The sequence below is a fragment of the Typopeltis vanoorti genome, chromosome 9 (genome assembly GCF_054136105.1).
Source record: "Typopeltis vanoorti isolate ZY-2024b chromosome 9, IOZ_Tvanoo_1.0, whole genome shotgun sequence".
NCBI classification, from domain to species: domain Eukaryota; kingdom Metazoa; phylum Arthropoda; class Arachnida; order Uropygi; family Thelyphonidae; genus Typopeltis; species Typopeltis vanoorti.
The window spans coordinates 103,162,537-103,281,834 of NC_143557.1; the positions used below are offsets into that span (position 1 = coordinate 103,162,537).

The 119,298-nt window shown below is 35.1% G+C and overlaps 5 protein-coding genes across 7 annotated transcripts; 2 read left to right on the forward strand and 3 right to left on the reverse strand.

The window, feature by feature from the left end:
* Positions 1-7,400: 7,400 nt before the first annotated feature.
* LOC150103354 (techylectin-5A-like) lies at positions 7,401-38,748 on the reverse strand. Its single transcript, XM_090398033.1, has 6 exons — positions 38,629-38,748; positions 29,712-29,889; positions 25,430-25,587; positions 11,743-11,848; positions 7,941-8,105; positions 7,401-7,847 (listed from the first exon to the last, which is right to left on the reverse strand). The coding sequence occupies exons 2-6, from the start codon at positions 29,866-29,868 to the stop codon at positions 7,570-7,572; spliced, it is 864 nt and encodes a 287-aa protein (XP_090254159.1). The 5' UTR covers positions 29,869-29,889; positions 38,629-38,748; the 3' UTR covers positions 7,401-7,569.
* Positions 38,749-44,016: 5,268 nt separating this feature from the next.
* On the reverse strand, positions 44,017-71,254 carry LOC150103355 (techylectin-5A-like). The gene is made up of 5 exons (XM_090398454.1): positions 71,125-71,254; positions 66,873-67,045; positions 49,907-50,012; positions 44,372-44,536; positions 44,017-44,276 (listed from the first exon to the last, which is right to left on the reverse strand). The coding sequence occupies exons 1-5, from the start codon at positions 71,252-71,254 to the stop codon at positions 44,017-44,019; spliced, it is 834 nt and encodes a 277-aa protein (XP_090254580.1).
* A 3,904-nt stretch (positions 71,255-75,158) lies between these two features.
* On the reverse strand, positions 75,159-94,644 carry LOC150103356 (techylectin-5A-like). Its single transcript, XM_090398194.1, has 6 exons — positions 94,637-94,644; positions 94,181-94,352; positions 84,839-84,999; positions 84,151-84,256; positions 78,735-78,899; positions 75,159-75,528 (listed from the first exon to the last, which is right to left on the reverse strand). The coding sequence occupies exons 2-6, from the start codon at positions 94,350-94,352 to the stop codon at positions 75,242-75,244; spliced, it is 891 nt and encodes a 296-aa protein (XP_090254320.1). The 5' UTR covers positions 94,637-94,644; the 3' UTR covers positions 75,159-75,241.
* Positions 94,645-95,519: 875 nt separating this feature from the next.
* Positions 95,520-105,060, forward strand: LOC150103357 (techylectin-5A-like). Of its 3 annotated transcripts, XM_090397670.1 has the most exons (6): positions 95,520-95,617; positions 96,647-96,823; positions 97,065-97,225; positions 102,762-102,867; positions 103,693-103,857; positions 104,520-105,060. In XM_090397670.1, exons 2-6 carry the CDS (start codon positions 96,673-96,675, stop codon positions 104,810-104,812), a joined length of 876 nt encoding a protein of 291 aa, XP_090253796.1. In that variant the 5' UTR covers positions 95,520-95,617; positions 96,647-96,672; the 3' UTR covers positions 104,813-105,060. The 3 variants fall into 3 exon arrangements, with proteins under 3 accessions (XP_090253796.1, XP_090253797.1, XP_090253799.1); XM_090397671.1 differs by lacking the exon at positions 103,693-103,857; XM_090397673.1 differs by lacking the exon at positions 96,647-96,823 and having other exon boundaries at positions 95,527-95,617.
* A 2,999-nt stretch (positions 105,061-108,059) lies between these two features.
* LOC150103358 (techylectin-5A-like) lies at positions 108,060-113,042 on the forward strand. Its single transcript, XM_090397790.1, has 6 exons — positions 108,060-108,148; positions 109,598-109,776; positions 110,020-110,180; positions 110,950-111,055; positions 111,834-111,998; positions 112,502-113,042. The coding sequence occupies exons 2-6, from the start codon at positions 109,626-109,628 to the stop codon at positions 112,792-112,794; spliced, it is 876 nt and encodes a 291-aa protein (XP_090253916.1). The 5' UTR covers positions 108,060-108,148; positions 109,598-109,625; the 3' UTR covers positions 112,795-113,042.
* The last annotated feature ends 6,256 nt before the right edge of the window (positions 113,043-119,298 follow it).

Consider the following 119,298-nt stretch of genomic DNA (forward strand, 5'->3'; position numbering starts at 1 on the left):
ATAATTGTAACAGAACAAATCAGAACCAAAATGAAGTTAATGAGCCTAAATTGTAACGGGATAAATACCAAAGAATGCCAAAACCTGCTGATCAATGAAATTCACAAAAAATTGCCAGACATCGTAATGCTGCAGGAAACAAGAATTCACGCGCCAGAGCCAATAATACGACTAGAAAAAAGACTAGCCCATCACTACATCCTAATCAATGAACCTGCCAGCAGTAGTTCTAGCGGTGGAGTAGCTATTCTTATCAAAAAGGCACCACACATGCAACTGCTGTCCCACGAAGTCTCTGTCAGGCACAGGACCCTAGAAGTTGACATACATCTCGACAATCAAATAATAACCTTAATGAATGTGTACGGTCCAACAAAACGTGAAGAAAAAACAACATTTTGGCAGATAATCAAAGAAAATCTGCAACAGAAGAACATAACAGTAATTGCAGGTGACATGAACTTCGTGGAACAGCCCTTCATTGATCAGGAGAAAGTGTCACAAGCGCCACAGAAAGGACACATCAAGACCTTTGTAGATTGCGGGCTAACAGATGCCTTCAGATTCTTGCATCCAAAAAAAAAGGAGTTCACACATTTCGCTCCTGGGAACGCCTCAAGAATCGACAGGGTTTACATGTCCCAATACAGAGGCTTCACTGCGAGCAGTGTTGAACATATCCCTGTAACTTTCAGCGACCACTACATGGTAATAGCAGAATTTCAACCCCCTCACAAGGAAAAAAGAACAAAATTCGTCAACAGAAATTTCCCACTGTATAAATTTAATCAGAACTTAACGAAAGATGAAGAATTCAACAAAGAAGTACAAAATATAATATCAGACGTAGAAAAAATAGTCAATCCAATAATAGCCTGGGAAACTTTCAAAAGAAAAATTAAAAACGCAGCCATAAAAATTAGCACTAAAAGAAAACACCAGCAAAACCAAGAAAGAGAGACAGATCTAAAGAAACTATCCAGCCTGTACTACATGGATCGGACCAAACCAGAAGTTAAACAAGAAATAAATCTAATTAGAGAAAAAATTAAGGCGCAACAGCTTCAGGAAATAGAAGGAGCATGGCTCCGCTCCAGGTTAAGAACCATAGAAAATGATGAGGGCAAAACATCCACAGCTTGGATTTTCGAAAAAAGGAATTATGAAAGAAAGAGAATAGAATGTTTACACTACGATGGGAAAATCATTCAAGAAGATGCGGAATTACTGCATGCTATTCACGAATACTTCGCAACACTGTTTTCGGAAAAACAAAGCGAGGAACGGGACAGAAACAAATTCCTCCCCTTCATACCTAAGATAACCCAGAAAGAGGCGGAAGAATTTGACATCCCGATAACAGCAGCAGAATTAATACAAACAGTAAGGCATTTACCAGACAAGAAATCCCCAGGAGAAGACGGTCTTACAAACGAATTTTACAAGCACTACTTCCAAAAATTCGAGCATTTATTTATGAGAATGACCCAAGAAATATACCAAACACAAATAAAACCAGACAGATTCAGCACAGGGTACATCACACTTATCCCGAAAACTTCATACACAGAAAAATTAAAAGACATAAAGCAATGGAGAGGGATAACACTTTTAAACACCGATTACAAGATCATCTCAAAAATCCTATCCAATAGAATCCAGAAGTACCTACAGAAATTAATATCTCCCGCACAGACTTGTGCAATTAAGGGCAGAAATATAGCAGACACAATTACTCATTTAAGATCAGTATACGAGTACTACAGTCTGACTAACAAACCCTGTGTCCTACTAGGCTTGAATATTGAAAAGGCGTTTGATACCATAAGCCACGTATATATATTCAAAGTTGTAGAGGAAATGGGATTTGGCCCAAAATTTAGGAGCTGGCTGCAAACTTTCTACGAGAATGCAGAAAGTCAAGTAATCGTGAACAGGAAGCTATCCGCATCTTTTAAAATGAAATGCTCAGTGAGACAAGGAGACCCCCTCTCTATGGCCCTCTTCGTCCTTGCACTAGAACCAGTCATCAGAGCGATCAACTCCAACAAAGAAATCAAGGGAACAAACATTCACGGGGAGAGCCAAGCAAAAATATTGGCATATGCTGACGACATCACATTAACCCTAGAGACGGAAACATCCATTGAAGAGTCAATGAAATTACTAGACGCCTTTGCAAGAGCTTCTGCCCTGAAAGTAAACCTAAATAAATCTCATTGCATGCTAATAGGAAAATGGGAAAAGAACCCTGAGATTCCTCAAGGCATAAGAACTCAGGAATACTTACCGGTTCTGGGAGTTAAAATAGGCGGCCCAGAAACGTATGAAAAACAGTGGAAAGAACTCCACGCAGCTGTTGCGTGGAAAATAAATACTATGCGCCCAAGACAACTATCTGTAAGAGGAAAAGCGCGAATATGCAATATATATTTATCCTCTCGCATCTGGTACAAAGTGAACAACATCCCGTACCATGGGCAATGGGCAGACAAGATCCACAAGGCTGTGCGCCACCTACATCTGGGGCTCTCGGTACGAACCGATGAGGAGAACAACACTCTTTCACGAATTAGAAGCAGGAGGTCTAGGTCTAATTAATATCCACTTAAAAACAGTTATCAACAGAGCGAAGATGGCAGAAACAGCAAACATCAAGTCATACCACGGATATTCAATAGCATTCCTACAGAAATGCCTTCCACACAGAATAATCAGCACAATGCCAGAGATTCACGGAAGAGTTCCCAGAATGTTTACAGAGATGGCGGAGGGATACGTATTTGTAACAGAGCGCATCAACACTGAAACCTTAATAAGTCAAAAAAACAAAAGCAACATACTACAAACTAAGCAGAACAACCATTCCCATACCACAACATAGAGAATTAAGAAGAGGACAAATCACACTCAGCCCGGTATTAAACAATATCTTCAAGCTCCCAATACATCCAAAGTATAAAACCTTCTTCTTTAAAGTACACCATGCCTGCCTACCAACCAAGATGTGGATAGTGGCTAAAGGTATACCCCTTGAAGGGCATGCAACATGCCAGTTTTGCCAGGAACCGGAGACACTCTACCACCTAATGTTATATTGCAAGGAAGCAGAAGTAACTTGGAAAGCCGTTAAAAGATGGCTTCCAGAAATCAAAGTAATCAATGAAGAAATGTTATTCTGGCTAAAAGGAAAACATATAAACAGGGTGCAAACAATTGTTCTAATCCTAACGATGTACGCAATTTGGGCTCACAGATGCGACCAAGCGTATGGAAGGGAAGACAGTCCCGGAACAATATCGAAATTACATCACTACATCCAGGAGGAGATCACCAATTCGGTCCAGTCCAGAAGAATGACTACAGAAGAATGGACACACTTAACCTCCAACCTTACATCAGACGAACCCTCCAACCAACAACAGAACGACACCTTCATCACTCCTAGTGGAAATGGGGCAAATCGGAAGTAAATTCGGAAGGATACTAACTCTCCACCTCCACCAGAGGAAACAGCACCTGAGTCACTTGGAACAGATCTCCTACCGCAGGGAAAAAAAGTGCTCTCCTACTTCATTGCATGCGAATGTTATTTCGCTGTACAGATGTATATATGATTTATCTTGTAGAATATATAGATTGTTAAATATATAATAAGTGTGATACATAATTATATATATGGTATGTAAATAGAATTAACTGTATATTTAAAAAAAAGCTGAATGATACCTTAATTGATGTAACAGAGAAAATAATGTGTCTGTAACTAACAGATGAGATTCCCTGTTTATAAGCAAATGAAGTTAAGGCATTTTAAGAGAACAGTAATGTAACAACTACATTGTAACATGATGATATAATATAAAATGAAACTTCGATTGAAATAATGGTATAACAAATGTATATATTGTATATAGAATTCATTATGATGTAAATAATTGCAAAAGTTTATAATAAAGTTGTTTAAAATAAAAAAAAATAAAAAAAAAAAAAGTGTAGCTCAGTGGATGTGGCGTTTGCCAACCACGGCGCTTAGCCGCCCGAAGGAAGACTTGGTTTCGAGTCTAGTCGGCGACTAGAGGAAATTTTTTTAAGCCTTTTTTCGACCGGTTCCCGAGTTAGTCGATCTCTGGCACTGGCAAGCAGGTTTTTCCTCCCGGAAACTCGGGTTTTTCGTCCTGTAAACTCAAGAAAATCGACCGTAGAACCCACATTATTTCAGACATTAAATATATTGTGTTAGGGTTAGGGACCACGAGATGGCGGCACATTTGAGCCGTCTCTCTTCACTGCGTACCGCTTAATTTAGTGATAGCTTTGGGCCATCTATCTCTGATTGGTACCAGTGGAGATTGAACTGCCCCACTCAGTCTCCAAAAGTTAGATAGGGCTAAATGGCCTCACCTACTCCCCGTATACGGGAATAAAAAGGCGTTAGCTGATTTTTTTTTTTTTTTGTTAATTTCTGAACACCAGAAGAACTGGTTACGTTTAATTCGTATTTATTATCCTTACCTCATTTTTCATCATATTTACAAAAGCTTTTTTTGGTTTAGCATTTGTAGCTAGCTACTTGTAATTGAAAATTTATTCTACAATATTTAATTAACAGTTTGGTTAATGCTAGTTGTTGCCTTTATCTATAATACTTATTAAGTAATCTATAATATGGATATCTTTTCAATAGCTTTTTTATATAAAAAATGTATTTTGGGGTACTGGATTATTTTTCTGTTGACTACAGGTTTATTACGAAATTCATTGCAACGAATAAATTTAAACATTAAATTATTCAAGGTATCCCTAAATAAAAGCAAAGTGTTTGCTAAAGTCTAAATAAATCACAATACAGTAACCCCGTTATTTTGGTCTTCGCACAATGTGCTGTTTAATTTCGGTTAAGTTGTTTTACCCTGAAGTTGATGCGAACATTTTATTATTTTTTTGGAATATTCTTCGTATCCGCGATCTGCCAAACTATTTCTGCCTTTTAACAAACTGATCCCATAAATGAAGAAATCTGCAATCACGTATAATTAGATTTTAAGTAGGTGAGAACTTATAATCTATTTTAAAGAATTGGCAGTTAATATAATTCCCAAAATATCTTATCTTCCTGTAGTAGTTTAAATAACCTCATTTTGAGACATCAAACAAATGTAAACAAATGGTTCCCACTAACATAAATACTCGGACGTTTTTTTTTTTTTTTCATTTTCCTCACATACACCTTAATTTAAATCACTTGCTCTAGCCAAATGTACTCAAGTGGCACGTTTGTAATCTAACCTGATCTCCTAAACGTTCCCAATCTGAGTGCCATATATATCAAGCAAGATTATTTCTCTCCGAATTGTCACTTGGGAAACTTATCTCCTACCAAATCTCTTCCTACTGAATTTGTCAGTAGGAAGAGACTTGGTGACTCAGCAGTATTTTCCCCACATAATTTTCTACAGTAAAACGATCTGAACTACTCTCTAGCCTTGATAACTTTCAGGCATGTCTTCCCAAAGTTTGCACTTCACTATCAGTAAAATATTTCCAAGCAGCTTGCAAATCAACCTAATATCTATATTAATATAATATGTATTTTTATTCTTTCAAAATGCGTTTTCCACATTTATTAAGTATTTTGGAAACTAATAATGAAATGGCTCGTTACGTGATTCAACTCTTTTAACAGGATAGAGGTACCATAGGTAACAGTATTATAGAATTATTAATCTGAAATATGGTTACTGCATGTGGTCCAGGAGGGTTTGGTACATTTGGACGCCTGGTTAGAGACATTAGCTTTATGCTACCTACCAGTGTGACATCTCCGGAGCTTATTGTGTCTGAAGAACCAGCAATGTATCGCGAGGGTAACACTACTGACGGGGGGGGGACAAGAAGGCTGTCTCAACCCGCTCCTTCCCCTGCACAAGACTCTCAAAAATCCACCTAGTCTTCACCCAAAATCGAGAAACCCTTTCTGATCTATGGACGAACTCTCTTCAGCTGCCTTACCATCAACATCTAAATGTGGAGAGAATACTGGTCCAACAACTGACTTCGTGGTTGAAGATCTCTGTGCTTCGCAGCCTGGTTTTGCTCTTCCTAGGAAGATTTTGTCATCAATCAACAGGATCAGAACTAACTAGGGAAGATGTGGCTACCAACTACACAAATGCAAACCTTCAGACCACCCTTATTGTGACTGTTCCCCCATAGCCCAGATGATCACTCATATTGTGAACGACTGCCCAATACGCCAATTTCATGGTAACATCCACTAAGTGACGGATGAGGCACTGAATTGTCTTTCTGGACCATTGACCTATAGCTGCATTTATTCTTTTCGCCATAAGAATAAATAAATAAATAAAAATCTGAAACATTTTACGTGCGATGTATGAAACGATTTATATATTTTTACATCATTTTATGATTTAAAAATGTATGATATTATCATATGCTTTTATTGACATATATTTTATATCATGTATTTGAAAAAGAATGTTAATGAATTATACTGTATAAAATATTTTTAAAAAGATATTAAGTAATTAAACATTTTAAATTATTATTTCAAACTATGTTCTTTTTTTTTTAAATACTGTATAAGGTCAACTAAGACTTAACCCAGAAAACTTAAACATTTCCAAAAATTGAAAAAAATCTTTCACGTAACTTTAATTAGGGAAAGATACGTGGAAATGAAATATGTACTTCAAGATGATTACTTTTAATCATAAAACAATCAATACACTCATTTTTCCGTGGGAAGCCTATTCCAATAATATTCAACGCAAGAGCTATTTGTTACTAGTGTTTTTATCATCTATCTTTCTATTGCTTTACGAGAGTTTGATTTAAAAAGAAAATTATTATTTAACTAGTTTTTTCCTTTTGTTATTTAATTATTAGGGCAGGAAAATATTTTCTTAGCATGTAAACCGTAGCATTTCTCCTCATAACTCAGGTAAAAATCGGAAAACATGCAATAATGCCTGTTATGATTTGGAAGATGAAGCATTAATAATTGCCCTTGGAATTCTTGTATAATATTCGGCTAACTCTGTTGTTGTGATGATAAAGGTTGGAGACTAGCCAATGACTATTTTCATAAGTTAGTGCTATAAGGAATGTTGTCTACCACATAAGGAATAATAATAACTTTACTGGATTTTTTTATATTATTTTACTCCTGCTAACTTAATATATAAATAAAACTTTTTAATCAAAAGATAAGTAAAATTATTATGAAATGACTTAAGATTTTAACAACTGGAAGTTTTTCAGTTCATGTTTGAGCAACTGAATTAATATTTTCTCTTTAAGTTAAAAACAAAAAAACAAAAACAAATGAGATACTTGATCATCATTGACTGATTTTACTGAATCAGACATGAAAATGAGACACTAAATCCGTTTATTTAAACTTTGCAAACATAGTTCATTCTCACTAAAGTTTCTTTCAAATCTTCCAGGTTTTGTTGTAAAGAATATCAATAATCAAGTACCTTAAAGTTGTCACAATAAAATTTAAATGGAATTCCAACAGGATTATGTTTACAGTGTCCCTTACATTGGAATGGGCTCTTTGTTGAAATATAGACTTCGTATTTTCATTTCCACTAATGGTAACGAATAATTATGACCCCTCCAGGTGTACCACTCGATACCATCGGCATAACTAACATGCGTGCCATTCAAATAAAGACCATTCAAGTTTGAACTGTGGCAGTTAGCATACCACCATCCTCCTTTATATGCGGTTGCGCAGTTGCTACTTGGGTTACTATCATTGTCTCGATCCTTTGTGGTAAACTGTTGTTTGTTGTGAGGAGACAAGGAATCACCTAGTAAAGAAAAAAAGATGGTATAATCTTTAAGATAGTAAACAAAAATTATTTAATCTTATATTATAAGAATAGTAATTACTGTTACTTTACCTGCGTTTCCAGTAAATCCCCGAACGTGCAAAGTATAATTATAATCTTCATTGTCTACCCAGAAATTATCATAAATGGCATTCCGTCTCTCTCCTTCTAAATCCATCATGTCAATTCTGAGGGAACACGCTTTCTGATTAGTCAAAGCGGTAATCACATCATTACCTTTAAAAAAAAAAGTAGATTTTCATTAGTTAAATGTACTAAACAACAAATTATCAAAATACGTTCATTGAACTTAACGAAAACCAAAATGAAAATATTAAATGATCTCGGATAGTCATAAAAATATGTTTTTCTCAATGGTATTCATGTTCAGAGAAGTCATTCATTACCGTGGCAACTCAACTTGAAGCCATTTCCGCAGACAGTGTGTGTTGACTGTCATTTATAACACGAGGAAGTGCAGAAAGACAAAGATAATTTTTAGATTTATTTATAAATGCTGATTATAAAAAGCTGAATTATATCAAATACTACATATCGTAATAAATACGTGTGAAATAATACAATGAACTAAGCTCAGAATTTGGGAGGGTAAAATAAATGAAGGTAATCTAGGCTCAGAAAATTACATGTAGATTGAATATTAATTAGTTGAGTTATCTACATCTACAGAACTGACAAAATCGATAGCAGGGAATTTAGAAAGTAGGATGGGTGGAGATTCCGGGATTGAAAACTACAAACAGAAAATCTCGGTCATAAAATAAAATATGACAGACGTATAACTTCCTCGAGTGGGAAGCTATTGTATAAAAGTAATCCTAGCTAAATTAAGGTGTTTTTTCTAATGAGAAAGTATAAATTGAAATTTTTGTATTTGAAAGAATAATAGAAAGTTTTTGGAAATGATATTAGTAGATAAATTGAACTTTATAAAATATTTTATTTTTTATTAATATAATGCCAATGTAACATCATATTTTTAATGCTAAACAGAATTATATATGCTTTAGTATATAATTCTGTTTAGCATTAATTCTGTTTAGTTGATGATTTTAGCAGCAGGTCTAAAATCATCAACTCGCGACAGTTTAAAAAAGTCGTGTATGTCGGAGTTTTCTACGCCATGGCTGAATGGGGACTTAATATCAAAGTGTGAAATGATAATGGCAATATTGCAGAAGTGATCGAATACGAAGAAAAAGAGGATACGTGCTTATTTGGGAATATTTCGACTCTGGTATTGATAATACATTGAATGTTTGGGGCATGTATTCGGGACAGCATAACAAGTCTGGAACTTAGAAATGTTGACTTGAAGCAGAGGAGAAATTGATGATATTATGTGCTTGATGCTCAATGATATAGAGGGATAATCAAATTATTATATGCGAATAGCAATCAGTTAGAAAGAGATTTTTTTTTCTAAATGGGTGAATCAATAATGCTTTTCATATTCCTCGTTATCTTTAGAAGAAAATGTATGGATGGCGTGTTATTGAGCTATACATGGCGGGGCAATGGCAATAGCCGAGCGTCAGTTAAAACTTCATTGACTACAGCATTGCCATCTGTTACTCTCTGGAATCCACTTTCCCTGCCAGAAAGAGAAAATGCAGACGCAGAACATTACTTGTTTGATGGGTGGGTGTAGCACTGATGCTTTTCATATTCCCCTTTGTCTGTGAGGGAAATTCTTTGAGTGGAGTGTTATTGAGCTCTAGGCTCGCCCTGTGAGGGCATTGAGATTAGCTGTGTTCAGCTGAGCATAAGATTGATTTGGGTCTTTTATATTTATAGTATTCTGCTTCATTATAGTCTGAAGCTTGTTTGATCAGCAGGTTTGGATGATTACTTGCCTTGATGAAGAACTTTTCTGCTAGATCATGGAGACGGGAGGAGATGTAAGGAATGTTGCCTTCTCTGTGAATTTCTTATAAACCATAGAGCATCCAGAATCATCCTCAGGCATTTGTTAGGTATCCTCTGCAGTTTTTGAATATTTGTATTCGAGGTATGACTCCATGCAGAGGATGCGTAAGTGATGACTGGTCGTATTGCCATCTTATATATAAGTAGTTTGTTAAGTATATCCAGCTTGCTTCTACTGTTGATCACGGTGTAGAATAGAAAAAATAGTCCTAAAACTATTTCTTTTCCGAACTATCCTTATAGTCCTTATAAGGACTGGCTTAAAGGGGCGAAGCAAGAATGCTTTTCATCTTCCCCGTTATCTGTAGAGGACAGTGTAGGGATAAGGTGTTATTGAGCAATTAAAGCTCTGATCATGGCAGGAGGGTAACAGCAATAGCCGAGCCTCAGTTAGAACTTCATTGGCTACAGCATTGCCATCCATTACCCTCCAAGGGTATTGGATTCGGCTCTTTCCGAACTATTTGTTTCCGAAATAATATTTATTAGAGAGAAATTCTAGCTAGATTAAGGTGTTTCTTCTAGAAAGAAAAAATGAATTAAAATTTCTGATTTAAAGAATAATGAAAAGTTTCTTAGAAATTATGTTAGTAATTGAATCGAAATTTATAAAATATTTTACTTTCTTTTGATATAATTCCGGTGTAACACCATATTCTTAATGATAAACAGAATTATGTATACTGAAGTTATATATACCTAATAACGCAAGACAGGAGCGACCAATTATTGATACCTTGAATTGTTAAGACTGGTTATCTGTCACAGCCAAGTAATTTGACGTCATAAAAACCTAAATAATCTTTGATAAGTCCTGTGCACAGCGTGCAATGTTTGTCTATTGTGTATTTCTTATTTCGATCTGGCTTTCTTTCTAAATTAAAAAAATTTAAATTCCAGGAAAAATTCCCTTTCAAATCTAATGATAGGCTAAGTCACACCTCTGTTGAAATACCCTTCTAAAGGCTCTTTGCATCCTGGATGGGATTCGAATACAAGTATCTTTCCAACCAAAGAGCCTAATATATATTCATTAAAAAATAGTAACGCAAGTTATATTAGTACAAACACTGTCACTCCTATTTTTTTATATTTAATGTTCGCATTCAGCAAAAAATAAAGAAATAAAAAGTTTTAAATTTCAGAAAACTTTCAAGCTTCTTTGATATCTACCAAAGAAATGATCATATTTATGCTTCCATTTTTGAACTAAACATTTGATGAAAAGACATATCTGCTTTCGTATAGATTCCAGACCGTGTAATCAAGAACTCAAATGAACCAAATCTATGTGAAAAATGAACGTTTATTAAGAATGCTATAAATATAGTGAGTAAAAAAAGTTGACTACGTAGAGAAATAATGGTTAGCGTATCTGTTCTCCCACCAAAAGGCTACGGGTTCGAATCCCGTCATGGGCATGGATGCTTGTGATTGTCTGTGGAAATATCAGCGGTGGTGGTGGTGGGCGGTAGATCGTGGTGGTGTAGTTGCGGTTAGTTGTAGTTGGTAGATTGAGTGGTGGAGAGGGAGCGTTGTGGAGTAGATGCCCTCCCACGATGAGTCTTTGCACTTCCTGGAGGTTTCAAGTAATAATAAATACGAAAACAGCTTTAATGAATTTAAGTATACCATATTGCGGTATATGCTTTCGTAGTTCAACATTCAGAAAATGAAACATCTAATCTTTAATATCGTATCAATAGCAGACTTATTTCTTTTGTGTTTAACACCGGTTCTCCATATCAACAATAAAACTTATTGCAATCTGATAAAGGCGTAAGAAGAACAAACAAAAATTCATTATATAAAATATAGAAAAAGTAATTTATTTAAAAGAAAGTCTTGAAAAATGCACTTGAAAAATACCAAGCTAAATGCAAGGACATTTTCCATTCGTTATCATTTTTTTTTATATATTTACCTAGCCAGAAATCTTGCCGAACGCTTCCAAATCCTAATTTGTAAGATAGCCAATCAGCAAAGAAGAAATCGTTAGCTTTTCCAAAATCACCTCTTCTCTGTATTACCTGAAATTAGGATGAATGCTACATATTAATCATCATCATAGAAAAATAAAATATTCTGATGAAATTACTCTGAAACTGATATTTACTATATTTAAAGCTAACAAATCTTTATAATTAACATAACAATAAATCGCAAATTATATCTTATATTATATTTATATATTGCATTATGTTTATATTTATATTATATTTTAATTTATTTTATATTTTATTTTTATTATATATTATGTTATATTGTATTATAATATAGTATATAAAATTAAGAAGGATAAATTATATTTAAGTGGATTTATTTAAAAATATGTAAACTTTTTTAAAATATAAAAATATTTAACTTTCTTTTTCACACAGTATAAAACTGAATAAATAAATTTCTTTTAAATTTAACTTTTCATTTTCATAGTTTTCACGATTGAATTGTATTCAATCCAATACCCTTGGAGGGTAATGGATGGCAATGCGGTAGCCAATGAAGTTCTAACTGAGGCTCGGCTATTGCTGTTACCCTCCTGCCATGATCAGAGCTTTAATAGCTCAATAACACCTTATCCATACACTGTCCTCTACAGATAACGGGAAATATGAAAAGAATTCTTGCTTCGCCCCTTTAAGCCAGTCCTTATAAGGATCAAATAGTTTTCACGAGACTGAAAAAGTCCTTTTTAGGACTTCCAGGGTAACAAATGGCAATGCTGTAGCTAATGAAGTTTTAACTAAGGCTCGGCTATTGCTGTTACCCAGCCATGACTAGAGCTTTTTAGCTCAATAACACTCCATCCACATAGATTATCTTCATTCAGATGACGGGATAAAGAGTCAAGGACTCAGTCCATCGCCCAGTTCTTTTAAGAACTTTAAGAAATTTTCACGATGAGCTTGTTGCCAGTCCGGTGGTGGATTAATACCCTTGGAGGGTAACGGATGGCAATGCTGTAGCCAATGAAGTCCTAACTGATGCTCGGCTATTGCTGTTACCCTCCTGCCATGATCAGAGCTTTAATAGCTCAATAACACCTTATCCTTACACTGTCCTCTACAGATAACGGGAAATATGAAAAGCATTCTTGCTTCGTCCCTTTAAGCCAGTCCTTATAAGGAATAGTTTTCACAGATTGATTATATGAGGTTTTTGTCCGTGAGATGCGGTGATTAATACCCTTGGAGGATAATGGATGGCAATGCTGTAGCCAATGAAGTTTAACTGAGGTTCGGCTGTTGCTGTTACCCCATTGGGCGCAGAGTTTCGAGAGTTTGAGTTCGTACTCTTAAGGTTTTTACCTGAAGGGAGCAATTTGAGTCTCTGGGGAAAGTGTTTTCCGGCACGGCCCGGTGAGGGACTTTGTCGGTGAATGCTTTTCTTCCGAATAAGAGCGGTTCTGTTCTGTGGTGGGGGAGCCCGTCACTGAGTGGAGCCTACGCTGAGATATGAACGGTCTTTCGCCCACTATGGAGTGGCCTAGAGATCGTCGGAATTTTTTGAGTTCCCCTTTACTTAAACATCGGTGATTAATACCCTTGGAGGGTAATGCTGTAGCCAATGAAGTTCTAACTGAGGCTCGGCTATTGCTGTTACCCTCCTGCCATAATCATAGCTTTAATAATTTTCATAGTAATTAAATGTATCATGAAAATGGATAGAAAAAACCATCATATTCTAATCGGTTGCTATCTTAAACTAAGAACTTCTATTATATCCTTTGTAATGGCCGAACGTAACTGATCCAAAAGCTCTTATACAAGCACAGATAGTAAGGATTGTAGATTACAATACTAAGTTATAATAATGATTATTTTAAATATAAAATAAAATAAAAAAAGTTCTGACTCTGAAACTCTTCAGCCTAGTCAACCAATCATTTTAAAAGATGTTATAAAATTCCATTATTATTTTTATATTAATTGCGAAAGGTTGTTGGATTGAAATGCAAAAAGTTTCGTAGGCTATCTGGACTTAGAAATAGGCAACATTTGCGAAGATATATTAACTTCTAACATTAAAAAACTGTATTACAAGATAAAGAATTAATATTATTAAGCGCCTCCGTAGCGTAATTGGAAGAACGATGGTACATTGCACTCTTCGATTGAAATAGGTCTAAGTTCGATTCTCGTCGCGACGGGAGGAATCTTTATCTGGACGATTTCAATCGAAGGTGAGTTAGCCGATCTCATACGGAGTAGCAGGGTTTTTTCTCCTGGAAACTCGGGTTTTTCATCCCGCATACGGACAAATCGGTCCTTCAGAACACACGCAATTTACAGACAAAAATTACTTACGATTGCGGTGGAGGTGGGCGGTAGATGGCGTTGATTCGTAGGTTCGGTGTAGTGGTTCAGACAGTTGTAGGTGTCCTCCCGTAATGAGTCTTCGGACTCCTTGGAGGTATCAGGAATAATAATAATAATAATTATACTATTTAAAGCACTCGAACACTACTAAAAGTGCAGTAATTGTATTTCATGTTAAAATAAGTACCTTTGTATGCATTTTACTAAAGGTTGCCAAGCTGATGTCTGTCTTTTATAAATTGAACTGTAAAACTAATGGTGACAAAAGAACAACTTACACCTCAAATCTTTGAAAATGCGGTTTGATTATAGTAATGATGAGCAAGTATTTCAAAAAATATTTAACAAATTAGTAGAAGTAGACCATATATGAAATATGCATCTTAATGGTTACAGGTATGCCAATGTCATATTAAGTGTACGAAGTGTAAATTATCTTAAAACAATTAAGATAATTTACACCTCATTGGGTATTGTAATGGGAAACAGAGATAAGATGAAAATATTACCGTTATAATAAGTTTGTATTACAGTATTTAGTCCACGTGGGAAAAATTTCACGCATGCATTTCTGACACAAATTCCAAGGGAGATGAACGTACCATTCTTGTGCACAACTTCTTGAGTTCAGCCAGTGATACTGGTTTCCAATGACCACTGCTCAGGGCTCACTTATCATTCCACTTAAACTCAAAATGCACAAGATCCAGATTAGATCAGAAATAACTGACCTCTTATTTACTGGCTCGATGTTGTTCAAACCATTCTATGGTATACTGTGCAATGACAGGGGACATCGGAACAGATTTGGTACTTCACTGCAGAATATAAGTGCAGTGTTATTCGGAATGTCTAATTCGGTCTACATCTCTTCATTCTTAGAACTATCGATAAAAACAAGGGGACTAATTATATATTTTAAAAAAATTACACTTCCACCATTACCATTGTATAGGGTTGCAAAACTCCTCGCTGCATTTACCAGCCATATCCAGAGCGCTGTTGCGTTATGAGAACACCGCTCGAAATCGATTAGAGAAAGCGCTTACTGTATAGACCTCATGATCTTCAAGGAAGTGCTGGTAGTCGAGAATTAGTTCTCGGTGCCATATGTTATTGTTTTCTTTTTTTGTCATTTCTTCTCAGTCTCACTGCATATTTTCAAAATCATATTTCGAACCAATACGACTTCCATATTGTCCAGAATCAGTGCTTATCAGATGCTTATGTTGCATTGTCGATAATCACATTTCTTACCGTTTGGGTTCAAATTATTCTTCTCTTGTTCTTTGGTTTTGCCTCATTTCCAAAGAAGAAGAAATCGATTAGAGAAAGCGCTTACTGTATAGACCTCATGATCTTCAAGGAAGTGCTGGTAGTCGAGAATTAGTTCTCGGTGCCATATGTTATTGTTTTCTTTTTTTGTCATTTCTTCTCAGTCTCACTGCATATTTTCAAAATCATATTTCGAACCAATACGACTTCCATATTGTCCAGAATCAGTGCTTATCAGATGCTTATGTTGCATTGTCGATAATCACATTTCTTACCGTTTGGGTTCAAATTATTCTTCTCTTGTTCTTTGGTTTTGCCTCATTTCCAAAGAAGAAGAAAATCTAGTTTAGATTCGGGTAGATGGAATACGAGTGCTATGATGAATCCAGGGAAGCTTGTGGATAATCGTTTTCTTAAAGCTCGTGTAATTAGTCAAAACTCTGATTTTATTTTGCCTTTTTTTTTATCGTTGAATTATAAAAATTGTAATAGAGTCGATTGAGAAGCACAGAATAACCATCAATTTAAAAGGGACCCTTACTCGATCGATATTATTCTTTTAATTTAAGAATCTGAGTTATCGTCTCTAAATTTTGCGTGATCTTCTGTTTTATATGCGCGCGCGCGCGCGCGTGTGTGTGTGTGTGTGTGTGTGTGTGTGTGTGTGTGTGTGTGTGTGTGTGTGTGTGTGTGTGTGTGTGTGTGTGTGTGTGTGTGTGTGTGTGTGTGTGTGTGTGTGTGTGTGAACTATATAAACAGAATATATATCTGAAATCATAACTGAGATATATATTCCAGGTTGGAATACATATTCCAACTGAAATCATGGTGTTGCACTGAAGAAGGGAAAAAGAAAAAAAAACTCTCAGGATAGCTACCCGTCTTACAAGACTGAAAGAATGACGTAATTAAGTCTCTTCCCTGTAAAGTATCTTGCCCATTTTGCGTTACTTATTATTATTATTATTATTATTATAAGATGATGAGAGGGCGCTGTGTAGGTATACGAACAGTTGGTGGTATCGCTGCTCATTTTTTTATAGTTTTAAAGTGGTATCGCTGCTCATTTTTTTATAGTTTTAAAGTGGTTCTAACTCCTGTTTTTAATTTAAAAGTGTCACAAAGTAATTCTACTTGTCACGCTGAAGACAGTGATATATAATTCACCGAAATCAGCCAAGTGGAATCCAAATTTTGAGTGTGCTGAAAATTGAACAGAGTTAACCGTGGTCACTATCGAGCATAGAACAAAGGACGTCGCCATCTTTACAGTTGTCCAAGGGAAGAAAGGTGAGTCATTAAGTGCAACAAGTGCCTGAAGGATTTATCGTCCGACGGAAGTCATATAACCTGCAGGAAATGCCTTAGTAATCTTCACTTTACATGTTCCAGATTTTCGGAAACAACATGGCAACGCAAATCCAATGGCAAACGAGAAGAATGGAAGTGCATATACTGCAGAGAAAACAAAGAAACGCCGTCACCCACGGTGCAACCAATCACACTGGAGACAGAATCGGACGATGAACTGAACAGACAAAAAAATACAGGTAAGTCATAATTTGAATTCCGTAAATTTATTACTAGAAAAAGGTTTAGAGAATATAAAAGCCAGCTTAGTAGATCTTGTCCAAGAACTCTTTGATAAACAGAATAAAAAATAACACAAAAATTAGCCAGCATGAAGAGTTTGTTTTATATAATAATTCAACAGTCGAAGAAGTCTTACAAACGGTAAAAGACATTAAAATCGGCATTAACGTACTAACTGGCAGGCAACACAAATTGATGAAAGACACACACCCTAACTCCGTCAAGAACTCAATTCCCTAAAACTACAATACGAACTTTTAAATCAGCAACAACATAAATAAGATCTTGTCATTAAACGGTCTTCCAGAAACTGCATCCACAGAAAATCTCAGAGAAGTAGTTTTAAAGTTAGGCCATGCAATTGACACCCCCTTACAGCATAATGATATTCAGACCATAAATCGGATTCCCAGGAAGAACAAAAAACAAGGCTTGCCACAACCCGCACCAGTCATAGTTCGCCTGACAAGCAAGTCCACAAGAGACAATCTCATAAAAGCCAGCAGACTGAAAAAACCAGTTGCCAAGGATTTGAACACATCGCAAGACACTACACCAATCTTTCTATCTGAGCATTTAACACCATTCAATCAGAATCTGTTGTACCAAACAAGAAAAGCAAAAACAGAAAAAACTTATCAATTTGTGTGGATCAAAGACGGCTAAATATTCTTGAGAAAGTCACAAACTTCAAAGTCGATACAAATAAAAAGCTCGGAAGACATAGATAGGCTGCCAGAGCGAAACAAAAGACTCCAAATTAGTTCAAAAAGAAGACCACAACAAAAATTAATGTGAACCATCAGATAGGTGTAATTACACCAGAATACATCAGCATTTTGACTCACTTGATGCATGGAAACAACACACAGTACGAGCGAAATGACTCTCCATTTTGCATATTAACATCAGAAGCATCCGAAAACATTGGCTATTGTTACAGGTTTATCTGAGGAATTACACCGGTGTTATTAATATATTGATCCTAACAGAAGTATCCATAACTAATGACGAAGCGACTGCTTTCCATATTCCAGGCTTTTTACAACATAGATCATGCCGCCAAACAAAAATAGGGGGCGAAATATTAATATTTATCGAACATAAATTAATAGCAAAAGAAACTGTCTATCAGTTTGAGCATGCTGAACCCCTTTGCATCGACATCACTAATACCACCAATATACAGCATCCCATAATACCAAATGCTATTTACAGGCCATCAAACTTAAACATGATAAAATTCTTGCATGAACACAACTGATGGCTTTCATGCCACAAAATATGTTAAACCAAATACCTAATGATAATCGGCGACATAAACATAAATATTGCAAACGAGAACCAGAACAACACTGTACAATACCTAAACACACTATCCATGTATAACCTAATACCAACAATAACATCGTGTACTACAGAAGAAATATTCGGAAATACTATCAGTGCCTCCTGTCTAGATCATATAAACGTCCGAGCACAACAAAACAATTACACTGCATCAGTCACAAAGTGCAAAGTAGCAAATCATTACTTCATGGCTCTAAACCTGCACACTAAGACAATATCCATGCAATGTCCCACAGATGAAAAGGAACATAAAACAATAACAGACGAAGAAATAGTCAATCACGAAATAAGAAAAACCGACTGGGAACACATGGCATCAGATTCAGCAGATATCTTATACAACAACATTAAACTCACTCTGGAGGAAATATACAGTATACGAAAGCTGCAAAGAAAGTCAGAATTCGTTCAGGAACAACACAAAATCCTTGGATAACACAAAACTTAATCCTAGAAATACACAGAAAGGATGCTCTATGGAAAGAATTGAAGTGATATCCAAATAACACAGGTTTAAAAACTGAATATAAGATAACAAGGAATCGCCTTACAACACAAATCAGAAATGCAAAAAGAAGCTACTACAGAGACAAACTAACCTCCGCACAAAACAACATGAAACAAACCTGGTATCTGATTAATGAGATGCTAGATTGTGTTGTGCTCCCAACACCACCGCCTCCGAAACCATAAAACACAGCTTCATGAAAGATGCAAAACCTATACAAGAACTAGCAAATGACTTTAACCAATACTTTGCAGACTCTATCCAAGAACCGCACAGAAATATTCCTCCAATCAGAAAACGTGATCCACCACTTGGACCACAATCAAAACAGACATTATGGTTCCCATCCATAAAGAAGCAGAACTTCTGTCGGTAATACCTCAAATCAAACAAAGGCCCAGGAATTGATGGTATAAGACCTAGGGATATCAAGCAACATGCAACTAGCTTAGGCCCTAGCCTATTAAAATTACTAAATAAAATATTTAAAACAAGTTAGATACCACACCCATATACAAACACACCCATATACAAACATGGAAAATGAAATTTAATCAGCAATTACAGACCCATAGCAACATTACCAATTATCAATAAAATTATGGAGTGGATCGTACTAAAGAAACTCACAGCATATACAGAGAATTTTCATGTTATCTTTAAAACACAATACGGTTTTCAGAAAAATAAGGGAATAGCATCTCTCTTGGAAGACTTTACAGACGTAATTAATACCGCCTTAGACAAAAACAAAATTGCCATGGTAGTCTTTATTGATCTAAGTAAAACATTTGATACACTCACCATCAAAATTTATTAGAAAATCTGAGGCATGTTGGAATAGATGGGCCTCTTCACAGGTGGTTTACAAACTATCTTCAAAATAGAAAGCATATCACACGTATCAGGTCAAACCGAAGCAGAGAGCTACCAGTAACCAGTGGAGTACCACAGGGAGCTGTACTCTCCCCATCTCTATTCAACATTTATACGCACGATATCATTCAGCTACCTCTTGAAGGTAAGATCTTCCAATACGCAGACGATACAGCTATAATATCCATCCATAATAACTCAAGCATAGCCCAAACAAATATGCAACATGACATAAATCTGCTCATAGACTGGCTCACCAAAAACTCCATACACCTAACTCAGATAAGACAAATGTAATGAGATTGAGAAATCCACTTGATAACAAATATATAACCATCCAACATTCACTCTCCAACATAAAAAACACACTGAACAGTAAAAACTACTACAATCGCTCAGGTTGAAACAACACGATACCTTGGAATTTATTTCGATGCAAATATGAACTGGAATAGCCACATAAACCATCTAGACAACAAACTCCGAACAATAACTGGTAAACTCTACAGGTTAGAAGACATAGTTCCCACACAACTAACACAAATAACCTCTATAGATGTTAGAAGACATAGCTCCCACACAACTAAAACAAATTTACTTCCTTATATCCTTATAGTCCTTATAAGGACTGGCTTAAAGGGGCGAAGCAAGAATGCTTTTCATATTCCCCGTTGTCTGTAGAGGACTGTGTAAGGATAAGGTGTTATTGAGCTATAATAAAGCTCTGATCATGGCAGGAGGGTAACAGCAATAGCCGAGCCTCAGTTAAAACTTCATTGGCTACAGCATTGCCATCCATTACCCTCCAAGGGTACCAATTTTAGTCGCCTCGTACGACATGCATTAGCTACATTGGTGCTATTCTTATCCCGGCAACCACACGAGGAATCTCAAAACAAATTTACTGAACTTGAACTTGAACTTAATTGGTTGATGGACTGAGTCCTTGACTCTTTATCCCTTCATCTGGATTTTAGATTGTGGGTGATGAGATTATTGTGGGTAATTTACCCGCTCATTGTGAGCATTGAGGCTGTATCAGCTTTCTCTTGCGATGGAGGATTTCGGTTTTTTATGTTTGAAACGATCTGAGGGCTTGTAGTCCGCTGCCTGTCGAACTAACTGATTTGGGTGATTATCCGTGATTGTGAAGAATTTCTCTGCAATGCTTGTCATGTAGGTCTTAATATCTGGAAGATTGGCTTCTTGATGTAATTGGATGTTTCTGATGAACCATGGGGCATTAAATGCCATTCTTAGGCATTTATTCTGTATTATCTGAAGTCTGTTGATGTTGCTTTTAGTCGTGTGACCCCAGGTTGGAGAGGCATAAGTTAGTTGCGGTCTGATTACCGATTTGAAAAGTAAGATTTTGTTGCTTATGCTTAGGAAGCTGTTCCTGTTCAAAAGTGGATATAGCTGTGCTATAGTCTGACTTGCCTTAGTGGTAACACTATCCATATGTGACTTGAAGTTTAGACGTCTATCAAGATGAATTCCCAGATATTTGGTAGAATTGCGCCAAGGGATGATTTTACCAAACATTTGTATGCTTGTATTCGGTTCTGCCTTACGTCTGGTGAAAAGTACTGCAGAGCTTTTGTTTGGATTAATTGCGATACGCCACTTGGTGTACCAATCCTCCAATTCATTGACTGCTCTCTGCAGCTTGATTGTGGCCAGGTGTGGACGGAGGGATCTGGCTATAATGATTGTATCGTCGGCATACAGAGCGGTGATAGCTGGAGACAGTTTGGGGAGATCTGCCATGTATATGGAGAAGAGCAGGGGAGATAGTAGAGAGCCTTGAGGTACTCCGGCCGTGATTCTCCTCTCCGTGGATCTGATACCGTTGAGTTTTATTTTAAATTTTCTGTTGTGTAGATATGATTTGATAAGTAGCACTAGTGGCAATGGAATACCAACTTCGTGTAGTTTAAAAATTAGTCCATGATGCCATACTCTATCAAATGCCTGGGTGATGTCTAGAAAAACACCGCCAGTGTGTTGGTGCCATTCATACCCTTGGGTTATATGTTCGATAACTCTGTAAATTTGTAGCGTTGTGGAGTGATATTTCCTAAAGCCGAATTGTTCATCTTGAATTATATGGTTCATATCTGTTGCCTCTTGAAGCCGTGTGAGAATAGCACGTTCGGCTATCTTACCTATGCATGAAAGAAGGCTGATTGGTCTGTAATTTACAGGAAACTGTGTATTTTTCCCAGGTTTGGGAATTAGGAAAACGTCGGCAATTTTCCATCGTTGTGGGAAATAATTTAGCCGGAAGATGGCATTAATGATGGCTACTAGATGCATAACCCCTTTGCGAGGAAGTAACTTGAGTACCTTATTTGTTATTCCATCTGGACCTGGAGCCTTTTTGTTATTTAGTTTTCTTAAAATCTCATATACTTCTGTTGGTGATACGGATTTGTTATTGGATTGGAATGAGGCATTTGGAGTTATTTTACGCACTTGGGTGTGAATTTTACTTATGAAATTTATATCTGTATTGATATAATTGGGGCTGCATTGTTTTTCTAAACTGTCAGCAAATGCTTCAGCTTTTTCCTCGTCGTTGTAGACAACATTAGATTCACCTTGGATTGGAGGAAATGTAAAACGCTTTGAACGGAGTGATTTCATCATTTTCCATATTGATTGATCCTCTGTGTTTAATTGGAGAATTTTGTTATTCCAGAGTTGGTTACGGTGGTCCTTTAGGGCATATCGAACTTGGTTTGTTGCTCTATTGACTGCTTGTTTATCCGCTGGGTCCATTGTTCTCTGATATTGTCTTCTTAATCTGTTTTTCTCTTGGATAAGACGTTTTATATCCTGTGGAAGTTTATTTGATGGTGTACATTTGGTTATATTTGTTACCTGCGTTATAGCTGTCAGCAGTTGTTTTTCAAGAGTCTTCACTGCTTTTTCTACATCTTCAGCAGATGTTATATGCGGTATTGGACCAAGGTTTTCCTGGAAGGCTGAGGGAAGTTGTTTCCAATTTATAAATGCGGTGGTGTTTTCTGTTATATCTTGTATGGTGCCTAGTTGTAATATGATGGGGTTATGATCAGAACTTAAGTCGTTGATTGCTTGTATCTGATAGCTGTGCGCTATGTTTTTTAATATAGCTATATCTAGTACATCAGGACGACCGGTAGCTCCATAATGTGTGGGTTCAGTGGGTCCTATTACTGTTATATTTCTTGAAGTGGTGTAAGAGTTGAGTATTCTTCCATTAATATTTGAGTTTCTGCTATTCCAGACTGAGTGTTTGGCATTAAGATCTCCGGCTATAATCACTGCTCTGCCTGTATTTAGTATCACCTCTAAGTCAGATTCAAGGAGTTTTTTATTTGGGGGGTTGTAGGCTGCATATATCGTAATGCTGCTTGTATTTTCCATATGTATTTCTATTCCTGTAGTTTCCATGTGTTCTGTTTGGGGTTCTGCTATTGAATTATGTTTTATGTTACTTTTCACAAAGATGGCAGTGCCTCCACCTCTAGCAAAGCATCTGTCTGTTCGGTAAGTGCTATAACTATTGATTCTGATTTTGTCACTTGGACGAAGATGTGTTTCATTTATGAGGATGATATCTGCTTGAGTTTCTGCTGCAAACTCCTGCAGCTCCTGTAATTTGATAGATAAACCATTTGCATTCCATGAAACAATTTGTAATGATTTCGGTTTTCTTTTAGATTTATCCATTAAGAATTTCCATAAAGAGTGATTGTGTATGCCTTAAGATGATATCTTTGGCTTCTTGAGTTGGGTTGGTTTGTTGGAGTTCAGCAAGCATTTCACCTAAGTGACTTGTTATGTTCAGTAGGATAGGCTTGTTGGTTTGCTGTGACTGCTTTGGTTTTGGGTCTTTTTGGAAGGTTGATCTTGTAACTTCAGCATACGATCTTCCATCCGTTGTGGAGACTATGGTTTGATGGGAAGACGCTTGTTCTTGAAGAGGTTTACTGGTTTTGAGTTGTAATTTTTGGTTTTGAGGAAATGCTATACAGCCCCTATAGTTTGCAGGGTGTGGTCCTCCGCAGTTTGCACATTTTGCTGGAAGTGTACGAGGTTTATGGCATTCATTTGATGCATGTTTGCCACCACATTTAACGCAACGAAATTCGGCCTTGCAGCATCGTTGGGCATGCCCAATCTTCTGGCATCTATGGCACTGGGTTGTAGTTGATTTATGTTTCAATGCCTCAACTTTTATGACTAGATCACAGATGGTTTGGAGATTGTATATATGATTTTGGTCTTTGCTTATTTCTACTAGAATTAGGGGATAGGGTGTTTTATCAGCTCTCCGCATTCGGCTGACTTTAACTGGGCTAAATCCCTTAAGTTGGAGGTCTGCAGTGAGGTCTTCCATTTGTAATGTTTCAGTTACTCCCCTTAACACTACTTTTAAATTTTTTTCACTGTTGAGTGCAAAAGTGTGATATGGCAAGTTGTTGTTGTCTAGAAGTTTGGTCATTTTTCTGTAATCTGATGATGTTTTAGGTTGTATGCGAATCCCTTCTTCTGTGTTTGTGGCTTTAATGAAGGTGATATCTGAAGATTTCATTGTGGATGCAACGGACGTCCAGTGCTCCTTGGCCCTTAGGACGACTGGGGGTACCCTTTCTTTAATTACATTATCTGGTTCTATCTCCACTGTTTTGGGTGTATCTGCAGTAGAGGAGATTTTCCTTTTCTTTTTGACTGTTTGAAATTCTGTGTTGGTTTCCACAAACTGCGGAGTATTATCCTGAGATGCAGCATTCTCTGTATTCGTGGAGTGACTTGATTCTGGTTCAGTCAACATACTTCCTTCATTAGAATCATCCATCCTATCTTCTGTGACTGCTGTAGGGGGGAATGTATCTAAGAGCTTTACTTTTCCTGGCCAGTTGTCGCTCAAAAGTTTTCCTAATCTTAGGAATTCTTTGTAAACTTCTTCAAATATGCCTTCATTGAGAGGTTTTGTCATGATTAACAGAAGGCAACAACTCTATTAAAATAAAGTTTGAGAAGTGGGACTTAGAGCCCAATGTAAATATCCCGTAGATCAAGTCGATCTACCAGCAAAGGTAGTAAATGTTTCACAGAATGAAGAACACTTACCTCTATATATAAATATCCCGTAGATCAAATCGATCTACCAGCATCAGTAGCAAATATTTTACAAAATAAATAAACTTTTCTTCAGAAAATCATAACGACTATTTAAATCACTGATCACATATATAAACACTTGGCAACCGCCATTACGCCCCCAGAAATCTCATAACTGAATTGCATTACTTATAGTAGTATTACGATCGGAGATAATTAAAGGTATTATATATATATATATATATATATATATATATATATATATATATATATATATTTATAATTTATAGAAATATTTTAAAATATAAGATTATAAAGATAATATTAGAAAGCAAAATATAATTATACTATTATTTTTAAAGTAAATATAACAATTAGTATTAATAACTGTGTAATAAAAGTAAGCATGTTATCTCAAGCACATAATAGGAAAAACAAAAATATAAATGGGTTCTTCGAATGCTGGTAAGAATGTAAATCTTGCCATAGGTGTCAGTAGCTACACGGCGATACTTTAAAGTAATAAATTGGTTACTTTTGCTCTTGAAGCAAATGAAATATTTCAGTCTACTTACCGTCCAACCACCTCCATCTGTTTCCATATCACAATAAACTGTAACATCTCCGTCAACTAAGCGGCTTCTCGGCCAAATGGTGTATAGTCCACTATTTTTATGGCCACAAAAGAAAATCTCTTCACAGTCGACAGGTTTCTTCGGACACAACGTGTCACCTTATCATAAACAAAGAGACTCCTTAATTAATTAATCTTATTTCAAATAAAATGGATACATAAAAATGCGAAGTATCCTTAAAATAATCGCTAATTGTGTAAAAAAAGAATACTTGGACTCCTATAAACATTTCATTCATAGGAGTTCAACATACTTGAAATTTTGCATGTAAATCTCTTATTGGCGAGTTGCCACTATTTTTAAATAAATAAATAATAATAAATAAAAACAACTGAGTGAAACATATTTTGAACAGAAAAAAAAGCATAAAAATTTTAATAAAATTTGAATACTTAAAATATAAAAATTTATGTTTCCATATCGAAATCTTGTGTGTGTGTGTGTGTGTGTGGAAACACGTCACAAGACTGCCATTACAAACCTGCACTTTTTTATTATTTGATTAAAAGAACACAAGTTTAAATTCCCTTCAGAACACCCAGAGCGTTTGTTTTAAAAATTCAGGTGACTTCAGCTGAAAATCGGAAGTCACCTGAGTGTTTAAAACCGTTCTTCATCAAAAATTATCAAATAAATATTATGATTGTTTTGGCATAGAAAATCCTTAAAAAACTTTGCCTTCGATAAATTAAAATGTGATGCTCTAAAATATTTCATGAATATCAGTTATTGGTGTGTTTTATATTTATCATTTTTATTAACAAAGTTTTCAAATTTTAATATGATTTTTAATTATTCGTAATTTTAATTATATATTTAAGATTATTATATAAAAGGTATTTGATATAGTTGAAGTTTTATGCTGTATTTTTACAACATCTTTGAATTGCTTGATGTCTAATATGAAATATGCTAATAAGTTAATATACAGATTTATTTCAAGGAGAGTTAAAAAATGAAACACTTGAACCTTAACATAAAAGAGTTGAGAGACTGAAATTAACAGTAAAACACGAAGACTGCTATTCTGAACATAACACGGATAGATAAGAAGATTAAGGAAACAAATTTAATTGATATTGCAACAATAATAATAAAAAATTGTGATGAGAATTTCTGACAACAGATGGACAAAAAGAAAAGAATGAACACCAAGAACTGGACATTGAAGACCATATAGGAACAGGAAGTGGGATTATGAGATAAACATTTGTTTATCTTCTAATCCCACTAACTGTAATTGTGAACAATTACGAAGGAGAAATGCACACGTTGGGCTATTTTAAAACCTTTATCTCTTAAAATCCTCTGCTCCGCCAGTTCAGTATTCAAAGTGAATTAATTATAAAATCTCACACACACACACACACACACACACACACACACACACGCTGTGCTGGATATAAAATGCTGTAATAAAAAAATAAAAAAAATTGTAGTATTCAGCTGATGTTCAGTGACTTGTGTGGAGACAATATCTGAAGTGTTTCTCTCGTGAAAACTGTTAAAAAAATGCATCGTCAACGTCCTTAGTTGCATGGATGGCTGGAAACAGGCTAATAGTGGCGGTATCCTGGTATTGCTATCGTTCTCATGAACATGAGAACCGGTCCTTTTATCTCCACTGAACACTAATTCTTACCTGGGGATTATTTCGGAACAAGTATAGATTTACATACTGACAATGTGGCAGGATAGATCTTCACTCTTCCAACAAAACAACGTCCCCTGACACAGGACTCACATTGTACAAGCATGGTTCGAAGAGCATTCCATGTGCTCTTTTTGTCGTAATTCTTCTGATATGGATCCCATCAAACATTTGTGGGATCATGTTGAACGCAATATCCTTGGTCGATGGCAGCACCTCCTTCGATCGCTTATCTCTTCCACGTATCTGGTAGGGAATACCTTCAGATACCTTCTGTGGTTTAGTGGAATCAGTGTCAGGACTTGGGCAAGTGGTTATCTCCGCCAAAGGTGGGAGGGGGGGGACCCTCAACATGCTATTAGGGAGGTGGGCATAATGTTTTGGCCCTGAGTGTAAAATAGTAGGAGAGACTGCTTGACTTCCTTTTTCACAGGAAAGAAAAGGCTATATCTATTCCTTTTAGCCTTATTGCTGGTGGAGCAGCAATACGCTACTATATCATGGAGATGAATATGAAGCACGGTGGTTTCCCGTTGCCTTCCTTGTCGTAAGTATATTTTATGGCTGTAGCCGTCTGTGTGTTCACGAGACCGTTTTGCCTGTTTTGAGATATGAAAAACCCGAGTTATCAGGGGGGGAGGGGATTAACTGGTCTCATAGCTCTGTATGAGACCGGTTAACTCACCTTTAGTCGAAAGAGCCCAGATAAAGGTTCCTCACATCACTCAAGGGAACTGAACCCAAGTCTTTACGATCAACAAAGGGCTAGTCTATACCGACTGAGCTACGGACGCTCTATCCAAAATTATCCTTCACAAAATAATACCTATTATAGATAAAAACAAATCAGTGAAAACAGTACATCGAATAATTATTGTAAACGTTCATATCTAACTCACGGTGAAAGTACATAATTAGAACTTATTTATTGCTATGTTTAACTATTAAATCGTAGTATTTTTTAAAATCTTTTTATAGCCTTTCAGTAATCAGCGAGACTTCATTTTTTCATAAAAATTAACTGCGAGTGTATATTTGAATAAAATAACACTAAATATAAACGTTTCAAATATGAAGTACTGTTACTGCAAAGAGTTGGGTTTTCTTTTTTGTGTTATACCGTTGAAATCTTTGAACTTAAAACCGTCGAGGCTATATGAGTTTGATGCTGTGATTAAAAAAAAAGGAAAGAAAAGAAAATGTTTATTATTAATGTAACTTCATTATTAGATGATATTACCCCAGGGACAAATGATTTTGAGGAGACTGAAACATTAAAGACAATAAGATTGAGAAATATGTTTTGAGTTTATTTTTTTTTTAATATTATTAGCTTTTTTTTCAATTAATTTATATTATTTAAAAAAAATTGACACCCTAAAGTCATCATTTTACCTTAAAAAGGGCGATTTGGCATGTCCTGCACGTAAATTAAAATCATGATCCGTGCACAAGCGTATCTGGTAAAAATGCATTTTGTTTGTTTGAATACATGTTTAAAAAATTATAACTTCAGTTGATGAGCGATATATTTTTATGTCATCTGCTTTCTGTTTTTATTATGTCTATGAATTAACAACAGGTTCTACAAAAACAAGAAATTTCACAACCCAGTTCTAAAGAAATAGCCATAGCCTGCCACTTGTCTAAATAGATTTATATCAAAGGAATTTCATTATTTAAAATCTACCTGTGAACAATTTAAAAAGGTTCATCACTATATACTTCTTTACTGAAGGCTTAAAAATAATAATAATAAAATAAAATAATATGATTCTTTGATATGTCATACTTCCATGTGAAGTAAGTCAAACAGTTCAAATTTTGATAAAAGAAATGAAAATGGTTGATGATTTGGAGTGATTTTTACCCGAAAATAAATTGTACTGCATAATAAGAAATTATTGAATCACATATGTTCCAATACCTTATATATTTTAATTAATCAGTATATTATAATATAATATTTGCTCAAAATAACTATCCGAATGTTAGAAAAAATATATCTAATTTTTTTCTAGAAAACATTATTTCAATAATTACTATTATACAGTTCGGAAGTTATTTTGCTGCGAAAATCAGTTGTATAATACAAAATAATTGAACATAGGCAATTGAAATTGTCTTACGCAATCGATACGGACAACGAAATTACTATAAATTTTGCTGCGAAAATCAGTTGTATAATATAATACAAAATAATTGAACATAGGCAATTGAAATTGTCTGACGCAATCGATACGGACAACGAAATTACTATCATTTGAACTGGTCTTATTATTTTGTATACATAAAATAAAATGGTGTATTATTATACTTTAATAATATCCATAAAATATAACGAAAATTTATATATTTTTGAATTTTTTTAATTATACTATATGATTTAAAAATTTATTATTATTTTTGTTATTGTATTCATATGATTAGATACAAATACGTGAATTATGAGTCTAGTCGAGTCGTGTTTTAGATAGCAATCAAATATTTCACATTTGTTTATAAGACTGTGTAAACATTTTATTAGTCAGTAGATTAGTTAAAATAACAGAAATAAAAAATAATACCAACCTTCGACCATCTGTTTAGCCTCTGCTAATAAACTGATCGCTTCAGTTAGAACACGAAGCTGTGAATTTTCACAGTTGGCTTCCTCGTACACATGACTCTTGGAATGGCACAGAACGATAGACAGGCATAAAACAACAAAATGTGCGGCGAGTATCATGCTGATCTCTTGGACCTAGGCCTGCGAAACAAGGTCGAATAAGTGAATGCACCGAGAAAAATCAGTAGTTGTTATTTTGGTAAATGTATTTTATGGTATCGACTTGCTTTGTAACTAGCCACAGAAAATGACACCTTGTGTTAATAACTCTGCCCTAGTTCAAACTGATAAACATTATATAAGTGGATTGGTGTATTTTCTTTCTAATAATTCACTATATTTTATACATTTTATGTATACAAGATGGCACAAGGGGGAAAGAACTTTTTGAGAAACGTTTTTGTACAAATTTGACCTTTGTATACATGAAAAAATTAATTAAAAATCTTTTGAAATAAATCGTTTATAACAAGTATAAATGGTGATGGTAGTCTTGCAATAGGAGAAAGATGATTTTATAGCCTATTGCAAGACCAGCCCACCTCCACCACCTTGCTTACTGGAGGCCTGAAGTGGCTTGAAAAAAGTTTTCTGTTTATTCTCTGGAACAGGATTTTCAGATTATTTAATCCTTATCCCCGAGCTATGATACTAAGAGATAGGAGAGTCCATTGTTTTATCTCTATCTATCTATCTCGTAGTATGTTTCCCCCTTTGATAAGTGAAGCAACATGCATGAAGCACACAAAACCAAAGAGATAAACGATATCTGATGGAAATTTCTAGTGCTGTAAGTTGTAGTGAATCAAGCAGTCTCATTCGTGCTTATAATGAATATTTAGGTTCGGTAAAGTTCTTCATATGTTTAGCACAAATATTTTTTACATAAGATGAATAGTTTCTTGTAGTCACAATTAATAACTCGAAAGACAGTTGGAATGCTAATACACTATGGAACTAATAGATTACTAGCTTTATAAACCTTTGACAACCATAAATTCTAGGCTCGTAGAATATATACGAAGCTTCATGGTACAATATAATAATGTGATTTCATATTTTGCATAACTTTTCAAAATGATTTTTATAGGATCTCCATTCTGTCAAATAAATTACATACATATACATAGAATTTATATAATACATAATACACATATTATAATATATTATAATATAATCTATACACATATTATAATATACACATTATAATATAATGATATAATACACATAATACCCACATACATATATACATAATATACCTATTTATATAATACATACAATTTAATATATTTACGTACATAATACTACAATTTTTCATTTTTTTTTTTTCTGTTGGTACACTCTCCCTCGATGAGTCTTTGGACTCCCTGGAGGTGTCACATAATAATTTATTGATTGCTAAAATATTTATACATACAATAAACATCTTGTGTGACATTGCATCTTATAATTTTACAGAGTTCAGGACTAAGTGCTGCAATTCCTACGTTGGATTTCAATTAAAAGTTTTAATAATACTTTTTTGCCTTTATATTATGTATTTACAACACGTGTTCTTCTAATATTAACAATGAAGATTATACAAACTTTTTTGTATAATTTTTATTTTTTTATTTTTATTTTATTTTATTTTTTTTTTTTTTTTAAGTTTGAGAAAGAACGATTATACATACAAATTTCTGCATTTGCTTATAAGGATTACTTGTAGATGAGTGAGGCAAGTTAATCCCATCTACTTCGAAGCTTGGGTTAGCTTTTATGAAGAGAGTGGGATTTAGCCTTCACTATTTGTGTTGTTGCTACTGTTTATGTATGGGATGTAGTCATTGGATGCTAGTGATTTGTGATGTGTATATTAGTGTTAATGGTTTCTTAACTTTGTTGGTATATTTTCCAGAGTTCGTTTTTTAATGTTCTGTAGTTATCTACGTGTTTTCACTTTCTTGGTAGGTTGTTGAGTTGCGTGGGTATCTGATGTGATCTCATAAAAGAACCGTATGAGTTGTTGAAGGGTGTGGGGATGTAGAGAGTTGTTGTTGTAGGTCGTGTTGTAAGATATGTGTCTCTGTTGTTTCGATAGGTGATGTTGAAGCAATTCCTTGTTAATGTTATATAATATATAATAATAATAATAATAATTTATTTTTATTTTTATTATTATTTTTCATTAACATTATGGTTGCATATTATGCATTTACAAAACGTGTTGTTCTAGTTTTGTTTTTTTTTACAGTGAATTTCATACAAATTTTTCCGTTTTTTGTATAATGTGTTAATAATAGTTACTATAGATGGTAATTTATAGTTAGCAATTGGATAAGCTTACATTTTTTAACAGCATTTATAGTATAACAGTAAGTTATATATTTTTTACAATTTTTGCTTTTAATGTTTTTAACTGCTTTAGCTACAGCACTTGAATGTAATAAATAAGTATAATTATTATTTTTTTTTTTCTTTCTGTCGATCTCGGTTGAGATGTAATGTCTCAGCTTGCATCCTCGAAGCTTTTTAATTAGCTTATCTGAGGATGACACCGGTTTGATATATATATATATACGGTATTTGATGGGTGTGTTGGAAGTAGGCTGATGTTTAGGAGGTCAAATGAATGATCTGAAAGGTCTGATCAAAGTGAAATTGCCGATATATTCTGGTGTTATTGCATCTAGTTTGATGGTTCACATTCCTTTTTATTGTGGTCTTCTTTTTGAACTAATTAGGAGACTTTTTAATAATAATACTAATAATAATAATAGTAATAACAACAATGGCGACGTGTGTGGTAGCAAGAACGACAGTGATTCAGCCTTTGTTGTCTTGTTATTGTTCTTAGCAAGGCGTCTAACTGCTTTGAATTTGTAAAAATATTACGTGGGGGAGCATTCCTTCATATAAGTTAAATGAAATTTTAAATAGGAGTCGGTTGGAAATTTCAAAAGGAATATTTCGACATCTCTTATTGAAATCATGAAATTTACGAACGAAGTTCGTATTAGTATTATTACTAGTCCAAACATTTTGATAATATGCTAAGCTCAACATTCGCTAGCTGCTTGTCTTAAATATCATCCACCCATTTCTTAAGAATAAGTGCAGGAGGACTGTGTTTTCCATTTTTCTTATTGTATAATGTTTTCAAGTTTTCTGACAATTTTTGCTTTATGAGAAAAGGCTCTATGGAGAGAAGAGACACGTGGATATCCTGGACGTAAGTTAAAATATTTCACTCTTTCCTTCTAATCGAAGAATATTCTCATTTTTAGTAAGTGGACTTTGCTTGGAACAGAGCCTAAGCAGGGAAGTCCGTAAGGCCCATTTATTGTCTTTTAATTGTATTAATTTTTCGACCTGATCTGCCTGTTTCTAGGAGAGAAACTCTACCATCTCGGTATGATTAATTAACTCAAGATCTTTCTTGGTGACATGTAGTTGTTCCATTCAAAATATTACCATTTTCGTGAATTCTGTGTTGTTTTGATGATTTAAGTGTTTTCTGCCTCTTTTAAGAAAACTTACTCTATTGTTAAGACAGCATAATTCCTTGCTTTTGTAAGGAATTATGCTATGGTTTCTTTTTTTACTAGATTAGTTATGATGATCATTTTTATTTCGATAACAAATTAATCAATACAGAAAGCAAATATTTTCACGAAGACAGATAACACTTTTAAAAACAGATTACAACTAAATAGCCATCCAAAGACTACTTCCATATCTGAAGAGAATGCTGATTTCAACAGTTCCCTGCCTGAATGTGTTTTTCTGGAGTAACACGATGAGACAGTAAATTTGTATTTCTGGAGCAGAAAAATGTACAAAGCATTCATTGAACCGCGAAAATCGTTTATTGATGCGTTATGCGCTACTGCGCTTTTGTTAGAAACAAAACAGTTCTCATTTTGTACGTCTGACTGGTTTAACCTTGAACTACTACTACGCGGTTACAAGTCACTTATTTCAAAACAACTCAACTGCTTATAGTTGGATTTTTCACTATGTAATTACTAAATAATGAATCAATTATATTTTTATTCACTATATTTTACTTATATTATAAATAAAGTAGCTTCTAATATATATAAATAAATATTTTTATAATTTATTTTATATTTATATGTATATTATTTTTATAATATATTCATAATGACACCATTTCAAAATAAAAATGTTAAATGTATACATAAAAGACGTGTATATTAAAAAGCACCTGGGTGGTACAGGGAGTTATACCAGTCCTTTTTAGGACTTCCAGGGTAGCGGATAGCAATGCTGTAGCCAATGAAGCTTTAACTGAGGCTCGGCTATTGCCGTTACCTAGCCATGACTAGAGCTTTTAGCTCAATAACATCATCCATGCAGATTTTCTTCATTCAGATGACGGGATAAAGAGTCAAGGACTCAGTCCATCGCCCAGTTCTTATTAGAACTAAAAAGCACCTGTTTGCTTGAGAATGATTTTGAACGCCCCGTGGTATGTTAGAAACAGCCAACTCCACAGAGACACAAATATTCCCTATATTCTCTCTTATCTACAATCCTTAGCTTCCAAATTTTTTCTAAAGACGTCCACACATCCCAACGATTTGGTTCAACAAGCTGCAGCATACGAGACAACGGACATATTTAAATATAGAAGACCAAAAACTATATTATTAGCCTCCTATAGCGATACATAATCTCCATGCCCATTCAAGGCGAGCAAACTGCTCGTAAATTTTACCCTCACTGTAACCATGACAGATAGGGGAATATGAAAAGCATTTCGCTTCACCCTTAAAGAATAAATGTCAATTGTCAAAAAGCACCTGTACACCCACAATAAATTGGTTCAACTACCTGGATACGACGCACAGATTACTTCAAACATAAAAGACCAAAAGCCATCTTAAACTCCAATTCTGATGTCTAATCTTCAAGCCCGCTCAGAGCGAACAATTGGCTCATAAATTTTTCCACTCAGCGTTTCCCTATCAGATAGCTGGGATTATGAAAAGCATTTTGCTTCAACCTTTATGCCAGAAATGTTAATCGTTGATAGTTTCTATATTTTTAACCTCGTGTGGTGGTCGGGTTAAGAATAGAGCCACTATAGCCCATGCATGTCGTAAGAGGCGACTAAAATGGACGCAGAGTTTCGTTCTCTTACGTTTCTTCTGGAATTTTGTTCGCGGTGAGGGGGGGGGGGACTTCGATTTCGGAGGGTTCGCCCTGAGAACATTTTGAGTCTCTGGGGAGGGTGTTTTCCGGCGTGGCCCGTGTGGGGTCTTGTCGGTGGATGCCTTTCCCTGGAATATGAGTGGCTCTGCTCGGTGGTAGGGTGAGCCTGTCACTGAGTGGGCCAACGCTGAGTTGGAAGATCTTTCGGACACTAACGAGTGGTATAGGGATCGTTCTAATTTTTAAATAGGGCTTTACTTAAAAATCCCCCTGTAACCCATGCATGTCATAAAAGGCGACTAAAATGGGACGCAGAGTTTTGCTCTCTTAGATTTCTCCCAGAATTTTGCTCCTGGTGAGGGGCTTAGATTTCGAGGGGTTTCCCTAAGAGAGCATTTTTGAGTCTCTGGGGAGGGTGTCCCGTGAGGGGCCTTGTTAGTAGATGCTTTTCCCTGGAATATAAATGGTTCTGCTCAGTGGTGGGGGGGGACGTTACTGAGTGGAACCAAAGCTAAGTTGGACGATCTTTCGGCCACTCGCAGGGAGTGATCCGGGGGATCGTCTTAATTTTTAGAGAGGGCTTTACTTAAAAATCGCCACCGTAGCCCATGCATGTCGTAAAACGCGATTAAAATGGAATGGAAAGTTCCGCGCTCTTTGGTTTATTCCGGAATTTTGCTCTTGGTGAGGGGGGGGGGGTTTAGATTTCGGGGGTTTGCCCTTAGAGAGCATTTTGAGTCTCTTGGGAAGATGTTCTCCAGCGCAGCCCGTGAGGGGCCTTGTCGGTGGATGCTTTCCCTTGGAATATAAGCGGTTCTGCTCAGTGGGGGGGGGGGGGGAGGCCGCTGAGTGGAACCAACGCGGTGTTGGACGATTTTTCAGCCACTCACAGGGAGTGGTCTGGGGATCGTCTTAATTTTTAGAAAGGGCTTTACTTGAAAATCGCTCCATTGTAGACATGTCGTACGAAGGTACTCAGGGAGGGTAATGCATAGCAATGCTGTAGCCAATGAAGTTTTAACTGAAGCTCGGCTATTGCTGTTACCCTCCTGCCATGATCGGAGCTTATAGCTCTATGTTACCCCATCCATACATTTTCTTCTAACAAATAACGGGGAATATCAAAAAGTATTCTTGCTTCACCCATGTAGCCAAAAAAAATTCTATATTTTTAATTGCATATATATAAAATTTGGTAAATTCCGTTTTCATTGGAATGTTATTCCAGCCTGGTTGGGGGAGTAGTTAGCGTATGCACTCTCCAGCCGAGAGGACATGGGTTCGAATCCCGCCTACAAACTTTGTGTGGAAACGGAATCTGCGACCCTACCACTTATTCTAGCAGAAGACATCATTGCCAAAACCGAGATACGGCGTCTACGGACTTCAAATTTGAAAAGTTTTGAAATATTATGAAAGGTTAAAAAGAACTCTAGTTTTATATAATTCATTCAGTTCAATAAAAAAAAAATCATTAATTAAATGTTATTGCACAGCTACGAAAGACCAGATTGTGAACAGCAAAATTATGTCCATATACCTTCTGCTATATTATATTTATGCATTTAATTAAATAAAAATTCTAATTATATAAAATAAATAAAATAACTAAGCAAAAATAATCAAGTTTTACTATTGTAAAATTCTAATGCTTTTTGGAAAATATGAATATATTTTACTGGTATATTTTTACAACACCATTTTATAATACAAATGTCAAAATAATATTAATTAATGCACAGAAGTTGTATTGTTTCGAATACCAAAATGATGGAGGAATGAATTGAAATAAAGTCCTTTTTAGGACTTCCAGGTTAACAAATGGCAACGCTGTAGCCAATGAAGTTTTAACTGAGGCTCGGCTATTGCCGTTACCCAGCCATGACTAAAGCTTTTTAGCTCAATAACACTCCATCCAAACAGATATTCTTCATTCAGATGACGGGATAAAGAGTCAAGGACTCAGTCCATCGCCCAGTTCTTATAAGAACTATATAAGAACTATATAAGAACTGTATTGTTTCCTCACACAGCAATCCTTGTCAGATAGCAGATGTTAAAAAATCATTTTGCTTCACCCTTATAGTCAGCAACGTCTTGCGTCTTGTATTGTTCTGTTTCTCCAGCTCGGAGTCATGTGCTTATTATTATGATGATCTGGATATATCTAATTTTACGACACACTTTTAAATATATATAAATATAAATATATATTTATATTTATATAAATTTATATATATACATATAATTTTACGACACAATTTTAAATATATATATATGTTAAAGATACGAAGCAATTTTAAACCTGGTTTTACTCCATTTCCCAAGTAAGCAAACAGACAAACAAGTCAGGTTTGCGCCTGCAAGTGTTGCAAGTCTAGCTGATCCTGCTTGGTCTTGCACTACCTGTAGGATCAGCTAGACTTGCAACACTTGCAGGCGCAAACTTGACTTGTTTGTCTGTTTGCTTACTTGGGAAATGGAGTAAAACCAGGTTTAAAATTGCTTGGTATCTTTAACATTTATTATACCCAAGGTAAAATACTTTCTACATATATATATATATATATATATATATATATAGTTTTATATTGTGATATATCTAATTTTATATTCTGATATATCTAATTTTATCTAATTTTACGACACAATTTTAAAATACAAATGCCAAAATAATATTAATTAATACACATAAATTGTATTGTTCTATCTCTCCAGCTTGGAGCGATGCTTTTATTCTGAGAGATATATCTAATATATTCTAATGTACTTAAATTGCAACGAGTAGAAAACAGATGTTTACGAATGATTCTAAATGATCCATTTCTTCAGAAATGTTGGGAGTCACTGGGACACAACTCTCCCATATATCTCCTCATTCTTACGTTCTCTAGCAGTAAAGTTATTTTCGAAGTCGACTACACACCCTAATCAACTGGTACAGCAAACTGCAAACTACAATGAAAAAGAACTCCACAAACATAAAATACCTAAAGCCATTTTAATATCAAGTGAGGATACGTAAACCCCCTGACTTTACAGGGCGAGCTGAAAGCTCATAATTGTTTTCTCTTCATTGTTTCCTAGATATCAGACAACGGGGAGTATAAAAAGCATCTTGCTTCACCTTATGAAACAGTAATGTTCTGCGTTCTGTGATATTGTTTTGTCTACAAAAATTAGAACATCGGTGATACTCAAACCAAATTTCAAAATATGGATTTCTACTAATTAATTATTAATTAGTTAATAACAGAACATAATACCAATGCACCTGTTCATTATTCTTGTTTTTATAGAAGTTTCTTATCTCTTACTTTTCTGATCTATAAGTAACATAGCGCTTTACTTTTCAAAAGCCTGTAACTAAATCTATTACTGATAGCATGGATTTGCACTGCTATTCTCAGAGTTGCCTCATTATTTGGCTATTTGAAACGCACGCTCATTGAAATATATATACATTTCGCCATTTATATATTTTTTTCTGTTAAGAAAATACTCTAATAAAAGGAGATATTCGGTTCTGCCTTCACGATCGTGTATCTGAAATAGTTAAATATCCTGGCAACTCCAAGTAAATATAAAATAAATTCTGTTTATATATATATAAACATGGGTATCAAAACATGAAAGAATTTTTAAATATGTTATATCTTTTGTGATAAAGCATTCTATAGTTCTTATAATTTCGATCTTGTCACAATATTAAACACTTACCTTTATTGGCAATATTAAGTTACTACAATCTCTTCAACTTGAACAGTTTCTTTAATAATAGAAATCTGTCGTTTACAATATGATCAACTTTGTGTTACAGAACAATTACACGAGTCTTTTAGTGTCGAAAGGAAGTATTGCATTACATTTCCTTTAGAAGTTTGTATGGATTTTCTGAATATTTCTTGGAAAGACATTCTGCTCAAGACAAATAAAATGTGTTTGGGAATAACCGATTTCAACGCAACGGTTCACAGAGTAAACCATTTCCTGGAAATGATTACTGTAATCAGATGCGCTATGACCTACGCCTTGAACGCATTTTGCACACCATCCTTCTTACGAGATCGCTTCGCGAAGACCGTAGCCAAATTAAGCATTTATAACATATTCAAATTAATAATAGGAATATAATATCGAACTAGAATTAATACCTACAGCTAATGATATAAGGTTATATTATTTATTTAATGCTGTACTATACACTTCTAGTTGTATTCGAATTAGGTAAGACACCAACGCAATATATTCAAATTAACAATAATATAAATCAAACTGCTGGTCAGTATGATATAAAGCAAACCAATAAATCAGTGATAGACAGAATAAAGCCAGATTGCTCCCTCAAAACTATGATCATCAAACAAAAATTGTCATACTTCGGACATATTATGCGAGCAAATGACAGTCTGGACAAGATGATCCGAGAGCATAAATTCTGCTCCCATTCTTATGAGATCAACTAATCTACCGTCAGATGAAAGGATAACAGAGTACAAGTACTAGGATTTAATATCACAAGATTAACGGCATTTGTATACCATTCTGTTTTCCTATACATTCAGAAGCATCGGTAGTCATAGGCTCTGCTATAATTCAGTGGGTCAGAGGTCGAGACCGATCGCCTACTGCTTTCCAAAAGTCAATATCTCTAAAAGTGCTCTGCCTATTCTCTTTAGAGAATAAAAAGGTTTCTGACGATTTATTTATTTTTAAATCTGTTATTGATATTAGTATGAATATTAATTTTAAATTCGAATCTTGTCTTTTGTTATTAATGATGATACATACATTCCGTTTATTTTCTTTAATTAGCACGCAAAATATAAAGAGATATAAATTCAAAATAGTTGATGTGTGCATCCTTTAATATATATTTATTAATTGTGATATATATTTTTTATTTATTTTTTTTATAGTTTATTATCTCTCAAATAATTACATGAATATACTAATATTTAGGCAACAATGCATCTTTTTCTTGCAAAATGGTTCAGTAAGAATTATAATTACTCTTAATATCATTATCATTTGCAGAATGTTTCATTGACACAAGAGTAAAAAGTGTGCATTATTACCATTAATAATAATAATAGTAATCGTGTTTATTATTAATGACTCACAAGTTAAACAATATTACTTATGTTGCAGTTTACATAATGATAATTTTTTTTAATTTAAATTGTAAATTAAATATATAATTTTAAACTTAAATATATAACTGAAGTATTACTATCACATTTTCTGTTTATACTAGAATTCATTACAGAATGTTAAGTGAATAATGTTAGATAAATACTACTACTGGGATGTAACTCAACTGCATCCTCGAAGCTTTGTAATTAGCTTATCTGAGGGTGATACTGGTTATATATACATATTTAATAATAATAATAATAATAATAATAATAATAATAATAATAATAATAATAATAATAATAATAATAATAATAATAATAATAATAATACTTGAATCACAAACTGAATTCATGCGTGTGAGTTTGAATAAAATATCGATATTAATTCATATCTGAACCCTAAGAATTGATATGAAATAGATTTGTAATAGTTAACAGAATAAAATATATCGTGGGATGTTGCTACAGGCCGGGCAGCTCAGTTGTATTGGACGAAGAAATGCATCGCCAAATTAGCCTTATGGGTACCAAGCGAATGATCATTATGTGTGACTTTAATTTTCAAAACATTGATTGGGTAGAAGAGAAATCTCATGATCAGAAAGAACAGGAATTTATTGAATTGTTGCGATACAGCTTTCTCAAGCAGCATGTGAAAGAAAGAACTCGAGGTCAAAGAGTGTTGGATTTGCTCATAGCGTCAGAAGGGATCTCTGTCAAGAATATGCCTATTTTACCACCAATTGGTGATCACTATCACCAGTACAAGTAGGTCCTTCCCTTTCTTGGGAAGGACCTACTTGTATTGAAGCTCTGATTAAATCAGGCTACATGCTGAACTATAAAGCTGGAAATTATGACCAACTTAGAGGAATACTGTCTTTGGTCCCATGGTATTAGTCAGTTACTGAATGGAAAAAAATATCAGCAATGCATGGAAATTTTTGAAAAAGTGCCTAAATGCGGTGGTATCTGAATTTATCCCTAGTGCTCGAAGAATAAATAGGTTGGGAGTGAAATGGAAGTGCAGCCTTATTAAGCTAGAAATCCACAATAAGAAGATGATGTGGAAAGAATATCGTGAGAGGAGTTATGAAATATATAAAGATCAGGCCAGAAAAGTAACGAGTATTGTCATAAAAGCTAAAGCGGAGTATGAAAGGAAATTTGCCGTGCAAGCTAAAGGCAATCCAAAAGAAATTTATCGTTATTTCGCAAGCAAAAGAAAGACTGAATGTAAAAGAATAACTTTATTGAATGCAGATGGTACACGAGTGTCGGAAGGTAAGGAGATTGTTCAGTTAATGAGTGCTCACTTTGCTAAGATATATCAACCAAGTGTATGTAGCAAGTTGCACAGTGCTACTGCTACGTTGGATGAAGAGTTAGAGGTTCATGAAAATGAAGTTAAAGAGCTCTTGCATAACCTGGATAGGAATTTGTCAATAGGGACAGATGGAATATCTGCCCGTTTGTTAAAGGAATGTTCAGTTGAATTGGCTAGACCTTTCACACATTTATGTAACTTGAGTCTCAGCTCAGGAATGATACCACAGGAATGGAAGGGAATGTATGATAGTTCCATTGCACAAGGGTGGTGCAAAAACTGATGTGTCTAACTACCGACCTATTAGTATCGCTGGTGTGGTAGTGAAGATTTTAGAGAAGTTGGTAAGAACTTGCATACATACAGGGTGTTCGGGATAAATTTGACAGTTTCGTAAGGAAAAAGAAAATCTTCTTTGTATCTATTAAATTTAATGAATTGACAAAAAAACATTACAGGCAGAGTTAATTACAATACTATCAACAAGATTTACTCAAAATAACCACCATTAGCATCGATCACAGCTTCAATTCTGCTTCGGAACCTCGAACAAGCTGATGCTACAGTCTCCCTGGGAAGGGCCGCAAAAACTGTTTTAATTTTATCCATTAACTGGGCTTTTGTATTACTGGAAGTGCGATTGGTGTCTTTTTCAACTGCGCCCCATACAAAATAATCCATGGGGTTAAGGTCTGGGGAGTTTGGAGGCCAAACATTTGGACTGGTGAAGTCGTAGAAATTTTCAGACAACCATTTTTGACTTTTCCCAGAGGTGTGGCAAGGGGCCGAATCCTGCTGCCATACATACGGCCTACCATTGGCTACCCTTGTTATCCAGGGCTTGACTACAGTTAGCAACTCCACGAACAAAGCCCGAATTCCAATGCCAGGGTTCTTCAACACCTGTTCCTGCAGATTTGCGAGGAATTCTGCTGTACGAACGCAATCAGATCGTCTGCTAGGGATCTTTCTTCTTGCTACATCCTCGTAGTCACCATTGCAAGTCTCTAGTTCATGCCTGATTGTTTTTACTGTATTCAGGGAGCACTGGGCAGCAGTCGTAATATCCTTATTTTGATGGCGGGCACGAATCATCATGATACAAGTTATTCTCTTCCATGATTCAGGTGGGTTCCAGCTATCCATCCTTTCTGACATCTTGTATATGAATGAAGAAGGGTCCAAACTTTTAAATGAAGAGAAGTGTGTGTTAATACATGTAACTTACGGAAAAATATAATTAATTATAAATATGTCAAATTTATCCCGAACACCCTGTAAATGGGTAGAAAAGCATTCTATACTCTGCAGGGAACAGCATGGGTTTACTAAAGGAAGGTCATGTTGTAGCAATTTGTTCATATTTTATAACAATGTTACGGCCGAGTTGAATAAAAGAAATGGATACACTATGATAACGTTGGATTTTTCTAAGGCATTTAGTAGGATACCACACGACAGGCTGTTGTGTAACCTGGAGAATATGGGATTGGTACATAATCTATTGGCTTGGATCAGGGGATGGTTGACAGACAGATATCAAAAAGTGGTATACAGTGGGTGTGAATCTGCCAGATTTAAGGTAACCAGTGGTGTACCTCATGGTTCAGTCTTTGGGCCATTATTGTTCAATCTATACATTAATGACATCAAGCAGGGTCTATCATCAGATTTGCAATTGTTTGCTGATGATGAGAAGATAGGCAGGGCAATCAGGGATGCTACTGATATTCAGCAATTACAAAATGATTTGAATAGACTGGAAATCTGGGCAAATGAAAATGGCTATCAGTTTAATGTTAGTAAGTGTAAAGTTATGCACTTTGGCGTGATTAGAGTTCCAGAAACATATTATATTAGCTGGGTTATGCCAAGAAACTGAAGAGACAAGGGATCTTGGTATATTGATGAATAAGAATTTAAAGTTCAAAGGTCACATTGCAAAAGTTGCAAATACAACTCAGAGGATAATTGCTATGTTGAAGCGAACCTTGACGTGCAAGAATAAGAAAGTAATTTTGCTTCTTTATAAGGCTTTGATAAAGATGAAATTGCTGTGCACAGATTTGGTCTCTCCGGTTCCAAGGGGATAAAGAAGCTGTGGAAAGAGTGCAAAGAAGAGTTACAAAGATTATATCCGGATTATGAGATTTAAATTATGAGGACAGATTGCGAGTATGTGGATTACAGACTCTGGTTAACAGGAGAAAGAGGGGTGATATGATAGAGGTCTATAAACTGAATGGGTGTTATGCATTTCAAATGATGAAATTTTTCGTTATATGGAAGGCGGGGAGTGAAACACGGGGGCATCCATGGAAGTTAAGGTTGTTTCCCAGTCAAGAAAGGGGTAAGAGCTAGGTTTTTCTCCCAGAGAGCAGTGAGTGGAATAATTTGCCCTTAATCCTCCAAGGGTATTGGATTGAATGAATCAATCACCGCATCTCACGGTCGATTGATTCATATTGATCAGATTCATTCCCAAATCCCGAGTACATGTGTTTAAATTAAATAAAATAGATGGAATTTATTTATAGGTGTACTATAATAATTAAAAGAAATATAAAAATTTAAAAAGTTGTAGCAAAGTAACTCCAATATTTATTTATTTATTGTGTATTATTTAAAAAAAAAAAAAAAACGTTAACATTTGAAATCTGTTGGTCTGATTTTCATCTCTGTAAATGGCAAAGAATAATGATAGCCTTTAAAACCACTCCATATGATACCATCAGCAAATGATTCATGAGTTCCGTTAAGAAACAGTCCATTTAAATTGGCAGTGTGACATTTGGAATACCACCATGCTCCCTTAGATACCATTGCACAATTCTTTTCGTGATGATCATTGTCACGATCCCTTGTGGAAAAGAAGTGACCATGATGGCTTCCTAAAGAATCCCCTACAAAATAAAAACCGTTTAATCAATTATTATGGAATAAATCATTTACTAATAAAATTTTAAAAAAATATTTAAAATGTAACTCAAGTACTTACCAGCATTTCCTCTATACCCTTTAACGTTTAGTTTGTATAAATGCTCTTCGCTGTCCACCCAGAATTTATCATAAACAGCATGTCGATTGTTTCCATCCAGATCTTTTAAGTCGACTCTTAAAGAACATGGACGTTGGTTTGTAAGGGTAAACAGTTTATCGAGTCCTGTTAAAATAAATCAAAAACGATTAGGTGGATTTGTGTTTTAAAGGTTCTTCTAAATAATATTAAAAAAATTTAGCTTGTTAATAAAAATCCAGGCAAATCATCTTTATTATGTTTCCTTCTGTATAGCAATTATGGACACATCGAATGTTGACAAAAAAAAATCATGGCTTGGTTAATATGATATACAACTAAGATATAGCAGTGTGTGTGTGTGTGTGTGTGTGTGTGTGTGTGTGTGTGTGTGTGTGTGTGTGTGTGTGTGTGTGTGTGTGTGATAATATATGAAGTATTAGAATATATGATAGCAAATATACAATATAAGTGTTTAAGAGTAATGCAATATAACTGCAGTTTTATTGTTTATCTTTCGAATTTACTGCAACAAGAGTACTCGTATTTTATTCGATTATTTTCCAGTTGTATTTAATATATTTAGCGTATTGCGAAAGATTCATGTAATATACATCTGTTATATTATTCGGTAGACTGGTCCCTCCCCTTCTTTCTTTGCCTCTTTCTCCTCTTCTTGCTCCTTCCCCCTGATGCTATTAGAGTATTCGAGGGCTAGGGGTGAATCTTTCCTATCTTGCTAAGTTATTTCGTCTTATGCAGCCACCGAAGGAGGCAAGCTAGCCTCAATAGGTGCCGGTCCCAAGCCCGGATAAATGGCGAGGGTTGATGTCAGGAAGGGCATCCGTTCGTAAAACTTCACTGCCAGCTCTAGATATGATATGAGTCAAAGAGAAAATGATATAAGGGCTAGGGCGTACCCCTTAAGCGACGCGCAGCCACATTGCCCTACAACTGCGAGAAGTGGACGAGGGCTACCGCATCAAGGACGGGTGCGGTTAAAGAAGCGAGCCCAACAGGTGGAGAGGATGTTGCGAGTAACAACACTGAATGTTGGAAGCATGACTGGAAGGGGAAGAGAGGTGGCAGACATGATGAGGAAGAGGAAGCTGGACATTTTGTGTGTGCAGGAGACAAGGTGGAAGGGGGGAAAGGCAAAGGAATATACTCTTGTGCAAATTACTCTGAAACTGTATTGAATATCTTTCATTACACAACCTGATAACAGTTTTTTGTGGATATTTCACAAATGAGTTTAACTGACTGCTCATATTTTCACTACTTGCTGTAAATTTTTTTTTAATTAAGGCGATTGCAGATTGTTGGATAATTATTGGTTTTTTTTTCTATTTCTTAAAAAAAAGTGAACAAATTATTTTTAGACTAGAAAGAAAATTCTTCAGATACTAATAAATGGAAACCTTCGTGAAAAAAATAACAAAGTAAAAAAAAAATAATAATAATTTTCTGAGTGCATGAGAACCGCGATTTGGCTAAGGTTTTCCTATTTTCTAATTAATTTTTATGTATTTTTACAAGTCCAGAAACCCTAACAAATTCAGACAAAGATGAAATTTTTTTCAAGCCGCCACAGGCCCCTAATAAGCAGGGGGGAAGCCGCTAAACATTAGCGTAAAAATGGTTAGGAACACATCGATATGTCATTGGGGAATCTTGCAAGAACTCACACAATTTACGGACATAATACAAAATACATAGTCTTTGTTTCATCAGCAGTATAATCCAAAATAATCACAACGAATCAAACAGACATTTAAAAAAAAAAAATGATCTATTTCATAGATGTGCATCTTTTTGTTATTGATCACACGACAGAAGTTGGAAATAAAGATATAATTTAAAAACTCCAAACTCATCAGCGAAATTCATTACTGAATGTATCTCTAATGTAACTAAAATTCTCAAGAAAAGTTTAAAAAAATCGACGATAGCACTGGCGTTATTATTTCCGAAACAATGCGAGTGTTAATGCTCAGGGTTACGAGATGGCTGTACTTCCCCCCCTCCTCCATATATGATCTTCTGCGGTCATACAAATCATCGACAGCTCTGAAGTCAGTTCTGCTTGATTACATAAAAAAAATAATAATAAAGTTAGTTAGGCGAAGTAAGTTCCACTTGTTCCCTTTAGGGAACAAAAAAAAGACAATAGTATAGTGCAATGCATTTGTTTTATTTGCTTCTACCAATTAGAAGTAGTTGCCATTTCTAGTTTCGAAAAAAAATAAAAATATTGCATAAGGGTTGAAATTTATGATATTAATATTAATTATAAATATCAATAAACGTTTTAATTATTATGATACATTTATATAGAAATAAATTTGCTATTTTTATTGATAATGACTAAATAGTGTTAGGAATTTTAATATACCTTAATTTTTATCACATAACTTGCATTAAAATAATATTATTTCAATAATATTGTTTAAATTGGCTTTTTAGGACTTCCAGGGTAACAAATGGCAATGCTGTAGCCAATGAAGTTTTAACTGAGGCTCGGTTATTGCCGTTACCCAGCCATGACTAGAGCTTTTTAGCTCAATAACACTCCATCCACACAGATTTACTTCATTCAGATGACGGGATAAAGAGTCAAGGACTCAGTCCATCGCCCAGTTCTTTTAAGAACTATTGTTTAAATTAAATATTAATTTTTTTTCCCTTTCTTCGTTTAGTTTTAGATCTCTGAGATATAAATTTCCGGTATTTTATATCATGTGTTTCAGATCGCTGAGATTTTTTTCTATTCTGTAAGAATTCTAGAAAACCTATAATGCAACGATATTATGTAAACGTAATTCGTTGAGTTCGAAGTTTAGCGGTGTTGATGTTTTTACATGCTTAGAGGGGGGAGTGCAGTTATCAGAGTGACCAGTCCGGTGGCAGCGCCCATGAAATTACGAAAAATATCTATTAGGTGAACTACCCTTTTTCGAATAGCATCAGTCATTTTATGAAAGTTTTTAATGCATCCCCCCGAAGATGAGTAGAATTTTCTAAAGTGGCCGAATTTGTATAATGTAAGCAATTGGAAATTGTACAGATGAAGAATAGTATGGGATACTCCGGCTGTAGCAGTGGAAAGAATAAGTCAGGTGAGAGACAATCATTGCCAGGAAAGTGAAAGTAGACTATGAAAGAAGTTAGCTGAACAGCCGGAAGAAATCTGGGAGAACTCTTTCGCTGTGTGAAAGAATTACACATAATAGTAGAATAACCTTAGTAAATACGGATAGCACCAAAGTGCTGAATGCGCTGGAAATAGCCGTTATTATGTAATCTTGATAAGGTATAAATCTCTGACAGATCCGTTACTTCCGCTGAAGCTGGAATGGATCTGCACGAAACGATAGACGTGGAAGAAGCAAAGATGCTAAAATATTGCAAGAGTTGATGTTAACACAGTCGGTTTTCATGAGTTATCGGCACTCGTGTTTAGGGAATATGATGGAGAATTAGCTGTGTCCCTAATGGTTGTTTAACTTGAGTCTCAACATGAACATGATTCGTGATGAGTTGAAGGATGCATATGCAAAATAGGCTTGTGACATGGATTAGAGAGTGGTTATCTGACACGTATCAAACAGTGATGTATGGTGGAGCTAAATCTAAGAGAATGAGAGTGGCCAGTGGACTACAACAGGGTTCTATCCTTGGACTACAACAGGGTTCTATCCTTGGACCACTTCTGTTTAACTTGTATATTAATAACACTCGGAATGGTCTTGATGGAAACATTCAATTATACGCTGATGATACTAAGCTGGATCAGGTGGTAAGTGACATTTCAGATACAGAATTCTTGCAGACTGACCTGAACAGATTGATTCTACGCGCAAAGATCGAGTATCAGTTTAACGTTGTGCAAAGTTATGCATTTTAGGTTGAAGCCATTGCAGACTGAGGATTTGCTGTAAGTAGTTGATGAAGCTGGAGACTTAGAAGTAATAGTGGACAGGTGAGTTAAAATTTAGAGAACAGCTTGCCAGGATGATTAAGATATCACACTGAATAACTGCAATGTTGAAAACAACACTCACTTGTAGAAATATGAACGTTACACTCTCACTTTACAAAGATAAGACCACTTATAGACTACTGTTTAGATATGGTAACCCAGGTTCCACGGAAATGAGAAGGCTGTCCAGCACCGACTAACCAAAATCATATCTGGCTTGTAGAACCTTCCATAAGAAGATAGATTAAAGGAGTGCGGTCTTCAAAGTTTGAGAAATAGAAGGAGGAGAGAAGATATAACAGAAGCATCCAAGCTAGTAAGGGATTCTTACAGTCTAGATGCAGGAGAAAGTTTGCAGCTCATGGCATGTGAGGATAGAACTCGATAATGTTATCCCTGGGTGTGGTCAGGAAGACTGAGATCCAGGTGCTTTTCATGGCATTTAGTGAAGAAGTGGAATAAGCTGTCATTTAGTTAGTTATTTATGACTGCAGTCAGAGATTGATGATGTTGAGAAGGTGATGTTTAGAGACCGCCTATAATCTCGAGAGATTATAGGCGGTCTCTAAAGGAAAACTATTGCCTGAAAATTGTGGCACGCAATACTGTGCAATGATCTGATACTGAACTTCCTGTTGATGTGGTAGTAATGAGGATGATTAACACAGATCATCAATGAGGGGGGGGTTAGAGATAATCTCTTCATCTAAAGCTCCTCCTAACACTTTATTAGTGAGATATATATATTATCGATAAGCATTATGTCATGCTTATTACATTAGTAGAAATTCTTTAATTATATTACTAACTTTTTATCACTTTGGGTAATTAGCCTAGGACATTAACTTATCTTACCTTGTGCTTATATTCGGAATACCCCAAATTCTTTCAGAGACAGTAATGAAGTAAACGATACTAACGCTTGTAACCATAACAAAATCATGCTGATTCATTAAATAGCTACATCACAAAGAAATAATCGATCAGTGTCAGTTAAGTTCACCATTTACTGTAACACAAGTTTAGAGTAGTTACGTTTATAATAATGCATTGCTAATCATAACATAATCATATACAGGTTAAGTAATTCACTGCTTGGTAATGGGAATTATTTTACTTTTGTAATTCCATTTTTATTTCAGAGTATTAACTCTCACCTGCGAGTATTATACAAGAGATGTATGTATATACGTAATGGATATACATAAATGTAAATATTTACATAGATATCTTAAGCGGTATATGTTTACTACTGTATCACTATAACTCATCTTTCAATCTTCTTGTCACTCGCTCTCTCTCTCTCTCTTTACTTTACTTCAGTTGACTTTTGCTCAAGAAAGAATAAACGATGATTTAAAGTGATGAAGCATTAGTCACTATACTATTGTGATATGCATACAACCTTCGGATGTCTTTTAAGATCTCTATGTTCCTGTCTAGCTATAATATGAATCAAAATACTCCACCCATTATTCCACTGTTATTTTTAAACTTCGTGTCTAAGTTTAAATCTTTTGGTAATGTTTATTTACCTAGCCAAAAATCTTCCTCTAGAAGTCCAAATCCTTCTTTATATTCTTGCCATTCCTTATAGAAGTAATCTGCAGCTCTTCCAAAATTACCTCTGCGTTGTATTACCTAAAATGATATCAGAATCACATATAGTAACCCAATATCTCCGTTTTAAAATAATTCCATAAAATATGTATTAAAACTATACACTATATATTTTTCAAAATTATATAAAAATCACTGTATAATAAATAGTATCGTAATAACTTATTCAAAACTGCACAGACAGAAACAAACGAGTTCAGATGAAGTCAAAATAATGAGATTTATATAAAAACATACACCGGAAGTCAAGAATTACGTAAGCAATAAAAATAACATTATTAATAATGCAACAGTGTTGCTTGTGCGCAGAGAATACACACACACACACAAAGTGGTCAATATAGCAGCATTTTCCAAACTTTATATAGCTGGGAATTTTTTTTTTTCTGCCTCAATATGTTTTGCATATCATCACATATACGTCTTATATTGAATGCTGCCTATTGTAGTTTTCGGACCTAGAAAAAGCCTACTGGTTATATATAAATAAAGTGATAAATATCAGCAATGCTATTTAGCTGTTTTCCGATAATTTTCAAAACAATCAGAGCATATTTCTAGAAATCGAATACAAGTTGGTTGATTTATAGTTTATTGGCACAACAGAGAAGAGGTCATACTGCGCTATCTAATACAAGAGCTTGCAGTTCGCTACATTAATCTATGAGTTTATCACGTGATCGTTTTGTGCGATTAATAATGAAAACGTTTCGGAAGCAACTAATAAGATAATCGTAAATAATTTTTTATGTGAAATTTTGAAAAATTTCAGAAGAAAATAAATAAATATGAAAAAGAAAGTCACCAACAGTTTTTCGATATTCAGAATCAAACTGGCAACAACAGAAAAAAAGCTACTGATCTCCAGTTTGTTAAATTGCAATATTAAACTTTACAAAGAAAGGACGGGTAATTCTGGTAGTACACCATAAAATTTGCTGACATACTCGTAATGTGTCTCCACACACACACACACACACACACACACACGAACGTCTAATTAATCGATGACTGGTCTGCCAACAGATGAGAATGCGAGTTAGCTGAAGAGTCCAATTTCCAGATCGAATACCTCGGTTCATTTTACGCGACATTTGCATTCTGCATTTTTATATAGTTAATGGACAGTTGCCACTGTCCATTAACCGTCCATGTTGAAACTTTCTACGTTTTAAAATTAACTTGGCTTTAACTATTAACTATGATTCCAAATATCACCCTACTGAGTCACTATTGCATATTTTATTTATTTTTTTAGTCCCCTTTTCCTAGTTCCCGAAGCTAATTATCGTGAAATTATTTGTTTAACTGTATTAACCTCTTTATTATCGCTTCTTCGGAAATAACCGTGCCTTTATTAGCAGTCACAAGGAGAAATTGATCGAACAGTATATTTTACTTCAATGGAACATGAGTTAGCGTTACATACGATGATAATCACAAGTGCTTTCTCAAAAAAAAAAAAAAAAAAAAAAGAATCGCATTTTTCTCCCGATAAAAACAAACAAACTAGCCGTAGAACATATCAGGATATTCTCATTTCATGCTTTGGTGTGATGCTAAACAACAACGACACTCTCTGACCTGCATTCGTTATATTGTCATTTTTACTCAATTTGTTTCATTTACATATTCATACTTTGAAATATTAATAGAAAATTTAACTAGGTTATTTAGTTATGAATTTAACATCAATATCACTGCAGATTAATAATAATAATAATAATAATAATAATAATAATAATAATAATAATAATAATAATAATAACTCTTTTAGAACTCTATGTGCTAAAAGGTATCAAGCAATCCTTACATCGAAAGAACACTGCTTTTGATACTTCAAATTACTTTCAATTGCATGGAAAAATCAATGAAATAATGAAACAAAAAATGCAGCCGCTTTAAACCTTCTGCTATTTTGCTAAAAGTCATGTACTCTAATAAATTCATATCTTGATTATATATTACTAATGCATCTATTATTTTTTACATAAATATTAGTAATATTTTGTGATTATACAAAGCATACCGTATATAATTGGATATTATAAATACACACATTATGTATTTGTATAACTAGAATTAGTAATGCTTTGTGGTATTGAATTGACCGTGACCAGTGCTGATCATATTGCACCCGCATCACCTGTTGAATTATATGATATTATTAAAAAACTTAAGAACAATAAAGCTCCTGGACCAGACAGCATCTCAAACAGGGTGATCAAGCTGCTGCCTCGAAAAGCTATAGTGCATCTGACCAGTATAATAAATGCAATCTTAAGACTTCACTATTTTCCTTCCACCTGGAAACTGGCTGATGTGATTCCTATACATAAGCCAGGCAAAGACCCACACTTACCGCAGAATTATCGTCCAATCAGTCTCATCTCCAACCTGGGTAAGATTGCAGAGAAGGTCATCCTCTCACGACTCCAAACCTCAATAAATGACCTAAACATCCTCCCTAAAGAACAGTTTGGTTTTCGGCAACACCATAGTACTACCCAGCAAATCCATAGAATTGTGGAATATATCATCACCAGCTACAACTGGCGCCAGTACACAGGAGCTGTTTTCCTAGACCTATCTAAAGCATTTGATAAAATCTGGCATTTTGGACTCCTGCACAAACTTATCTCAGCCGGCATCTCACTAAAAATGGTTCATCTAATCCGTTCATATCTTCAGAATAGAACAATGCAAGTTAAAATTAACGGTTCTATATCGTCCCAGCGCCATATCTTTGCTGGAGTGCCACAGGGATCTCTACTGGCTCCATTGCTGTTTTCTGTATACATGTCAGACATCCCTCACAATCCGATGACTTCCATTTTAGCGCTGTATGCGGACGATACGGCAATACTAACCAGATCCCTCAGACCCCACTTCGTTACTAGAAAGCTTCAAGAAAACATTCTAAAGCTGGAGGGTTGGTTCTCTAGGTGGAGATTGGAAGTCAACCCCCTGAAAAGCTCAGCGGTTCTTTTCTCAAAAAGGCCAATGTCTCCTGCAGGAGATGTGTTACTATTCAATACTAAAATTCCCTGGCAGACAGAAACAAATTACCTGGGTGTAATTCTCGACAAAAAGCTATCTTTCAACCAACATATCAAGTCTGCATGTGCAAAAGCATCTAAAGCCATAGCTCAGATTTACCCGCTAATTAATAGAAATAGCAAGCTCAGCAACAGAATCAAATTGCAACTTTACCAGATGACGATTCGTCCCATAATCACCTATGCCTCTCCAGCCTGGAGCCACACCTCTAACGCTAACATTATCAAGATTCAGCGTGTGCAGAACAAGTGCTTGAGAATGATTCTGAACGCCCCGTGGTATGTTAGAAACAGCCAGCTCCATAGAGACACAAATATTCCATATATTCTCTCTTATCTACAATCCTTAGCTTCCAAGTTTTTTCTAAAGACGTCCACACACCCCAATGATTTGATTCAACAAGCTGCAGCATATGAGCCAACGGACATATTCAAATATAGAAGACCAAAAACTATATTAGCCTCCTATAACGATGCATAATCTCCATGCCCATTCAGGGCGAGCAAACTGCTCGTAAATTTTACCCTCACTGTAACCACGACAGATAGCGGGGAATATGAAAAGCATCTTGCTTCACCCTTAAAGACATAAATGTCAATTGTCAATGTCAATTGACCGTGAGAGGATCTCGGGGTGCCGGATTGAATCAATCGGCCGTGAGATGCGGTGATTGATTTGAGTTCGCTCTCTTAAGGTTTTTGCCTTAAGGGAGCAATTTGAGTCTCCGAGGAAAGTGTTCTCCGTCACTGCCCGGTGAGGGGCTTTGTCGGTGAATGATGAATGATTTTCTTCGGAATTTGAGCGGTTCTGCTCGGTGGTGGGGGGCGCCCGTCACTGAGTGGAACCAACGCTGAGATATGGACGGTCTTTCGCCCACTATGGAGTGACCTAGAGATCGTCCGATTTTTTGAGATTTCACCTTTACTTAAACAGTCCGTGAGATGCGGTGATTGATTCACTCAATCCAATACCCTTGGAGGGTAATGGATGGCAATGCTATAGCCAATGAAGTTCTAACTGAGGCTCGGCTATTGCTGTTACCCTCTTGCCATGATCAGCGCTTTAATAGCTCAATAACACCTTATCCCTACACTGTCCTCTACAGATAACGGGGAAGATGAAAAGCATTCTTGCTTCGCCCCTTTAAGCCAGTCCTTATAAGGATAAGGACATTGACCGTGAGATGATACTTGGAGGGTAATGGATAGCAATGCTGTAGCCAATGAAGTTCTGCGGGTCGGCTATTGCTGTTACCCTCCTGCCATGATCCGAGCTTTAATAGCTCAATAACGACTTATCTCTACACTGTCTTCTACAGATAACGGAGAAGATGAAAAGCATTCTTGCTTCGCCCCTTTAAGCTAGTCCTTATAAGGACAATTGACCGTGAGATGCGGTGATTAATACCCTTGGAGGGTAACGGATGGCAATGCTGTAGCCAATGAAGTTTTAACTGAGGCTCGGCTATTGCTGTTACCCTCCTGCCATGATCCGAGCTTTAATAGCTTAATAACGCCTTATCCTTAAACTGCCTTCTACAGATAACAGGGAAGATAAAAAGCATTCTTGCTTCGCCCCTTTAAGCCAGTCCTTATAAGGACGCAGTTGATGGTACGACATGAACCAATGTAGCTCATGCATGTCGTAAGAGGCGACTAAAATTGGTATCCTGGGAGAGTAATGGATGGCAATGCTGTAGCCTATGAAGTTCTAACTGAGGCTCGGCTATTGCTGTTATCCTCCTGCCGTGATCAGAGCTTTATATAGCTCAATAACACCTAATCCCTACACTCTTCTACAGATAACGGGGAACATGAAAAGCATTCTTGCTTCGCCCCTTTAAGCCAGTCCTTATAAGGACGCAATTGATATTGTACACTGCAATTGTTATAGTTTAACTCTTTTTTTATGTGTATTGCACAAATACTCCAATTAAAAATGGTGCTGTTAAAACAAATAATAATAATAATACGTGGTATGAAAACTAGTTTATTGAATGGGTTCGTGTGCTGCAATGCCATCTGTCGTTGGTTAGGTGTAGATAGCACTGTGTCATATCATTCACAGAAAGCATCATAACAATACAAAGACGTGTGACACGAGCCATGTCCAACGGTACAGTGACGAAGCGAGACAGCGACACCTTTCGCGTGATAGCAATGGCAATTCAAAAATGTCGATAAGTGAAGTCGGATTATGCCTGTTTGAAACTAATCCTAATTACGATCCTCGTAAGTAACAGAACAGTTTATACTGTTGGAATCCTTCTTGATGACACATATACTGTTCCTGAAATGTTTGTTATTTGCTTTTTTTGCCAAAAATATTTTTTATAATGCAATGTTATTTTGATAAATTCAGATTTCGCTCTTCCTATATTTGCACTCTACTGTACATTCTTATTATATCATATTACTGATGTTAAATAACCAATTTTAACTTCGAATTCGAGTCTACCAAATACGTTCGGAATTATTTTATAAAAATCGCAAAAAAAAAAAAAAAAAAAAATTTAATATGTGACATCTCAAAGAGTATTGAGGCTGTCGGGAGACTTTCTCCACTATACAATCCACCATTTACACCAGTGTTTCTTAAACTGGATTCTGAAACTGCGAAAATGTGTAGGGATTCCCCAGAGCATACGAACATCTATGACTTGCATTAGACGTATTTTCTGAGGGGAAAAAACCCTGTGAATAAGGAGAATACTCTTTTATTATTGTTATTATTTATTTATTTATTATTAAAGTGACTTATTTGTACGAAACTTACGTCAGGAAAAAATTACTAAATTTTTAAAATTAGTAATTTTTTTTTAAATAGTAAAAAAACATTTTCAACTAAGTTTTCTAGCCATTATGTGTAGAGTAAAAAATAAATAAACAACAACACTTAGATTTCAAGCGCGTGATAATGCATGTGCTATCAGTTGCAGGAGGATAACTCATCTACAACGATTAGAATTCAAGAAATAATTACAATTTTATTAAACACAGGATTGAGAAATGCTATTTAGAATGGCCTCCCAAAATTGAAATAAGTTTAAGACAATCGTATCTATTGAGGTTAGAATATTTTCTTAGCTAAATTACATTAAAGGTACAAAAACAAAACAAAACAGATTTTTATGTGGGATTTTGAAGTCTTAAAGAATTGTATAAACACTGATCTACACAATACAGCAGCAACTCTCCTTTGTAGTATTTTTAATAATGATATATTTAAAATATATACTTTGCGACCAGAGATGCGAGACCCCTCGACACTTCTGCGCATGGCAGAAGAAGGCGAATCAATTTCTGATAATAGGGTAATCAATGCGCTTTGTGGGATGAGTGTTTATTATTATAAGTTGGAAAATTAGCTTTTTTTTATGAAAATTCTAGTTTTTAAAGTGGTAACTATTTTGCTTGTACAACAATTGGAAAATTTTACGTATAAAGCACGTGATTTCGCATGCTGGTAACGAATTCGTACATCGCCTTAGTCCCGGGGTCGGCAACCTTTTTAGTCGGAAGAGTCAAAAATTACAATTTACAAAATTTCAAAGTTTTTAAAGAGCCACAAAATTTTAAAAAGTTTTTAAAGAGCCACAAGATCTTATTGTCTTCAAGGCATTTTTGCACGGCATTCGCTATATCTTCCCCTCTAGTTTGTCCCGAGAGCGGTAGCAATCCTAGAAGTTCTTCTTTTGGACCTTGGGAAGACATATACCTGACAAAAAGGGCAACTTGTGCCGTGTCTTTTATGTCGCAAGACTCATCTATAGCAAGTGATAAGGCAGAAGAAGGTTGAATATCTTCCACCTGCAAATATGTTACATTTGAAGACATTTTAGCTATTCTATCTTGTACTGTTTTAGCGGATACGAGAAGCTGGGCATAATGAAATATAATTTATCAAAAAACATTTTACAACGATATTTCCCAATTAAAAATACCTACCTAAATAAAATAATTCTCTAATAATTTAATTATTAAAATAAATAATTTAGACACGAAACACTGTTTGTCTCACTCTCTCACGTACTAATTGACTATAAGTACATAGTTTCGTCGCATCTGTGGTCGCCTCCCGTGTGCGGTGATCGCTGACTAGCACGAACGGACTTGTCAGAACGTGTTTATCACGGCGCAGTCTGCACATTTTAATTTTTTTTTTTAATTTTGGCAAATATTAGATACTTAGTTTACGAGTAAAGGTGTTATGCCCAGCTATGCCGAAATCAATGAAAATTGCCAAACATATAAACTTCCGAGAGCTTCCGACGGACTGACGACAGTGACGATGCGTGTCACGGGGGAGGGGTGCGGTGAAAAGCGAGTACAAGTGGCTGAGAGATAGAATCGGTGCCTAATCCTCGTTAATCGATTCAGAACGATTTTTAAATTTTTTTTTTGATAAAATAAATAATATTTGCGTATGGAACTAAAGAGCCGCAGCTTCACATCCAAAGAGCAGCATGTGGCTCGCGAGCCGCAGGTTGCCGACCCCTGCCTTAGTCCTTTCAATCTTTCAACATGAAACTGACTCTTCTTGGCAATCAGCCAGCCTGGGTTCTAGCATCTGTGATCGGACAGTAGTATCATTGTTATCTATCTATATCAGGGATGGCCACAACGTGGCTCGCGAGCCGCATGCGGCTCGTGTCCAAGCGTCACGCGGCTCTTCACGCTCTACAAGGAAAAAATAAACAAAAAGAAAAGAGAAGACAACAAAAAAGAGGAACAAAATAAAAAAAAAAGAACAGAGAGAAAAAAACAGGATTAATAAAAATTAATGCAATAAAAAAAAGTTTAATTCAATACATATTAAATGAAGTTTATTTTGAACAATTTGAATAATTTTAAAGTCGAAACACAATAATTTTAGTTACTTATTTACAGTTCTCACAAGCTCGTTTCAACCTCGCCATGCTCACACTCACCTACTCCCTTACCATCGCAGCAGTCAAAGGTTGGGGCTCTTCTAAGTCTTACCGGAATTATTTTGGCTCCAAAAGGGTGCGTAGTTGGTGTGGGCCACCCCTGGACTTACGTCCGTTCGAGTTACGTCCTTTGAAAGATACGTCTGTGATCTCATAAGGGAATAAATAACATTTTCGGCTATACTTTCGAACAAGACGCAAGCGAACGTAAGGTCAAGCATGCACAGTGGCAACAACGCTTTCAGCGGCAACCTCCCTCGGCAGTTGGCACGTGTCTTCAACAGTTCCTCTGTTGATTTTGTGTTTGATAAATGGGTTCTTTGTGTATTTATCGTTAAATATTTCGCGATGTTTTGTGCAACATGGGCCTCCTACACACACAATCATTAATCTCAGTGAAGAATCACAGAAAGAGAGGCGAGCAATTGATCTTGAAACGAAGTTGCAAATTATAATTCAACATGAAGCTGGTAAGCCCCTCAGTATGATCGCACATGGCTTCGGATGGTCTCATTCTACAGCGACGACCATTTTGAAAAATAAGGAAAAATCATAGAGGCTGTGAAAGGATCTGCTTCCATTAAATTGACGATAGTGACGAAGCAACGACAAGGTCCTATCGGTGATATGGAAAAGCTACTTGCATCATGGATGGAGGACCTGAACCAAACGTGCATATCCCCTTAGTACTGTGACCATAACCGCTAAGGCACTAAGTCTCTTCAACATGTTGAAGGACAAAGCAGAACCCGATTATAACTACGAATTCAACGCTTCTTCCGATTGATTCATAAGATTCAAACAGCGTTTTGCACTGCATAATGTGAAAATGTAGGGAGCATCTGTAAGTGCGGATGAGAAGTCTCCAAGGAGTTTGTAAAGAAATTGGATAAAATTATTACTGGGGACAAATTATTTGGCACAGTAAATATTTAATATGGATGAGACGTCCTTGTTTCGAAAAAAAATGCCCGAGCGGACATACATCCACAAAAAGCTAAAATTTATATCTAGTTTCAAAACCCTTAATGCCCATATTGCGATTATGTTATAGATAATGTCACTGGATATAAACTGAAATCATTTGTTATATGGCACAGTGAGTATCCACGAGCCTTCAAAAACATTAGGAAGCATACTCCCAGTTCATTATCTGTGCAATAAGAAGTCATGGATGACTCAAAAATTATTTGAGGATGCCTTAATCAACTTTTATGCGAGTGAAATAAAAAGCTATTGCGTGAAAGAAAATGTAGAATTTAAAAATTTATTATTTAAATTAAGGGGATATTGTTTGGTAACTCGTATAGCAGAGTATAAGTTCTTTTCGCTATACACTTTGGTATTAAACTTGGTCTAGCTACTCACTGATGAAGCCTCAAAAAAAGGCTGAAACCGGTCTGGGTAGTGACCTCCCACCATAATGTAATAACAGCATACATTTCCTAGGAAATGTGTTTTTACATTATGGAAAATACCTAAGAATGCGATCAGAACTTTACCGACTTTGCTGCGAGATTTCCGGTATTGCACTACGTGCTAGGGTCACTTGCATTTAGCGGACGCTAGTGGTCGCCGATACTTTATAGTTCACTATACTCGGCAAGAAACTCTCTGATTCCAATCTTTGAGTTTCTTATTCGGTTTTAAAACAATGTGGGATTTAATATCCCCTTAATTTAAAGAATGTTTTTGTTGCCGAAATGAAGCTTATTAGCTCTTTATATTTAAGTAAAAATTTATTAATTCTAAATAATGCTCCAGGTCATCCGCCTTAGCGGTGATCTTCACCAAGTTCAAAGTCATGCTTCTCCCTCCAAACACTACTTCATTGATCCAATCGATGGATCAGGGAGTTCTTGCAGTGTTTAAGGCTTATTATCTACAGAGAATTTTTTTCCAAGCCATTTCAGCAACTGAAGAAAATGACCAGACTCTCATGCAATTCTGGAAAACATTCAATATTTTTCATGCTATTAAAAGGCCATTGACTTAAAACAATGATAAAAATATCTAATTTTGTTGTAACACTTTATTTTCCGAAAAGAAACTGAAACTAATTTGGTCTATCATAATAAATTCACTACGCATGTACCTTGAACTCCTGGTGGCAATAATGCTCATTATTTTGAACATTTGTAACTCCCTTCTGTCAGTTCGCGGTAGTAATAAGACCTCCAAAGCACATCTACGAAACCAGACAGATAGCAAAACAAATTAAATGAAAGTGTAATCCCTTATTATTAATAGATACAGAATTGTCTATTTATTATTTTCGATTGGTTCAATTAACTAGAAAACTGATCTTTTACTAAGTGATGATTGTGAAAAACTCGGTTTAGTGTAAAAAAAATTTTGTTGCTTAAATGATAAATTTATAAACAAAAGATTGTTTACCTGTCGAGAGGTAAAGTAAAGAATAAAGAAATTTTTTGAATGATGGGCAAAGCAGATATGTATCATGTCTATAACAAGACAGTCAAAGACCAAATAAAAAAATAACACCTAAATAGCTATTAAAGCTATGATCATGGCAAGAGGGTAACATCAACAGCCGAGCTTAAGTTAGAACTTCATTGGCTACAATGAAGTTCTAACTAAGACTGTTAACTGTTAACTGATGTGGCTTTGATGGATATCAGTCCCGTGGACTCTGATCACTTCATCGCTATGAATGATTCTCGGTTTAAAGGAAGAAAGTTTTGAGCACTTGGCTCGCCCTATTTAGGGCTGTGTTGAAAGATTTCAATCAGTGATCAGGGCCGCCTTTGGACGTTTATGTTTCCATCTGTCTTTTTCATCGTAATCTGATGACTCACGAATGAGCAGGTTGGGATGGAGTGATGCTTGAGTAAAGTACTTGGTTGCTATCTGGAGAAGAAATGTAGGTATGTCTGGCAGGTTTCCGTCTTGATGGAGGCATTTAATTTGGATTATTTGTAATTTTTTGATGTTGCTAGGAGAGGTGCGGCTCCACGCTGGTGAACCATAGGTCAGTATGGGTCTGATGATTGCCTTGTATATTCTTAATTTGTTTTCTGGGCTGACTTTGCTTCTACGGTTGAGTAAGGGGTAGAGTTGAACAATTGCTGAGTTTGCTTTGTTGCAGGCATGAGAGATGTGAGCGTTAAAGTTGAGGCGGCTGTCTAGTTGAATACCTAAATATTTGGTGCTGGATTTCCATGGAATAGTTGTGTTGAAAAGTTTGACTTCTCCGTATTGTGATGCCTTCCGTCTTGTGAAAAGAATGGCAATACTTTTGTCAGCATTCACAGATATTCTCCATTTCCTGAGATATCTTTCCAGGTTTGCTGCTGTGGTCTGCAAGCGCTGTGTAGCTAAGTACTGCCTGAGAGATCTACTCAAAATTGCCATATCAACCGCATAGTAAACTGTGGTGGTTGACGTCGTGATAGGAGCGTCAGCAACGAAGATGTTAAAAAGCAGTGGGGAGAGCAACGAGCCTTGAGGAACACCTACAGTGATTATTTTCAAAGAGGATTTGAGTCCTCTCAACTTGACCTGAAATTTCCGGTTTTTTAGAAAGGAATCGATAAGTTTGATAAGGTAGAGCGGAACTTTGGCCATAAATAATTTATAGATGAGGCCTTTGTGCCAAACCTTGTCAAAGGCGTTTGCTACATCCAGAAAAACAGCACCTGTATGTTGTCTCCAATTGAATCCAGTAGTGATAAATTCAACCAGTCCGTGAACTTGATGTGTAGTACCGTGTCCGGTTCTAAACCCAAACTGCTCCTTCGGTACTGTGTTGTTATTATTCACCACATCCTGAAGTCGATTGAGGACGATTTTTTCTGCAACCTTTCCCAAGCATGAAAGGAGACTGATGGGGTCTGTAACTTTGCGGCAACTGAGCTGCTTTTCCCGGCTTATGAATGAGAACTATATCTGCTTGTTTCCATTGGGTTGGAAAATAGTTTAGTCTGAGCATTGCATTTATGATTGCTACCACGTGCATGACAGCTTTGTGCGGAAGGGCCTTGATTGTTTTGTTGTTAATTTCATCTGGGCCAGGGTTTTTTTTGTTGTTGAGCTTCCTCATGATTGCCTAGACCTCTTTAGGTGAAGTGGGACAGATATTTTCGCAGTTGTTAGGCTGTTGGAGCGCAGTACGGACTCGATGGTGAATTTTCTCTATGAAGACCAAATCTGCATGCGCATAATTAGGACTGCACTGAAATTAAAGAGCTTCAGCAATGGCTTCTGCTTTTTCATCGTCCCTATAAACTATACCTCTTTTTCCGTGAATGGAGTGGATGCTGGAACGGTCCATACGGATAGCCTTTGCCAACTTCCACAAGGATTTATCTTCAGTTTTCAGGGAACAAAGTTTTCTTTCCCATTTCAAATTTCTGAAATGGGAAACATTTCAGAAATTTGAAATGGGAAAGAAAACTTTCCCATTTCAAATTTCTTTCCCATTTTTAGTGCATTTCAGAAACAAATTTCTGAAATGCACTAAAAGATCATAGCGAAGTAAGTTTGATTCTCTGTTCAGCTCTTGGCGATCTTAAGGAGACAGTGTGTTATGAAAGTGACGTCTGATTTTATTTTTGTTTTTGATTAAAGCAAGGATTTCTTCTGGAAGTAGGTTTACATGAGCTGGAGTGGAAATAGAAGACGCTGCAGTTAAGCTAGTTTGAATTTTTCTTTCCAGGTTGTTGACTGCTGCATCAATTTCTTCACAAGTGGAGATATTCGGCACTGAATCCATGATAGTGTTGATTGTAGCCTTGAATTTTGTGAAATTAGTAAATGACTGACTGAGAATAAGTTCCGGATCCTCATCCAGTTTTTGAAGTACCGGGTTGTGGTCCGAACTGAGGTTGTTAACTACTTGCAGCTGGAATTGATCAGATGTGTTTTTGAATATGGCTATATCTAATACATCTGGCCTGCCATGTGATCCATAGTGCGTTGGTTCAATCGGGCCTGCGATGATAATATTTCTCAGCCTAGAAAAATTGTGAAGGATTTTTCCGTTATAATTGTAACACCTGCTATTCCATAAGGGATGTTTTGAGTTTAGATCACCTGCTACTATTGTTGCTCAGTAGTGTCAAGCAACTGAGAAAGATCAGAGGATAACAGAGTTCTGCCTGGAGGGTTATAAACAGAATATTTTTTTATGTTGCCTGCATTAATGGTGTAAATTTCTATGCCAGTTTTTTCCAGATTAGTTGTAGGAATCTTTTTTATCTCATTATAACGGATGTTTTTCTTGATAAAGATTGCAGTACCTCCACCTCTGGCATTAGGTCTGTCGTTTCTAATTAACGAGTAATTTCTTAGTTTGGGCGTAATTTCTTAGTTTTCTCACATGGCCGCAGATGGGTCTCATTAACTAACATGATATCAATTTTGTAGTGGGTAACAAATTCATGGAGTTCTAGAATGTTGTTGCTGAGTCCATTAGCATTCCAAAATGCAACCTGTATAGAATTTATTGTGATGGCCGAATTATCCATTAATCAACGAGAATATGACTTGGGTATTTTTGAGAAATCTATTTGTGTCATCCTGGTTTGGATTTGATTTGCTGAAATCTGATAGCATTTCTCCCAAAGTGGCAGCAAGCATTGCAGCAGAGTTTTGGCTGCTTAGTGTGGATTCTGCTGGTTTGTTGCATGAGGAAACTACAGAGGCATATGATTTATCAGGTGTAATATTCCGCACTTTAATTTCCGATTTAAGGTGTGTGACTCGCTTCTGAGTGGGCGGGGTTACTACCTCCCTAGTCCTTGTCAAGTTAGATGGGTGGAGTGAACAGCCCTTGTAATTAACTGGATGTGGGCCGCCATAATTGGCACACTTAGCAGGAGTGGTTCTTGGTTTGTGTGCGAGGGATGATTATTTCCGCACTTCACACATTTGTATTCCGCCCTACAGAGTTTCTGCGCATGCCCATACTTTTGGCAGCGGTGGCATTGACCAGCTGAAGTCTTCCTTCTGAGAGGTTCGGTCTTGATGATTAAGCTGCAAACTATTTTAAGGTAGTAAATTTCTTTATGGTCTTTACTGATCGCGACCAAGTATCGCGCATGTACCGAGCAGACAAACGTCCTATGCCTGGGACGTTTGTCTGCTCGGTACATGCGCGATATCTTAATCGGCTCAAGGCCTTGTGATCTGAGGTCAGTAGCTATTTCTTCGGCTGGTATGGTCTCAGCCAGCCCTCTGATTACCACCTTTAAATTTTTTTCGCTTTTAGGCTGAAACGTATGATATGGGACTTTTAGTTCATCCATGAGTCTAGTGAGCTGGCGGTAGTCCGAAATTCCTTCTGGTTGAATTCAGATTCCTTCATCTGTACCCATTGATGGTGTAAATTTGATGTTTGCGTTCTTCATCGTCGCTGTAATTGAAGACCATTTTTCTTTTGTTCTTAAAATTACAGGTGGAATCCTCTCTTTGGGTTTTGCCCTGGAGTCAGTCTCTATTCTTTCTTTCATCAGGTTGTGCTGTTAAGTCCATTGGAGTTGTTTTTTCCAAGGGTTGATGTACTATTTCAGGATCTGCTGCTGGCGAACCCTTCTTACGCTTCTTTCTGCTGACAACCTGATATAAGTCCATTGGAGTTGTTTTTTCCAAGGGTTGATATTATAAGTCCATTGAAGTTATTTCCAAGGGTTGATGTATTATTTTTCCAAGGGTTGATATTATATATTATAAGTCCATTTAAGTTGTTTTTTCCAAGGGTTGATGTATTATATTATATATTACATAAGTCCATTGGAGTTGTTTTTTCCAAGGGTTGATGTATTATTTCAGGATCTGCAGCTGGCGAACCCTTCTTACGCTTCTTTCTGCTGACAACCTGATAGAGTTATATATATTATAATATATATAACTCTGTAGAGTTATATATATTATAAGTCCATTGAAGTTGTTTTTTCCAAGGGTTGATGTATTATTTCAGGATCTGCAGCTGGCGAACCCTTCTTACGCTTCTTTCTGCTGACAACCAGATAGAGTTATATATATTATAAGTCCATTGAAGTTGTTTTTTCCAAGGGTTGATGTATTATTTCAGGATCTGCAGCTGGCGAACCCTTCTTACGCTTCTTTCTGCTGACAACCAGATAGAGTTATATATATTATAAGTCCATTGAAGTTGTTTTTTCCAAGGGTTGATGTATTATTTCAGGATCTGCAGCTGGCGAACCCTTCTTACGCTTCTTTCTGCTGACAACCTGATAGAGTTATATATATTATAATATATATAACTCTGTAGAGTTATATATATTATAAGTCCATTGAAGTTGTTTTTTCCAAGGGTTGATGTATTATATTATATATTATATTATAAGTCCATTGAAGTTGTTTTTTCCAAGGGTTTTTGTATTATTATAATATAAGTCCATTGAAGTTGTTTTTTCCAAGGGTTGATGTATTATTATATTGTAAGTCCATTGAAGTTGTTTTTTCCAAGGGTTTTTGTATTATTATATTATAAGTCCATTGAAGTTGTTTTTTCCGAGGGTTGATGTATTATTTCAGGATCTGCTGCTGGCGAACCCTTCTTACGCTTCTTTCTGCTGACAACCTGATAGTCTGAAGAGTTATATAACATCTATATCTGAATTCACTAGGGGCTGGTCGTTAACCGGTCCTCCAACTAAGTTCTTATAAGAACTGGGCGATGGACTGAGTCCTTGACTCTTTATCCCGTCATCTGAATGAAATAAATCTGTGTAGATGGAGTGTTATTGAGCTAAAAAGCTCTAGTCATGGCTGGGTAACGGCAATAGCCGAGCCTCAGTTAAAACTTCATTGGCTACAGGATTGAAATTTGTTACCCTGGAAGTCCTAAAAAGGACTTTTCTCGGTGGATCACATGTCCCTCCAACTAAGAAAAAAAACTTTAATTTCTTGTATATATTCTATACATTTTTTGTTATGGTGTATCATTACATTTCACATTTAATATATAATGACTACAATTATATAATATTAGTTCTAAGCTAAACAAATATGGAAATCTAAATAATCATAAAATGTGCTAAAAATCATAAAAAAATGTGTTCAGTCTTATTAACAAAAAACAAATCAAATAAAAATGTTATACAATTTTAAGAAGTATTTTACTATTCCACAACCTAATTTAATTCAAAGCCAATTAAGAATCCATTAACTGACTTTCTATAGGACTGCCAGCACTGCCATCTACCGAATTAATAATCACTTACAGGAATACTTAGTTCTTAGTTGAGAATTTTTTGAAAAAGTGGCATTCGGGGGCAGGGGGGATATATCCTATTGAACCAACAGTACATAAACTTAAAAAAAAAGTTTAGTACATACCGAACGTTTTCAGATTTTTTTTTTTTTTCAATATGATACTTTTGTGTAGTTTAGAAAGTCGATTTTCATAGCACATAATAACACTTTTAAGTTTTTTAAGATTCTTGAGCAAACGTGCAGATATAAAGATATGCAATTAGTTATAAAAATTTGGAATTAATCAGCTAATGCCTTTTTGTTCCCGTAGAAGAAACGGCTCAACAAATGCTACCAATCGGTCGAAAAAAAATCTTACAAAAACTTCCTCTGGTCGGCGATTAGAATCCAACTCGTGATGTTCTCTCTTCGTGTGGTTTGACACTCAGGGTGTGTAAACACTACTTCCACTGAGCAACATAGGTTCCTACTTCAATATTATAAATTTTACAATATTCATTATAAATATCAAACTGATAATTTTAGTTTCTTGTTTACTTCGTCTTAATTCGTAAACAGAGAAAATTCATGTCGACTGCACTTGTTCTATGGCCAAGGGACCGTTATCCTTGATCCATCATTAAGGATAAGAGTAAAGTACAAGCGGTTGGAACTAGTATGCCTATATCAAACTTTCTGTTTTGGCTTACCGTCCATCCTCCTTTTTCGGCTTCCATGTCGCAGAAGGCATCGATACCATCTTGCAGTATTCTACTCTTAGGAAATATTCTGTAAACACCACTCTGGGTGTTACCACATTTCAGTATTTCTTCACAGTCCAGAGGTCTCGGTTGAATACATGCGGCTTCTTTGCTAACGAACTCTGTTAAGAAAAAGATAGAATGAGAGTAAACAGATAGCTTGATGACACTCATAAATGCTATATTTAGTCCTGACATATAATTATTCTCTATTTAATAACATTTAAACTTTTATTGTTTGTTATTTGAATTGTGTTTATAAGAGAAAGATTCAATTATTTTTCGATAACTAAATCCTCATCTTCTGTTATTGGTTGAATAATAAATAAAATAATTAATAATTAATAATAATAAATAGAAAACTTATTACTGTAAAACTTTTTTCTGACACTTTACTACCTACTCTGTTAACAGTTTTATTTAAAATATTGAGATAATATAAACCGCTTATGTTTTTCATTTTTCCTCCAGAAGATGGCAACACTGTATTTCGAACGATGTGGTTCCTGTTCCCCCCCCCCCCACTGAGGAAAAACAAATTTTTTTTTTCACTTTTTGTGTTTCCAGAATATTACACCAGATGGCGTCATTTATCGGCAATAATCCCTTCATAGAAAGATATTCTGATTTTTATATATTACTCTCATAAAAGCGGACATGTGCAGAATCGGTTATTATTATCAGAACCTTGTTCCGTGTTTTGATATTCAGTTGATTTTACATGGTAAGAAAAGAAACATGTGAAAAATAATCTCATCATAAAAAAGGATTGTTTAACCCTCTGGAGCTCGCAGCTGATCTGACAGATACAAGCAAAATGTTTAATATAAATACATGTATCCCTTGCTTATGTTTTTAACGCGGTTTTGCTTAACGCGGCGAGATTAATTGCGGCAATCCCTTGATATACGTGGCAAGAGTTTTGATTAACGCGCCTTTAACCCTGCGGAGCTCGCAGCTGATCTGACAGATACATGCAAAATGTTTAATATTAATATTCTTACACAATTCAGTGTATAGCTTGGAGGTCATGAGTAGCTGTGCATTCATATGTTACGAGTGATATTCCGCACTGTTTTTTGCTGTCAGTTTGGTTTAACACATGTTATGTAAAGGTTTGTAATATTTGACAATAAATTGTATCTGAGAGATACCGCGACCTCCGATGTCAGTATAGTATGGTTTAGTTGTTGTTGTTTTTTATTATTTGTTCAATAATTTCTAGATTGTAACAAATAAATAAACCATCATGTATTTACTGAAATAGAGAGCGAAATAGAGAGCTTGTTTTTATCATACATATCCTCTAGGAGATGTGTTTTACATTTATGGAAAACACTAAGGAAAGTGATCTGGAGCTTACTCCACCTTTACTACGAGTTACCTATAAGGTTGCTTATGCTTACATCCGCCGAAACTTTTAGTTTCTATATTCGGCTATGAAATAATATTGAATCCAATATCCACTTAATTTGTACCATCATGTGTTATATTTGCAGTGTTTTTTCTTTTTGTTTTATTGCATTTTAGCACATACTAGTAATGAATGTATCTCTCAGATATACCGCGACCTACGCTGCAATTTTACCACCGTGAGCTACCATTTACTAGCAATACCATTTTTAAACAGCGATGTTATTTGTTATCACTACATTTAAAGCTAGAATTGTTTCGGCTTTATAAACAGAAAAAGGATTTGATTTAATACTATTTGAATCTGCCATGGTACCGATTGGAATTTGACTTTAAGTTTTATTAGTAAAAAGTACAGTATACGATAATGTAATCCAAATAATTTAAATTATATTTTCTGTATAACGTTGTTTTCTTTACTATAATGATTTTTTCATTTTTTCAAAGAAAAAATAGATATCATCAACACTATGAATTACCCTTAAAGATATTAAAACGGAGAATATTATGGATTCAGCCGTATTTTAAAGCCAAATATAGAAAAAAAGTTTCGAAAATTTACTAAATCACAACCCGTGTTTCTAAATGGAGGGTGAGTATACGTTTATTTACTGAAATGGTTGATTTGGCATTTTTATCAACTGCAGTGCCAAAGTAATGTACATGAAGAACATTGGATTTATCTAGAGGCTTTCCGTAGTCTTCGAATTCCACGCTGCCAAAGATTAATTCGTCTTTGCTACTGCCTTTATTATAAGTGTGGCATAGTTATTACACCAGGAATGGAAGGAAGAGGACGAAGAACAGTGAGGATACTGAGGAAAACATACTACGTCTAAAGGCATCGACGTACTAGCACATAGAGCAGGAGTATCAAACTCAATTGGACTGCGGGCCATTTGCTATAAAAGTGTATATCAAGTGGGCCGAAAAAAATTTTCGACTAAAAAAAACCTTCACTAATTAGAATCGAAGGGAAGGGAAAGAATGAGCATAAATAAATTGGAAACTTAATAACAAAAATTTTATTTATTTGAAGTTATTACAAGACATGTAAAATAATAGTATAATGATTATGACAACTAAAAAAAATAAAGAATATTTTTATTATATTTATATAATATGGTGGGGAGTGGAAAAAGGGAGGCTGGAGGGTGGGGAAATTCTGAGAGAGCATCCTTGGAAGCTGAGAATGAAGACTGCCAAGAAGGGTGTAAGGGCCAGATTTTTCTCTCAGAGGATGGTGCGTGATTGGAATGGATTGCCATTGGATGTTGTGAGTGCAAGCAGTGTGAATGAATTCAAGAATAAGTATGATAGTTGGTGTGTGTGTGGTATGTGGCCTCCCTCGTTGAGTCTCTGACTCCCTGGAGGTCTCTCTTAATAATAATAATAATAATATTACGGGAATGAAAGGCGTTAGCCGAAATTTTTTTATTAATATTTACAATAGATGGCATTTAAACCAAATTAAACCGAAATTAATTTTATTGTTGCTCTGCATTTGAGTTGGTGGGTGCACTCACACACATCTAAATAAAAACACTAGTTTTAATTAGATACTGTGTTTCCGGTGCAACATATGGTTTTGCCCGAGTCTAAACAGCATGGTTAATGTGGGAGGAGACATGTGATTCATTAGTTAGTGCCGTGTTTATCCCACTTCTCTCTAATTGCACTAAAGAAATATATTACACAGGCAGCAAATGTCTCAGTACTTCATTCAGTGGCACAATAAAACTACTTGTTTTCCTTGCATCTGCAGTGGCAGTTGGGGAGTTCATGTTGTGCGGAGATCGAGTTATCGACTTGAAAGTGGTTAAACTTTATTTTCGTGTGCGATGTATATGCAAAACGTTTTTAATTTTTTTTCGTAAAGTAAAATCCGGGGTGCGAGTGATACGCGAGGGCGAGTTATATTCGAGTAAATGCGGTGTTTCTGTTTTATTATAAAAAGCAACCATCCTTTTTTTTTTATCTTTCCTTGAGGCGTCGTGGGCCGCAAGAAATTGCTTTGGGGGCCGCATGTGGTCCACGGGCCGCCAGTTTGACACTCCCTGACATAGATGATTGCAACCGATGAGGTGTTGCCCAAGCAGTGAATGGTCCATCCTGCAAAAATCATCTTTATTCGTACTATTCCAGCTGGTTTGAGTACTTTTTACCAGACGAGCATCATCTTCAGTTGGTATTTTGCTCAGTCATTTCTTCAATATCCACAGAACGAGTTCTCTTGTGTGCTTTTCAGAGATGAGATAATGTTCGCTCGCGATAGTATCCCCAATTATTACAACAATCACACGCGAGCCAATCAGAATCCAAATGCAACTATTCGATCAAGATATCAGCATTAGTTTCTCCAGTGGGACACCATTGGAATTATCAGACACCAGTCAGGAACTTTCAAGCGTCTAAGGATGTCAATGATGAGGCGTTTCAAAGGCTGCATGCTGGCAACGAAAGCTATTTTGAATACTTACTGTTAGATTTGTTCATCAGAATATTGTTTCTTGTAGTTATCACGATTCATGCTTACTTCATATGGTGTATATTGCAGGTTGTCTACGTTTGTGTTTCATCTACAAATGATTGTATCTACGAATAATATCCAACATCGCATGAGATACTGAATTTTCTAAATTTCCGAAACGCGTGATCTCATAGCTTATGCTATTATTCAGAAATAAATAAAAAAAATAAACTCTTCAAAAATAAATTTATTCTTAAGTAATATATTAAATAATCATTTAGATGGTGTTTAACTGAACAAAAGTAAATAAGACTACACCTTTCGCAATAGTATTCATCTGTTCCATGATATTGATGGCAGTGTTTGCTAATACTCCCAGTTTCTGAGACTCACAGGCAAGTGCACTCTTTTCCCCATTGCCATGACTACCGACAATGAGACTTAGCATTCCAATCGCAACTATCAGTTTTCTGAACATTTGAGGAATTCTTCTTCTTTGTATCTTGTCGATGAAACTGTTTTAAAAGAAGACCAAGATAATTTTTGATTCCTACTATGAACAGTAAAAGTTAGCTAATGTCATAAATTAACTAATTTGCTGTTCACTTATGAGAGAGAAACTTAAAATTAAATTATATATATTTCGATAAATGTCTTCCATTAAATTATAGATTTCTAATTTTAATTTTTTTTTAAAAATACTTTACCATGATACATAAATATAGTATCCATAAAACAGATTTCAATATTTTAGTAATAAATAAAATAAATGATATTTTGATAAATTATAAGGATATTTCAAAAAACACCTTCTAATATCTGGCATATCAATTTATTAAGTATATATCAGGACTTGTCAGACAATGTGACTAACTTCGTAAATGTGACTAATTTTGCAAAGATCTCAAGTTATAAACATGGAAAACTTCTAAAATTGCAAATGGAATGATTAAATTGATATAGATCATACCGAAAAGTTCAAATTCAAGTATGGATTGCAATCATAGAAGTTTACAAGAAGGAAGTTTCAAAAATACTTACTTTAAGAAAGTTCCAAAGGGCTGTAAAGCTAAATAATATTCTGTCTTGCTAGCAGACGATAAAATGTCTGAAGTAATGGTACGCAAAAGGCAGCTTGTATGTCTGTATGCAGGGGAATGTTTTCCAGAAAAACCTGTCCTTCTTGTTGTATTTTAAAGTATGTAGTCTGATAATAAAATTTCTCCGAAGGAATATCTTCATAACGAACACAACCCTTCATTTATTCATTCGTCTTTATAAAAATACTGAATGTAATTTAAATATTTCTATGACCTGCAGTGAAAAAAAAGATTAGTGCTGCAAGTGCATGTGAATTTTACCAAAATAAGTTTCGTCTATTAATAATAGTTCAAATATCTTTAAGCATTAGGATACATAACAGATATTAAATTTGTAACTGCGTATTTGTATTACTTGATAATGAAATACTAATTGAATAAATACTTATATTAATTTATTAAATATGAACCTGCATTTATGTGACTCCTATCTCCTATATAATAAAGCCTATAATCCACTGTTAGTACAGTGGATGGGATAAGGATTTTTTTATCATTTTAAAAATTTTATTTCTTTTTTTAAATAATCCAAAAGCCTGCTCTTGGAACTAAATATGAAACTTTCACAAGTTACATCGCTCCTCCAGAAATGAGTGGTGTTTTCATAAACCAGCTAAAGAAATTCATCCATTGGAGGGTAATGGATGGCAATGCTGTAGCTAATGAAATTCTAACTGAGGCTCGGCTATTGCTGTTACCCTCCTGCCATGATTAGAGCTTTAATTACTCAATAACACCTTATCCCTACACTGTCCTCTACAGATAACGGGGAAGATGAAAAGCATTCTTGCTTCACCCCTTTAAGCCAGTCCTTATAAGGATTATAAGGTCGATTAATAATCAATATTAATATTAATATTGATTATTCTTCCAGAAGGAAGACATTCTTCTATGCTATTAGTATGAACTTGCTTCGTATCTTCTGCATCCTCAACTGACCTTGGTGGTCAGTTGATGAATTGAGTGGTGGAGACAGAGTGTAGAGCAGGTGCCCCTCCCTCGATGAGTCTCTGGACTCCCTGAAGGTGTCAAATAATAATATCAGAAATTACCATTTTTTATTCATGTAACAATTCTATACAAGAAAAACTGGACACAAACAAGTAAAAAATTCAACTTAATTTTGTTTATTTAATTATTTTTATTAATTTTTTATTGTTTTTATTAAGTTTTGTTGTTTATAAAAATTTTCTTTTGATTTTTTTTAGTACCATTATTTTTTATGATATTGTAACTGTTCCATATATAATTTTCTAAGCTTGTCTTCAGTTGAAAAAACCCTTAAGGATTTTTCGTAAAATTCTAGACGGAATTCCAACGGAGGTCTTTCCGAACAAACCGCACCATTAATACTGAACTAGTGAGGTTTTGTCCCTAGCCACATACTAATTTGACAAGATAGAATACTGAATGGGACAGGAGCTCTATGCTTTACATAAAAGTCAACTTAAGTGCTCGCAACAACAAAAAGTCTACGATGGCTATCCGCTTCGGAAGTCGCTTATTAATATCAGACACGTCAGACTCTAACTTTCCTACCAACTTTGATTTTTTTTTTTTTAGTTTCTGTAACTATAGTTATAGTTTTTATAAATAAATGATATTTATTTATTTTTAATGTGACAAAATTTAGTACTATCCCATTTCCCACCTTATTCCACTTCATTAATAAATTCTAAACATTATTAAACGCATGTATTTATTTTATTGATAGAATGATAACAGTATGGCACATGAAATGTCCAATGGCGGCTCGTGGCTTGAAATCCTGGGGGTGCTGCAACTTTCGAAATATACATACATACTGCAAGTACAGTGTATACGTGTTTTGGATAAAACAAAAATTATGGTAAAAAAGAAAAAAAAAACATGAAAAATATTGTTTATTATCGATAAAATAATAAACATGAATTATACAGTTTGATATAATTCAAAATTACTTAAAAATAAAATATATTCTTCTTGTTTTGTTTCATGAAAAAATATTGTTTATTATCGATAAAATTATACAGTTTAGTATAATTCAAAATTACTTAAAAATAAAATCCATTACCATAACTTCGGTAATGTTCTAAAATAAAAACTATAACAAATGTTACGTCTTTAATTGTAATGTCTAAATATTTAGAGAGTCGGAGTAAACACGATAAGCACTACGAACACTCTACTACTGGTGCAAACTGCATATAAACAACAGTGGAACTGAGCGACGGACAGTGCCGTATTACGCTAATAGCTCGCATCTTACTATGACATGCATATGCTTGCGCGCGTAGCAATATAACACACTGTGGTAAACACAGTGCTGCTTGCGTCCTTCGTCCTCCTAAGTTCTTCAAGATGGATTTTTATTATTTTTTATACAAAATAAGAGAATTGTATAGGATTGTTGATGATGAAATTAAATATTACAAGCAAATATAAATTAATTAATAAAGGTATTTATATATCTAGAAAAATTGAGGGTGCTGCAGTTCTGCAGTTCCTATGCACGAGCTGCACCTGGAAATGCCATTTAGGGAGTACAGACTCCCTAAACTTCGTTTAGGGAATCTATACTTCAAGAATAGTCCACCTAAACATATGCTACAAGCAGGGCCGCCGAGAGAAATTTTCGAGCCTGTGACAAGTCTATGGTCCGGGCCCCACTTGTGAAGTGCATCACTTTTGTTTAATAAAAAAAGTCATATAAAACATTAAACATTTATTTAAAAAAGTGTATAGTGTACCCGCACGGCCTACACTATACAGTTGCACACTTTACAATCACAAAACCTTCGTCTATCAAAATACTAACAAGAACAAAGCGTTTTGGAAGGGACCATTAACTATGAATGCAATTACTAGCTAGCGCAGCCAACTGCAAAACAACCTTGCACGAACGCCTATTGACGTCATCACCTGCTATAACTACAGCGATCCGCGCCGAGAGAATAAGTGTCTTCCGGACACTCACGGCGAGCTAAAGAGCTAAAGAGCTACGCTCTTTAGCTCACCGTGACAAAACACAGTATCATTCTCGATATGCCATTATCCTTTATCATTCTTGTTTTATTACGAGAATTAAAACCATGCATTATAAACACAATTATGTGACACGTCGGGTCTCGACGGTCGGGCCCTTTTCGATGCCGGACCCATGACAAAAGTCTCAGATGTCACTCCCTCTCGGCCGCCCTGGCTATAAGTATCATTTGTTTATGAACAATGTTAAAATAACAACTCATGGTCATAATTGTCCTTTTTTTATTTTCGCAGGTGTTTATCTACAAAATATAATTATTAACTTTAATGAAGAATTAATTAGTTATTCACAATATTCTTATTTGTAAACTTTACAAAGGAATGCTCTTCTTGGCAGATGTTACTCTGAAATCAGCTGATCGGAGCTTCATCTCAGTAAAAAGGAGTGAATAGTGAGCTCCATGCCAACTTGACCATTCAATACCATCTGCATAAGACTCGTGTTTGCCTCTCAGATAAAGACCATTCAAGTTTGAAGAATGACAGCTTTTGTACCACCAGCCACCTTTGTATAAGTCTGCACAACTGCCGGAATAGAGGTCATTGTCTCTATCTTTGGTGGAAAAATCTGCTTCTGAATGTTGAGTGAAAGAATCACCTACAGATAAACAAGAAGTAGTTAATATTCCGTTTTATAACAATATAATAAAAGATTAATATTATGATATTAGTCTTTAGAAATTTAAATACAAATATATAAAAAAATAACTTGAAAATCAAATATTCGTGCGCTCTAACCGATTATTTTTAAAAAATAAATAATAATAATAATATATTTTTTATCGACCCCGAATACTAGAAACTGAAAAATAGATGTCAACAGAGTTACGTAAACAATTATTTATTTTTGAATAGGTCTAGTTTTAGATTTTTACGGAAAAGTGAGTAAGGCTATAGAGTTGTTTTGAGTATATCTGTTAACTGCGAATATCTTCTGACCGGTCTGACGAGATGGAAAAACCCTGCTACCTCAATATGGAACTGGCGGAAAATGTCCTTATAATAGTTCATTGTCTCATAAATGGACTTCAGGGGCGAATTCTCCATGCTTGCTATGCGCTTGTTGCGCAAGCTCATTAATTGAGAAAGAAGTAATATTTATTTGTTAATAAATGCATGCATTCCATTTAGGCTTTTATTTTTGTAGACAGAAGACGTCTTAAGCTTGCGCGGCAATAATTGAGCATTGCATTGTGTATCGAAGGCCGATGCTTGCTCGTCTAGTCAAAGCTACCTTAGCTTGCTCGGTTGTAGGAGCTTCCAGGTCCTCGCAGCAGCAGTGTGATTTCATGCGTGCGCATAGCCATTTCACGCCGTCTCACTATGTTGCTTAAACATAGGCCATATGCAGTCACCGTAGCTCTAGCCAGTGAGCTTCAGCCAGCCTTTACACGTGTGCGTGTTTCTTTGGAAAATTAAGTTACAACCAACTTTTCATGATGATGTTATTGACCAGTTCATAAAGAAGAAGAACCGTAGGGTTGAATTTGTATTCAAGTAGCTAAATTGAAAAAAAAATAGAATATCATTTGTAAAATAAATGTTGTATTTGTATGATTAGATGTACATAAATTTCTAAATATATAGTTTTAAATGGTCAGTAATTCATTATTCCGCTAATCAGACATCAATCACAGCTCTCACTCCCTGAATGATAACAAGAGCAAGCGTGAATTTCAAGACCAGCATTTGCCCCTGATGGACTTCGAATCTCAATCTTTCCAACTGAATGGTATTCGTTATTAAGTGAGCTAAGAAGGTTCCAGCAAAGGAGCACATGCAGTAGTTGGAATGAAACAAGAGAATACAAAGTTTTTCGGTAAATTTGAAGCTGAACTGTATATCGATGATAAAACGCAACTACTCAATTTTTTATGAGAGTAAAGATAAGTGAAATAATGTGAATGGATGGCAATTTTGGTAGTGCAGCGCTCATAAAAATATCTAGAAGAGGCATAAGATAGAAAATGTGATTGGAGCAAATCTCTGTAATGGGAAGGGTCATATATTAACCATATATTATCCAAATTATGCTCTACAGACTATGGTGTTAGCAGTAAAAGTAATATCTTAATTTGAAAAATACCCCAAGCTTTTTTCTTTGGAGTCTTAAGAGGTTATATGTGTGATTGATGTGTTTGTGACAGCAAACAATAAGAGAAATATGATCTTAAACTGGAAATCTAAGTATAAAAACATAAGGGAAAGTGAAATGAGATCCTCATTAAGAGAAATAAGACCAACATCAGTTAAACACATCAGAACATTTGAATATTACGATGTTTCTCCAAAAAAAAAAAAAAAGGAATAGAGTGCATTGTCATCTACAAAATTGTGGTTTGGATTTGAGGTCAACAAGAGAAGAGTATTTATGTACAGAAATAAAACAGTGGGAGTAGGAATGGAATGAAAAATCTCATGAGATGAAACCTTCTACCACGATACTAAGCCAATAACCGGAATGGAAATTGTCGACCTAATTGCAAACATCGAACTGTTCTTGCAAACATCATTTTACAAAAACAAATTGCGAATTGTTTTAGATAATATTTAAACATTGTAAAGGCGATATAGGATGGGTTTTAATTCCCAAGAACAAATTTTGATTATTGGTGGGATTAAATCAGGACAAGAGGTGGACTAGATTGAGTTGTTTTCAATTACAGTTGAAGCATCTAAGGCGACGAAGGCAATATAATATATTTATTAATTGCGTCTGTTGTTCTGGCAGTATTTATCAGTTTCATAGAATGAAAATGCCCAAATTCAAGGAGAAACGATCCTACCACTTACGTGTGAGACCGAACTCGCACATTAAGTTGAAAATACCATATAAAATTTCTTCGCATCCTAGATTTTAATCCAGGTCTTTCCAAAAAAAAAAGTACAACCTCGTTACCGAGCGAGTTATGGACGCTCAGGACCAGATCACTTGTTGGTATTAAAGAGGATTTTGTAATGCCGAAAGATCGGTGGAAATATGCGGCGAGCTCTTCTTGGCAAAGTGATAAATGAACTGTTCTTGGTATGACCATCACTAAAGATTTTAGGAAAAGGGTGATTCCAGGAGGTCAGCCTTATTGTTGAATAAAAGCTTTGATAAGGAGGACTTAAAGGCGTAAGGGGACTTTGGTAAGGTAAAGAAGACTCGACTTCTTCCATTTGAGCAGGAGGCAAGTTTTCTTCGTTTGGTCCTTTTATGGTCTGATTTTGATGTTGTTTATTTACTGCTGTTTAGGATCAGTGTAAGATAAGTGTGAAACTTAGCGAAGGTCTCAAGCTACTTCAGAAAATTCATTTTTTTTTTTTTAACTGGGAATTATTTTGCTTTCATCTTAGAGAAGTAAGACCTGGATATCAGTCGTTGGGGGGAGGGAATGGGCGGGTAAAATGACGATGAAGGCTTGCATTCGAGTAAAAACAATTTCAGGTATTCGTAATGGTCTGAATCAAAAGAAAGAATACAATAATCAACCTAAGGAAAGGAGGAGTAGAAATAACGACCCTCAATCCATTCGACACCACTGTTGTGCTGAAGGATATGAAACCGAGAATGGATGATTGAACGATGTTTCCTAAAAAATTAAACTTGTAAGAAGTTAATGGCAGGTTTACCAAGAGTAGAACTGACATCTACAGATGCCATCGGAGGAAAGCTTTCTTCCAATTGCAACTCTTTCTTAGAAACTGAAAGACCAGGTTCTTATATCTGAAAATCTGTTAGCTTCGAATTTATATACTTAAATAAACTAATGCTTTTAGAATAATATTGCTCATTTGCTAATTTCCATTTGGCTAACTAACCTCCATCTCCAGAGAATTCTTTGACATGGAGAGTGTAATTGTTGAATTCATCGTCCAGCCAAAATAAGTCGTAGAGGGCGTAACGAGCGTTTTTATCGAAGTCCAATAAGTCAATACGAAGGGAAACTTTCTTCTGATTAGAAAGAGCAAATATCAGGTCGTTACCTGTTAGAAAACAATGCATATCCCGAATATAACCTTTATTATTGTGTAAACTATTTTATATAAGGCTTAAGAAATACGTTCTTAAGTAAACTAAACAGTTTCAAAACAACAGACAAGTTGATAATTTGTTCCACCTACGAAATTAAAAAGATGTACTGATTTACTACAATATATATATATATATATATTTTTTTTTTTTTAAATGGCACCGATTTGTTGAACATTAATTTAAAAAAGTGCTAATTTAGAAAAAAAAATATTCAATCAAAATATGAGAGTTTCAACAGTTTAAACTTTCAAACAAACTAATTTAAAATGTACAAATATTTTGACAAATAATTCGAGATAATCAAAATTTGACAAATATATAATATAATGGAAAAAAAATTATTTTGCGTCGTATGAACACTTATTTCAAAGTTGAATCAAAATCATAAAACAAACACACACACGTAACAACCTGTAATAATTTTAGTTAAGTGTAACAAAACTGTAATAATTAAGGTAACAGTAGTTACATATTACAGTTATATAAATTAATTAATATTTTTAAAAAATAAAAATTCGGAATATTTTAATTAGAACTTCATTGTTATTCTTATTAATATTATAGAAAATATTATTCAGAAATTTTATTTATTTATTTATTAAATTAACTGAGTTTTTTAATAACATCTTCTTTTTAAATAAATATATCTAATTGAACTTAGAAAAAAGTGGATATCATATAAGAATCCTCATGTGGTGGCTGGGATAAGAATAGCTTCACTGCAGCCCAAGCATGTCGTACGAGGCGACTAAAATAGGTACCCAGGAAGGGTAATGGATGGCAATGCTGTAGCCAATGAAGTTCTAACTGAGGCTCGGCTATTGCTGTTACCCTCCTCCCATGATCAGAACTTTAATAGCTCAATAACACCTTATCCTTACATTGTCTGCTACAGATAATGGGGAATATGAAAAGTATTCTTGCCTCACCCATCTAGCCAAAAAAAAAAAAAAAAACATATCAGAATGAGTGATGCTATGCACTGATCATATTAAACACAATTTTCTTGAATGGAAATCAATTATGGGAACAATTTTAAAAGGGGAAATTTGACGACGAGACTTCTTTGTGCAATATCATTCCATAAAAGATTCTATTAACGGAAAGCAGAGGACCTTTTTTATTATTCAGTAGAGGGGAGTGAGGTATCTGATGTATATAAAAAAATAAAAATAAAAAAGTTCCTGTTGGACACATAAACAGAAGACTATGAATCCCAAAGAGAAAGAGATAGAAAAGCTTTGAGAATGATAAATAATAAATAAATAAATAAGCTAACATCTTTTATTCCCTTATTGGGAGTAGGCGAGGTCTTTTATCTCTATCTAGATTTTGGAGACAGAGTGGGCAGTTCAGTCTCCACCCTAGCCAATCAGAGATAGCTGGCCCATGTCTATCACTAATTATAGGCAGCACCAATGAAGAGAAGGGCAAACAAGTGCTGCCATCTCTTGGTACCTAACCCCAATAGAATATGTTACTGTCTAAAATAATTGGGGTCTATGGTCGATTTTCTTGAGTTTACGGGTACGAAAAACCCGAGTTTACAGGAGAGAAAAACTAACTTACCTGTGCCAGAGGTCTACTAACTCCGGAACCTGTCGAAGATAGGCTTAAAAAAAGTTGTTCCAGTCGGTGACTAGATTTGAACTTAAATCTATCTTCCGGGGGGGGGACTAGTGCAGAGGATGCAAGTGCCACTTTCACTGAGCTACAAATAAGAATGTCATGTGATATTTAGCTAAGTCATAAAATTTAGCACTACTTCCACTGGATAACTAAACACTAACTTACAATGGGTAATGCCAAATGTTTCGAGTAGAGCTATTTCATAGAGGAATTTTCCTTAATTAGTGCTTCAAGAAAGATTTTGCAAGAATATTTGAGAAACTAGAAAAGTCTATTGAAGAGAGCACTGGTGAAGAATAAACTGGATTTAGCAAAATATACATAAAGCCATTGCTATTTAAATTTTGTTTGAACTTGATCAAAACTGTTCAAAAGTCTAAATCTACATGTGATAATCGGAACCTGTACATACTTGGAACACATTATATAGCTTATAGTTCATTTTCCGATTAACGGGTTGGGTTCAATGGTGAATAACTTATCGCGACCAGCTAATTTGAAGAAAAAAAATCAGCTAATGCCTTTTATTCCGGTACATGAAGTAGGCGAGGCCGTTTTAGCCCTATCTAGCTTTTGGAGAACTGAGTGGGCAGTTTAATTTCCACTAGCCAATCAGAGATAGCTGGCCCCAGGCTAACACTAATTAAGCTGTACGCAGTAAAGAAACGGCTAACAATTACCGCCATCTTGTGGTACCTAACTCTAGCACAATATTTTTAATGTCCGAAAATAGTGTAGGTTCTACGGTCGATTTACGGGACGAAAAACCCGAATTTCCGGGAGAAAAAAAAACCGCTTGTCCGTGCCAGAGATCGACTAATTCAGGAACCGGTCGAAAAAAGGCTTAGAAAAAGCTCCTCTAGAAAAAAGCTGTTTCTTCGGCAGTTTAGCGCTGAGGAGTGTAAACCGTCACTTCCACTGAGCCATACAGACGGCAGCTAATTTGCTGTTATGTAAACTTAATTAATGCTATAATGGGACAGCAAATCCAACTGTATAGTCTTATGTAGATAGAATTAACTCATGAGTCAGTTTACAAAGTTTTGCTGAATGAAAAACTAGGGGAAAAATCCTGCCAACGTCGTGCGAGAGCGACTAATCCCAGTTGAAAAGACCATATAAAGGTTCTTGACGTCCTAGTTGCAATTCGAACTCAGGTTTTTCCAACTGTAGAACATCGGAGTTACATAAGTTGCAAATCAGCAGCTTAAAATGTGCAGGAAGACAATTTGATGTTTAACTGGATGTATGCTATCCTACTGTTATTCATAATCTACATTGACCACAGTATTAAGAAAGGTGGTAACAAATGTTATACTCAAAAAAATATATATATTAAACTTATTTATTTAATTTATGCAGATGATATTATCCACTCTCTTAAAGAATGTGCTGCAAGCCTTCAAGAGTCTTTAGCCAAACTAAATAATCTTTCTGTGCCAAGTATGGTATGAAATCAGAAAGGGAAAAAAAAAAGATGAAAATTCATTCTCATCAGTGAATCTGTAGACTGAAATATTACACATGCTGGGCTATTTAGAAAATTTTGGGAGAGAATATGACAAAGTAAATAATGGAACAGACCGTAAAATAAGTAAGGCTGGTAGGGTAGAAAGCTAGTGTAATAATATCGACACGTAAATTTACGAGTAATCAGTGAAAAATTAGCAGCAGCAAAATAAAAGATACTGTTCAAACCAACTTTAATCTTAAATTTTGATTATTAATAAAAGTTGATTGAAAGACTAGAAACTACAAGCGTCAGAGTTTTGAAAAAAAATTGGAAGAATGAAAGAAAGATTGTCAGAACAACTGCTTAGGCTGAATTATCAGGGAAAAGGAATACGATGATAGAATGAGAGATAAATTATCCAAAACTAGCAGTGTATAAGACAGTATTCAAACCAGTTTTAGCTTATGGCTATCATCATCATCAGTGGTTCTAACGGGGACTTAAACCCACGATCTTCCAACTATTCTTGGATTTCTTAACTCGAGCATAAGGTGATTGGCTCTAATGCCTTCCAGAGCGTCCTATGTCTGTAGGACGAATAAAACCCCTACCTCCGCTAACTTACCTTTAGTCGAAAGAGACCAGTTCGTCACGTCACGGACAGGAATCGAACCCAGGTCTTTCTGATCAAAAGTCTATACCTACTGAACTACGGAGGCTAGCTTATGGTTATATGGATATATATTAATGACTAGAGACCACAACTATGAGAATCATCATCATCATCATCAAATTCCTGTCATGTACCCTGAAGGGGTGTACAGGATATGATAGTACTACATGAAAAAAATTACATCATTATTAATTTCCTATCTACAATTTTCCTCCAAATCAGTCTGTTACTTGTCAAGACTCCAACATTATCAGATCTTATATTTCTATCGTCTAAAGCACCTTGTACTGTATCAATCCACCTATATCTTGGTCTTCCTCTGGGTCGTTTTGCTGCCAACCTGGCAGAGAACACCTGTTTTGCTAATCTTTCCTCGCCCATTCTGTTTAAGTGACCATACCACCTGAGATTAGCTCTGCTAACGCATTCCTGGATGCTGACAATGTCAAGTTCTTTCCTAATATATTTTTTTATGTTTTTATTCATATTTTTAATATGATATTGCCATTGATGCCATCTGTTCACGCCTCTAATCTTTCTCAGGACTCTCATATCTGCGGTCTCTAGTCTTTGGTCAAGTGTTTTACTTCTGACCCAGCTCTCAGATCCATAAGTTAAAACTGGTTTGAACACTGTTTTGTATACGACTAATTTCTCTCTTATTCCATATGAATTTATTCAATTGTCTTCCCACCATACCAGCTTTGCTGATTCTGTTATCTATTTCTATATTTAATTTACCGTCTTCAGTAAAAATCGTGCCTAAATAGCTGAAATGTTTTACTTGTTCCACAGGTTCTCCATTCACAACACAACTGACATTTTCAATGATTCTGCCTATTCTCAACTATGAGAAGTCTGAAAAAAATAGGTGTAAACAAGTGATATTTTGGTGGAAGCGTATTAAAAATGAAGATATTAAGAATGAACTTGAGATTAGGAAAGGAAATGTTAGCAAAACTAGGAGTTTGATGCCAGGATGGTAGGAAAAGGACCAAGGTCTAGGTGGATTGATTCAGTTAAAAGAGTCTTAGAAGACTGAAATATAAGAAATGACAAAATTTTACACCAGACAAATAACAGACTAATTTACAGAAAAATTTTCATTAGCAATTAGAAATTAAAATAAATTTAAACTCAGTCATGTAAACTTAATCTTGCACCATCACACTTTTGTACTGTAGATCGCTTCAGTGTATATTTTTATGTGACTTCTACCAACGAAAGGGTGTAAACCTTAGTACATTTAACCACGTATGGGCAAAGGATAACTTTCTTTTTGGGCATCTTAAGGCCTTCAGTAAGCTGGCATCCTGCATATCAGGAATATGCTTTTATATATATAAACAATAACGACGATAACAGAGTTATTATAGTAGCAGATTATAGCATTTCAGGCAAAAATTATTTAAAATAATTTAAATAATTTTTATTTCCCGACACATACCAAGCCAGAAGTCCTGCTCAATATTTCCGAAGCCTGTTTTATAACTTTCCCAGTTTTTAAAAAAATAGTTATCCTCTCTTCCATGGTCACCTCGCCTTTGAATCACCTGAAATGAAAACCAAGTTTAATATTTTCTTGTATTTTTTTAAAAAAATTCTTTGAGTTTTAATTAATGGTTGAAAAAACAGTGGATAGCGAATAATAATTTACGTATATGCGTTTCTGGGGCACAATCTAGTAAGTCGTAAGATTTTTTTTTTTTTTTGAAATAGCTAATATTGTAATTTTTTTGTGTTTTTACTTCATGAAATAATTTTTAATCACTTTAAATTTTAAATCGTTTAAAATGGGAGTGACGGCAAAATTTCTTTGGCTTTTTTTTATGTTTATGTTCCACAAAAAAAAAAAAAAAAAAAACATATTTGGAAGCAAATATGTTTTTAGTGGAACAAAAACTATAAATAAAAGGCCAATCTTGTCTCAGTTCATAGAACTATTAGGTTGTTTATTTGTAGTGAGCATAAACAGATAACATCATGATGAAGAAAACTTATTACGAATTCATAATTGTAACCTATTTGAGTTTTTTTGTGGTTTAATTTTTATTCATGTTTCACATGTGATATTTGCAAACAATGATTTTTTTTAAATAAAAATATAAGGAAAAAAATTATTTCTCTGAACTTACCGTCCATCCTCCACCATCAGTTTCCATATTGCAAAACACGTGAACTCCCTGGTTAAAAAGTCGACTTTTCGGCCAAATCTCATAGATCCCACTTTCGTTTGAGCCTGATTTTAAAATATCTTCACAGTCTATGGGTTTTACATCACTGCAGCATGAATTACCTAAAATGTGAAATTTTTGTTATTAAAGGATAACGGTTTGGGTCGTGACAACAATATATCTGGCCACTTGAGTTAGCACTTTTATCATACAATAAAATAACACTGTCTACCATGTAACTTGTTTGAATCCACCATGCCCCGAGTACTACGACATAAATTTCTGGTATACTGTACTCCAATTGTTGCATGATTTAAACTGGTTGCATGCACAGTTTATAAACTAGACTTAGTATGATTAGTCAAACTATCAATAGAGTAACTGCATGTTTTCTACAATAAAATCTAAAATAAAAACTGGTGCCATTTTTTAATTTAGAGCCATGAAATATAGTAAGTCATATATACTATTTTTGAATGAATTTATCTTTTATCTATAAAATTTACATACGTAAAATATGTATTGGTAAGATGTGTTTCAGCATGTCTAATTCCTTTGGATAAGTCTGAAAGTACCGGTGAAGTCTGGGAACCAATGATGTAGGGTCCTTCGCGTTTTGAATCCTTTTTTATATGCGCGTGCCAAGAATATGACAGGTTGCAAATATGACTGCGTAAGACTTCGAAGAGATGGTAAGACTTCACTCTGTCTGGTTATAGGAATCAAATGTACAAAAAAACAAAAAAAAAATGGACAAACTATAAACATATATTAAATATTTTTCTGAAATATGTAATGCTGACCCATTTAGATTTGTGGTAACATTTTCAAAAGATTCCAACATATCTCGACGAAAACATGTTGGAAATTGTCCAGACAAGACATGTGGATTTATTTTTTTGAATGAAATATTTTAATTATTAACCTGAAGAAAACAAATGAAGAAACAAAAGAACCAATAAATAAGAAACTAAATATAACTGTTAACCAAATGAAAATTGAACAGGTTCAGTCTTTTATATATTTGAGACAAATGTTTACAGGTGAAGGAAATTCCCATAAATAAATAAAAAGAATGGAGATAGCAAGGAAAGCCTTTATTCATATATGAAAATTGTTACAGCATCCAGAGACATTATCATAGACACAAGAAAAAGATTAATAAATTGTTATATCTGGTCAAGTCTTCGATACAATAGTGAGACTTGAACTCTAAATAAAGAAACAGAGAAAAAATTAGAAGCTTTCGAAATGTGGACCATGAGAAGAATGTTGAAAATATCATGCGAAGAGAAAATAAGAAACGAAGATGTTTTAAAGAAAGCAAAATTGAAAAGAACGTTAATGAAAATCATTAAAGAACGAAAAATTAAATATTTTGGACATCTAACTAGACAAGAAAGCATTCAGAAATTGATATTAGAAGGGAAACTGGATGGAAAAAGAGGAGAGAGGGGCAGACATTAAATACTGGACTGGCTTGAATTACCATAAATGTTTCACAGCAACAAAAGAAAGAAAAAAGTTCCGTGACATGGTTACTGTAAAGATTTTTGTCACAAAGACTTGCGAATTCTCTTTAAAACTGTGTACTTTGGCGAGGAGGCGCGGCAGTCGTGACAGAAGCAGACGACGCTTGGGACTTGATTAGCAAAGTTTCCGCTGTGTGTGGTATCCATTTTTTTTAAATGTGCCCGAAGTGAAAGAATAAGTACAACATTAGTGTTTGAAGGCAAATTATAATGTTTTTGTAGTTTCAAGAATCTTGTAAAGCAAGTTTGTGTCAAGTTTTTCAGAAATAAATAACATCACTAGAGTTACATCAGTGAAATGCGTATGAATGTGTTCTAAAAGTATACGTATAAGCGAGCATTCATTCTGCGTAATGATCAAGACTTTCACCAGCTTTACCACTCATCACAAGTCCGAATTTTACTGGCGCAGTCGATAGGACCTACAAGGTGAGAGCAATTCGTTATGTAAATGCATGCTCCCATGTTTTAGAGTTCTATTTTGATTATTTGGGCGAAAGTCTGTTTTAATACAAAACAAAAAAAAAATAGTGTTCGTAGTTTGTTCCATCCTGGAACAGTAGTAGTTTTGATTTCTCGCCAGAGAAAGAATACGTCAGTATTCAAATTTTGTTCCATCCTGGAACAGTAGTACAACAGTTTGGATAAATGAAAAACACGCCAGTGTTCAAGCTATATTTTCGTCCCAAGATAGTTCAGAATAGTTGTTTTTTTTTTCATTTTAAATTTATTTTGTTCTGCAGTTACCGATTTGTCCTGTTTTGCATGTTAGTTCCATCTTGGAACAGTCAGAACTTGTGATTTCTCGCCAGAGAAAGAACACGACAGTGTTATCATAGTTAATTTTTGCATACTGTTTTGATAGTTCTGTTTCGAGATTTCAGTTATTATATAGTAGCGGTGTAAAATCGGAACTATTTTTTTGTTTTTGTTTTGTTTTTATATATCCACACACACACATATATATATATATATATTTGTGTATTTGAAAGTGTAGTAAATTGTGTAGTTGAAGTTTTTATCTGATAATATTGTAAGATTTATCTATGTTTACAAATGATATGTTGAATTTAATTATGAGTCCCATAATCGCCAAATGTATACATCTCTTTTTGGGCTTTTAGAAAAAAAAAAAAAAGTGCAATTGATTCTTTTTTTTAGGGTGATTTTTTTTTTATCAGTAAAGAGAGTTATTGTTTAGCACCATGACTTATTTAACCAAAGGTAGAAAGGAAGATTTACGTAAATTGGCTGAAGAATTGGGAGAGAAGCCAACTGTTGAAATGAAAGTGATAGATCTTAAAATGATTATTACGGGAAGTAAATTTTATGAAGAAGAATTTGTTAAAGGGATGTTGGAGACGATTATTAGTACCAGACTCGAGGAAGAACTGATGAAGAAAGAAGAATTAGAAGCTCAACGGCGGAAGGAAGAACTAGAAGCCCAATGCCGGAAAGATGAATTGGGGGCCCAACAGAAAAGAGAACAAATGGAGTTCGAGTTGAAGAAACTGGAAATTGAAGCGCGTGTTCAACCAACCTCAACTCCAGTATCCAGTGACAATAAACCATATTGTCTTGAACTAATTAAGCTAATGCCTAGGTTTAGATTACAAGAGGATGACATTGTGATATACCTATCCCTGTTTGAAAGACAAGCTAAGAGAACAAAAATAGATGTTAAAGACTGGATATCATGTCTCTTGACTTTGTTACCATTTGAGATTGTCCAATTAATTGGTAGAGAGTCAGAAGAAAATTGCGAAGATTATGAATATATTAAAACAATTCTACTAAAGAGATTTAGACTGAATCCTGAAAGTTTCAGAAAAAAGTTTGTGATGCACCAAAAGGTTGCTGAAAAATCTTGGAGGGATTTCTGTTATGAAATAACTAATTATTTCGAAGAGTGGATTGGTGGCCTTGATATCAAGGATTTTGAAGGGTTAAAAGATCTAATTATTACGGATCAACTGAAGAAGAAAGTACCACATGAAGTGAGAGAACATCTCTTAGACGACTGGACAAAATTCGTTTCTCCAACCAAGTTAGCTGACAGATTGGACGAATACGACAGTGTTCGTAGTACATCAAGGAAGCCCATCGGAGCTATTCCGAAGGACAAGGTTACTGAAAAGTTTAGACCTTATACTCCACCTGCTGAGCGAACATTCAAAAATAAGTTATCTCCCTCTCAAAGTCCACCGAGATGGTACCAGCCGTGGCGAAATGATGATTCATACAAGCCTCACTACAAACCAACTTGTTTTACTTGTAGAAGGGAAGGTCATATTGCCAAGTTTTGTATGAAAAATAGTCAATCAAAAGGTACTCCTAGTACAGCACACGGTAACCTAGTTCAAACGTCTACCACTGGGAATGACGATAAATCAGGTGTGTTGACTGCCCAAATTTCCATTCCAGTATCCAAATCAGTGGACATTGATCGAAATGTAGATGATTTGAAGGTGGTCAAAATCAAATGTGGAAGTAGGGTTTTAAATGGAATAATAGATACGGGAGCGCAAATATCGGTAGTGCGCGAAGATTTAGTGGCAGATACGCCCCATGATGGAGAAAGTAAGATAGAAATATCTTCTGCTTTCGGAGAAAATGAAATAACACCCTTAAGGATTTTTGAAATGAAAATTGATGATAATTTACATGGTAATGTTCCAGTCACATGTACTGTCTCAAGAAAACTGGTTACCGATCTGCTACTGAGCTCCTCTGCCTATGAAATGCTGGTCGAAAGCGTCGAGCTACATGAGAGTAGTCATCATTGGGAGACACCGGTTCTGAAATCAAAAGATTTAAGCGATAAACGGTCAGAAGATGATGAAGATGAAGACATGCCTTCGAAAATAACCAGTACAGCATTGGCAGTAAGTACGATAGAGTCCCCACCAGGTGAAGAAAATGAGTGTATACCAGAAAAAACAAAATTCGAATTCGGCAAACTTCAAAAGGATGATGAGACGCTTCGAAGGTGTTTTGAATGGGCAAAAAGACAGAAAAATTCCTATGCGTTTGACAATGGGGTTCTGCTTCATAATGAACATATTTGTGGCGAGAATATTAGACAAGTAGTGCTACCGCGTGTGAAACGAGAGAATGTCTTAAAGATGGCACATGAAATCCCTCTTGCTGGCCATCTCGGCGAAAAGAAAACCCGTCAGCGAATCAAGTACTCATTCTTTTGGCCTACCATTAAACAAGACGTGAAAAAATATTGCGAAAGCTGCAAGGAATGTCAAATGAGAAGGACTGCTACATATAGAGATAGAATCCCCATACGACCTATCGTCAGACCAGAAGCTCCGTTTGAGGTATGGAGCGTGAATTGTATCGGACCGTTAGAACCCCCATCGGGAAGAGGACATCGATTCATAATATGTGCTGTTGATTTATGCACTAGATGGGCCGAAGCCATACCTGTCAAGGAAATAAGTGCTAAAACTACATGTAACGTTCTAATGAGGATATTTACTCAGACTGGATTTCCTAAAATGGTCTGTACCGACCAAGGTACGAATTTCACATCTAAACTCACTCAAGCTTTTGAAGATCTGCTAGGCATAGCTCCACGTTTTTCCACTCCAGGACATCCTGAGAGTATGGGCGCTGTTGAACGTTGGAACAGAACTTTAAAAGAGATGATGAATAAGAATATACAGGAACATGGAAGAAACTGGGATTTACATCTTCCCTATCTTCTATTCGCATACCGAGAAGTACCACATAGCACTACTGGGTTATCACCTTTCCAGTTGGTATATCGAAGATTACCTCCAGGCCCCTTATCTTTGTTAAAAGAAATTTGGACTGGTGGACGAGTCATCCCAACTGCTGCCTCTCGCTCGGTTGAAAATTATTTACAAGAGCTTCTTGAAAATCTAAGAAAAGCTCATGAAATTGCATCCGAGAATGCCAAAGGGTCTCAAGAACAATACTCCTCCAGATATAATCTTCGTTCCAAAGGAAAATCCTTCATGGTTGGTGAAAAGGTTTTAGTATTGTTACCTTCATCCTCTCATAAGCTTCTAAATACTTGGACAGGACCTGCTACAGTCGTCCAACTTACTAGGCCTGTGACTAGTGGTGTACCACAAGGATCTGTTCTTGGACCACTGCTGTTTAATTTGTTCATAAATGATATAGGAAAGGATCTGAGAGGAACAGTTCATTTGTTTGCTGATGATGCGAAGTTGGGTAGGGCAATAGTGAATGCAGATGACGTCAAAATTTTGCAGGATGATTTGGATAGATTGGAGGTCTGGGCTAGGGAGAATGGATGTCAATTTAATGTGGCAAAATGTAAGGTTATGCATTTTGGGGTGAAAAGATGGGAGGCAGTTTACTGCATTGGTGGAACCGTGCTCCAGGAAATTGATGAGGCACGAGATTTAGGAGTGTTGGTGGATAAGGAATTGAAATTTAGGGGACACATTGCAAAAGTGGCCAAATCAGCTCATCAAATCACTTGGTTGCTGAAGAATACGTTGACAAGCAGAGACAAGCAGGTTATTGTTCCTCTGTATCGAGCCTTGATAAGACCTCATCTCGACTACTGTGCTCAGATTTGGTCACCTAGGTTTCTTCTTGATGGGGAGGAGGTGGAGAGGATCCAGAGGCGAGTGACCAAGATGATAGCAGGTCTGTGGAATGAACCGTATGAGAACAGGTTGAGGATTTGTGGGTTGCAAAAATTGGTTGATAGGCGGAGGAGGGGAGATATGATTGAGACATTCAAATTACTGAAGGGTTTCTATAAAATTAATTCAGAAGATATTTTTGAGAACAGGGCTGGTTGTGGGAGGACTAGGGGACATCCATGGAAACTGGGCAAAAGTGTGGTTAGTAAAGGTGTTAGAGCTGGGTTCTTTACTTTTAGAGTAGTGAATGAGTGGAATGCGCTCCCTGAGTCTGTGGTGGATGCTGTGACAGTGAATGAGTTTAAGGCGAGGTATGATAGATACTGTATGAATGTCGAATAGTTGTGATGAATATGATTTGGGGCCTCCCTCGATGAGTCTAATGACTCCCTGGAGTTGCCCGTAATAATAATAATAATAATAATAATAATAATAATAATTCTGCGAAGGTTGAGATGAAGGATGGAAGCATCAGGGAGCTCCACATAAATAAGCTTCGACCATATATTCAAAGAATTAATCATGTCGGTCTAGTTTTCGAACTAGATGAAGATTTCGGAACACTCCACTATGCACCTGCTGACAAGATGAATAAATCAGTTGAAGATATTAGGAAACACCTTGAGGATATGAAAGCTCTCTTGACGGAAGAACAAAAACAAGAACTTTTTGACATCCTCCGGAAATATGCAGATGTTTTTAGTTCCAAACCTGGTCATGCCAAAGTTGATGGACACTCCATCAAAGTTACAGAGAACTGTTCCCCTAAGAGACTCAAACCCTATAGGGTGCCAATCACTCTACAAAAGGAAGTAGATCGACAAGTCAAAGAACTGTTAGATATGGGTCTCATTGAGCCAAGTGTCAGTGAATGGGCTCATCCCGTTGTTTGTGTGGCTAAGAAAAATGGAAGTGTCAGACTATGCGTTGACTTTAGATTGCTGAATAGTTTTACTATTCCAGATGCTTATCCAATGAAAATAGCTAGAGATTTATTATTTGAGGTAGGACAAGCAAGATTTATCACTGTAGTTGACCTCACCAAGGGATATTGGCAAATCCCTATGGAAAAGGAAGCAAAGCCCTTCACCGCATTCGTGACGCATTCTGGTCACTATCAATGGAATGTCTTACCGTTTGGAATGAAGAACGCTGGAAGCACATTCCAGAAATCATTAGATAAAGCACTAGCTCCTCATAAGGCATACTGCCGATCTTATATCGACGATTTGGCTATATTTTCTAAAACATGGTCTGAACATCTCACCCATATAGATGAAGTCTTCAAAACATTAAGAGAGGTGGGTTTAACAGTAAACCTAGAAAAATGCGAATTCGGGAAAAATCAAGTGAAGTTCCTAGGTCATTTGATTGGATCCGGTCAACATTCTCCAGACCCAGAGAAGGTCGAGGTTATAAAAGGTTTAGCGACACCAGCAACAAAGAAGGAAGTAAGAAGTCTACTTGGACTGGCTAGCTACTACCGTGACTACATACCACGATTCTCCCAAATTGTATTACCACTGACAAATCTGACTAAGAAAAGTGTCCCAAACAACATTCCTTGGACTACTGATGCTGATGAAGCTTTTACGAAACTCAAGGAAGAGCTTATAAAAATGCCTTCTTTGCATACTCCAGATCTCGACAAGCCGTTCCAGTTGTATACGGATGCATCAGCAACAGCAATTGGCGCATGTTTAGCTCAAAACAACGAACAAGGAAAAGAATTGCCCATTGCTTTCTTCAGTAAGAAACTAAATTCCTGTCAAATGAAATGGTCAGCCATTGAAAGGGAAGCTTTTTGCGTCTTGGAGGCGTTGAAAAAGTTTGACACATGGGTATTTGGTGCTGAAATACAGGTAATTTCAGATCATAACCCTCTGACCTATCTAACTAAAAGTGCCCCTCATGGTGCCAAGTTGTCCCGATGGGCTTTAGCCCTACAACGTTATAATCTGACTGTTACATATAGAAAGGGTAGTCGTCACGGTAACGCTGATGCCCTTTCCAGATTAAAAACTGATATAATTAATTAATGTTATTGGCTCGTTTCTTAATAATGATTATATATTTTCTTGATGTTTAGTTGATGATAATTATATAGTTTTTTTTTGTGTGTGTGGGAGCTGCATCGCACCATAAAGCTCTCACCTCATTTCTTGTATTTTAGAGTCAATTACTCGCCTGAGTTTTTTTTTTAGATGCAACATCGACACTCCTGTGACGGATGTGCTTCCCCCAAAGGGAGCTGTAAAGATTTTTGTCACAAAGACTTGCGAATTCTCTTTAAAACTGTGTACTTTGGCGAGGAGGCGCGGCAGTCGTGACAGAAGCAGACGACGCTTGGGACTTGATTAGCAAAGTTTCCGCTGTGTGTGGTATCCATTTTTTTTAAATGTGCCCGAAGTGAAAGAATAAGTACAACATTAGTGTTTGAAGGCAAATTATAATGTTTTTGTAGTTTCAAGAATCTTGTAAAGCAAGTTTGTGTCAAGTTTTTCAGAAATAAATAACATCACTAGAGTTACATCAGTGAAATGCGTATGAATGTGTTCTAAAAGTATACGTATAAGCGAGCATTCATTCTGCGTAATGATCAAGACTTTCACCAGCTTTACCACTCATCACAAGTCCGAATTTTACTGTTGCCAACCCCTTTCTAGGAGATGACGCTTGAAGAAGAAGAAGAAGAAATATTTTATTGAGAAATGAAATGAAACATATAAGAATGCTACTAAAATGTGTGTGATTGGTATTTTCCATATTCTTAATATTTTATTCCTTAGATCAAGTTCTGTGTTAACAGCAAACTCTTAACGAAATCTAAACGGCTATCTCTTGAACTACGTCTGCTGCAGTCAAGTCCATTTTGTTGCTGGCTTGTTATACACCACGTACAGCATTGGACGCCATACGTTCTTGCTAATCTGGTTAGGCTAAACATCTCTCTTCAATAGGGTGAAATTCTCTAACCTTTAACGTTAAAATGAATATAGCTTGCAAAATTGACGTAGATGGGTATCACATGAAAAAAAAGAAAAAAAAACTCAAATAAGAGAGCATGACCTAAAGAAAGAGAGAGATAGAGAGAGAGAGAGAGAGAAAGCATTTACCTGTTTTCATAGATTTTTTGGCCTTCTGAATGAAATTCTGAGCCGCATCCAAAAGCACTCGCCCAGATAACGCTTCACACGCTTCACAATTCCCTTCGTTGTCGCAAGCCTGTGATAAGATAGCTCGCGATGACAATGATACCAGTAGGAGAATGGATATTTTTAAAGACATCTTAAAAAAAAAGAAAGAAATTTATTGTTCATAATTTTCAAACTAGGCGCAAGCAGACTACGGTTTTATTACAAAATATATGAAAATTCTTTCATATTTCTAAGAAATTTCGTAATTTCTTAGAAATATGAAATTTAGAGCTTTACTCAAAAAATAGTGGAAATTTGTTAACTGCCTTCCTAATTTTATCATTTTTATATATACAATATATTACTCACAAATAATAATTGAATATCCTACAAAACATACTATTAGTACAATTCAAAAATTTTAATGATACATACTGTGATAGGTTTCCAATTATAAATTATTCATGTAGCAAGCAATAGTCTTAGAACAACTCTGAGTCAAGAATATCGCCGAATTTAGCACGGCTAATAGATTGTGTCAATTTCCTGCTGCAAAATGAACCCAACCGCCACCTCAAGTTGTAAATGGAATACGATTTTCCTGTTTGTTAAGTTTATGCTAACACGAGTCTTATCTGAATATGTTTAAAATAATCCTATTTTCTCCTCATGCAGTATTATATAAATATTCAAATAATTTAATAAATTGTCTTTTAAATAATACAATCATTTAATTTTAAATGTTATAGGAATAATCCATGAATATGGTAATTCCGAAAATAGACATTTTGAAGTGCTAATAATAAAATTGCTCCTATAAGCTAAAACAAGTATATTTTATAAACTTTATGTGACTGTCTTCTCCCAGTTAGAAAACAACAGAAAGAGTTTCTTAAGTATTTTTACCAAAATATTTATATGAAAGTAATTTAACAAACAAAAAAAATCATAAAGCTTCAATATAAGAATTAATTAAAATCATGTACGCCCTATTGGATTTCTTTCAAATTACAGCAACATTACTTGCATCTGTATTTCCTCATATTTATTGTATTTACCCAAAATAAAGATTAGGGCAGTTGCGGTCACAGCGAGCATTTCGTAATTATGACGTATAATTCTACTTTTTTTCCGAGAAGTCTGTTGCTATTTACAGCAGGTTCCGTTATTTGATGAGATAACAGTGTTCTGTAAACAAAAAAGAAGGACACCAGATAAACGAATATTGTGAAGAAATTGCACGTTTACTGAGAAATGCTAAATAGGGATTAAGTTCCTCGATTATAAAAGTCAACAGCTATCATAGCACCACCTAGCAGCGACAAGTCACCATTCCTGTTGCGACTGCGTTAATCATTTACGAGCTAACTCTTAGCAACGAGAGACAGTGAACCCTTGATTGTACTTTTTTAACAGGTATTTATGTATAAATATGAAAGTTTTTAAGAATAATATAATAATATCTAACTATAATAAAAATAATAATAAAGTTAATAATAAAGTATAATTTTAATTATAATAAAAATAACAATAAAAGATTATATTTAAATTATTAAAATTCTATAAATGTTAAAATTATTTTGTAAATAAAATTATATATACGGATAACTGAAAAGCCGTTTAATAGTTCAGGAATAGTTCAGAAGTTCTAACTGAGGCTCGGCTATTTCTGTTACCCTCCTGCCACGATCAGAGCTTTAATTGCTCAATAATACCTTATCTATACGCTGTCCTCTACAGATAACGGGGAAGATGAAAAGCATTCTTGCTTCGCCCCTTTAAGCCAGTCCTTATAAGGACTATAAGGAATAGTTCAGAAGGATTCATTCAATCCAATACCCTTGGAGGGTAATGCTGTAGCTAATGAAGTTCTGAGTCTCGGCTATTGCTGTTACCCTCCGGCATGACCAGAGCTTTAATTGCTCAATAACATCTTATACCTACACTGTCCTCTACAGATAACGGGGAAGCATTCCTACTTCGCCCCTTTAAGCCAGTCCTTATAAGGACTAAGGAATAGTTCAGGAATAAGTAGGGGGGGGTAATGGATGGCAATGCTGTAGCCAATGAAGTTCTAACTGAGGCTCGGCCATTGCTGTTACCCTCCTGTCATGATCAGAGCTTTAATAGCTCAATAACACCGTATCCCTACACTGTCCTCTACAGATAACGGAGAAGATGAAAAGCATTCTTGCTTCGCCCTCTAAGCCAGTCCTTATAAGGAATAAGTAATGAATGTTATGGTATTTATTATTTAATTGTTAAATATCTGATCACAGAACAACATATTCCATAATGCAATCTACTCCGTTAACAAGGCAGATATGTTACTATAATATCTTATAGCATATTGTATTATATTATATATATAGTATGTTATGCATTCTTTAATTTATAAGTTATGAAGCTGAAATCACTCATATTCTTCTCCTGGTTTTGCTACAGCCAGGTGTGAATTCAGCACTCCAAAGATGTTCAAAACGCTTTTTCTCTTTTTATCCGTTCACACATTCTCGTCAACAGCCTGTGATGAGTGCGATTCTTCTTGTAAAGAAGCAAAAATTGCAGTTCTTTTGGACTCAACGTCGGAAATTCTTCAACAGATAAGAGAAGTATCGGAAAGTAGGTTTACATTATTCTTTCTGTGAAAGATCAATTCATCGAATGCTATAAATGAAAAACGAAAATAATAAAATTGAAAGTTATGTTTATTAAAATAAAATAATTACCTTTAAAATGCAGTGACACGTTCATCATAATATATGGCATAATTAAAATGCAGAAGCTCATATATATAACTTTTACGCGAATGATCAATTCAAGAAAGAAATGGAAATAATAAAAACTAACTTTAATGTTACAGCAAAGATCAGTGAGGCTGTTCGAAGACCAGTCGATTGCGAGGAGATTCTGTTCAATGGTCACAATAAAAGTGGAGTATATCATGTTTGGCCCAGAAGCCGAGTTTTAAATACTGGAATAAATGTTTACTGTGACATGGAAACTGATGGAGGAGGATGGACAGTAAGTACAGCTTGCATGGTCTTATGTATTGTATGCATTTTCGAGTTTTTTTTTTCCTTTTTTTTTTTTTTTAGGGATGGGTTGATTAATATGTCACGAGATATAATATACGATTACTACGAGAGCCTGTGTAGCTCAGTGGATGTGGCGTTTGCCAACCACGGCGCTTGGCCGCACGAAGGAAGTCTTGGCTTCGAGTCTAGTCGGCGACTAGAGGAAATTTTTCTAAGCCTTTTTTCGATCGGTTCCCGAGTTAGTCGATCTCTGGCACGGGCAAGCAGGTTTTTCCTCCCGGAAACTCGGGTTTTTCGTCCTGTAAACTCAAGAAAATCGACCGTAGAACCCACATTATTTCAGACATTAAATATATTGTGTTAGGGTTAGGGACCACGAGATGGCGGCACATTTGAGCAGTCTCTCTTCACTGAGTACCGCTTAATTAGTGATAGCCTTGGGCCATCTATCTCTGATTGGTACAAGTGGAGATTGAACTGCCCACTCAGTCTCCAAAAGTTAGATAGGGCTAAATGGCCTCGCCTACTCCAGAATACGGGAATAGAAAGGCGTTAGCTGATTTTTTTTTTTTTGTATAAGATTACCTATTTATATTTATACTTCTACCTGCAATATTCTGTTTGTGTTTGTATTGTTTAAAACTTATTAGCGGGATGCTTTTCTTACCAGCCATAACTATAATATTTTCATATAAATTCTATAAAATAAAATTTTAATAATAATACGGGAATAAAAAGGCGTTAGCTGATTTTTTTTTTATGTGGTGCATAAAATCATCGGGGTAATGTTGTTATCTGATGTGCAGTTCTGGTTACTCTAGGTAATTTCTTTATTCCAGAAAACTGTAATTACAACGAGGGCGATTATTAGGCCTAACACACCGTCATTAGAATCGCCATTGTTAGCTTATTGCTGGCAGTCCTTTGCTGCTGCTGCGGGATTCTCTACAGAATTTTTGCTGGCTGGTCTCTAGACCTTCGGAATTTCTACGTGCGCTCATACGCAATTAAATCGATATGAGCGTGCCTGCCCTAGACGTCGTCGCTGACTTGCTCGATGAAGAGCCGGCTCTTTTACTCATAAATAAACTACATAAAAAGTTAACGCTGAAATGGCCTATAAATATGATCGATCCCGACATCTTTTTGACTTGCAAGACAAAGGGCTAGCACTCGCTTTCGTTAAAAAACTTCTTAAAAAATTTGAACAAGAATGGCCTGGATACCTAAACTTACATTCTTTACCCGGGGTGATGATGAGGAGAATGAAGACTTTCCTCAGTTGGAGGAAATGCACAATCTAGTGGTCTCTGCCTCTGATCAAGGAGAGACCCACGCTCGTAAGAAGCAAAAATCCAATTCAGACTGCTCTGCCTCCCCCAATGAGAAGGCGCCACCGATCATCCTAAGGGAAAAGCAAAGATGGACAACCCTAAGAACCATCATGACTAACCTGCAAATAAATTATAGATTCGCCAAAAATGTAGATGAAGGCATAAACAGCCTGCCACTGTGGCTGATTATAGAAATATTAGAAAGGAACTGAACGCAAGAGGAACACAATATCATACATTCTCACTTTCCTCCGAAAAAAATCTGAAAGTGGTGCTTCGAGGATATTGACACGGATGAAATAGTCACTGACCTCAATTTATAGGATCTACCTCCCATAAAGGTCAGTAGAATGTATAGGTCAAATAAAACTCCTATACCGTTAGTTCTGGTGGAGATTCATAATATTTACAAAGACATATACAATCTAAAACCAATCTGTGGACTTAAAATCACCCCAGAATCATTGAGAAAAAAGAGCATCTTCTGGGAAGTGCCACAGATGCCAAAAATTTGGCTGTGCCCAAAAGTTGTGCAAAGCCCAGTACATATGCTTAAAATATGGCGAGATTTACACCCCACAAACACTTGCACCAAGCCAACATCCACCCCAGCAAAGTGTGCTAATTGTGGCGGTCCTCACCCTGCTAATTATAGAGGGTGCATTCATCACCCCAAAAACAGATGGAACAACACAAATAGTCAAGACACTTCGTCATCTATTGCGAGAGCTCCTGAAATTCAAGCTCCTCAGTCCTCCAAGAGTGAAAACATGGCAACAGGTGCTCGCCCACCATTAACTAACTCCCTTAAGAAAATGAATCTCAACATCAAACGAGAACATATGCCGATGTTGCCCACTCCAAACAGACATTCCAAAACCAGAACCTGGCTAATCCACATTCAAATCTATCAGCTATCACAAATCCTGCAGCATATTGCTGCAAATATGCTGCAGGATTTCAGCAACTCAAATTCATCACGAAAGATTACAAAAAGATTTTTACAGCAAACTCAATCCATATTATCTGCACTCTCTGATGCATAGAAAAAAAAATCACTCCAGATTCGTTAGGATTATCGCTTGGAACGCCAACAGTCTCAAAAACAAAGTGTTGGAAATTCAGGAATTCAATAATAGATATAACCAGATATATCACTAATCAATGAAACTCACTATGAGGCCTGCTGACAACCTCAAAATCAGAGGGTATCAGTTTTACAGAAACGACAAACTTGAGTATAGAGGTGGAGGTACAGCCATCCTCATCAAAAAATATATAAGTCATCATTCAGTAGCCAACCCTGCAACCACCAACCTCGAAATCACTGGCATTAATGTCGTCACAAGCTCAGTTGGAAACCTAAAAAATTTTGCTACTTACAACCCTCCATCAAAAACATTGCTGACCTCAGATCTGGACGCATCCTAGGAGTAAAAGGACCGGTCATCATCGCTGGAAACTTCAGTGTAAAACATCCTGCCTGGAGCAGTAAATCTACGAAAAAAAATGACCGCATACCGTTTAACTACTCAAGTTCCAATTGTACAGCTGTGGTTGGTCCTTTAGCGCCAACTCATCTCAGTCCAATTGGCTCCTCCGAGGTCTTAGATATAGTTGTCCTCCAAAATGTCAAATTGCAGTACAACCTGGATTCACGAATAGACGAATTAACCTCTGTCCACAACCCTATTCTGCTCTAATTAGGCAATCAGAAGGGACTCCTCCCCCCTCATACCTTCATACTTTGGGAAAAATGATCCAATTTGCTCCCAAACTACTTTGGCCCTGGTCCTCATATTACCAAGGAAGAAATCGAATTTTCAGTCAATAAATTTACCCAACAAATCAATGTTGCCTTATCATCTCTCACCTCAAATACGCCTAAACGACTACCAGAAGAGATTATGAACTTAATTAGGGGGAAAAAATAAGGCAAGAGATACTTTAATACAAGGGCTCCCCAAGATAAAATGTTACTCATCAAATTGAATAGTGCAGTGAGAGATGCACTAAAAGCCCACCAAAGCAAACTATGGGAAGATAAATTAGCTTCCATTTCACCCGGTGATCAAACAGTTTGAAACTATTAAGAAATATCAAAAATAAAAATAAAACTCTTCTCCCTCTCAAATCGGATTTAGGTGTTGTTCACTCAGATGCAGAAAAAAAATACGAAACTATAGTTCAAAATTTAGAAAAGCAGTGCACCCCCTTCATATGATAACCTGAACTTCAATTATATTTATAAATTCCACCGCCACGTCAGACACGTGCTAAAACGATGTGATGCCTGTACCAACCAACTGATACCTACTTCTCCAGCCGAAATCTGTGACATCATACAGAAGTTAAAGAATAAAAAAGCTCCTGGACCTGAATGCATAAAGTTATTAAACTGCTACCCCTAAAGGCCATCGTATATCTTACAGCAATAATAAATGCCATGCTTAGATTAAAATACTTTCCCTATGCTTGGAAATTGGCAGACGTAGTCCCTATTTATAAGTCTGGTAAGGACCCACAGCTGCCACAAAGTTATCGTCCGATCAGTCTGATTTTCAACTTGGGCAAAATCGCTGAAAAAGTCATCCTTTCCAAAATTCAAGTTTCTGTAAAGAAGATTAATATCCTTCCTACAGAGCAGTTTGGTTTTCGTGAACTTCACAGCACTACTCAACAAATCCATATACTAGTGGAATACATTACCAGCAGTTTCAACTGACATCAATACACCAGAGCAGTCTTTCTTGACCCAGAAAAGGACTTCGACAAACTATGGCACTTTGGACTCCTATACAAGCTGATTTTAGCCAGCATTCCATTGGATCTGATCCACCTCATAAAGCCCATTCTTTCCGGAAGACGCACGCAAGTTAAACTAAATGGGACGGTATCTACCCAGCGGCGGATCTTGGCTGAGTGCCTCAAGGATCTTTCCTGGCGCCGATACTTTTCTCGATTTACATGGCGGACATCCCGCATAATTCGATGTCATCTATCATTGCCCTCTACGCCGACGATACAGCAATACTGACCAGATCGCTTAAATCGCATCTTGTTACCAAGAAACTACAAGATAATCTGCTGAAATTGGAACGTTGGTTCTTCATTTGGAGATTGCAAGTAAACCCTCCAAAAAGCAGTGCTCTGTTGTTCACAAAACGTTCAATATCTCCCAAAGAAAGCATCTTCCTATTTAACATCAAAATTCCCTAGAAAATAGAAGCCAAATATCTCGATGTACTGCTAGTTAGAAAACTAACCTTCAGCCCGCATGCAAAATCCTCATGTGCAAAGGCATCAAAAGTCATCGCTCAGCTCTATCCTCTTATCAATAGAAACAGCAAAGTAGATATTAAAATCAAATTGCTCCTCTACCAATTGATGATTCGTCCTATTATCACTTATGCGTCCCCTGTCTGGAGGCATACTTCAAGCTCAAATATCTTTAAACTGCAAAGACTGCAAAACAAATGCTTACGCATGATCTTAAATGCAACATGGTACATTAGAAATGTCCAACTTCATCGAGACACAAATATCCTTTATATCTACTCTTTCCTGCAATCTCTAGCAGTAAAGTACTTCTCAAAATCGTCGTAACATCCAAATGAATTAGCTCAACAAGCAGCAAATTATGATAAATCGGAATTATGAAAATATAGAAGACCTAAGGCCATCCTAGTTGCCTTTAAGGATCTATAACTTGGCCAATTCCGGGCTGAACATGTAGCTCATAAATTTTTTTCCCTACACAGTAACCTTATCAGATAGCAGGGATTATAAGAGCATTATGCTTCGCCCTTATAGACAGTAACGTTCTGCGTAGTTTAACGGGAAATGCATCTAATTTGGATGGTGTGCGAATGTTGCTTCAAAGAAGGAAAGTGAATGTATGTCGAATGTTTTATGCTAGAAATCAATTCATTTCATTTTCGGAATTAATGTTATGTGTACATCGTGAAACATTTGAAACATTCAGAACTTTTTTTTTTTCAAGATAGATTTCCAGCTCTTGTTAGTCTACTTTGTTAGTCACATCAGTCTAAGAAATTATACAATAACGTTAAGATCAAGTGAAATACAAATGTGATATCGAGAATATACTGATTAATGCTAGAATTTCTTATTTATTTTTATTTTTTTTTTTTTTTCATATATAAATACCATTTTTGTTATTTTAAGGTTATCCAAAGAAGAGGTGATTATGGAAGGCCTGTCGACAGCTTTTACAGAGACTGGAAGAGTTATAAAGATGGATTTGGATTAACCACAGAAGACTTCTGGCTAGGTATAATACATTTTTCATGACTTTATTTAACTCTCTCCTTCTCTCTCGCCCCACGTCTTCTTAAAAGACGTGGGGGTGGAAGAAGGAGAGGAACACGTGTACGCAAATCACAGTGACTGTCCAATTGATCATTCAATTTTCGACCTTCGATACCTCCTAAAACCGGTCGTGTTAAGCAACTCGCAAGAAACCTGAATTATCAAATACCCCCCCCCCCCCTGCCATATCCAATTTATAGTTGAATGACCATAAGATCGAAGTTGAATCAGAGACATTCCCAGTTTTGAATCGAATAGATAACAAGAAAACATGAAATCACTTTACTAGTTTCAATTAATTCGATTTGGTGAGTGAAGGGGAAATCGTCAGCAATCTCTTGAGTGATAACTTGCGGCTAAGTCAGTTTTCAATAAACACATATTTATGGATCGTTACTTCGATGCGTTTCGATCTATATTAAAAACGCATCTAATTGGTTCCATACTATCTGACATATGGATGAAAATAGACCATTTTTTTCTTGTATTCTATAACATATACTGAATCTAAACCAATCTAAAATTCTCTTAAATCTAGACTTTTTTACATCATTCATAAATCTAGACTTTTACATTACTCTTTTATCTTTGATGCACGAGAAGAATAGAAAATATAGGATGAATGGAAGTATTTTAGGTTTTGCTAATGTTAGAGTGAATCAAGAAATGTCAAGAAATGCACATTATGAACCCTAATGTTCATCAACTTCATAAATCATATCCAATGTTCTGTATTGATGAGTTTGTTCTGTTTTTTTTTTATTATTAACAACGTGTGTATTTACAGGTAATGATAACATCTTTGCTCTAACCAACCAGAAGGCATCTTCTATACGGTTCGATATGAGGGACTTAGAAGGTGATAATCGTTATGCTGTATATGATAGCTTTTGGATAGAAAGTGAGGAACAGGCTTATCAGCTTCACGTATCCGGTTATAAAGGAACTGCAGGTAAAAATAAATAAATAAATAAAAACTCAATCATTGTTGTATAAAATAGTATTCTATTCAGTTTGATTCGTGCATACTACTCTTTATCTAATATTTAAAATTAAGATCAACTGGAGAAAATACGCAGTTCATTAACAGACATCCTATTCCTCTCGTGCATCCTAGGAAGAGTTGAGTCTCCTCCTAATAAGGGGTTACTAGCGTATCAATACAGCCGATTCGCCACTACTCTGCTGCATTCCCTAAGGGTGGGGTTCACGGGGCCGTTTGCCTGCTTGCGGGATGAAAAAATTGGGGGGGGGGGTAAAACCCAAGACTGGCTAACTTGGCTATGGATGATGAAGATCCTCACGTCATCGACGGGAATCGAACCTAGGACATTCCTTTCCCAAGCATATAGTTGCGAAGTGCATAGCTACTAGGCTAACCACACGGACATTAACAGACATAACGCAACGTAATTCCAGTCTTAAATTTTCAGCTATAATTCCAAACAGATCATCAATCCAACTTCTATATAGTCTTATAATCATTGTAATAAAATCTTAATTAAAAGATAATCAAATATGTTAACTGCAAATTTAGTGTTTTAATGTAATGTTTCAATCAATGTTTTAAATTAATTTTCATTGAGATGTTTCCTTTTTTTTTTTTCATTGTAGGCGATTCCTTCACTCCACATAATCTAAATGCATTTTCAACCAAAGACAGGGATAATGATAAACACAGCGGCAGCTGTGCAGACGAATATAAAGGTGCATGGTGGTACTACAAATGCCACGAATCTAATTTGAACGGATTATATCTTAACGGTTTTCATACAACATTTGCAGATGGTATTGAGTGGCGCGCATGGAGAGGATATAATTACTCTCTTCCGTTTACAGAGATGAAGATTCGATCTACACATTTTCTTGAACTTTTCCCAACTAGCCATGTTATGCCACGTCGGTAAAGAGATCCAAAGAGACATCAAAGAGTAATCCCAATGAATTGTCTTTCATGCTGACATCTCTCTGGACACATCATGTGAATTTCTCACAAATTTCAGACACGAACAATAACTTCTTATTCTGAACCCTGGAAATAATTTATGTCAAAAAGTTTATATTACGCACATTCCATGTGTTTTTTTTCCCTTTCTAATACTTGTTTATAGTAGATAAGATAATAATGAAATACCAATAAAAATTTTAAAGCAAATGATTTGTCATTTTTGTTTATTTTTCTACTCACATTCACATATTCACACGTACATAAATAACTCTAGGTTGGTAGAGTCATAAGAAACTTGCAAGCATGACTTCGAAGAGATGATAAGACTTCGCTCTATCTGGTCATAGAAATCAAATATACAAAATAATTTGACAAACACTATAAACATATATTAAATATTTTTCTGAAATATATAATGCGGATCCATTTAGATTTGTGCTAACATTTTCAAAGGACTCCAACAAATCTCGACGAAAACATGTTGGGAACTGTCCAGATAAAGCATGTGAATACTTTTTTTTTGAATGAAATATTTTAATGATTAAACTGAAGAAAACAAAGTGCATGATTATATCAAAAGAGCCAATAAATAATAAACTAAATATAACTGCTAATCAAAAGAAAATTGAACAGGTTCAGTCTTTTATATATTTGAGACAAATGTTTACAGGTGGAGGAATTCCCTTCAAGAAATAAAAAGGAGAATGGAGATAGCAAGAAAAGACTTTATTTATATGAAAACTTCTCTGACATCCAGAGACATTAATTTAGACACAAGATCAACATTAATAAAGTGCTATATCTGGTCAAGCCTTCTCTACAACAGTGAAACTAGGATTCTAAATAAAGAAGCAGAGAAAAAAATAGAAGCTTTCGAAATGTGGATCATCAGAAGAATGTTGAAAATATCATGGACAGAAAACAAAATTTAAAAAAAAAGCAAAAATGAAAAAAGCATTAATGAAAATCATTAAAGAACGAAAACTTCAATATTTTGAACATCTAACTAGACAAGAAAGCATTCAGAAATTAATATGAGTAGGGAAACTGGATGGAAAAAGAGGGGAGAGGTAGACCCAGGAGAATGTGGCTTGAAGACATTAAGGATTGTACTGGCTCGAATTTCCATAAATGTTCCAGAGCAGCAAAAAATAAATAAATAAATAGCTCCGTGACATGGTTGCCAACCTCCTTCTAGGGGATGTCACTTGAAGAAGAAGAAGAAATATTTTATTGAGAAATTAAATGAAACATATAAGAATGCTACTAAAATGTGTGTGATTGATATTTTTCATATTCTTAATATTTTATTCCTTAGATCAAGTTCTGTGTTAATAGCAAAATCTTAACCAAATCTAAACGGCTATCTCTTGAACTACGTCTGCTTCAGTCAAGTCCATTTTGTTGCTGGCTTGTTATACACCACCATTGGACGCATTGGACGCCATACGTTCTTGCTAATCTGGTTAGGCTAAACGTCTCTCTGCAATGGGGTGAAATTCTCTAACCTTTAACATTAAAATTAATATAGCTTGCAAAATTTACGTAGTGCGTATCGCATGAAAAAAAAAAACTCAAATAAAATAGTATGACCAAGAGAGAGAGAGAGAGAGAGAGAGAGAGCATTTACCTGTTTTCATAGATTTTAGATTTTTTGGCCTTCTGAGCCGCATCCAAAAGCATTCGCCCAGATAACGATTCACAGGCTTCACAATTCCCTTGTCACAAGCCTGTGATAAGATAGCTCGCGATGACAACGATACCAGTAGGAGAATGGATATATTTAAAAATATCTTAAAGAAAATAAATAATTTTATTGTTCATAAATTTCAAACTAGACGCAAGCAGACTACGCTTTTATTACAAAATACTGTATATGAAAATTCTTTCATATATTTCATATATACAATATATTACTCACAAGTAATAATTGAATATCATACAAAGCTATTATTACAATTCAAAAATTTTAATAATACATACTGTGATAGGTTTCCAATTAAAAATTATTCATGTAGCAAGCAACAGTCTTAGAACTACTCTTGAGTCAAAAATTTCGCCGAATTTATCACGTCTTATAGATTGTGTCAACTTCCTGTTGCAAAATGGACTCAACCGCCACCTCAAGTTGTAAATGCAATACGATCTTCCTGTTTGCTAAGTTTATGCTAACACGAGTCTTATCTGAATATGCTTAAAATAATCCTATTTTCTCCTTATGCAGCATTATGTAAATATTAAAATAATTTAATAAATTGTCTTTTAAATAATACAATGATTTTATTTTAAATTATTAAAAAGTGGTACAATTTAATGTTATAGGAATGATCCATGAATATGGTAATTCCGAAAATAGACATTTTGAAGTGCTGCTAATAAAATTGCTTCTATAAGCTAAAACAAGTATATTTTATAAACTTTATGTGACTGTCTTCTCCCAGTTAGAAAACAACAAAGAGTTTCTTAAGTATTTTTACCAAAATATTTATATGAAAATAATTTAATAAATAAAAAAATTCATAAAGCTTCAATATAAGAATTAATTAAAATCATGTACACCCTATTGGATTCCTTTCACATTACAGCAACATTAGTTGCATTTGTATTTACCCAAAATAAAGATTAGGGCAGTTGCTTTCACAACGAGCATTTCGTAATTATGACGTGTAATTCTACTTTTTTCCCGAGAAGTATGTTGCTATTTACAGCAGGTTTCGGTATGATGCGATAACAGTGTTCTGTAATGACACCAGATAAACGAATATTGTGAAGAAAGTGCACGTTTATTCAGGGGTGTAGTCCTAAAAGAAATAGTTCCAGGGCCTCTACCTTGGAAACAAAAATCCAGAGCACGAAGTGCGCCATTATTATTATTATTATTATTATTATTATTATTATTATTATTATTGCGACGGCCATATGGCAGAGATATCTCCTTGTTTTCAGAAAAAAAATGACAAGATCGGCAAGCTGCTATTTTTTGACCGAAAGCTGGAAATGCATTATAAGTCTCATTATTATAATTCTTATAATTTATTACAATGAATTTAAAAACTTTGATAGTTTTAAAAAAGTACCAGGGCGACGCCCAGGCGCGCCCCTGGCCTAACTACACCCCTGCGTTTATTGCGAAATGCGAAATAGGGATTAAGTTCCTCGATTATAAAAGTCAGCAGCTATCATAGCACCACCTAGTAGCGACAAGTCACCGTTCCTGTTTCGTCTGTGTTAATCATTTATGAACTAACTCTTAGCAACGAGAGACAGTGAGCACTTCATTGCACGTTTTGAACAGGTATCTATCTATAAATTAAAAGTTTTTAAGAATAATATAATGATATCTAACTATAAAATTGTGTTATATTCTTTTGGTTTATTAGTCGACCATAAATATTAAAAGATCTACACAATTGTCAACAAGTTTCGAGAAAAACTATACAACACGCTCAACGAACAACGACTGAGACTTCACGCTCCATGCGTATGATGTTACGCGTCAGTTTTAATTTTACTTGATTTGACTGGGCTACTCCATTCTTCTTTTTTACTAGTAAACGGTATTGTACCGACTTCCTTGTCCTGAAGAAGCCAGACAGAATAGCTGGTGAAACTTGTTGACAATTGTTAGATCTTTTAATATTTATGGTCGACTAATAAACCAATAGAATATAACTCAATTTTAATGTTAAGTGACCAAATAATTTACAATAATAATATCTAACTATAATAAAAATAATAATAAAATTAATAATAAAGTAATATTTTAATTATAATAAAAATAAGAATAAGGATTATATTTAAATTATTAAGATTCTATAAATGTTGAAATTATATTGTAAATAAAAATATATATACGGATAATTGAAAAGCCGTTTAATTACTGCAGGAATAAGTAGGTAGGAAGAATAATCAATCGACTGTGAGATGCGGTGATTGATTCATTCAATCCAATACCCTTGGAGGGTAATGGATGGCAATGCTGTAGCCAATGAAGTTCTAACTGAGGCTCGGCTATTGCTTTTACCCTCCTGCCATGATCAGAACTTTAATTGCTCAATAACACCTTATCCCTACACTGTCCTCTACAGACAGCGGGGAATATGAAAAGCAATATTGCTTCGACCCTTTAAGCCAGTCCTTATAAGGACTATAAGGAATAAGTAGATTAATACCCTTGGAGGGTAATGGATGACAATGTACTGTAGCCAATGAAGTTCTAACTGAGGCTCGGCTATTGCTGTTACCCTCCTGCCATGATCAGAGCTTTAATAGCTCAACAACAACTTATTCCTACACTGTCCTATACAGATAACGGGGAAGATGAAAAGCATTCTTGCTTCGCCCCTTTAAGCCAGTCCTTATAACGAGTATAAGGAATAAGTAATGAATGTTATAGTATTTACTATTTGATTATTAAACAAGATCACAGAACAACATATTTCTTAATGCAATCTACTCCGTTAACAAGCAGATATGTTACAATGTTTCAATAATATCTTATAGCATATTGTATTATATATATAAATAGCATACATAATATATATATATATATATATATATATATATATATATATATATATATATATATATATATATATATATATATATATATATATATATATTATCTATTCTTTAATTTATATATATATTATCTATTCTTTAATTTATATATATATTATCTATTCTTTAATTTATAAGTTATGAATCTGAAATCAGTCATATTCTTCTCCCGGTTTTGCTACAGCCAGGTGTGTGAATTCAGCGTTCCAAAGATGTTCAAGACGCTTTTTCTCTTTTTATCCGTTCACACTTTCTCGTCCACAGCCTGTGATCAGTGCGATTCTTCTTGTAAAGAAGCAAAAATTGCAGTTCTTTTGGACTCAACGTCGGAAATTCTTCAACAGATAAGAGAAGTATCGAAAAGTAGGTTTACATTATTCCTTCTGTGAAAGATCAATTAAACGAATGCTATAAATGAAAAACGAAAATAATAAAATTGAAAGTTATGTTTATTAAAATAAAATAATTACCTTTAAAATGTAGCAAAACTTTCATAATAATATATGGCATAATTAAAATGCAGAGAGCTCACATATATAACTTCTACGCGAATGATCAATTCAAGAAAGAAATGGAAATAATAAAAACTAACCGTTAATGTTACAGCAAGGATCAGTGAGGCTGTTCGAAGACCAATCGATTGCGAGGAGATTTTGTTCAATGGTCACAATAAAAGTGGAGTATATCATGTTTGGCCCTTAAACCGAGTTTTAAATACTGGAATAAATGTTTACTGTGACATGGAAACTGATGGAGGAGGATGGACAGTAAGTACAGCTTGCATGGTCTTATGTATTGTATGAATTTTCGAGATTTTTTTTTCTTTTTAATTTGATTAATTGTATTTTTATAAGGGCTGAGTTGATTAATATGTCATGAGGTATAAGATTACCTATTTATATTTATCTACCTGCAATATTCTGTTTGTATTGCAATATTCTGTTTGTATTGTTTAAAAGTTATTAGCAGGGTAAAAAGTAAGTAAATAATCGTGCTGAATTAGCAATGTAAACGAACATGGAAATAGTTAATGCATTACAATAAAACATTTCTGCGCATTATTTAACTAGTTCAAGACTAGCTTTTCTTACCAGATATAACTATGATATTTTCATATAAATTCTATAAAATAAAATTTTTATAATATTAATAATAGATAAAATAGCTATTATATAGAGAATGTTTGTGTTTTCATTTTAGATTTATTGATACTGTTTCGAAGACTTATTTATTTTTAATATACAGATTATATAAAAGAAATTAACAGGTGAATAGTTTAATGGGAAATGTATCAAATTTGGATGGTGTGTAAACATTGATTCACAGAAGGAAAGTGAATATCGAATGTTTCATGCTACAAATCAATTCATTTAATTTTCGGAATTCTTTGTCAGTCTAAGAAAACTATACAATAACGTTAAGATCAAGTGAAATCCAAATGTGATATCGAGAATATACTGATTAATGCAAGAATTCCTTATTTAGTTTTTTTTTTCTTTTTTTTTCATATATAAATACCATTTTTGTTATTTTAAGGTTATCCAAAGAAGAGGTGATTATGGAAGGCCTGTCGACAGCTTTTACAGAGACTGGAAGAGTTATAAAGATGGATTTGGATTAGCCACAGAAGACTTCTGGCTAGGTATAATAAATTTTTCATGACTTTATTTAACTTTCTCCTTCTCCCTCGCCTCACGTCTTTTAAGAAGACGTGGGGGAGGAAGAAGGAGAAGAACACGTGTGCACAAGTCACAGGTGAATGTCCAATTGATCATTCAATTTTCGACCTTCGATGCCTCCTAAAACCGGTCGTGTTAAGCGACTCGCAAGAAACCTGAATTATCAAATACCCCCCCCCCCCCCTGCCATATCCAATTTGTAGTTGAATGACCTTAAGATCGAAGTTGAATCAGAGACATTCCCAGTTTACAATCGAATAGATAACAAGAAAACATGAAATCATTTCACTAGCTTCAATTATTTCCGATTTGGCGGGTAAAGGGGAAGTCGCCAGTAATCTCTTGAGTGATAACTGGCGGCTAAGTCAGTTTTCAATAAACACAAATTTATGGATCGCTACTTAGATGCGTTTCGATATATATATATAACGCATCTAATTGGTTCCATACTATCTGACATATGGATGAAAACAGGCCTTTTTTTTTCTTATATTCTATAACATATACTGAATAAATTAATCTAAAATTCTCTTAAATCTACACTTTTTTACATTACTCTTTTATCTTTCACGCACGAGAAGAATAGAAAATATAGGGTAGATGGAAGTATTTTAGGTTTCGCTAATGTTAGATTGAATCAAGAAATGCACATTATGAACCCTAATGTTCAATAACTTCATAAATCATATCCAATATTCTGTATTGATGCGTTCGTATTGTTAACAACTTATGTATTTATAGGTAATGATAACATCTTTGCTCTAACTAACCAGAAGGCATCTTCTATACGGTTCGATATGAGGGACTTAGAAGGTGATTATCGTTATGCTGTATATGATAGCTTTTGGATAGAAAGTGAGGAACAAGATTATCAGCTTCACGTATCAGGTTATAAAGGAACTGCAGGTAAAAATAAATAAAAAGACAATAATTGTTTTATAAAATAGTATTCTATTCAGTTTGATTCGTGCATACTATCTACTATTATGAATTAAGATTAACTGGAATTATTTAAAGAATAATTTCATAACTATATAATAAAAATATCTGAAGTACATTTAATGTAGCCTTCTTCGCATTCTCATCTTTTCTAATGAGTGAGCTGTCTAAAACTAGAAAAGAAAAAAAAAAAGTTTATTTTTTTTCTCTGAAACTTTTTGAACTGGAGCAAACACACATTAACAGACATAAAGCAACATAATTCCAGTCTTAAATTCTTCAGCTATAATTCCAAACAGATCATCAATCCAACTTCTATGTAGTCTTATAATCAAAGTAATAAAATATTAATTAAAAGATAATCAAATATGTTAACTGCAAATTTAACTTCTTTTTTATGTAATGTTTCATTCAATGTTTTAAATTAATTTTCATTGAGATGTTTTATTTATTTATTTTTTTATTTTTAGGCGATTCCTTCACTGTACATAACCTAAATGCATTTTCAACCAAAGATAGGGATAATGATAAAAACAACGGCAATTGTGCAGAAGAATTTAAAGGTGCATGGTGGTACGTTAAATGCCACGAATCTAATTTGAACGGATTATATCTTAACGGTTTTCATACAACATTTGCAGATGGAATTGAGTGGCGCGCATGGAAAGGATATAATTACTCTCTTCCATTTACAGAGATGAAGATTCGATCTACACATTTTCTTGAACTTTTCCCAACTAGGCATGTTATGCCGCGTCGGTAAAGAGACATCAAAGAGTAATCCCAATGAATTGTCTTTCATGCTGACATCCCTCTGGACACATCATGTGAATTTCTCACAAATTTCAGACACGAACAATGACTTCTTAATGTGATCCTGGAAATAATTTTTCTTAAGAAGTTTATATTACGTACATTCCATGTATTTTTTTTTTAATTTTTAATACTTGTTTATTGTAGATAAGATAATAACGAAATGCTGCCAATAACAAATTTAAAGCAATTACCCCATTTGTCATTTTTGTTTATATTTCTATATTCACATATATAATTAATAACACTAGGTTGGGAGTAATACTGAGTTGTGAGAAGAAATATCGGGATTATCCAAAAGTGAAATTAATATAAAAATCTTCAATGAAATACATTATACCAGAAAATAGTATTTGTTTTAACTTTTAAGGTTTGTAAAAAACATAAAATTATAAGCCAATGAATAGGACAACATTTGTTCAGAATGGACTGTTATAAAATCAACCCCTGTTTACACTAGGTCTACCAGAATATTTATTTGCTCATCTTAACTATCCGCAAGCAGAAATACCATATATGGAAAATCTGGTAGCACAAACTCTTGGGACACCAACTAGAAGCAGTGGCGGATGTCCATTATTTAGCTGCTAGTTCTCATCGCAGTTTCTTGAACTAGATGCTCTACTTCCGTGCTTCCCAAACTTACGGATGTACAGGCCCCCTTAGGAAAAATTAAAATATTTCACAGCCCCCTCCACATCGAAAAAAATTCGTAATACAGTTATATATTATTATAATATTCAGGGGCGCGCCAGTAGTGTCCAGCGCCTGTGTGCAAAACTTTAGTTGGCGCCCCTATTCCCCCTCTCCAATAAAAAAAGACTTTAAAAAAACGTTTTTTTTTTAAAGTATTTCCTCCTGTTTGGCGCCTTTACTATCCTGGCGCCTGTGTGCGTCGCACACATTGCACATATGATCGGCGCGCCCCTGATAATATTCGTTGTATTTATATTCAAGATTTTGTGTTTGTAAACTTTTTTTTTTCTTATCAATACCTTTGAAATGAAACTTATACGAATAAGCATATGTTTACTAATATTGATTAAGCGCCAAAATACGCAGGAAGCAAAATTTGTGAACCCGCACCAATGTGTGATTTTTTCCATTAAAATATAAAAAATAAAAAAAAAATAAAAAAATCAGCTAACGCCTTTTTATTCCCGTATACGGGAGTAGGCGAGGCCATTTAGCCCTATCTAACTTTTGGAGACTGAGTGGGCAGTTCAATCTCCACTGGTACCCAATCAGAGACAGATGGCCCAAAGCTATCACTAATTAAGCAGTATGCAGTGAAGAGAGACGGCTCAAATGTGCCGCCATCTCGTGGTCCCTAACCCTAACACAATATATTTAATGTCTGAAATAATGTGGGTTCTACGGTCGATTTTCTTGAGTTTACAGGACGAAAAACCCGAGTTTCCGGGAGGAAAAACCTGCTTGTCCGTGTCAGAGATCGACTAACTCGGGAACCGGTCGAAAAAAGGTTTAGAAAAATTTCCTCTAGTCGCCGACTAGACTCGAAACCAAGTCTTCCTTCGTGCGGCCAAGCGCGGTGGTATGCAAACGCCACATCCACTGAGCTACACAGGCTCTTATATAAAAAATAACAAAATAATAATAATAAATAATAAAAATGAAATACATTTCTTTTAAGATTAAACAAAAAGAACTACTTAGTCTTAAAACACTTTAAATTTGTTTTCATTATTTCACGGCCCCCTCAACAAAACTTGTGCCTCCCCCCCCAAGGGGGACACGGCCCACAGTTTGGGAAGCACTGCTCCAGTTCAATGGAAAAGTGTAATATGATCGACCAAATTTCTTACTTGAAGTTTCTTAAATCTATGTTGGTTTCCATTTCTGTAAATGTACATCGAAAGATTAGCGTTGCTTACAGCAAACCTGACAGGAAGGAGTAAATTCAGCTTGCTTGGTAGCGTCGTCGACTAGACTCTCTAATTCTTTAAAGGTGAGAGGGCAACAAGAGGCTAACTATTGTTGGCCTCATCAGTATTCTCCTATGAGGGCAACTGCTTTTTATCCTTTCTGGACGCGTGTCATTCCGGCTATTTTATAACCCGGATGAGCTTATGCTCATCCGGGTTATAAAATGTACAACAATTACACTAATCAATTATACAGGCATAATAGTGCAGTGCACAAAAAAAAATTGACAATCAAGAATATAGGGGACAATATATAGGTGGTAAAAGACATACTATGTATACATTATGTACACGCAAAATAAAATCAGTGCAGATAACTAATTAATTGAATATTTGAATATTTTGCATTTAATTTCTCATTTCACACACGTATTCTGAGCAGATTATTTTAAATCGTATAGAAATTTAAATGCTCTAGGATCAGATTTCTGTATCATGTTTGGATTCATTTCGTATTAAGAGCCCGTGGAAGATTTTTGGAGCCAAATAGAATAGTGTTTATGCAATTATTTCTTTTTGCGTAATTGGGATTAAATATTTAATATTTTAAACCTGTTTTATGCAGAAGTATCTTGTCTAATGCCTATCAGACTTTAGGAAAAGTAGTATCCTGTAAATATATAATTGTCTATGTGATAAGATATTTAATAAGGTATACGATTTGGTGTTCACTATAGTGCCTCTATATTTACTGTTGGTTAACATGCGTATTAATTTATTTTGTAAAGAGATAAAGAGTGTCAGTGTGGTGTGATATGTTCCTGCCCAGCTTAGTATACCGTATTGTATAACGGTTCCAGGCGAAATATAATGTTCTTAAAATTGTCATAGTTAAGAATCTTTTTAAAAAGAAGACACGAGATAGCATGAATCTTACTCTGTTGCCGTGGCCGCTCGTGGCTTGAAATCGTGGGATGCTGCAACTTTCGAAATATACTTACGCACTGTAAGTACAGTGTATACGTGTTTGGATAAAATATCAAAATTATGGTAAAAATTAAACATGAAAAAATATTGTGTATTATCGATAAAATTATATAGTTTGGAATAATTCAAAATTAATTAAAAATAAAATATATTCTTCTTGTTTTGTTTCATGAAAAAATATTGTTTATTATCGATAAAATTATACAGTTTAGTATAATTCAAAATTACTTAAAAATAAAATTCATTATCATAACCCCAATAATGTTCTAAAGTAAAAACTATAACAAATGTTATGTCTTTAATTGTAATGTCCAAATACTTAAAGAGACGGAGGAAACACGATAAGCACTACGAACATTCTACTACTGGCGCAAACTGCATATAAACAACAGTGGAACTGCGCGACGGACAGTGCCGCATTACGCTAATAGCTCGCATCTCACTATGACGTGCATATGCTTGCGCACGTGTAGCAATATGACACTGTGGTAAACACAGTGCTGCTAGCTTCCTTCACCCTCCTTAGTGCTTCAAGATGGATTTTTATTATTATTTTTTATACAAAATAAGAGAATTGTATAGGACTGTTGATGATAAAATTAAATATTACAAGCAAATATTAATAAATATATTTATATATCGAGAAAAAGTGGGGGTGCTGCAGTTCCGTAGTGCCTATATACGAGTCGCCCCTGCTCTGTTGCATGCTTCTGTAATAATATGTGTGCAATTTTTAATCCTTAAATAGGTTATACTATTTAGTATAACCTAGAAATCCTGGTAAAGTTAGTTTGTGTTGGTCTTGTAATGAATAAATTAAGATTGTGAAGTTCAGCAGAGCGTGTTCAGTACTTAGTTTCTGTCTACATCCATACTGGTTCTTAGAAAAGTGGCTTTTTTTTTCTAAAAAGCCACTAATCTATTTTTTTTTTTTTTTTTACTGATTTCGCTAACACATCTCTAATGCAGAAAACTGGGAGTAGATCATTTTTGCATCCTTTTTTATGAAGTGGTATTACCACACCTTTCTTAAATCTGTTGGAAACAAACTCCAGTCATCAGCATTTTTCTATCAAATATTTCTGGCATTCCTGCGCAATGTTGACACTAATACCATCTTGACCTCAGCAGAAAAGTTTTCACGTCTGTGTAATTATCTCTTCTTCTTCCGAACATGGATTTTAGGCCAAGTGGCCTGTTCCGGTCTCATGCCATCTCTTTCTTGGTCTTCTGATTCTCCTTTTTCCACTTATTTTATATCTGCATAATATTTTTAGTAGTCTGTTGTTGTCCGTTCGATTTAAATGTTCTAGCCATTTTTGTTTATACTGTCTTATGTAGTAATTAATTCTTTTTATATTCAGGGATTGTAAAATTTCTTCATTTGTTTTGTGGTCCCACTTGGTATATCCAGCTGTTTTTCTGAAACATTTCATTTCTGCTGTTTAAATTCGTTTTCCATCTTTCCTTTTTATGGTCCATGTTTCGCTTCCGTATAGTAGAGTTAGTTTTGACAAGACATTATATAGTCTGATTCTAGTGTGTTTTTGTACTAGGGATGGCTTAAATATATTATTTATTATGCCATTTACTTTGATAAAGTTTCTATTTTAGTGTGTGTATTTCTTCTTCATATAATAAATCACATCCCAAGTATCTGAAAGTATTTACTTGTTCGAATATTTTATTATCTATCACTATTTTACTTCGTATTGGGTTTCCTACTTTGAATGTCATTATTTTTGTTTTTCCTTTAGATATTATCATATTGTATTGTTTTGAGATATCATTTAATGATTTTAATGATCTCTGTAAATCATCTTCTGATGTAGCTAATACTATTTAATCATATGCAAATATTAATATTAATATTAATTGCAAATAGCTAATACTATTTGATCATCTGCCATTTGTGGGGTTATTTGTATACCAAATTGGTTATACTGTTTACAGATTGTTATAATTTTATTTATATATACAGTGGTATCTCGTTAATTCGAACTAATAAAAACCGTGCTCGTTCGGATTAGCGAATTTTCCCCCAAGAGACAACAATAACTAAAGTTAAGACAAAAATAATCAGATTCTAATGGTACATCAATTTAATTTTGTAAATAAATGAAGTAACCGATAGAAAAAAAAGCTACTGTATTGTATTGTAAAGCTTAAAAAATAATACAGTACATAAGTTAATTTTAGTAAAATATTTAGTTTGTATTTACTTCCTATTGTTGAGGATTCTGATTTAATAGAATTACATGGTTCAGTAATAACTTAATTTGCGTAAAAAATATCACTTTCTTGTACATAACACACAAAAATAGTTTCACAAAATTTCTTTATAAAAAACAGTCACTGATTTTCTTTTGCTTCTTGGAAGCTAAACTTTTTTCGAATGCTTCTCGGAGCTGCATTAGCAACAAAATTTTGTGGAATGGCGTATCATTCTGCTTAGCCCATTCTATACGCATGTTAAAACTGTCAGCTGCCTCTTCATGTTTTACTTTTTTTTTTTTTTTTGGATTCTTTTCTAATTCATTCTGCAGCGTCATCATATTTATAATTTCAGCATCTGATTTGATTCCGAATTCACTTGCGGTTCTATCCATTCCATAGCATCTGTTTGTGAAATTTCAACATTTGGATTTATATTTTTAGCCAAATTATGCACGTTTTGAATGTCCTCTTTTTGTGTATCACCGTAGTTATACTGTAATAATAATAAAATAAATAATAATCGTTAAAATAATAATTATTAAATAAAAATAATAGTACACGAAATAATAATGCATAAAAAATAAAACTTTTTTTTTCTCTTTCAAACCGCAGTTCGGATTACTGGAGGTTCGAACTAAAGAAGTTCGGATTAGCGAGATATCACCGTATATTGAAAAGCAGAGGTGAGAGGGTTCTCACAAGTAGGTGATAAGAAAAAAGTACATTGAACTCTCATTTCTTTTAAGAGTGCAATTTACTGATGGAGTATTAGGGGTTTTAGAAGTTTTTCATTGGCGGCTACCAAATAATTATTTAATTCGTCTGCTAAAGTTCTTTCACTATTTAAATCTGAAGGATTATTGTTATGATTACTAAGTCGGAATTTGGTTCTCGGATATTTTTGTGGAGTATATGATTTAAGAATTTCCATTGTTTTTAGCACTACATTCACATTTCAGAAATACATTAAAATAATACTAGCGATTTTTTCCTTCTTTCAATTTATATCCTACCTGGTTCCTATTCCTATAGTGTTTGAAGCTATTCTAGTACCATTCATTGAGGGGGATCTTTTTTGTGCTTTTTATACATCTTATCTTTGAGTTTTATACATTGATTTATGTCTTGTGTTATCCATGGCTTCTTTGATTTCCGCTTGCCTCCTCGGAGTATGACAACTGTGTGTTCTATTTAAGTATTTAATATATTCATGAATTTGCATTAAGCATCGTCAACATTGGTTTCATATTTTATCTGCTCCCTGGATATAGTACCTAATTTATGTTTTAACACGTTGTAGTTTTATTCTATGATACTGGACGCTGATATCTTGTATGTCTGTAGAGAGCTTTTGACGACCATCG

Coding starts and splice junctions, on each gene's coding strand:
- LOC150103354 (XM_090398033.1), bottom strand. CDS start 29,868: ATGATACTCGCCGCACATTTTGTTGTTTTATGCCTGTCTATCGTTCTG. Junction 8,106..11,742: donor TCGGCAAGATTTCTGGCTAG/GTAAATATATAA, acceptor TTTTTTTTAAAG/GTAATGATGTGATTACCGCT. Junction 7,848..7,940: donor GGGATTTACTGGAAACGCAG/GTAAAGTAACAG, acceptor TTTCTTTACTAG/GTGATTCCTTGTCTCCTCAC.
- LOC150103355 (XM_090398454.1), bottom strand. CDS start 71,254: ATGCTAAGTCTCATTGTCGGTAGTCATGGCAATGGGGAAAAGAGTGCA. Junction 50,013..66,872: donor CCGAAAAAGGAGGATGGACG/GTAAGCCAAAAC, acceptor ATATCATTTTAG/GTAATACAACGCAGAGGTAA. Junction 44,277..44,371: donor AGGGTATAGAGGAAATGCTG/GTAAGTACTTGA, acceptor TTTATTTTGTAG/GGGATTCTTTAGGAAGCCAT.
- LOC150103356 (XM_090398194.1), bottom strand. CDS start 94,352: ATGTCTTTAAAAATATCCATTCTCCTACTGGTATCATTGTCATCGCGA. Junction 84,257..84,838: donor CTGATGGTGGAGGATGGACG/GTAAGTTCAGAG, acceptor TTTTCATTTCAG/GTGATTCAAAGGCGAGGTGA. Junction 78,900..84,150: donor TGAGCAGGACTTCTGGCTTG/GTATGTGTCGGG, acceptor GTTTTCTAACAG/GTAACGACCTGATATTTGCT.
- LOC150103357 (XM_090397670.1), top strand. CDS start 96,673: ATGTTCAAAACGCTTTTTCTCTTTTTATCCGTTCACACATTCTCGTCA. Junction 102,868..103,692: donor CACAGAAGACTTCTGGCTAG/GTATAATACATT, acceptor GTGTATTTACAG/GTAATGATAACATCTTTGCT. Junction 103,858..104,519: donor CGGTTATAAAGGAACTGCAG/GTAAAAATAAAT, acceptor TTTTCATTGTAG/GCGATTCCTTCACTCCACAT.
- LOC150103358 (XM_090397790.1), top strand. CDS start 109,626: ATGTTCAAGACGCTTTTTCTCTTTTTATCCGTTCACACTTTCTCGTCC. Junction 111,056..111,833: donor CACAGAAGACTTCTGGCTAG/GTATAATAAATT, acceptor ATGTATTTATAG/GTAATGATAACATCTTTGCT. Junction 111,999..112,501: donor AGGTTATAAAGGAACTGCAG/GTAAAAATAAAT, acceptor TTTTATTTTTAG/GCGATTCCTTCACTGTACAT.